The sequence below is a fragment of the Mus musculus genome, chromosome 17 (assembly GCF_000001635.26).
Source record: "Mus musculus strain C57BL/6J chromosome 17, GRCm38.p6 C57BL/6J".
Taxonomy (NCBI): Eukaryota; Metazoa; Chordata; class Mammalia; order Rodentia; family Muridae; genus Mus; species Mus musculus.
The window spans coordinates 74,000,470-74,144,648 of NC_000083.6; the positions used below are offsets into that span (position 1 = coordinate 74,000,470).

At 42.7% G+C, this 144,179-nt stretch overlaps 1 protein-coding gene, 1 long non-coding RNA gene and 1 other non-coding gene across 8 annotated transcripts; 1 reads left to right on the forward strand and 2 right to left on the reverse strand.

Moving 5' to 3' along the window:
* The first annotated feature begins 390 nt into the window (after window positions 1–390).
* On the forward strand, window positions 391–533 carry Gm24475. Its single transcript, XR_003952438.1, has one exon. It is a non-coding gene; the product is annotated as a small nucleolar RNA SNORA48 (small nucleolar RNA).
* Window positions 534–14,421: 13,888 nt separating this feature from the next.
* Window positions 14,422–47,391, reverse strand: Srd5a2 (steroid 5 alpha-reductase 2). Its single transcript, NM_053188.3, has 5 exons — window positions 47,078–47,391; window positions 26,509–26,672; window positions 23,985–24,086; window positions 20,915–21,065; window positions 14,422–17,303 (listed from the first exon to the last, which is right to left on the reverse strand). The coding sequence occupies exons 1-5, from the start codon at window positions 47,356–47,358 to the stop codon at window positions 17,237–17,239; spliced, it is 765 nt and encodes a 254-aa protein (NP_444418.1). The 5' UTR covers window positions 47,359–47,391; the 3' UTR covers window positions 14,422–17,236.
* A 7,893-nt stretch (window positions 47,392–55,284) lies between these two features.
* Window positions 55,285–80,440, reverse strand: Gm31235. Of its 6 annotated transcripts, none has more exons than XR_003952318.1 (5): window positions 79,578–80,440; window positions 78,278–78,478; window positions 73,274–73,473; window positions 67,976–68,035; window positions 55,285–55,951 (listed from the first exon to the last, which is right to left on the reverse strand). It is a non-coding gene; the product is annotated as a predicted gene, 31235 (long non-coding RNA). The 6 variants fall into 6 exon arrangements; XR_003952316.1 differs by having other exon boundaries at window positions 55,285–55,945; window positions 67,932–68,035; XR_385761.2 differs by having other exon boundaries at window positions 67,932–68,035.
* Window positions 80,441–144,179: the final 63,739 nt, after the last annotated feature.

A 144,179-nucleotide genomic window follows, 5' to 3' on the forward strand; every position in this document is an offset into this window, starting at 1 on the left:
CTTAATTAAGTTGTCCTTTCAAACAACTTCAGCTTGGACAAATTGACATAAAACTATCCAGAAATAAAATGGACAAAGTACAGTGACAGATTAAGAAAACAGAGAGACACTGAGGGACCAGACCACAAGACCTAAATCAGATGACATATAATTTATTATATAATCCAGAACACTTTAAGAGTGATGGAGGTAATGCTACTAACAATTATAAACAGATAAACATAAAATCAAACATCACAGACTAACCAAAATATAACCTCTGTGTCAAAGCCACTGCAGTGAAGAATTTCTTTTCTGTTTGTTTATTTGTTTCCCACTCAATGACAAGTCACTGGAGAGTTTACCAATAGTGACATGATCTTACAGTTTAGAAGAAACACTCCCTTCCCTAGTTCCTGGTAATGGGCAAAGGGATATCAGTTGTTGGTGTTATTCTTGTATCAATCAGGGACAGAGCAGATGGCAGTCCTTTGTTCATCCTAGCTTGACACCTGGCTTGGTGACCAAACCTGTTTTATGCCTAGGACACATAAAAATCAAATCCAGGCAGTGCAGCACAGGAGGAGGAAGGCACACAGAGACATGCCTTTCACTATGCCACACTGCAGGCAGGGAAAGATGCCTACAGACCTGCCCTCAACCCCATAGCATAGGCAGGACATAGACCCACAGAGCCCCACCTACCACCACACAGCAGAGCAAGGGAAGAGGAAAACAGACAGAGACCTGTGGACCACCAGTATGGAGAACTGACCCTATAACTAGCCAGCTGAAGCATTTAAAAGACTGGGCCTTGTACTTCGTCGGGAGAGCACGGTAGAGCTAGCCCTAGTGGCAGGAACGCAAGTGAGACCGCCCTGAGGGTGTGAACCAGGAAGAGCTGGCCCTGCCATTACTCTGCTGTGAGGTGGCATAGGTGAATATGTGTGGCCCTCCCACTGTGACCCCCCCCCCCACCTGCAGTCATGAGAGCAGATGAGCTGTCCCTGCCTCTCACTTACTTCAGCATTCAGAAGACCGGGCCTTGCACCTCACCTGGGCAATACAATAGAGTTAGCCACAAGGGTTTGAGAGCAGGAAAGCTGGCCCAGCCCCTCACAGGTTGCAGCACTTGGGAGAGTGGGCCTGGCACTTTGACTGGGATGCACAGTGGAGCTGGCTCTGTAGGCATGGTGCAGGTGGGCAGACCTGAAGGGCATGACAGCAAGGGAGTTGACCCTGCCTCCTGCCAGTGGTGGCATTGGGTGGCCTAGCTGGAGCATTGCTGGAGAGATCACCCGGGTGGTGCAGATAAGGGAGAGCTGGTGAGCTACCCAGCTCAGCTACCACCCAGGGCTCTGAGTTGGCCCACCCCAACATCTACCTCATCTGCAAACTGTTGGAGTACATGAAAGGGTCTGTCCTGCTGTTCCAAAGCTCCAGAATCTCCACGACACAGGGCAACAACAGGATATCTGGGAGAAATCTTGATGAGGATCCAATATAGATGGTGTCACAGAAGCCAGAGATCTCAAGGTAGACCAATGACTCATTGCAATGAACATTTGCAAGCTAAGATGTGTGGACCCAGGGAGACACTGTGGGACACACTGACATACTACAATTTCCATGATGAGATTTTTTTTCTGTGTGTGTGTGTGTGTTTATTTTAGGGGAAGGTTGCAAGAGTGAAGAGCAGATATGAGAGGGTGTGGGGATGTAAAATTCACAAGGAATCAATAAAAACTTTTTTTAAAAAAAAGGAACAATGGCTTTTGTGCTGATAATGGGAGGTAGACAGTCAATGTTGAAGCATGTTGCAATCATCAAAGGGATGGATTGTGATAACTGGAATCAAAGCAGTCACCGTAACAGGAATTTATTGATAAGTTAGATATGGAGTATAAGAAGACAAAAACTGAGATGACGCTGAGACAATTCAGGCAACTCTTAGCACAAAAGTTAGAGTGGCCTTTTGTCTAGCTAGGTTTTATTGCTGAAATAAAACACTGACTAGAAGTAACATGAGGGGAAAAGGGTTTATTTCTTCTTTAACCTTCACATAACCATCCATCATCAAGGGAGGTCAGGCAGGAGGAACTCAAGCAGGGCAGGAACCTGAAGGCAGGAACTGAAGCAGAAGCCTGGAGGAGCCCTGCTGCTCACTGGCTTGCTGGTCTGCTTTGTCTACAGTTCAGGACCACCTGCCGAGGGTGGCACCACCCACGTGAACAGGACCCTCCCACAATATTCATTAATCAAGAAAATGACCTGCAGAGTTGCCTACATGCCAATCTCATGAAGGCCTGTCTCAATTAAGAGTCCCTCTTGAAACCAAACAACAGACCCTTGGCCCCTGCACCTTTTCTTATCTTGTTCTATTCAGTCCTTCGGTGATCTTACTGATTGGATAATGCTGTGCTCTGGTCCTGATATCCAAATCATGTTTAGTATCCCAATCTTGACTATCTAGCTGTGGTTCGCCCAATTGAACCAATTGAAGCGTTAAATGGAACAAGATCCTTTGATCCCAAGGGAACATCTGTCCTCTCCCTTTCAACCCTTTTCATCCTTTGCTCCTCCCCCTCACCAGCTAGCCAAAAGTTATCCAGAGAGCTCTAGGCGACAAGAGCAGCATTGCCTCCGTGGGTTCCTTGCTTGCTTGCTTTCTCTCCCACATTGTATCCAAGTCGTCAGCAACTTAGAGCTTTATCTTAAATGTCCCATAAACCCCTCCCATTGTCACTCTTCCCATCACCATGACCCCACTCTTATCTGCACCCTACCTCCCTCGGATCACGGCCCCATTCCCAACGTTTCCTTTGTTCTTCATTTGATCCTCGATAACCAATCTTCACACAGCAAGAATCACCATTCTATCAATACATAACGCAGATCTTGTATAGCATCTGCCTGTTCCCCATCTTCTCTTGAAAATATACTGCCTTCTCTATGACTCAACATTTGCATTAGATTCAATTGAGGAACCAGAAAATCCTTCCGAGCTATCCAAAACCGTCAAGACACAAGCCTAGAGTTCACAAAGTTTAGCAGATGTCCTTGGACCTTGCATTTTATTCTCGGCCCTTTAAAAAGTGTGTGTGTGTGTGTGTGTGTGTGTGTGTGTGTTGCTTAATGGAATTTTAGGACATCAAATATGGCAAAATATACAGAAATCCTCATTACTACAGGGTCTTGATTGATGTCTCCTGGTTCCTTCACATACTCCCTGGTATCTCTTCAGACACCTCCCCCCCTTCTTCTTTCTTTAGTGTCTCTTTCTTCTGGAATCAATCGTTAACTTTGTACGGGTCAGCCAGTGGATGTCTTGGCAAAATAAAGTAGAAAAATTAAGCAGTAGCAGGAGGTTTAGACGTTCCCAACCCCCATTCTGAATGTCCTAAACAAAGACACTCAAGTTAGGACAGATAAGGGTGCCATTGATACTGACTCTGTTCTTTGGCTTCTCTTGAATAGAAAAGACCTGCTTTCCAGCCTGAATTTATGTATGAATGACCAATTTCTTCTGTGTCCAAGAGTAATGAGATCTCTGAAATAATATAGGCTCTGAGAGGAGAATTCAGTGTGGAACTGGTTTCATTTGATAGGATACTTAAATCTCAGTGCCCACAGAGAAACTATTTGTTGAAATATAAGAGTGTTTGGCTCATGCCATATCTTTATTTATGTAACAATGCTTAGATTAGTGGGGGTGAGAGGTATGCTGTATGCAGACCTCCTAAAAGAAACCTACTCTGATACCACACTTGCCCATTTTACGATAGGGACATGGGGAACAGACAGCAAACCTTTGTACGGGAATAAAGACCTCTAAGCTATTAGGTTCCTGGAAATCTCTTTATGTGGAAAAATATGATCATAAATAACAACCAGCAAATTACAGGCTGAGCAGGTTGCTGGCATGATTTGTCGGATATTTCTAACAGAACTGGGCCCTGATGACTGACTACACATGCAAAATGTTATCAGGGAGATGCAGCAGACTAAATAGCCTTCTGCCACTGACCACTGTTAGATTTGATGATGGTTTCCTACACGCTTTAGAGAGAATGCATCCTTTGTCTGAGGTTTTCAAAAGTGATGTTCTGTTTTGTTCATGAAGAAACCATCTTTGGCCTCTGGCTTTGTGGCTCTGGTTCTGTGGGTCTGAGGCTGCTCAGCCGTAAAGCAGCGCTTCCCACCTGGAGGCGCAGCCCAAGGGAAGAGGAAGCCCTTCTCCCACTGGAATGAGTTCACTAGGTGAGTAGGGCTGACAAGATGGCTCAGTGAGTAATGCTGGCATTTGCTGCCAAGCCTGATGACCCAAGTTTGGTTTCTAGAGTCCACACAGCAGAAAGAGAGGACTAACTCCCACGCTTACCCTTGCATCGTCACCACCGATAAATAAATCAATCAATCAATAAATACATTTTTTAAAAAATTAAAAACAAACTACTGGGGGAAGAAAACACATCATTGGCCTTAGCCAGCACTGGGCCCTAAATTTACAATATCAACCTACCAGACAAGAAGTGCTCAGTGGTTGGTGGAAAAGTAGTTGTGGGCATAACATGACTGCTATGACTATAACATGACTGCTGTGACTATAACATGACTGCTATGGGTGTAACATGACTGCTATGGGCATAACATGACTGTGGTGTATTCAGCCCTAAATGGGACCTCTATATCAACACACACACACACACACACACACACAACTCAGGGAACTTTGTGGAAGAGAAAGAAATAATGTAAGGGCTGAAGAATGGGAAGAGATATGGGACATGGTGTCTTCTAGACATGACATGGTCATTTCATTCATGAGCTCATAGCCGCTGTGACTGTATGAGGCTGAGCCAGTCAAAATTCCTGCATAAGTGTAGGAAAGACTCACAAAGTTGATTGGTTATCATACTCTAGTGGATGCCCCCAACACACAGGAACACACACACATACACATGCATACACACACAGCATTAACCAGATTCAAGAGGTTATTTTTGAAAATGAAAAGAAGAAGAAAGGCATGATGTTGGGAGAGAGATGCTTTGGACGGATCCAGGGGAAAAATGGATGTGGATCTCTTCCTCGGGGTTCCCTGCAAAGAAAAAAAGGCAAACACCAACCCAGCTACAAACCCTTCAGACTACAATAATGACCTGCCTGCAAGATGTGCCAGCTATTGTGGCACAAAGCTTGTGGGAGTCACCAACCAATTAGCTGGTTGGATTTAAGGCCCACTTCATGAGCTGGGTCTCATCCACAGCACTGCTTACTGAAACCAGGGTAGGCCAGGGATCCAGAGGAAAACCAACTACTATTCTGCTAAAAGAATGAAAAAATAAATAAATTGACCCCAACATTGTTCTGCTATACTCACAGACCAGTGCCTTGCTCAGCCATCATCAGAGAAGTTTCCTCCTTCAGTAGATGGGAACAAATACAGAGCAGAGTTCCACAGCCAGACAATGTGCAGAGAGTGCAAACCTTGGAACATTTGGTCCTAAGTGGGGTGTCTCCACCAAATCCATCCCTTCAGAGCTCAGGCAACCCTGAGAGAGGAACAGGAAGAATCAGAGGGGATAGAAGACACCAAGGGAACAAATTCCCCTAAACACAGCAGGCCAGTGCGCACACACAAACTCACAGACTGTGGCAGCATACACAGGTCTGAACCAGATGGGGTTCCAGCAATAAAAGAATTGGACACAAGCCCTTACCCCTAACCCAGAAGCTTTCTCCAACTGATAACCACTCACAAATAAAAAATTAGTTTTCCTAAACAGAGTCTCATTAGTGACCAGACCATTTTTAAGTGCAGGCCCCAGGCCCAGCAGTAGATGGTCAACACAAAACAAACTCAACAGCATCTTTGAAGGATCCTTGTCTCAAAATGTTTTGTCAAGGCATTTTTTTTTTTTACCTTTCAGATCTTTTGTGTATAAACTATGGCTTCTGGTTTTGTGTTTTTATGGGACTGCTGTGTATACAAACGTGTGTCTCTGTGTCTATATGTGTTTTTTTGGACTTTTTCATTGGCTCTTCTGGTTTGTTTGTTTGTTTGTTGGGTTTTGTTGGGTTTTTTGGTCCTATTCTGATTTGTTTTATATTATTCCATCATTATTATTAAGAAGCCTGTTTTCTAAGGAGAGACAGAGAAGGTGGGGATTCGGATGGGAGATGGGAGGATCTTGGAATAAATGGGGAAGGGGAAATCATAGCTGTGTGAAAAAAACTTTTTTTCAATAAAAGAAAAATAGAGGAAGGGAAGAACAGCAACTCAGACTATCACAAAGAACATTTTAATGAGATAGTATCTAAAACCCAGTTCATGATAAAAGAAAGCATTAATTAACAGATTAGTGTAATTGAATTGGTATTCACTATCTATTCAATATGGGGGAGGGCAGATACATACATCTCTATAAGAAAAGGTCAGCAGTTTGGTTTGGTTTGGTTTGGTTCGGTTCGGTTCGGTTCAGTTCGGTTTGGTTCGATTTGGTCTAGGCTCTGTCGCAGAGGAAAGTATAGCCCGCAAACAGACTGGATGTTCCTCTCTGCCTGCCTACAACATGACATTGAATGAATGCAACCACATGTCTCGGAATCACGCCTCGTCCCTCTCCCACCCGTGGGTTCAGATCAAACGCCACCTTTATGAGGTGAGCAGACAGAAACATGTCTGTGTTATTTCTTGTGAGGCACATGCATATGGTTTCTGTTTAAGCAGATGTACCATCTCCCCTTTTGAAAGCAGAGTTGCAAGAAGGGCCCATCCAACCCCAGGGAGGATTCCCTCCCCAGGAGCATCTGGAAGGCATCAGACAACGAGAGGGAAGAGGCCACTGTACCAGGGGAGCCTTCCTGCCCGGGGTCCTTACCCTGTTTCCACATCAGCCTTCCCTAACCTTGCATAGAATTCCCCACGTCCTTCCTTTTTTTTTTTTTTTCCTGCCTCTTCCTTCCTCCTCCCAGCTCCTAGCCAAATGAGAAAGGATGCTGAATGCCCTCCATCTAGGCTCAGATGGTACTCAGCCGGAACAAACTCAGAACCCGACCAGCTCGGGACAAAAGAACAGTCACAGCTAGATGCACATTGTCACCTTCCAACCATCCAAATCCCAAACTAAGTTTGTGGGAAGAAACAAGAGACCGAGACCGTACAGAGAGCACCGGGACATATATTATCTCTGTTCTGTGGATTAACAGAATAAACACGTCTTCCTCAGAAATTCACTCTACTCAGCGGGTCATTAAGTCATCCAAGCACCATACTGACCCTTGGATTCGCACCTCTCCGTTTCATCACGAAACGGTGTCCCTGCTATAAACTCAGCGGGCAGGACGATTGGCTTCATACCCTGCTCATTAGCCTCCCTGTGCCCCTGGCCGTGGGCTGTTTGAGAACCAACAGTCAGGCCAGAGAAGAAATGACTGGTCAGGCTCAGGGCTGTGCCAAGAGCCACTCACTTGCTTATCAGGATGACTGCCACGAGGTAACCACTCGAAGTCCAGACAGTGGCGGAATCGTGGGCTGACTTATCTGTGCTTGGAAGGGTGTAAGATGTCTCCATCAATGCTTGGTTGCAAGTGTCTCCTCAGAGCTCAGTCTGCCTTTTTGACAGAGGGACCACTCTTTGTGAAGGTAAACCTTGGGATGGGGATTCCTGAATGGAAAGTTTCTCCCCATCAAATGAAGAGGTCATCTCTACTATACTAAGGCAGGACAGACCCTTTAGTGTTAAACAGATTCCTGACGAATGTAAACGCTGATCCTCATGGACTAAGCAAAGCAGATGACTCACAGACATGCAAAGAGAGCATGTGTGTGTGAATCGGGGCCTAGAACCTGGATCTGGACATTTCTCGCCTTTGTGAGTTCTGCAAAAACCCACGGGGCGGCTCCTGGTGGGCAAGGGTCATGGCTAATCCAGCAATATTCTCAGAGCTGTGGGGATGGCTCAGCGGCACTGGCATGCATTTAGCGTGCTCGATGGAGCCTGGCTTCAATCTCCAGAACCCACTACTAATTTTTTGTGTGGTTAGTAATGTAAGACTCTGATGAGCCTTAGCTTACCGGGGACCCCCACGTGAACAACACAGAGCCAGGCATCCCTGCAAAAGCAAGAGGAATTTATTGTTCCAGCATCCTGCACCCGAAGGAGACGGCGACCCCACGCAGCCCATTTGTCGAGTTTGTATACAGTTTTCAGAGCAGTAGACATTAGGCACAATGTGACTGCAGAACAGTGTGACTTTTAAACTGATTGGTCTTTAGGGATTAGTGGCAAGGACTTCCCTTTTCTATAGGTGGTCAATGGGTGGTCTGCCTTGTCTACATGTTCTGGGCCTCCCCCACCTGCAGATGGCCAATGCTCGGTGCCCCTGCCCACCCCCACTCCCCGAGGTCTGAGGAATGTAATTAGCACACGCTTCCGGTGTGTGTGTGTGGGGGGGGGGTGCCTAAGTGTTCCATGACCCTTCTCTCTCAGGAGGGGAGGGGTCTGGTGGAAAATCCAAAGGTTCTGAACTGACTTCTTCAGTAAATGTTTAATAAGTATTCCTGTGTGGGTGGGTTCAGACCTGGGAAATTCTGCCAGGTCTTCCTGTAGAAGTCTGCTATGAAAAAGACTTCTGACCCTCAAAGGGACAAAACAATGCTCAGATTAGCCAGGCACCTTGAGGAAGCATGTTACCCCCTGAGGTTTCTATCTATAATATGAAGTCATGTGACAGGCCTATGCCTAATGTCAGCTTACACATTTCATTCTAGCCTCTGAAAATCAAATCAAGCACACTTTCTCCAGTCCAGCAGGGAATGTTCCCTCTGTGAAAGGCTCTTGGGCAAGGGCAAGAAAGTGCATCGTGGCAGCTAATCACCAGCAAGGTGCTCTAATAAGAACCACTCAGAAGCCTCTGCCCCAGTCACTTGATTTTCTTGCACTGTTTTTAGGAAAAATAGAAATAAATAGCGAATATGTCTGTGGGTGAGGACACATTCAGAATTTTATTTTATTATGTATCTATTTTTATATATGTACATATTATATACATTATATCATAGCAAATGTACACATAATATATTTTAATGTATTTAATATATTATATAATATATAGTAATATATTATTGTACCGGCTGGTTTTGTGTGTCAACTTGACACAGCTGGAGTTATCACAGAGAAAGGAGCTTCAGTTGAGGAAATGCCTCCATGAGATCCAGCTGTAAGGCATTTTCTCAATTAGTGATCAAGGGGAAAGGCCCCTTGTGGGTGGGACCATCTCTGGGCTGGTGTCTTGGTTCTATAAGAGAGCAGGCTGAGCAAGCCAGGGGAAGCCAGGCAGTAAGTAACATCCCTTCAGAGGCCCTGCATCAGCTCCTGTTTCCTTACCTGCTTGAATTCCAGTCCTGACTTCCTTTGGTGATGAACAGCAGTGTGGAAGTGTAAGTTGAATAAAACTTTTCCTCCCCAACTTGTTTCTTTGTCATGATGTTTGTGCAGGAATAGAAACCTTGACTAAGACAATTATATTTATTTTATTATATACATTATATGTGATAATAAAGATATATGTGTGTAATAACATATCAATCACATATTATATATAATATAGATTATAATTATACATGGTATATAAATAGTATATAATAATTATATATTATAATATATTCACTGTAATATATAAACCATATAAACATTGTATACTATAAAATAATATTATTATGTAATATGTTATAAATGATAAATGATATGTGGTATGATTATATATAATATAGTTTTATTTATTTATTTATTTATTTATTTTAATATTTTTTATTACATATTTTCCTCAATTACATTTCCAATGCTATCCCAAAAGTCCCCCATACCCTCTCCCCCACTTCCCTACCCACCCATTCCCATTTTTTTGGCCCTGGCGTTCCCCTGTACTGGGGCATATACAGTTTGCGTGTCCAATGGGCCTCTCTTTCCAGTGATGGCCGACTAGGCCATCTTTTGATACATATGCAGCAGGAGTCAAGAGCTCCGGGGTACTGGTTAGTTCATAATGTTGTTCCACCTATAGGGTTGCAGATCCCTGTAGCTCCTTGGGTACTTTCTCTAGCTCCTCCATTGGGAGCCCTGTGATCCATCCAATAGCTAACTGTGATCATCCACTTCTGTGTTTGCTAGGCCCCGGCATAGTCTCACAAGAGACAGCTACATCTGGGTCCTTTCAACAAAATCGTGCTAGTGTATGCAATGGTGTCAGCGTTTGGAAGCTGATTATGGGGTGGATCCCTGGATATGGTAGTCTCTAGATGGTCCATCCTTTCGTCTCAGCTCCAAACTTTGTCTCTGTAACTCCTTCCATGGGTGTTTTGTTCCCAATTCTAAGGAGGGGCATAGTGTCCACACTTCAGTCTTCATTCCTCTTGAGTTTAATGTGTTTAGCAAATTGTATCTTATGTCTTGGGTATCCTAGGTTTTGGGCTAATATCCACTTATCAGTATATTGTGTGAGTTCCTTTGTGAATGTGTTACCTCACTCAGGATGATGCCCTCCAGGTCCATCCATTTGGCTAGGAATTTCATAAATTCATTCTTTTTAATAGCTGAGTAGTACTCCATTGTGTAAATGTACCACATTTTCTGTATCCAGTCCTCTGTTGAGGGGCATCTGGGTTCTTTCCAGCTTCTGGCTATTATAAATAAGGCTGCTATGAACATAGTGGAGCATGTGTCCTTCTTACCAGTTGGGACATCTTCTGGATATATGCCCAGGAGAGGTATTGCTGGATCCTCCGGTAGTACTATGTCCAATTTTCTGAGGAACCGCCAGACTGATTTCCAGAGTGGTTGTACAAGCCTGCAATCCCACCAACAATGGAGGAGTGTTCCTCTTTCTCCACATCCTCGCCAGCATTTGCTGTCACCTGAATTTTTGATCTTAGCCATTCTGACTGGTGTGAGGTGGAATCTCAGAGTTGTTTTGATTTGCATTTCCCTGATGATTAAGGATGTTGAACATTTTTTCAGGTGCTTCTCTGCCATTCGGTATTCCTCAGGTGAGAATTCTTTGTTCAGTTCTGAGCCCCATTTTTTAATGGGGTAATTTGATTTTCTGAAGTCTACCTTCTTGAGTTCTTTATATATGTTGGATATTAGTCCCCTATCTGATTTAGGATAGGTAAAGATCCTTTCCCAATCTGTTGGTGGTCTTTTTGTCTTATTGACGGTGTCTTTTGCCTTACAGAAGCTTTGGAGTTTCATGAGGTCCCATTTGTCAATTCTCGATCTTACAGCACAAGCCATTGCTGTTCTATTCAGGGATTTTTCCCCTGTGTCCATATCTTCAAGGCTTTTCCCCACTTTCTCCTCTATAAGTTTCAGTGTCTCTGGTTTTATGTGGAGTTCCTTGATCCACTTAGATTTGACCTTAGTACAAGGAGATAGGTATGGATCGATTCGCATTCTTCTACATGATAACAACCAGTTGTGCCAGCACCATTTGTTGAAAATGCTGTCTTTCTTCCACTGGATGGTTTTAGCTCCCTTGTCGAAGATCAAGTGACCATAGGTGTGTGGGTTCATTTCTGGGTCTTCAATTCGATTCTATTGGTCTACTTGTCTGTCAGTATACCAGTATTATGCAGTTTTTATCACAATGCTCTGTAGTAAAGCTTTAGGTCAGGCATGGTGATTCCACCAGAGGTTCTTTGATCCTTGAGAAGAGTATTTGCTATCCTAGGTTTTTTGTTATTCCAGATGAATTTGCAGATTGCTCTTTCTAAGTCGTTGAAGAATTGAGTTGGAATTTTGATGGGGATTGCATTGAATCTGTAGATTGCTTTTGGCAAGATAGCCATTTTTGAAATGTTCATCCTGCCAATCCATGAGCACGGGAGATCTTTCCATCTTCTGAGATCTTCTTTAATTTCTTTCTTCAGAGACTTGAAGTTTTTATCATACAGATCTTTCACTTCCTTAGTTGGAGTCACGCCAAGATATCTTGTATTATTTTTGACTATTGAGAAGGGTGTTGTTTCCCTAATTTCTTTCTCAGCCTGTTTATTCTTTGTGTAGAGAAAGGCCATTGACTTGTTTGAGTTAATTTTATATCCAGCTACTTCACCGAAGCTGTTTATCAGGTTTAGGAGTTCTCTGGTGGAATTTTTAGGGTCACTTATATATACGATCATATCATCTGCAAAAAGTGATATTTTGACTTCCTCTTTTCCAATTTGTACCCCTTGATCTCCTTTTGTTGTCAAATTGCTCTGGCTAATACTTCAAGTACTATATTGAATAGGTAGGGAGAAAGTGGGCAGCCTTGTCTAGTCCCTGATTTTAGTGGGATTGCTTCCAGCTTCTCTCCATTTACTTTGATGTTGGCTACTGGTTTGCTGTAGATTGCTTTTATCATGTTTAGGTATGGGCCTTGAATTCCTGATCTTTCCAAGACTTTTATCATGAATGGGTGTTGGATCTTGTCAAATGCTTTTTCTGCATCTAAAGAGATGATCATGTGGTTTTTGTCTTTGAGTTTGTTTATATAATGGATTACATTGATGGATTTTCATATATTAAACCATCCCTGCATCCCTGGAATAAAACCTACTTGGTCAGGATGGATGATTGCTTTAATGTGTTCTTGGATTTGGTTAGCGAGAATTTTATTGAGGATTTTTACATCGATATTCATAAGAGAAATTGGTCTGAAGTTCTCTATCTTTGTTGGATCTTTCTGTGGTTTAGGTATCAGAGTAATTGTGGCTTCATAAAATGAGTTGGGTAGAGTACCTTCTACTTCTATTTTGTGAAATAGTTTGTGCAGAACTGGAATTAGATCTTCTTTGAAGGTCTGATAGAACTAAACCCATCTGGTCCTGGGCTTTTTTTGGCTGGGAGACTATTAATAACTGCTTCAATTTCTTTAGGGGATATGGGACTGTTTAGATCTTTAATTTGATCCTGATTTAACTTTGGTACCTGGTATCTGTCCAGAAATTTGTCCATTTCATCCAGGTTTTCCAGTTTTGTTGAGTATAGCCTTTTGTAGAAGGATCTGATGGTGTTTTGGATTTCTTCAGGATCTGTTGTTATGTCTCCTTTTTCATTTCTGATTTTGTTAATTAGGATTTTGTCTCTGTGCCCTCTAGTGAGTCTAGCTAAGGGTTTATCTATCTTGTTGATTTTCTCAAGGAACCAACTCCTCCTTTGGTTAATTCTTTGAATAGTTCTTCTTGTTTCCACTTGGTTGATTTCACCCCTGAGTTTGATTATTTCCTGCTATCTACTCCTCTTGGGTGAATTTTCTTCCTTTTTTTCTAGAGCTTTTAGATGTGTTGTCAAGCTGCTCGTGTGTGCTCTCTCCAGTTTCTTCTTGGAGGTACTCAGAGCTATGAGTTTCCCTCTTAGAAATGCCTTCATTGTGTCCCATAGGTTTGGGTATGTTGTGGCTTCATTTTCATTAAACTCTAAAAAGTCTCTAATTTCTTTCTTTATTCCATCCTTGACCAAGGTATCATTGAGAAGAGTGTTATTCAGTTTCCACGTGAGAGTTGGCTTTCCTTTATTTATGTTGTTATTGAAGATCAGCCTTAGTCCATGGTGGTCTGATAGGATGCATGGGACAATTTCAATATTTTGGTATAAACACTACCTTGTGCTGCATGTGGGACCCAGGGTCTCACACACAGTAGGCAAGCAGTCTAATGAGCTTCATCTCCAGCTCTAAAAGAAAGGATATGAGGAAAGTCATTTTCAATCACAGAGAGCCCTAAAAATCTTTCCTTTCAGGAGAATTCACCACGTGTGTGACAGCTTAACTAGTCTACATCTTGAGAGTTCCCCAAAGGCTTGAGAGTTCCCCAAAGAACTAAACCTTAGGTTTAGTTCTCAGCTTGGCACCAGTGGGAGGTGGGAGAACTTTGTAGGTGGGGCCTAGTGGGATGTCTTTGGGTCACTGAAGAGAGGAGGCATGCCCTCAAAGAGGGACTCTGGCTGTCTCTCCTCCCTTCCTCCTCCCTCTCTTGGCTAGGAGGTAAACATATGTGTTTAACATGTTCCACTCTATACCCCCACCACAATGTGCTGCCTGCTACAGACCCAAAGCAATTGGACCAAACGTTCCTGGACAAAATTAAACCTTTTCTCTCTATAAAATGATTTTTCCCAGTTATTTGTTTTAGTAAAGGCTCCTTGACACTGTATTCTTCCTTCTGGGTATCACTGAAATCGTGTGGGACACAACCGACCTTGGTGTGTCGTCCCGCACCTTCCTTATACCTCCTGGGATTCTGAACTGTAATTTCGAAGCTGCCAGTCATCCATTATTCCCTGTTCACAGACCCTAATTGCAGACTGGCAAAATGAAGATAACAAGAAAGAAAACAGCAAGACCAGAAACTAAGATGGAGGGAGGAAAGGGGGGGTTAAAAAGACACCACTCAATAGATACATTGTAAATGCCACAGAAGATCTGGGTCGTTTTTTATTCAAGCAATGGTGGTGGTCATGACTCGAGAGGCATTTGGCAAACAAGGAGGAGCACTTGCTTGTAACACAATAGTCTGGGTCTTCATTATGTATCCTACTTTAGACCTCTTATGACCCCTGTGTCAACTAACAGTCGGTTTATGGACCAAATAATAAAACTGGAGATCGGTTTCTCAAGCATGTTTGCAAATGGTGTTGAACCCACCCACCCACCTGGGGCAGAGGAGATAAGTATTCAACCACTCTGATTCCGAGTGCTCAGTCCCTCCCTCACAGAACCCGCATTGCAGCCTCTTTGCGGAAGCCATCCCTTCCCCGGAGGCTGTACACCTAAGTGTTCATGTACTACCCAGTCCTCAGGCTCGCTCACACAGGAACCAGGCTTAGAATGCTGAGGTCAGCATATACCAGCAGTTCTCAGCCTGGGGCTCTCGACCCTTTTGGTGGTCAGATATCATATTTCCTGCAGATAAGGTATTTACATTACAATTTTTAACAATAGCCAAATTACAGCCATGAAGTAACAACAAAATGCTTTTATGGTTTGGGGGGGGGGGGGTCACCAGAATATGAGGAACTGGATTAAAGGGTCACAGCATTAGGAAGGTGGAGAACCAGTGACATACATTCATCATCTCACTAAACCTTCTGATTTGGGTATAATACTTTGATTATATTCACCCTCCCATTATCTTCTGTCTCTTATGCCTCTCCTTCCAACTTTTAAAAGCCTGGGTTCTCAACCTGTGGGTCATGACCCCTTTGGGTGGCATATGACATTTTCCCAAGGGGCTACCTAAGGCCATTGGAAAACACAGATATTTACTTTATGATTCATAATAGTAGCAACATTACAGTTCTGAAGTAGCAGCAAAGGTAATTTTATGGTTGGAATCACCACAACCTGAGGAGCTCCCTGTTAGAAAGATGGAGAGTAACCATTTTAAAAGAACACCAGGGCTTCGGTTTATGTAGAAACCTCCTAATTTTTACAATTTGAAACTTGAAGTGTAAGATAAAGTAAAATAAAACTAAATGTGAAACCTGTCTGAACTGGATGAAAGGGGTTTTCTACCCAGACGAGCATCTATCTGGACAGATCATGCAGATCTTGCATCTGCCATTGGGACTGAGAGCTGATGTTCAACCTACCACTGGGACACATCTTCTAAAATATGTCTCAAGGATCATAAGGAAGAAATTCCAGAAGAAACTTGCTCAGAGCTTCTGTTACCCTTCACATCATCGCAAACAGCTCTTCAACTTGAACGGTCTAGTGCCTTACACATGAACTTCTCATACTTAGAAGTGTTTCTGATAGGTGTTCACACTGTCTGTTGCAACACAATTCTTTATTCTCTCAGGGGCCACTCATGGCTGTATCTTTTTCTTTGTGTTCCATAAAACCTGACAATCAAGAAAATCCATAGCAGTGTTGTGAATGAAGTTATGGTAGCTCCTAGAATACCCGGTGATCACTATGAAACCTCCTAGAATACCCGATGATCACTGGCTGAGACGCTGTACATTTGGACTTAGGTCCAAAAGGGGAACTCCATTATTAAAGCTTATATATATATATATATATATATATATATATATATATATATATATGTATGTATATATATATGTATATATATATATTCCTAATTAACTAATGCAGAGGAAGCTGGGACCAGTCTTTCATTTAAGCATGCTCTGGGGTCTATGGTGCTTAAACTTGTAAATCTTTGCCACTCTGCGGGCATACAAAAGGTATGCTTTTAATTACTTCTTTAAGCACTGCCCTCAGCCCAGACATTCATTTTTGGTTGGTTGGTTGGTTGGTTGGTTGGCTGGTTGATTAGTTGGTTGATTGATTGGTTGGTTGGTTGGCTTGTTGATTGATTAGTTAGTTGATGAGTTGGTTGGCTGGCTGGTTGATTAGTTGGTTGGTTGGCTTGTTGATTGATTAGTTAGTTAGTTGATAAGTTGGTTGGCTGGCAGGCTGGTTGGTTGTTTAAAACAAACATACAAAGTAATTGGTTTTATTATGGCATTTTCATGCATACTTTATTTTTGCCAATCCTCCTCCCCTGCTCACCTACATTTCTCCTGCTGCTTCCCTTCCTCCCTCTCTGCTTTCATGCGACACAGTTTATTTCCCTCTTCTTCCTTCTCCTCAAGACCTCTTTTCCCCTTCTAATGATCTCCTTTCTAAATCAATGAACTATATGACCCTCAACATACACATATGAACAGATGCAGGTATATATATGTATATATTAAAATCTAGAACCTGCATATGAAAAAAATCATGCAGTATTTGTCTTTCTGAGTCAGGGTTAGGTTGCTTAATATAATAATTTCCAGTTCTTCCCACTTTCCTGCAAATGTTATCATTTCATTTTTCATTTTGTCAGCCCAAAGGTTTTGACTGCAGAACTTCCCCCAAAGTGACAAAGAATAAGAAAAAAGTCCTATCTTCAGATCTGACATTGGAAAAAAAAATAGAGAACAGGGAAGCTTCTAGATGGGATAGCTAAGAATAAAATGGCCCCTATGAGTCTCCGAAAGGAAATTAGGTTAGAGCTCTCTGGGCAGACAGGAGTATAGGCTGAACAGGCATGACTGTGCATGCCTCAAGCAACTGGAATCACAGGAGACCTATTAACACATACATCATCAAATATATATATGCGAGCAAGACACTGTTCAGTTATAGTTTACAGTTTATAGTTTCAGCAGCTGGGCAGTTTCTCCATAGAAGCTTTGTTCCTTAAAGTTAGGGTTCTTTAAAAGATGAATGGAATGAGGGCTTTCCTAGATTTGGGGTAATCCTTAAACATCTTGAGGTAGAACCTGAGAAGAAAGGAAGGGATCATTATAAGGGCAACAGAGTAGTGACCAACAGTTGAGTTACATAACCAACATGAGTCAGCCCAGTTACTTAGCAGCTGATCATTCCTGAGGACCATGAGCCCATCATCCACCCACTTCCCCCATTCTGTTCCTTGTCAATGTTGGTAATTTGTGTGCAGATAAATACAAAACTATATCCAGAGGTGACGGTTATACAATTTTACAAACATACTTGCTAACACTCAAGTTTACATTTAAAAACTGTTAAAGTGGTAGATTTTATGATATGTACATTTCACCAGATTTTCTAATACACAAGAAGAAAGTACTCCTTTGAGCTCACTTTGCTGAAAACTACAGGAAGCCAAAGCCTCCCAAAAACTTTGGCCAACTGGTGTAATAGTAGCAAGTCAGTAATGAAGATATCCAATACTCTCCGGGTGGACCTGAGGCCTGCTCGATAGGAGGAGACCCACATCTGGAACTCTAAAAACCGGTGCAAAAACCCATAGCTGGGAAGGTCACAGCCTGAGTGGGGAAGTTACTGCAACTGTTTTTGCTAAATAGAGAAGCTGTGCCCATCAAAGCTCTGTCTAATGACTCTGTTTATACACACAGATCAGGGCTACTGTCAGCTTTGCCCAGAGAAGCTCCTTTTGGCAATGGGCAGCAATAAGGGCAAAGACTCATAATGAGTCACAGGACTGAGAATCAGGAACTGCTAAGCGCCCAGCCATGAGTGGATCACCCTCTCCAAGGCTCTGGAGCACCACAGGAACTGGGACAGGAGGGATGTGAGAGACGGAATGGAGTGAAGTAGACAGCCGGCTATAGAACATGACATCACCATCCGCACTCCTGAGTCTACCTGCACATAAAACCTGCACAAGATTAAACCTGTCACATAAAACCTGTCACTGTCCTGCTGAGACCCTCCCCCTAGGACCTACAGGCAGGTGATCATAGCTAGAAGGAAGGAGTTCACAGGGCCAACACCTCCCTGAGGATCTGTAGGCAGCTAATAGTTGCTGGGGAGGGAGAGATGTTTTCTTCCTTCGGTGGTGTGGCCACCAGTAAGGACACCATGCTCTTGTAAATAATTCCTTACCAAGGACCCTGTAACCAACTCTAATGAGGCTCCCTTCGTCATGAAAGGTAAGTCAGTAGGGCTAACAGGAGGGCTCAGCAGTCAAAAGCACTTGTTGCACTTCTAGAGAACCCGGAATTTGGTTCCCAGCACACATGTCCAGAGGTTTGTAAATCCTTGCCGAATTACTCAGCTCCAGTATCTGATGCCGTCTTCTGAGTGTCCACACACACATATGCATACAAACACACACACACACACCACGTAAATTAAAGTATACCTTTGAAAATAAGATAAAAACATGTAAGAGCAAGAGGAAAACAAAATAGAAATAAAAGATGCATATAGTAAAAACACATTATAAATTATGAAAATGCCACGAGGCTCATTATTGTGTCTAACTAGACACCTGCTTACAACAAATAAAATTTACAAAAAGCATGGACAACGTTAACTTCAGAGAATCGGCAGCATCTCTTGAAAATATCCCTTCCAGGAGTTTGGGGATGCAACTACTACTATGGATCTCATTTTGCCCTCTAAAAGGTAGGTTGCAGTCCTAGCTCCCAATGCCTGAAGATACAGTCTTATTTTGGACCAACAGTCATGGCATATGTAATGAATTGGAATAGCTCATACTGATGCAGGATGGACCCTTAATCCCACAGATCTGCAAAGAGACATGAAGGAGATATAGGATGAGAAGGTCACAGGAACACTGGTAGAGATTGGAATGAGTCTACCCCAGCCATGGAGAACTAAGAACAGTGAGTCTCCACCAGAACTGAACAGAAAGAAGCAAGGAAGCAAGCCATTCCAGAGAGCACAGCCCTGCCTATCCCTTAAGGCCAAACCTCTGGTCTCCAGAATTCTGAGAAGATAGATATTTTTCCCCTTGCTCTAAGCCATGCAGCTGAGGTCCTTTCCTGTGACAGCCTGAGGAAATTAATGCTGACCAAGTTGTCCTCTTAACTGGTTGAAACTAATGGCCCTCGAGGCATAATAAAGACAAAATGCACTCTGCTAAAGTGCTTTGGGTTTGAACTGGAAGACAAAAGTGATCACGCGTGCCAGAAGAGCCCGGTCTGCCCTGCTTTGGTTTGAAAAGACCCTGTGTGCTCCATCTCCCCCGCCAACGCCTGCCATTGCTTCAGGAGCACCGTCACAAAGCCCTCTTAGTCCTAGTAAAAGAGACACCCCTGGCTCTCCCTCCGGGAGGAATATAACCAGACAGCCTCAATTTGATTTTGACATTGCACCAGCTGGAAACTCCTGGTGGAAATATTGACGGAGAACTCTGTCTATGCTCTTCAGAGACGCTCCATGTACCAGGCAATGCCCCGACTTCTGTCATTCGTTTACTGCCTCTGATGGACAGCAGGTTCTCCTGAAGTGGGCTGTTGCCATGTCTCTCAAAGGCTGTGAACCTTGAAACCCTGTCCCTTTCGAGACAGGAAGTTGTAGGATTAGGTCACAGGAGAAACTGCTGCTTTGCCTATTTCCAAACTGGCCTCAGTTTCTATTCAAAAGGAGCTTGTGCCTCATTTAATCCTAAAAGCTATTAGAAAAATCATTAGCCAGACAAAAACACTGAGGCGAGGCAGAAACACCAAGGAGAAAGATTAAGATGCGCTCAGCTCAGTCCTTTAATCCATGTGTTCCTTCTTGGTCTCTAGGCATTCATCTTTCTATAAAAGTTACTTGAAAGTAAGCAGGTGACGTCCTATCACCTCCTACCTTGAGAGGGACAGGGTTTCAATGATCCCTAGCCCCTCTCTACCCCTGGATTAACGATTTGTTAGACCAACCCTCCAAGGGGGTGGGGTGAGGGTAGGGGTGTGGCATAATGGGACCTTAACTGCCTGCAGTTCCAACATGTACCAGCAGATGGAGCACTCGGAGCTCATCTGCTTTCCTTGCTTGGTGATGGCTGGCAATGGTCTCATCCCTGGAGAACAGACACATCAAGAAATACAGTGGAAGAGAATTGAACTGAAACGTGACATTTCTTTCACCTCTTAACCCACTATCTGAAGTTTCCAGCCAGGTGGTAATAAATCTTATTTGGAGACGAATACTTCTATGTAGATGCAACGACCTTGTGACACTATTAACTGTCAACCTGACCCTTAGGGGGTAGTCTGGTCACACCTGTGAGGGACTGTTTCTATTAAGGATAGCCTCAGAGAAATTCCTGTGAAGGGTTGTCCTGATTAAGTCCATTGATGTAGGAAGACCCGTCTTAATTTTGGCAAGGCTTATTTCCCTCGTGAGGGACCCTGGACTGTCTAAATGAAGAGGGGCAAACAGAGCATATATGGTATGTATGCATTGATTTGTTTTGCTTTCTACTTTTGACTATAAAGGCAATGTGACCGGCTGCTTCAAGTTCCAGCCACCTTGACGTGCATAGCCCGGAAGATGGAGCCAAACGGGCCCTTTCTTTCTTACGTTGTTTCGTTGTAAAACACTATCAGATCAACAGGAAACAAAACTAAGACAGACCTCTCTGTTAAAGGTTTACCTGTGGTGGTAAAAAGCTTGCATCCCCAGGAAACAAAGTGTGAAAAATGCAAAAGCAAAGGCTGGAACAGACCAAGTGGCCAAAGCGTAGCCCATCCATTCAATAATCTCGCCCAGGAAATTGGCTCCAGACACATACGTAAACAAGCCACCTGTGTGCAGAAGAATCAAAAAAAGACAGCACTCAGAACAGCGTTACCGTGACACTGCATCCCTGTGTCTCATTCCAAAATGCACAAAGACAGGCAAAGGAACGTAAAGCCAGCATTCAGAGGAAGCTTTGCAGAGACGCAGGGAAACTAGCCCCTTGTCTGGAGAATGTTCTGGAATCCTGAGGAGTGGCCCTATCTCCCTGAGGGGCTTCCTGCCCGTTTCTTTACAAGGGACCACCAGCTTCAAGCAAGACAAGCAAGAGGTGCCGAAGACCTGCTTTTTGTCTCGTTTCATGAAAGGACTTCTTCAGGCAGCTTCTTCCTAAGACTTTCCTGGCAAGGTCAAATGCCAACCACTAATGGTGCATTCCAGCCCCACAAAGTGAGACTTAACATGTGTGAGTGATGTGATTCTTGTCTGACCCTCTGATTGTCCACTACCCGGCCCCCTACACTATACACTGTTCAAGTTGAAAGCAGTGAATATTTGGCTTGGGAAAACTCAGCTGCTGCTAAGTTACCCCACAAGATATTTCCTCTCTCAGAACTATCTAAAAACCAAGCTATGTCCAATGACATCCAATATACCCACACTCAAACTTTATGAGCCATATTAAACTAGGAAAGCTGTGACCAAAACAGCTTTTCTCCTTCTATAATTACATTACATTGTGCTTTTAAGTCATTCTATCTCGGTCTCATAACTCGGTTAAAACCCTTGGCAGTCTGGTTTTGTAAGAACTGTCTCTGCTTATCTTTACGTAATTATTAAGCCGAAGTTTTAAAGTGTTGCTGTGGTTGGAATGTGAGTGCTGCCCTCAGATTCTTGTGGACACTTTGTCCCCAGCTGGTGAAATGTTTCAGAGGGGTATAGAACCTTTCAGCCATGGGCCCTTGCTGGCAGGTGGAAGGCTATCAGGTATGGACTATAGAAAGAGAAAGACAGCCTGGTTCCTGCCCAAGTTCTCCACTCTCCTAGCTGCTATGGAGATTGAAGCAAGTCACTCCATGTTCCTGCCACCAATGACAAGAACTCCCCTAGTACGACAAGGCTCCCTCGCCTAAGCTTCCTCACTTGGACGCTGTGAGCTGACGTCACTCTGTCCAGTAACTTTGTCCCAGCTGTGCGCAAGCTGGCACAAGGAGCGAGCTTCTTTCTATTGCTTTTTTTTTAAAGATAACACTGTTCCCCTACCGTTCTGCCCATGACACCTTTGACTGTGTGAAGGACCCTTGTCTATTGCAAAGGGTCTGATTAGCCATGAACATCACGAACGGTCTAACTTAGTTCTTCAGATGCCAAGGAGTCGATAATAATTACCCACTAATCACAAAAGCTTTGTCAGTATTAATCAGTAGTTGTCAGTCTACACCAACATCAAATAATCCAGATCACCTTTACTGCAAGCAAGGTCTCTGTTTACATCCAGAAGGAAGGATGGGAACCACTGTCCACTTGGTGTGTCAGTCACCTGGTCTGATTCTTTGCCAAATGTTATTGGTCAGACTCACACTCCTACCTTCTTGGGACTAGGTACAGTTGCAAGTTTTCTGGATCCCCAAAGCGGCACAGTCGTGTGCTGCATGTAGCATGTCCGTCAACAGCAGACTGTACACACCATGGCGAGCCACTTAGACTGTAACAGACCTTGAACATTCGCCACTGAGGAACACCACAGCCATCACAGCGTCAGCACCACATGGTGTCCATGGTGTGAAAGCCCAGGCCCAGTCATTACCATGCCTAAGGACACAAGAGTTCAATCCCCGGTACCCACATTAAAGCCAGGCACAGCGGTGCATGCCTATATTCACAGTGCTGAGGAAGCAGGAACAGGGGGATCCTGGGGGCTCTGTGGCCACCTGGCTGGATCAGCAAGTGCTAGGTTCAGGGGGAGACTACATCAACAAAAGAAGGTAAAAGTGAAACTGAAGGCGACACCTGACTTCAAACTTCGTGTGGATACGTGCAAGCACCTACATACATGCAAGACAAAATTCATAATTTAAAAAATAATTTTAAGGGAGAAAGTACAGCATATGATTGCATATAGTGTTTAATCTCTGATTATTACAGAGTTATATTAAGTGTCTGTGTTATGGTATATTATGCCAGTCATTGTTACAACATAATTCTTCTACTTAGAAAAAAAGTGAACCGTAAGACAACCCCATGCTGCTCTGGGAAACTCCCAGTAGGCAGGAAGGTAAAATACACAATGTTGATGACTGGAATCATATATAGGCCTCGGCTGAGATCAGTTTGCCTTTTAGATTTTAGCAAGACTGTTTTTTGTAATTCAAAAATTTCAGAATAGGCTGCACTCTATAACCTAGGTGTGCTAGAGGCTGCCTGTGCAGGTTTGTGTAAGAAGGCTGTGATGCTCACATAACAATGAAACCCTCAGCTTTGCTGTTAACACAGGGAGGTAAACGGACAGGCTTAAGTCCTAGGCTGTAACCTATTCCCCATTGCTTATATGCAAGCCTGGTGCCCTCTGTCACCTTGAGGGCGCTATGATCTTCTTTCCTTGGGTGGGAGGGAAGTCTCTTGTAGTTCTTGGTCTCTGTCTCTGTCTCTGTGAGTGTGTGTATGTGTGTGTGTGTGTGTGTGTCTGTAACAAGGCTAACCCTGAACTAACCTTGAACCCCTGATCTTCCTACCTCCCCTCCTAAGTGTTGGGGTCATAGACATGTGCACCATGCCTGGAGTTAACTGTTCCTGGAGATGGAACACAGGGCTTTAAGCATGCTAGGCAAGCACTCCACCGACTCAGCGACAGCCTCAGCCCTCTTGGAGCTTTCTTGGGTTCCATAGAAGGACAGACAGCAGCCAAAGTGTATCCAGTGCATGGCTGTGCTGCCACAGACCCACCCCCTTTGTTAATCACTGGGACGGGCTCCACTGGGAGGCCTTACCTTGTGGGATCCTGTAGATGACCTCTCCGGGCTTCCTGAGCTGGCGCAGCATGCAGTCACTGTGGATGTTGATCCCCATCCCCAGAATAAAGAAGAAGACACCTTGGCAAAGAGGAAAAGGAGGCAGGTCAAAAGATTTGCTTTAACTTGGTATTTATCACACAAGATAGGTTGTTGGGGGGGTTATTTGTTTGCTTGTTTGTCTGTTTTGTTATTGTTGTTGTTTTTGGTTGGTTGGTTGGTTGGTTGGTTGGTTGGTTGGTTTTGTGTTTGGTTTTGGGTTTTGGGTATTTTATTGTTTTGTTCTTTTGCTTCATTTTGGTTTGGGTTTTAGTTTAGTTTTGGGGCCGGATTCTCAGTGCAAGGGTTACTGACTGCAGACAGCCAGCATAGACATAACTATGGCTTAACAGCTTAGTATAAGCCAAAAGGTAATGTAGTTAGGGAGAAGAGGGGCCAGCAGGAACTAGTGCTAAAGACAGCCAGGAGTAGTGAGCCAATAGGCAGCCTGTGACTTGGGACATTCATAAGGATCAAGCTTGTGCTCTAGTGATGGACTATTGTTTTTCATGAGCCAAGATACTAAACAAAGCACTCCAATGTCCTGAACATCCGGGACCTAGATTCTCCTTACAAACCAGATGGGAGGGGACCAGTGGCTCGATCTGTAAAGTGGCTTACAAGCTTGAGGACCTGAGCTCCCTCCTTTCGAAAGCCCTCATGGTGACACACATTTGCAGACCCAGCAAAGGGGACATAGACGCAGATCCATGGTACACCCTGCCCTAAACATATAATTACATATATTATATGTAGTATATATTATATATCACATATATTATAACTATATATTGCCTATGTAGACATATAAACCACTCTAATTTCAGCGAGAGACCTTGTCTCTGAAAACACTGCAGACAGCTGTCCTGAGGAACAGCTCCCACAGTTCATCTCTAGCCTCTATGTGCACCCGCATACAGACACGCAGAAACATGCACACACACACACACACACACACACACACACACACACACACAAATAAAGTAGGGGGACATTTTTATCATACCTTTTCTTATTTAAGATGACTTTTAAATTTAAATATATTCTAATTAATTTCTTTCCCTCCTCCAAGTTCCTCCAGACCCGTCTCTACCCTCCCAACTTTAAGTTCTTTCTCAAAAAACAAAAACATACTACAACTCCCTCCTAAAATCAAGAAAAAACACCTCCCAAAGAAACACGCCAAGCTGTAACGAAATGAAAGCACATACACACAGACAAAATAAAAACAAACAAAACTGTGGACTCTGTTGTATCTATTATATGTTGGTCAACTACTCCTGAACATGAGGCCTGTCCTAGAGTGGTTGATATGCCTAGAGTCACTCCATTGGAGAAAACCAATTGTCCCTCGTCCAGCAGATATGAACGACAGCTCAGTTGTTAACCTTTACCCTAGTGGCTAGATTTTCATCCATTCCTTCATTCATTCATTTTAAATATGACAAAATATATAAGATATAAAATATAAAATAGATACATATATTTAATATAATATGTTATATAATATAAAGCAAAAGCTGTCACATTGAAGTTGGATGAGACAAGCCAACAGAAGGTAAAGAACCCAAGAGAAGTCACAGGAATCGGAGACCCACTTGTTTACACACTCAGGAATCCGTGGAATCAGAGACCCACTTGTTTACACACTCAGGAATCCGTGGAATCAGAGACCCACTTGTTTACACACTCAGGAATCCGTGGAATCAGAGACCCACTTGTTTACACACTCAGGAATCCGTGGAATCAGAGACCCACTTGTTTACACACTCAGGAATCTGTGGAAGCCATAAAATACGCACAAAGGACCTGGTGCAGACCCGTGTTGGCCCTGTGCTTGCTGCTTCGATCTCTGAGAGTTCATATGAGCTTTGCTCGTGCTGATTTGGAGCACGTTGGTTTCTTAGTGCCGGCATCCCCTCTGGCGCTTACCCTCTTTCCACATCCTCTTTCACGGAAAATAGAGGACATTTTTAACTATCAAGTTCTTCAATTATCTCAGGTAAGGTGTTTTTGGAAAGGTCTCTTTGAGGAGGGGTAAATTGGTAGAGAGATGAATGAAGCAAAGGAAAGGGGCAAGCCTCAAAGCTCCGAGTGGCAGAACATTCTAGGAACACATAGCGTCCTGGACAGAACAGGCTGAATCCCAGGAGCAAGGTTTCTGGAGATAGCACAGAAAGCAGGGATAAAGGGAGCAAGGAAACTGCTAAGTTGAAAAGACTGGGAACATTTGGTTTGTATAAGCAGGAAACCTGCTTCTTGGTCATGGTAGAAATCTATTGGACCCTTTTGAGACTGGAAATGGCAGTGTTTGAACAATCTCCCGGGCTGCCTTACAGGGAAAGACCAGAGTCGGGTTATGAGTGGGAAGAGAGATTGTGAGGAGGCCGAGAAGAGACAACTGTGACTGACACGGTGGGACTGGTGTTACCTGGGAAGGGATAGAAGACGGTCAGTCACTCACCGACGCTAAACCGCATGTCTGTGTACCACTCCTCAGGGTATTCCGCGCAATAAACCAGGTAATAGGCTTGCAGGAGTCCGTTCCCTATGCAGAAGGCAGTGGCTTTCAGAAAGATCACCGCTGATAAAGGCCTGCCTCTGGTGAGCAATGAGTAAATAAATGTCCTAGGAAGAAGAAAGTGATTAAAAGTCATTACTGAGGAAAGAAAGAAGGGAAGGGGAGGAGAGGGAGCAAGGGGTGGGGGGCGGTAAGCCACAAAATAGTCCAAAGAGATAACGATACTAAGTGTTGCGAACACTCTCCCATTAATTTTGGCCCAGTCAATAAAGTGTTTGGCTTGCAACCTCGAAGACCTGAGTTTGATTTCACAGTCTATCGGGATTTGTCTTTGTTGTTTCTTTTTCTTTTTCTTTTCTGTTTTTTTTGTTTTGTTTTGTTTTTGTTTTTGTTTTTTGCCTGCCGTGGTGGCATGCCCTTGTATACCCAGCACCGGGTACACAAAGATGTGCATTAAATGGAGGTAACTGTCTGTTTCTATGTGATTTTTTTTCCATACAATCAGAAAATTTCTTTTTTAAATTTTTATTGGACATTTTATTCATTTACATTTCAAATGTTATCCCCTTTCCCGGTTTTTCCTCCAGAAACCCCCTAACCCATCCTCCCTCCCCCTGCTTCTATGAGGGTGCTCACCCACCCACTCCTGCCTCCCTGCCCTGGCATTGCCCTACACTGGGACATCTGAGCCTTCCTGGAACCAAGGGCCTTTTCTCCCATTGATGCCAGATAAGGCCATTCTCTGCTACATATACAGCTGGAGCCATGGGTCCCTCCATGTGTAATCCATGGCTGGTGATTTAGTTCCTGGGTGCTCTGGAGGGTCTGATTGGTTGATATTGTTCTTCCTATGGGTTGAAACCCCTTCAGCTCCTTCAGACCTTTCTCTAACTTCTCCACTGGGTACCCTGTGCTCAGTTCAATGGTTGGCTGAGAGAGCCTCTCAGGAGGCAGCTATATCAGACTCCTGTCAGCAAACACTTCTTGGCATCAGCAATAGTGTCTGGGTTTGGTGACTGTATATGGGATGGATCCCCAGGTAGGGCAGACTCTGGATGGCCTTTCCTGCAGTCCCTGCTCCACACTTTGTCTCTGTATTTCCTCCTGAACATTAAGGGGCTACAATAGCACTTAGATACCATCAGTCAATCATCATGTTACCCATGCTGTCTCATTCAGACTCAGACATTTACAACCTGCAGCCTGCAGGCTACATGCATTCCAGATATCTGTAAATGTCCCTCCCCACCCCTAAAGTATAGATGAAGGTCATGTTGCTATGTCAATAGGCTGGATATCCTTCCAGGCATGCCACTGAAATTCAAATTAAAACTCTTTTCAGATTCCATCTTACTCAAATTATAATGGCTGAAATAGAATAAAGGCAAGTTACAGCCAACACTGGCAAGTATGTGGGAACATAGGAAAAAAAACTTAATCACTGCTGGTGGGGCTACAAACAAATGCAGCCACTAACAAAGTCAGCATGGCAGTTTTGTAAAAGGTTACAAATATATTTCTTAAATGTTCCAAGCATACTACTTTTGGTTATATCCTCGTAAGATTTCAATATCTCAGCTAGATGCTAGTAGTGCACTCCTTTAATCCCAGTACTTGGGAGGCAAAGGCAGGTGTGTCTCTGTGAGTTCAAGGACAGCCAGGGCTGTTACACAAAGAAATCCTGTCTCAAAAAATAAATAGATAAATAGATAGATAGATAGATAGATAGATAGATAGATAGGTAGGTAGGTAGGTAGGTAGGTAGGTAGATAGATAGATAGATAGATAGATAGATAGATAGATAGATAGATAGATAGATAGATAGGTAGATAGATAGATATTCAATATCTCACTGCCAGAAGACTTGAAATAAGCTAGGTGTCTATCAAGAACAATTTTTTGCTTGTGTTCTGTTTTGTTCTACTGGTGGTAGTTTGGTTTGGTTGTTGTCATTTTGGTTTTTTCACTTGTTTGTTTTTCTTACGACGTGAAAATGCATAGAAGCTACCCATTTGGCGTCTCGTTTTATTTACAGAAGGTAGACAGCATCCCTATTTAGCAGCTGATGACAGAGGGACAAATAAAAGAATTATCACCCCATACAAATCAAGGGAATAAAAATTGGCTCCACAAACATGTCAGGATTATGTCTTTTTTTCAGAAATTTGAATATGAACTAAAAGTTTGCAGCAACCTGCAGCACTCTGATAAAGGAAAGGCTGGATGACATCAAACGCAACCAACCCTGTGACATCAATTCACCCTAGATAGACCCATTTACCACACTCACGCTCTCTGCAGCCTTCAAGCTGATAGCTCACGTTCCAAGTGTTGCAGGGAGTAAGGAGGGGCGTGGCTCTTTCATGCTCTCTAAGAGAATCCTTTACTCTACCTGCAAAGCTCTGCTCTGCTCAACAGGTTTGTCTGTGCCCCACCTCACACAATGCTGAATGATTTAGAGAACAGTGCCTTTTAGTGTTTCCATAGCTTGGGGCCCTGGGATTCTTACCAAAGGGGTAAAGATAAACCATATGCAAGCTTGCAAGGAAAAGCTAGGGAATGAGATGATCTCAGGAGTATTCCTGGGGAAAATGGTATCTGGAAATATGGATGGAGCACCAGAAAAACAGCACACTCTGAGGTCTAGGAGTAACAATTCGCCAGCAGCAACACGCAACCAGGCCTTCGTCCATCAACACCACTTCCCTCAGGAAGCCAGGGCCTCATGAAGAAATAGCTACTCACACATCAGAGGCAGGGAGGATGCAAGGGAAGGCAAGGGTCTTTTATTGTGTTGGAAAGTAAGGGAACAACTGAAGAGAAAGGGAGACAGGAGGTTGCCCAACTGCCCCACTAGCCATACTTGTGATAAACAGGGCGTGGAAAAGAATAACGGCTCTAGATGCTAGTGAATATTGGATAAACAAAGTTCTGTGACTTCATATTGATTCATTCATATATATATATATATATATATATATATATATATATATATATACATATATATATATATGTATGTATGTGTATGTATATATATGTATGTGTATGTATGTATATATATGTATACATATATGTATATGTATTCTTTTACTCTTTTGCACTTATATATGTATATATATACACACACATATATATATGTATTACACACATATATGTGTGTGTACATATATGTGTGTGTATATATATGCGTGTGTGTATATATGTGTGTGTGTGTGTGTGTGTGTGTGTGTGTGTGTGTGTGTGTGTGTGTATACCTTTGTCAGTAGAAGGACAATTAAGCATTTCTCCTACATCCTGTGCTCTGACTTGCCTTCTTGTGTGAGGTCTCTACAATAAGAGAAGGGGAAACAGGCAGTGCCCTCACTCATGATCCTGCCCAGAGGGATTCTTTTACTCTTTTGCACTTAGCAGCTCTTTTTAAAAAGTCATGGAAAGATGACTCAGCCTATGGGTGATTTTGGAGTCCCTTGAACAATAGCCTTTCTGATGGTAGCAGTTACTTGCTGCTGTTTTATTGAGAAGAAGAGCTTTTGGTCATCAGTTGAAGACCCTTGCCATCCCTTGCATCCTCCCTGCCTCTGATGTGTGAGTAGCTATTTCTTCATGAGGCCCTGGCTTCCTGAGGGGAGTGGTGTTAATGGACAAAGGCATGGTTGCGTGTTGCTGCTGGTGAATTCTTACTCCTAGACCTCAGAGAGTGCTGTTTTTCTGGCACTCCATCCATATTGCTATTTCCGGATATCACTGCCTCTTGACAATGTAACTTTGTTCCCTAAATGAGACCAAATACTCAGCTTATGATGCTTCCAAAGTAAACCATGAACCCAACCCAAGCTTACGGCCTCCTAAATCAATCATCCTTGTTTCTTAACCAAAGGGATGTGTCAGAGCAGGCTATCTGCAGCAAAAAAGTGGCAGAGGTCTGAGATGCTAGACGCCCCTTAGTTGTTCATGCACAGCACAGCTGGTGTACAGCCATGACGGGCTGATGTGTAGTCGTTCAGGACCCAGACTCTTCCAGGAGTCTTAGGTGTGTAGATGAGCAAACACAAGAGAATGTGGATGGCTCTGTGGATTTTACTGAGGATGGGTCTTCGGAATAGAGAGCTATATATTATTCCCACCCTTGACCCTTCATCCCCATGCAACCAGAAGGGAAAAGGAAAAGAAATCCATAAACATGGAGAACAGTGAGGAGCCAGAAGTTCTAGGGAACAAACGTGGCTCTTTGGACATAAATGGCTTTGCTTTGGAAAGCTGGAAGCAATTCAAAACAGTATATGTCTCAATGTTGAAAAAAAAAGATTAAAAAATGATGAAGAGAGGGGAAAGAGAGTTAGTTGGTTCACAAGACTACAAATCAACGCCAGGGACTTGGACACAATTTCCCCTTCAGGTCTGTATGGTTGGTGCTGTTTATCAACCTGACAAGAATCTAGAATTCCCTGGAAGATGGGCCTTTACCATGCCTGTGAGAAACTATCTTGACTACATAAATCGATGTGCGAAGGTCCATCTTAATTATCATTCCCTGAGCTGGGAACCCAAACTGGGCATTAGCATGGATGCATTTATTCTTCTCTGCTTCCTGACTGTGGGTGTGAAGTAACCAGCTACTTCAAGTTCCCACTGCCTTGACAACCTCACTGTAACTGACTGTACCCTGGAACGACGAGCCAGAATAAATCAAGCCCTTCTCCCTTAAATTACTTTGTCAGACTATTTTATCTGAAACTGTTATTATTATTATTATTATTATTATTATTATTATTATTATTATTATGTGTGTATGGGTATGTGTCTTAGGGTTTTACTGCTGTGAACAGACACTATGACTAAGACAACTCCTATAAGGACAACATTTAATTGGGGCTGGGGTACAGGTTCAGAGGTTCAGTCCATTATCAGCAAGATGGGAACATAGCAACATCCAGGCAGGCATGGTGCAGGAGTTGCTGAGAGCTCTACATCTTCATCTGAAGGCTGCTAGGAGAAGACTTTCAGGCAGCTAGGATGAGGGTTTTAAGCACATGCCCACAGTAACACACCTACTCCAATAAGGCCACACCTCCTAATAGTACCACTTCCTGAGCCAGTCATATACAAACCATCACAGTATGTGTATGTATGTATGTATGTATGTATGTATGTATGTATGTGCACTACCTGCATGCATGGCCCACAGAAGCCAGAAGAGGGCATTAGATCCCCTATAAGTGGAGTTTTACATGGTTGTGAGCTGACACATGGGTGCTGGGAATTGAACCCAGGTCCCCTGAAAGACAGCATTGCTCTTAGTCACTGAAGCATCTCTCCACCCTGAGTAGTTTTTATTACAGCAACAGGAGAAGAAACGAAGATAGCATCCTATGCCCTACCTACCTTTTGTGGCTTTGTCCATGGTCTGGAACCATGGCTCTTTAATTTCTTCCTGTGCTGCTGATGTCAATTTTAAATATTTTATGCTCATTCGGATAGAGTCTAAGTATTCTGTAAATGTGAGGCTTTTTGTCACCGCTAAGTAAATGTTCACCAGGAAATGGAGGGGGTAACGGCACTCTCACTGGAAAGGGTTAACTGAAATTGCAGATCCAGATTAAACCCAAAAGGGAAAAAAATTAGAAATAACACATCTTGTGTCACCAACTCATATTTAACTAAATCTTCTTCAAATATAAGTGCTATTGCAAAGATTATCAAGCCAATTGAAGACTCTTCACTATATGAAATTTGAGACTTGATTGTCAATCAAAATAAATTCAAGTTCTGCAAATACATAGAAAACTCCCCTGTGTTGCGCTTAGCTCTTCTATATAGTGACCTCGTGCCCTCTGTCAGTCACTGTCCCATATCTCTGGTTTATTTTACAACAGAACTCCTCTCCAGAGCAGCCCACACTTACCATCTCTATGACGTTTTCTCCTCTAGTGCCTCTGTCCCCACAGATGCAAGTCCTGGCAAGGTCATATTTCCAGACCAAGATCAGAGTCAGGCCTCTTCAGGCTGGACAGATCCATCCCCGCCTCCTGGAAACAGTGCCAGAAAGCGTACCACACTCCCTTGGGTACTACACTCCCTTGAGTACCACACTCCCTTGGGCACCACACTCCCTTGAGTACCACACTCCCTTGGGCACCACACTCCCTTGGGTACCACACTCCCTTGGGCACCACACTCCCTTGAGTACCACACTCCCTTGGGCACCACACTCCCTTGAGTACCACACTCCCTTGGGCACCACACTCCCTTGGGTACCACACTCCCTTGGGCACCACACTCCCTTGAGTACCACACTCCCTTGGGCACCACACTCCCTTGAGTACCACACTCCCTTGGGCACCACACTCCCTTGGGTACCACACTCCCTTGGGCACCACACTCCCTTGAGTACCACACTCCCTTGGGCACCACACTCCCTTGGGTACCACACTCCCTTGGGCACCACACTCCCTTGGGTACCACACTCCCTTGGGTACCACACTCCCTTGATTCTTCAGCTTCATTCGTCTGTCCTGCTTTTCCTTTGTGGGGCTATTCTCAACCCTTTGTCCTCCAAATATTGATGCCCCATATGTCTCAGACATCTGTGTGATGGCATCTCCTCAAATGATATGAAGTAGGGTCACTGTGGTCTGATTGTGGTTTACCCTTGGTCTCCATGCATAGCACTGGGGAAGGCTTTAGGCTTTAGGAATGTGTTTTAGGTTTTGAGTGCTCTATCCTAGTGGACGGACAGACTCCTCTATGGAAGGGTTTACAGGGGTGGCTGCTTGTTCTTGCCTTTCTACGTTCTAATATGTGGAACCACTACAAGAAGGTCCTTGCCAGATGCCACCGCCTTGATACTGAATCCCCAGCCTCAGGAACTGTGAGGGCTGAATTCACACCCCTTACAAAGCCCTGTCCTAGGAGCACGAGCAAAGTGAGGCAGGCGTCCGCCCTAATGGATCATCATTCACTCATGGACCACTCACTGGCAGTTTCATGCTACATGCTTCATGTCATGGATGTCATGAAGATTTCTGTCTTAACACACCCCAAACAAGATCCCTGATCCCCCACTCTCCCCAAACCTCTCCCTCCCCCTCCCTCTCCCGCTCCCCTTCCCCCTCCCTTCCTCTCTTTCTCCCCCCCTACTCCCCTCCCTTCCTCCTCCTTCCTTTCTTCTCTCTCCCTCCCTCTCCCTCTCCCCCCACCTCAGGTAAATTGATTAGCAAGTGCCATCATCTCTATGGTAGAACCTTACTTCCAAAACTCAGCCATATCTCACCCACTCCACAACCCTTGAATTCAAATCAGCACTAAAATCCTCCTGAAGAAGTTTGCAAGATCCTTCGCACTTGGCACTCACACTACTTCCACTGCAGTCTCTTCTCCCTGTGTGGCAAACCCAGTTATGCCCTAAGCTGGATCACATCGCCTTCCCTGAAACACACCTTTCTCTCCCTCACATCTTCCTCCCTTCCCCCCTTCCCTTCTCCCCCTCCCTCTCCCTCTGCCCTTTCTCCCTCCCTTCCTCAATCTTTCCCTCTCCCTCTTCCCCTACAATGCCCCCCCTTTCTCACCCAGAGACCAAGAAAAAGAAAATGTAACCTCACTCCTATCAAACAAACAAACAAAAAAAAAAAAATTCAGAGAAATTTCTCCCACCCCACCACTGAGCTGGGAAAAGCACTTGAAGCCTTGTCCAGTTGTCAGAGAGCTGAAAGGGAGCCAGGGCTTTCTGGTTTTCCATATTCTCTCTGTGCAAGGTGAGATCTTGTGGGGAATCTTTTCATCCTGACCCTAATCCTTATCCTGGTCTGGATGGTATTTAGAGATGGCTGAGTGGAGAGTGGAGGCTGCTCACTCCTACAGGGATTGCTGGGAGAGACTGCCTGGGAGGAGAAAAGAAACACAGTTGCCAGGCAGGCAGTGGTCAGTGAAGAGCAAGTATGAACCCAGAACTCCCACCCCCTGCAACAGTAACGAGGAGTCTTCACATTAAGATAACCTGGACTGCTGCCCACACCTGGCAGGAATGGGGTGACTCTCCCATATCCTTAGCTAGATCAGTGTGACGAGATATTGACACTAAATCCTGACATAGGCTACTCACCTGAGAGGAGGAAGCCTCAGTTAAGAAAACAGTCAGCTAATGGATGGATCACAGGGCTCCCAATGGAGGAGCTAGAGAAAGTAGCCAAGGAGCTAAAGGGATCTGCAACCCTATAGGCGGAACAACATTATGAACTAACCAGTACCCCGGAGCTCTTGACTCTAGCTGCATATGTATCAAAAGATGGCCTAGTCGGCCATCACTGGAAAGAGAGGCCCATTGGACACGCAAACTTTATATGCCCCAGTACAGGGGAACGCCAGGGCCAAAAAGGGGGAGTGGGTGGGTAGGGGATTGGGGGTGGGTGGGTATGGGGGACTTTTGGTATAGCATTGGAAATGTAAATGAGCTAAATACCTAATAAAAAATGGAAAAAAAAAAAGAAAAAACATTCATAGGATCAGGCTGTATGCAAGCCTATAGTATATTTTCTTAGGTAGTGATTGATGGGGAAGGGCCCAGCCCAATGTGGGTAGTGCCATCCCTGGGCTGGTGGTCACAAGTTCTATAAGGAAGCAAGTCAAGCAAGCCATGGGAGCAAGCCAGTAAGCAGCATCCGACCATGGCCTCTGCATCAGCTCCTGTTTCCAGGTCCCTGCCCTTGTTCAGCTTCTGACCTTACTTCCTTTGATGATGGACAGTGATACGGAAGTGCAAGTCAAATAAAACCTTTCCTCCCTGAGTTGCCCCAGTCACGGTGATTTGTCACAGCAATGATAACTCCAACTAAGACAATAGTTAAGCACACTGGTTAGTTACTCTTGTGGAGGATGTAGGTTTGATTCACAGTCACCACATGGAGACACACAACCATCTGTAAGTCTAGTTCTCCGGGATCAGATTCCCTCTTCCGGCCTCTGCAGGCACAATATGTGCAAGTGTCATACAGGCATACACATAGACAAAATGGTCATACATATAAAATTAACAATAAGTAAATCAAACAAACAACAACAACTGCTAGCAAGCACACAGGGAAAGAAGAAGACGCGTTAACTGCTGGTGGGAGTGCAAAGAGGTGAAGCCACACTGGGAATAAGTATGGAAGGTCCTTAAAATAATAATAATAATAATAGAACTACTAAGTGATCCATTTACATCACTCTTGGGTATGCAGGCTAAGGAACAGTACCACATATACTATAACCCCAAGATATTGTAGCATTGTTCGCAGTAGTCATTGTGGGACCAGTTCTGCTGTCTGTCAATGATTAAAGAATTTTTGAAATGTGGTACATCATATACACGATGGAGTTTCTTTCTGACATGAAGGAAAAATGGATGCATTGGAGATGATCACATTAAATAGAAGAAACAAGACTCACAAGGATGGATTCTGGTAAGGCACGGGAGAGAATTCTCAGAGCACTTGCTGCTCTTCCAGAGGACTCAATATGGGTTCTTTCCTGCATCCACAGCAGGTGGCCCATGACTACCTACAACTCAGCACCAGGAGATCTGATGCCACCTTGTGGCTTCTGGGAGCACCTACACACACACACACACACACACACACACACACTAAACGATTTTTAAAGAAATAAAGGGAAGGAAAACAAGGGAAAATAGTAGATGCCGTGGGAAAATGAATACTCAGTTCAGAAATACAAGCAATGGTGACATGAGTGAGTAACACTGAGTGAGTATAAGCAGAAACCACTTAAACCCACCAGTAGTGGAGATGGACAAATTAGCAAAGATGAATTAATTATAAACTCTACTGGAGATACTTCCAGTAAATTTGGAGTAATGGCGACTGGATTTATTTTCCAGGCTGTAAATAAGCAATACAAACTATATGAAACAAAAATTATTAGACAGTGAAAGACAGTATCGTCGATTATTTTCCCACTGCTGCGATAAAGTAGTCTCTTAAAAACACCTTAATGGAGGACAGAGTTATTGAGTTCTTGGTTCTTGGTCATAGTGCATCAGAGCAGGGAAGCCATAGAGACAGATAGCAATAAATATACACACACTAGTGCTCAGGTCATTTTCTCCATGGACATATACAGTCCAGAGTGCACTGCCTAGGGAATAGCACCACCAACAGGGGGCAGGTCTTCTCATCTCAGTTAAGATAATCAAGATAACCCCCCACTGACATATCATAGGCCCACCTCACAGGTGATTCTACATTTTTCTTAGCTGACAATGAACACTAACCATCACATACAGGAATCTCTGAGAAACAAGAAAAAAAAATGTGTGAACTTTAAAACTAACCCAGATTGCTATTTTGAGAGAATGTCTAGGCTGAAGTACAAAGAAGGGGATTCTAAGTTAACGCTACAAGATTCTTTTTTTTTTTTTAAGATTTATTTATTGTTATACGTAAGTACACTGTAGCTGTTCTCAGACACATCAGAAGAGGGTGTCAGATCTCATTACAGATGGTTGTGAGCCACCATGTAGTTACTGGGATTTGAACTCATGACCTTCAGAAGATTAGCCAGTGTTCTTAACCACTGAGCCATTTCTCCAGCCCATGCTACAAGATTCTTGAGTCATGAGATCAAGATGTGTATAACTCTCATTACAGAGTACATTACTGAAGAGAAAAAACACACACACACACAAAGTACTGAAGAGGGTCTTCTTTAGGTAGCCAGTTAATTAGTGAATTTGTGTAAGAAAAGAATCATCCCCCAAATTTACGAACAGTACCCAGTACTTCTATTTGACCAGGAATAGGGTCCATTTTCACCAACCAGATAGAAAACTCATAATTCCTGAGACACTGCTAGAATGCTCAAAAAGATCTTATTTTAAAGAAGATTAATCAGCCCTAGCTAGACCAGCTCTCTCTGGAACCACATAATTCATGCAATGTCTGAAAGGATTGAATTGTTTCCAAAGAGCTCAGCTACGTCTAGGATGAAGATAAAGAATATTTATAGAAATGTAAAGATTCCTAGCCTTCAACTCTATAATTTCTTCTTTTGTTGTCTTACTGGGTTTTGTTGTTTTGTTTTGTTTTTGTTTTTGTTTTTTAGAATCTGGGTTTGTTATGTACTCCACCCTGATCTGAATCTTCATATGTAGCTAAGGCTGGCTTAAACTCATAATCCTCTTGCCTCAGTATCCCAAGTGGTAGGATGATGGTGATTAACCATCCCATCTGGCTTTAAAAAGCTACAATTTCTGACACATGCGAAATGTGGTCTAACACATGCAAAAAATGTGAGTAAACATTGTCCATAACTGGAATAATAATTAATCAAAAGTGATAAATAAATTATATGGAAGAGTCGGTAAGTGGTTCAGGGAATTAAGACATTTACCATCAAGTCAGATGGCCTGAGTCCCATCCTGGGATCCATATGGGAGAGGAAAGAAACAACTCCCACAAGTTGTCTTCTGACCTCCACACACATATGCATACAGAGAAGGGAAAGAAGAAAAAAGAAAACTAAAAACGAAACAAAACAAACAAAAACAAAAACACCACATTGATATTAGAGTATAGGGGACAATGATATTAAAGTGACTATTGTAACTACATTCCATATGTTTTTAAAATTAAGCCAAGACATGAAAGTTTTCTTTTTTTTAAGTTCAGACGTCTATGGATGAAAACTAGAGTTAGGAAGGAACGATCTACTTGGCTGAAAACCATAAAAGGATGTGCTTGCTGGCTTGCTTGTTCTGGCTTTCTCAGCTACTCATCTTTTACACTCCAGGCCCATCCCACCTAGGCATTGCCCACGGTGGGACGGGCCCTCTTCTATCAGCTGACCATTAAGAAAAGACCCAACAGACCCATGGGATGGAGATAATTCCTCAGTTGAGGTTTCTTCTTCCCAGGAAACTCTAGCTTGTATCAAATTGATGATGATGATGATGATGATGATGATGATGACGACGACAGCACAATTATAATTGGTTCTGACTGTAGAACAGTTAAGTGATCAGATTTTTTTTTAGATTTTTTTTAAGTCTTGTATCTATATAACTTTTTTTTCCTTTTGGGGTGTTTCCTCTTAACATTTCCCTTCAGATCAGTTTTCAAGTGCTCTCTCTCTCTCTCTCTCTCTCTCTCTCTCTCTCTCTCTCTCTCTCTCTCTCTCTCTCTCCCTCCCTCCCTCCTCCCCCAAAATGAATTGCTTTTCAGATCCTGTTAAACATTAGCAGATTGTTTTCCTAGAAAACTTGAATAACATTTAGTGACATGGATTCCAAGTGGCTTTTTTTTTTAAGTATCAATTTAGGTATATTTAATATGAATGCATGCACTTAAACTGCATAATCTGCTGTTTCAGGTGTGCACATATCTATGATACCATATCACAACAAATACATCCATCACTACCAAGAGATCTTTTGTTCCTCTGTATCTTCAGGAAACCACCGGGTGTCTCTTATATCACCACGTGCTATTTGGACGTTATAAAAATAAAATAATAAAGCATGCATTCTTTTGGGCTTGATTCCCTTTACCTAGAACTATTTCGCCCCCTTTCCACACTGTAACATGTGCCAATATTCCATTCTTTTTATTTCTGGAGTAATGCTTCATTATATATTGATACCACAGTTTATTACTTTCACCGATTGACCAACGTTTGAATTATTCCCAGTTCAGAGCTTCCCCCAAAGGAGACACTGCAAATATTTCCACATAAGTCTTCCTATGAGTATGTGCTTTTACTGAGGGCAGAGGATACCTAGAAATGAAATATCACGAACCCAAAAGCATGTAAGCACTGACTTTCTGAAACTTTTTCAACATTTAATTTTTTTCAACCACTGTCTAACTATTTTCAAACATATTTATCATTTCACATTTCAACCAGCAATGTGTGGGTGAATAGTATGGCTACATGCTCTTTTAGCCTGCTTAGTAGCTTCCTAATGATATCATGGTTCAATTTTCATTTTTTGAGCTATTTCATGATGAGAATCTCTTTGTGTTCTTATTTGGCATTCTGCTATTTTCTTGGGTAAGATGTGTATCTATGTAATTTTCCCATTTTAAAAAGGTAAGGTGTGAAGTCAATTATTAGAGGAGAACCATGTTTTTGGCAAGCAGCACTACAGCATCTGGCTGTCCATACTCAGAAGGAATTTTGATTCACACTTCTAACACTAGAAAAATCGGTCACTCAAAAAATGAATCATAGGCCTAAATGCAAAACCCAAAACTATACATCGTCTAGGAAGAAGTACAAGAGAGGACCCTTGCTACCGAAGCTTAGGCAAAGACTTCTTAGAAACAACAGCTAAGGCTCATGGACAAATGGGGAAACTAGAGTGGCTAAGTTAAATGTCAATGTTTTCAGAAGATAGCTCGAGAATTAGAAAAGAAAACCACAAACTGGGAGAAAAATACTTGCTTAGTGCCTACCTGGCACGATATTTGTGTTCAGAATATATAAATAACCTTAAAGTTTAGCAAGAAAACAATTGAATAGACTACTATTTAGATTTGTTGATGAAATATGTAACTTTAGGCATGCAGAGAGCCTTCCCTGAGAGATGGGCACACAGAACAGGCAAATTTGGAGGCACAGAAACACAGTTACCTGTTGTTAAAAATGTGGTGGGAAACAGGGATCTAGAGGTTCTTCAAGGAAGTTCAAAAAACCAGGTACCCTGTTTTGTTCAAAGTACCCTGTTTTGTAACAAAGGGTCAGCCTGGACAATGTGGATCATATGTAATGGAACAATTTTAAAAATGGAAGAGTTTTGAACATGGCCTAGTGCCTGACATGAAGCTTGAACCAACTAGTAGGTCATAGGTACAGACAATTAAATTAGAATTTAAAAAGTAGAAAGATTGTCCAAGACTGGGTGTAGAGAGTGCAGGGTGGTCCTAAGCCAGGGTCTCCAGATGGGACCCCTTTCCTGACAGAATATCGCCTTTCCACCCACAGATCTGGACAGAGCATCCTTTAAAGAGCAGTTTGTGCACTTGCCTTCCCAGGGCCCTTCCGCTCCCCCACTACTCCCCACGTACTCACTGAGGAGTAGCATAAGAAAGAACAATGAGATGACCTGTGTAAATCATTAACATAATGCCCAGAACACCCAGAGCCCAATAAATAGTGGCTTCTCCACCCCCCTCCTCCCAACCTCGCTTCCATAACCAAATGGAAGGCAAATTGCACTGTTGGCCCTAATTCAGAGGTTTTTAAATTTTAGAGCTCCTGTGTTGGTCTGAGTATCATTAGAGACTCCTCGGTTGAGAACAGAAACGTTTGAAAAAACTTGAGTCTTGACTTGAAGCTCCACCCTCCTACCCCACCCCATCCCCATCCCATTAATACAGATGCAAGATGCCACATCCCGACAAAACTCCTAAGATAGAAAATGTATGTATCCTGTGTAATAACAACAGAACAAAACAAATGTATGTCCCCCTCTCCAACTGTCCTTGGCCTATTATTCCTTGTGAATTATTCAATTGGCCAGTGTAAGGATAGGATCTCTCAAAGCACAGTTTGAGCCCTTCCATCTTCTCAGAGCAAGTATGACTTGGAGGACACCCGCAGTTGTCCAGCCATGGTTGCTATGGCAGTCTGAAGATACAGTTAGAAGACTCACCTGATTCCGATTTTCTCACTTTCCCCTAAACCTGCTTTGTCAGTAAGAAGTGTGATGAACTATCTATCTCTTATTGCTCAGTCCCCACTGCTGTCCGGTAGGCAACAGTGGAGCTGTTTGGGACCCCCTTCAAATACCCACAATCTATTCAAACATACGTCCCCTCCACTCAGACCCTTTCATATTGATATTGCTACCACCCAAGTTTCCATCCAGAAATAGTGGCAAGCATGCACTGAGAGCCCTTACCTGGTTTTCTCCAGGAGGTAAGCACCCAGCACTGTAGTTCTTTTTCACTATCATAAGACATAGCATGTGTAGGGACAGTCAAGGATCTGGTAAATGACAGGAGTTCAAGCCCTGCTCTTCCCTTCCTTGTCATGTATGTAACTTGGTACCCATCACCTCGATGCATCTGGGTCCCTGTTGCCCATCTTTGCTTGTTCTTTTTTAGTGACCTAAGTTAGATTTAACACAAGCAAGGAGTTGGTCTGCCATGCGTACCAGTGAATCAAGAACTCCATGGCTTGTTTACATTTTGGTAAACATAGCTGTATATTTCTTCGGATGTACTTATGATATCATCCCTTTTAAAAGGAAAATTCCAGGAACCCTGGTCTCTCCTGAGGGCATTCACATAAAGGACCCGGAGCCAATAATTCTCAGAAAATGACATTTACTACCAAGTCTCTAAATAAACGTAGCAAGCGCTTTCTTAAACTCACCCAACATTTTGCTATAGAATTCAACCAAACTTTTATTACAGAATTACCAGGGCACTGGATGTAAACCTATACCTCCCATTGTTTACTTAAGGGTTGCTAAATCGTGCCCAAGGGCCAAATCTGAACCACCACCTGGTTTTGCAAAGTTTTACTGGGATATAAGCACATACACTCCTTTGCTCACAGAATATCCACCTCGGCTGCTTTTTGATACACCACAAACAGGGGGCCATCTATTGTAACAGAAGGACCAAACAGCTGCAACACCTAAAATGATTACATCTGACTTTCAAGTTGGCTGTGGTCAGGGATGGGCCAACAATACTCACAGCACTCAAGAGGCTGAGGCAGGAGTGTGAGCTACCTTAAGATTCTGTCTAAAAATTAGGAATTAAAAATCAATAAAGTCTGCTGATTCTCATTGTAAATATTCTTTCAATGAATGTTAACTAGGAAATATTACGTGTTATAAATCTTCTCAGCACCTACCCATGAACATGCTTATCTCATTTACATCTCCTTAATCTGGAAGAATGGGGATTTGTCTATCATCATCAATAGACATTCGTTTTCACTGATTCTCAGCCGGTAAAAGTCTCCTTAGGCTGCCTGCTTCTGAACACCAAGACCCTCTGCACCTCACAGATGACAAGTGACCCACTGACATAGCCAGGAAGACTCGGGTCAAAACCTCACTTTGCTGCTCGGCAGCTCAACCCCTGGTGCATGGCTGCTGTAAAACGTAGATGTTAGGAAGCAGAGGCAGGGGTTCTGAGAGTTGGAAAGATGAGGACTAAGTCTTCTTAGGATAGATTTTAATCCATGTGCAAAGGGCCTTTGGGAAGAGTCAGAATAGGGTCACAGGCAAATAGTGGTTCAGTTGCAGCTTCTTGGAAGAAATAATGCTTAGCCTGAGTCTCTCATCAAAGAGACATTTGCACTGCCGGGGAATCAGTGGAAAAAGCAACAAGGACTTTATTAAAGATTTTATTACTTAGCTGACTGGGGAAACCATCTCGAATCTCTTGGAATTCCAAAGACTCTAATGTGTGCATGTCACAGCCCAACAGGTTCTAACCTTTTATTGTTGTTTTGTTTTGAGACAAGGTTGAACACTGCGCCCTGGCTGGCCTCAGTCAGAGTGATCTTAAACACCAAGAGAGCTTCCTGCTTCTGCCTCCCAAATGCTAAGATTCAAGGCAGGCACCACCTTACCCGGCTCCTTCTAACCTTTTGAGGGGGGGAGGAATTCTTTTCTCTTTTTCAGTCACTTTATTCCTATTGAGGTAACCAGCAAATCTTCAAAAGGGTACCAGCTATGACAGGTACTTAAGTATAGCACTGGCTACAGTGTAGGAGACCAAGTGTTCCTGTGAAAGAGAATACCAATACAAGAAATTGGACAAAGAGCCATTCCAAGGCTGGCATGGAGGTCAGCAGGAGGTGAGACAGCTCTGCCAGTTGGGTCAGACAGCATGCTTAGGCAGCAGTCATTTCCACGTGGCTAAACACCCACCACAATAGACTCTGAAATAAAGTAACCTGGTTATGCAACTTCAGCGATAATTCCTCAGTGATTGCCAGCACTCCCACAATGCCATGTGTTGCTGCTGGTCAGAGGAGCTCATTCATCCATTCAGTGTCTGCTGTGTGCCAACACTTTGCCCCAGGAGCACAGCGTGCAAAGAAATGATACAGGAGAAAAATAAGAGCTTGTTCTCATGGGATTTATTCTAATGCGATACCCTTCTACTAAGGGAAGTGGACTGAGCTTTAACACCCACACCGTAGAATAGCTTATGGTACTGAACAGTCCCCAAGGGACACTTTGCAAAAGAACTTGAACCAAACCTGAACCTTTTATCCTCCTAAGAACTTCATTCTTGTTCCCAAGCTGATGAATCCTGAATCCTCCAGGAATATTTGTACCAGGAGCCTAAAGACTCTTCACAGAGTTCTAACTTCTGGAATTCTTTTTTTTTTTAAATTGTTATTATTTTTTATTTTTTCCTTCAGTGCTTCAGTTTGAATTCAGAACTTCACAAATTACAAGCCGGAGCTCACTGACTAAGTTAGCTACTGAAATGAATTTAGGTGCAAAATGCGCAGCTTTTTCATCTAACCTATCTCCAAAAGGAGTCAAGTTAGTCGTTCAGCTATCAGTGAATAGGTAGGTAAATCGTGGCTTTTAGCTGAGGTTAAATGCAAAACAGACACTAGGAAAATATGCTCTAAGAATGTGTAATAATGTAGAGAGATACATATTGTAAAATGTTAGCAAGTCTCTGAAGATGGGTCAGTAGGACATTAAGTCTGATACCCTGAGTTTGCGTCTTATGAACCCACATAAAAAGCCAATGCAATAATATCTGTAATTCAGAACCCTAACTTAAGATGAGGTAGGGACAGAATTTCCTACACACTCTTGGCCCAGCTAGCCTGGAGTATGCCTTGCAAGAAACACACACACCATTAATTTTGAAAGTTCCAAAATGTTAATCAGGCAGGAGTATATATTTCAACAGAAGAAACCTATGTGAAATAATGTTAACAACTATAAAGGATGACAGACATGGTTTTTTTTTTACATGAATAATGTACTTACATATTAAAAGTGTACTTCTACTCTTCGAATGTCCAGTCTTGGCTTGGGCAAGCATCCACTGCCTTGTGTGACTAAACCAAGAATGGTGTGAAGCCTATGGCTTTTAAAAATCAAGAAAAAGTCTGCCACTGTAGTGAGAGCCCAAGTGTCAGCTTTGGGTCTCCAAAACCACCCTGTGGCTGGGGCAGCTTACTGAACATAGCCTGCCTTTTGTTCCAGTGTCCCATCTGCAGAATGGAGGTGACTGCAGTCCCCACCTAACCGGTTGGTATAAGGACCAATACCTACATTACATGGACTGTTTGCTACAGAGTGTAACATCTAGGAAGTGCTCAGGGGCCTCAGAAGAAGAGCAGAAACATGGGTGGAAAAGTCCACAAGTATCCTGTCCTGGTGAGTTAGAGACAAGTAAGTCAGGAAGCAAAGCTGTCTCAGAATCATGCCCCCAAACTCTTTACTAAGACATTTAAAAGTTCCTCTGAAGATGAGGGACAACGTGTACATATTTGTTTTACAGACAATTACTTCCTCGTTTATTTTAAAGGGCACTGGTCATATTTTTGTTGCACAAAAAGCCTTTTTTTAATCTAAAAATTGTGTTCATAGGGTTTTCAGAAAGCATGCATAGTTTTTCTATATGAAATGGCCTCACTTTAAAAAAAAAAAAAAAAAAGACTTTATAGCCAGGCTGTGGTGGCGTATGCCTTTAAAACCAGCACTATAGAGGTAAAGACAGGAGGTTCTTATTTATCAAGCCTAGGCTAGTAAGGGCTACAAAGTGAAACCTTGCCTAAAAACAAAAGTGTCTGTAAAGCTGACAGTAGTATATTTGGAGATAAGAATAGATGTCCAGGGGCTGGAGAGATGGCTCAGTGGTTAAGAGCACTGACTACTCTTCCAGAGGTCTTGAGTTCAATTCCCAGCACCTACATGGTGGCTCACAACCATCTGTAATGAGATCTGATGCATTCTTCTGGTGTGTGTCTGAAGACAGCTACAGTGTACTCATATAAATAAAATAAATCTTTAAAAAAAAAAGAATAGATGTCCATAAAACCACATTTTCTTGTCCAATATCTATTTCCAAACAAGCAAAATCAAATGCTTGCCTTTTTATCTCCTGCAACCTGGATCCTTCTCTCTGTACATCTGTATCAAATAAAATGATAACTACCCTGGGTCTTTGTACACAAGAGGCTTTTTGCAAATATTTATTGGATAACTAATACATAAATGTATTACTACTTGTCAATACTTAACTTTCTTAACGAATGAGAATTCCATATTAACACTGCATGATTACTAAATATTGACCAATAAAGATCCTCTGGATGGGGGCTAAAAGAGGCAGATTGAAATTTGTACTTTTGGCTCCTCCTTTCCTAGAAATGATGTGTTAATGGAGAGAAAATTCTGCCTTGGGTCCCCGTAGGCTTTTTTCTTTTCCTTTTAAATCTAATTTCTTACCTAAATTGATCTGATCTTCCGACCCGACCCGAGGGAGGAATTCTCTGCTCCACAAGGCACAGTCAGCCTCTGGCAGCCCTTAGCTGCTTAAGCTCCCTCCCCTGTTAGTTACCTGTGTGAAGAATCTATCAAGGACTGGGGGCCTGGAACGGAAAGTATTCCTTGGGAATTAGCTGGTCATCCTGACAGATATCAGGGGTGTCGCCTTCAATTACATAACCTTCCTGAGCCTTGGTTTCTTTGACTGTCCAGTGGGCATATCAAAGACATCTCCCACTTTTACAGTGAACCCAAACAAAAGGACAGATGCTAACAGGTCACAGAGGTGCTTCAGTGGTCCGCCTACTTGCCCTGGGGTCTCTTCTGGAGATTGCACAGTCCTTGGATTCTCGGTACCTCTTTGATCGCTTTCCTGTCTTTTCCTCCCACCACAAAAAGGCAAATTTCTGAACTCAGATTTTTTTTTCATCTAGAACGCCTGAGCTCTCGGTCAGCTTTGCCTGGCTCACTTCTAAGTCCTGAAGGTCTTGGGAAGGTAAATCAGTCGTCAGTGAGCTCGGCTTCTTAGGAGTCGTGTCTAAACACAATCCTCTCTATTCTCTTCTCCTCTATAGATGGGAGGTGGACTCTGCCCGCTTCCTTCCTCAGTCACACAAAGACCAAACTGATCAGAAGAACTTCTGAGAGTTCCAGAGTTTATCACCTCCCCGAGTCCCTGAACCAACTGGACCTGGCATTATCAGAGAAAGGTGAGGTCTATGAGACAGAGCAAGGCGCACAGTTGGAGATTGAAGGACCCTGGCCGATGGCATCTGCCCAAACTGAGTTCTCCAGCTTCATCCACCCATCCTCGCAGCTACTGGAGCATCCGAGGGGCGCCCAGGAGACATCGAAGGCATCTCCTGTGCCACTGGTGCTTCCCAACCCTGGGGATTCCAGCCTGAAGTCCCTGCCTGGAGCTCCAAACCTGCCTTACTCTGCGCTCCTCCCCACTCTTCGCGCTGCCCCTCGACGTTAGTCCACGCGCTGGAGCCGAGCAGGGAGGTATGCTCTGTGGAGAAAAACGCTAACCTGTGGAAGTAATGTGCGGAGAAGAGACCCAGCAGCACATTCCCCGGAGGTCCAAAGAGGGAGCGCGGCTGCCAAGCGAGCATCCCTACCGACACCACAAAGGAAGGCAGCTCCTGCAGGAACCAGGCTATGCGTGCGGGCAGGAGGGGAACTCCCGACGACACACTCTCGCTGTGTTTCCCGTAACTGGCGGGTTTCCCAAAGCACAGGATCAGGGTCCCCATGGTGGCCAATGTGGCGCTACCTGCCAGCACCGGGACCTGATGGCACACAATCGGCATCTCGCCTGTGTTCACAGCTGGTAGCTGCTGCCCGCCTGGTGGAGAGCGCGGGCCCCTTTATGGAGCGCCAGACGCCACCCCGTGTCCGCCCCTCGGACCAGGGTTCCCTCCCCATTATAGCCCTCCCCCACCCCACCCCCCCTTCCGCGTGCCTCCCACCTTGGCGCAGCCCGCCCTGGCTCTGCTTAGCCACAATGCCCATTTCTCCCGTCTGGTTCTTTTGACTTCAGCTGGGACACAGAACTGAAACTTTTGTAGAGACAGACAGTGTTTTGGGGGGTGGGGGCTTCCCTCTCCACCTGTGCCCTCTGTCTGCTTTGATTTTAGTTCTTGTCCTCCATACGTGGCCCTAAGATGCCTTGATCCTCGTTCACCAAAGCACTGGGGCTTCTCCATCCCTTACGCACACCCTCAGCTCTGTCGCCAGGCAGTGCCCACCATGGATCTCCCTGGCAGGACTTTCCACCTGCAGCAGTTGTCCATGCTTCTCCACTCCCCTCAGTTTCTATCCAAAGCCAGATCCTTCCTCCCGTCCTGGGCTTGGCATTCTGGTACTTTGAAACCCCACCATTCTCTCTATGTACTGGGACCTCCTCTCCTCTGTTACTCTGCATGCCTGCTAGCTACAGCTACGGCCACACTACGACCTTCCCTCCACCTCTCAGGCAGGTGCCAGCCAGCTTTTAGGGTAAACGCCCAAATTCCTCCTGGGTCTCAGGGTCGCCAGCCTTGGAGAAAAGTTTGTCCCTCACATGTTCTGGTTAGCCCTGTGGCAAAGATTCTGAAAACTCATACAACACCCCGCCCCACCCCCAGGCTCCTCCAAAGCTGGCACAAACTCTGCCTAAAGTTTCGGCGTTCTCTAGAGCGTTTTCCCAGTTCTGAAGCGCTTGAGCTGGATTCCATAGAATGGTGACGATGCTCTCTAAGCACCCAGCACACAGCATTCCGCACACCGGACCGGACCGGATTCTTTTCCCGCTTACGTTTTTCCCACTCTTTCCCCAACCTCCACACACCCCAGCCCACTTCCATTCCCCTATCTCTATTTTGCTTCCGAGACAGCCCTCCTTAGCTGCTCCTTCTTCCCCTCTCCCCTCCTTCCTCTGCTCTCTATTTTGACCTAACATCTTCTCACCCCACAACCCTTTCCCATACTGCTGGTCCCTTCAGTCTTCCATCTTCTTGTCTCATCTTTGATTACTTAGGACCTGTTTCCACCACCCACCCCCGTCCCTGTTGGGGGCACAGCTCACCACGCTTTCTCTGCCCTGCCTCCCCCACCCATCCCCCCCACCGTCCCCTTATTTCTCACTCCTTAATTCCAGCTCACCTATTGTAGGATCATTCTTACTTCCCCATCCACTCCAACCAGTCCTGGAACTGGTTGAAACAATGCATATATCCGTCTGTTCCAGATTAGGGAAGTTTCCTCTGACAAATGGGGATTCATTATTGATCCAGGGCATCCTCTTCTTGCTGACCAAGAAGTAATAACCATCGCCCTGCTGCATTAAAACTAAAATAACAATCATGTTTGCTTGAAACCGATCATCACGCAGGAAACACTCAGACCGACTGGAGCACTTTCCAGGAAATAGCCAGGTGTTGATAGCTCAGCAGCTCCCTGCAGTTTAAACAGGTTTTCTATAGGTTTGACCCTAACTTCTGAGTTCCTACCTGTTCCTTAAAGATGCTCATATCTAGATTGTCAGCAGAAACCCCAAGTGTCAGAACTGCACTCACCACTCAGATGCCTTCCAAAGGCTTCCAATTTAACCAGTTTATCTTCTCCTACACTTTACCCAAATTCTCCCTCTGGGTTTTGATTGCTACCTCTTCTCCACCTTCAGTAACCATAGTCACCTTAGGAGGCTGCCTTGCTGGCTCAGAGAGCTATGGAAGTCATGGTGTCATAACCAGAACCTTGGTGTAGCTTTCCTAACCAACTCAATGAAATAACTGTGAAAAAATGAAATGTGCCCATCTCAATTCCTTCCTCTCCTTTTGTATAGCTTTGTCAAATTGGAATGTTCACTCTCCTTTGTATTTCCACTCCTATAGCAACTGTTTGCCAATTAACAACCCATACTTAAAGTCAACCTTACAATGAAAACATCTCCAGCCTGTGTATCTGGGGCTTGGCCAACACTATCTGATCCCAGCCAAACCTAGCTGATCTTTGGCTTTGCTTTGTTGATGCCTTGCTCTGTGAACTACCTCAGCATAGCTTTAAACAGGAAAGATCCTTAGCCCAGGCTCTCATCCTGGAATAATTGGACTAGACCCTCCATTCTATGTAATGTCAATAGAAACAATAACTTTTACAAAAATACAAGAAATAGCACAAGACCCAGCCTACTCTTGCTTCCTAATCATTCAACTGGCCAAATAAAATCACATGGCTGATTCATTCCCACTGTAGGAGACGACTTATTGCAAAGTTACACAGCAAAGGGCAAAGAGATATAAAGAGAGAATTGAATTCAAAAAGGCAACTGAATGAATTAAATACACAAAAGAGAGAGGATCAAATTGCAAATGTCAAGCTTGATTGGTTCTCATAAAGGGAATATGTTCTCATAACCTGTACCTAGGTCAAGAGACAAACTCAAAGCATTCTGGGGACTCCCCTCCCACCTCCTTACAGAATAACCACTGCCCTAACTTCGAGTACCATAAATTAGCTTTTCCTGCTTCTGAACTTCATTTAAATGGGATCAGACAGTATTTGCTTTTGTGTGTGTTTTAATGGTACTTGGAATTTGTTTTACTCTGTGACTGACTGTCAGACACACAGACAGAGAAATAATAGCCATGAGGGGAAACATTGATATTCTTACATCCTTAGAAACCAGAGACACAGCAAGCCACACAAGCCTATCTAAGAAACAGCAGGGCCCACCAGGAAGCATCAAGACTAAACAGATGAGGCAGAATAAGGAAAGACTACTTTATGTCCAGTGGCTTAGTGGTAAAGAGGCTAACACTGGTTGTCTATCTCTTGACCCTGGGATAATTAAAATAACATATAGTAGCCAGAACTTGAAAACCCAATACAAGATGGTTAGGCTTGCTTAATAAAGGTATATCAGAGTCATTTAAAATTTTGGAGAAAATATGTTGTGAAATTCCTGCCTTGTCAGCAGGACATGATTAGTTTTATGTGTGTGTGTGTTACACATTGTTGCAAATAGTTGTGACTTGTTAGTTCTCAAAGTGTAGTATTCATTTAAGAGAGTATATTCTTTCCAACTGACAAAAAAAGTAACTAACATAAGAAAGACAAAGTTTATTTAATCTCACAATCTGAGATACAGCCTGGGGTGGGGGTGGCAGGGAAAACATTGTGGCAAGACCCTGAGATGGCTGGTTAAACTGCAAGGCACTTAGGAAACACAAATGAATACTGATACTTAAATTTCAGTCTCCTATCTTCCAGTCCTGGATCCAAGCCACATATACCCTGGTGCTGGCTCTATGCAGGGTGGTCATAGGTTTGCCCAGGGGTGTGTCACCCAGATGATTCCAAATCCAGTCACCTTAACAATGAAAATTAATCGCAAGTTTACCCCTTTTCAACTTGACACAAACATCACTAAATCATAATTTTCCTTACCTAGCCCTATAAGGCTCATGGCAATATCAGAACACAAATGTATTTCTGTTTTAAAAACAACTGAAAGTCACATTTTCACCATTCAAAAACAAAAAGACCAAAAATGGAACACAGTGTTCAATAAAAACTAAAAATCACAATACTGTGGAGGCAGAGGCAGCTAGATGTCTATAAGTTCAAAGCCAACCTGCTATACATGATGAGTTCCAGGCTAGCCTTGGCTCAGTCCTAAAAGGAACATCTGTATCAATCCTCAAAAGATTAATAAAACATCCTATAAGATGGGAAGGAGAGAATGTGAAAGATGGAAGATGGAAGTGACTAGTGTCTGCAACATGATGTGGTCTGAACATGACATGGTCATTGCACAAATTTAAGAACACACTGTAGACATGGCTTCCTGCATAGGATCAAGCCAACAAGACCAATGTTCCAGCAGGCAGCACTAGCTGGTATCAGCAGGTTAAAAAAATATTTTAAGAAGGAGGGGACCATGGTATATGCTCACTGATAAGTGGATATTAGGCAAAGAGTGTGGAATACCCACCGTACAACTCATGGACCACATGAAGCTCAAAAGGAAGGAAGACCAAAGAGTGACTGTTTCAGTCATGCTTAGAAGGGGGAACAAAATAATCAAGGAAAGTAGAGGGTGGGAGGAACTTGGGAGGAAGAGAAGAGGGGGAGGGGAAAAGAGAAGAATCAGGTATGGTAGGAGATGGAGGAGATGTACAGAAGGTCAGAAAATTGAACAGAGGTGTGTAGCAATGGGGGATGGGGAACTGGGGGTAGTAACCAGAAAGTCCCAGATGCCAAGAAAGCAAGAGCCTCCCAGGACCCCATGGGGATGACATTAGCTGAAATACCCCATAAAGGGGAGGGAGAACCTGTCAAGGCCATATCCAGAGGTCAAGCATGGCCTCCCCATTTGGGGGGATGGGGCCATCCACTCATCTCCAAAATTTTAACCCAGAATTGCTTCTGTCTAAAGGAAATACAGGGACAAAGAGTGGAGCAGAGACTGAAGGGAAGGCCATCCAGAGACTGCCCAAACTGCAGACACCAAATTCAGACACTATTGCTGATGCCAAGAAGTGCTTACTGACAGGAGCCTGAAACAGCTGTCTCCTAAGAGGCTCTGCCTGATCCTGACCAATACAGATGCGGATGCTCACAGCCAACCATCAGACTCAGCACAGGGACTAAAATGGAGGAGTTAGGAGAATGACTGAAGGAGCTAAAGGGGCCTTATCTGGCATCAGTAGGAGGAATGGCCCTTGGTCCTGTGAAGGCTTGATGCCCCAGTGTAGAGGAATGCTAGGGCAGTGAGGTGGAAGTTGATGGGTGGGTAGTGGAGCACCCTCATAGAAGCAGGGTAAGTGGGGATGGGATAGGGGAGTTGCAGAGCGGAAACTGAGAAAGGGGATAACATTTGAAATTTAAATAAATAAAATATTCATTTTTTTAAAAAAGGAGAGAACATGGAGGTGAAATCAAATAATCAAATGTATATAAAATTGGTATTAACAGAGGTAAAACATTAAAAGTAAGCAAACCAATAATAACTGAAATACCCCCCAGGTTGACAAAGAGCTCATTTTTATAAATTCAAGCATCATAATGAAAATAACAAGCAGAGAATAAACAAACACACAACAACAAAAACCCAAGTCATTCCACACTGAGGCATAGTACATATAATTTATAGGAGGCTGGAAGCAGCCAGCAAATCTTAAAAGCTATAACAGCAACATATCTTCTCTGGAGAGCCACAGTCTAGTTCATAGCTAACTTCTCAGAAAAAGAAAAAATTGCAGGATAAAAGAGAACAAAACACTTTCGAAAATGCCCAAGGAGAAGCTGGGGAAATGGCCCAGTTGTAGTCTCCCCCAGCCTTGAAGCAGGCAGATTCAGGGTGGAACCTTCCGACTTAGATGGCTCTATTGTTCTGTCACCTGCCACTGCTCTTCTCCAAGACACTGCTACCTGCTGAGAGGCCCTGGAGATATTCTGGAGACAACATCCAGCAGGCTGGCAACAGGCACCAAGAATGGATTGGCGGGGGATGGGTCTCCCCACTTTATAAGCACAGACTCTTAGTAAACTTTGGGGGCCTTGAACAGAAATGTGTCTTGGCCTCCATTTCTCTCATACATTATTTCTCCCATACAGCTCCGGCCTCCCACTCAGGAACCCAGTTAGTGTGGCTGCAGGCGGCTACAGGCGGCTCACACCCAGTGGTTTAGACCACTGGCTACTTTTTCAGAGGACCTGTGGTTGGTTCTCAGCACCTACACTGAGTGGTCCATTATTGTCTGTAACTCCAGTTCCAAGGGATCTGAGGCTTTCTTCTGGCCTCTGCAGCCACCTGCGCATAGGGTGGTTCACATGAGCTCATGAAGGAAGGCACACTTTTTTTAAAAATTTTTTTAAAAGAGTGCTTTAGTGATCAAATAAGTATCACCCCATAATTCTTCCTATATTCAATAAAAATGTTACTCAATAAATGAGACAAAATATTTTCCAATAAAAAGTTCTAATAGAATTAAGGACCACAATAAAATAAGTAGTAAGGAATTATTTTTCTGGCTAAAAGGTGGATGTCTAATGAAAATGTGGCCTTCAAAAGAATCTAACACATTAGAATGTATTTGTCTAATTACAGCGTGCATGCACGCACGTGCACACACACACAACGAAAACAAAAACAAAAAAAAAAAAACCACAATTTTTGAGACAGGTCTGTGGATTCAGCTGACCTGGAATTTACTAGTTAACACAAGCAATCCCCCAATTGCATTGATCCTCTGCCTCCTACGGGCTAGGATTATAGGCTTGAGCCATGATACTCAGCAATATTCTTATTCTTTAATTCTTTTTTTTTTGTAGAACATGATTATAATATTTCAACTGTTAATATTCAACAAACAGAATAATTATTTTAAGATATATCTTAAATATGTCTTATATTTTAATGTCTTATAAATTATGTCTTATAAATTAATGTCTTATATTTTAAGATATATCTTAATACATTGTTTCCCTTTTCATTTCTGATTTTATTAATTTGGATACTGTCTCTGTGCCCTCTGGTTAGTCTGGCTAAGGGTTTATCTATCTTGTTGATTTTCTCAAAGAACCAGCTCCTGGTTTTGTTGATTCTTTGTATAGTTCTTTTTGTTTCTATTTGGTTGATTTCAGCCCTGAGTTTGATTATTTCCTGCCATCTACTCCTCTTGGGTGTATTTGCTTCTTTTTGTTCTAAAGCTTTCAGGTATACTGTTAAGCTGCTAGTGTAAGCTCTCTCCAGTTTCTTTTTGGAGGCACTTAGAGCTATGAGTTTTCCTCTTACCACTGCCTTCATTGTGTCCCATAAGTTTTGGTATGATGTGTCTTCGTTTTCATTAAATTCTAGAAAGCCTTTAATTTCTTTCTTTATTTCTTCCTTGACCAAGTTATCATTGAGTAGAGCATTGTTCAGCTTCCGTGTGTATGTGTGCTTTCCGTTGCTTTTGTTGGTATTTAAGACCAGCCTTAGGCCATGGTGATCTGATAGGGTGCATGGGATTATGTCAATCTTCTTGTATCTGTTAAGGCCTGTTTTATGGCCAATTATATGGTCAATTTTGGAGCACCTGGGGTGGAGTTTTTTCTGGCTGTTGTGGGACTGGCAGGGTTATTGCCCAAGGTTTACTCAGGGCACCCACTCAGACAAGATGTAACCTGTGCCAGTGGTCGGGTGGAGTTCCTTGGTGTCTGTGTCCCTCTGGTCACAGTTACTCCCTGTGTTGGGGCAGATGTTGTATCCTTCTCACCTCTGATCCTATGATCCTGGGTGTGTTAGAGCTCTTGGGAGTGGAACTTCCTCGGGGTGTTGTGGGACTGGCTATGGAGTTCACACCCAAGGTCTGCTTGGGGCACTGGCCCAGACAGGAAGGACTTCTTTAACTCTTATGTTATAGATTTAATGTTACTGTCTCTCAAATTTATATGGTGTGATGGTTTGAACAAGAAATGTTCCCTCACTGACTCATGGACTTCACCATCAGTCCCCAGCGACCAGCATTGTCTGGCAAGGTCATGGATGGAAGCTTTCCTTGCAGAACTGTGGATGGGCTTTGGGGGTTTATAGCCTGGCCCCACTTCCAGGCCTTACACTCTGCTTTCTACATGTGGTTGAAGATGGGATCTCTCAGCTTCCTTCTCCAGTCTCCCTTGACATGTCTCCCCCACCACTGTGATTTGCCCAGCCAAGATAAAACCTTCTGTGAACCACTTTGGGTAATGGTTATCACCAGAAAATTTAATGTTGAGGCAGAAGCACACATCTCATTTCAATTTATTCCAGAGCCAAATAAGAGCGACCATAGCCTGGGAACACGGGTGTAGTGTCAAATTCCATGTTCCAATGTGGAATTAGTTTATAGTAACAGAACAAAGAAACTAAAAAGATCAAAGCAGTTTTCAGGTACATTAGTGAAAACATGCAGAGAAGTATTGACTGTAGGGCTCAGGTACTACCTGATGACACTCAGTCTTTCAATTAGTGGAAGCCACAGATTTACTACATTCCAAAAGACTTCTTAATCTGTTAGGCACAGAATGTTAGGTTCACACAAATATAAGGAAAGAATGGCTACTTAGAGAGCTAAAGATAACCCAAGATGAATTGTAAATAGACCCTGGACCTGTAACATTCCAAACTCTTCATGGTCACTGAGGTTCAAATTAGTTCATCAGGCTTGCAGATGCTTCCATTAGAAGACTTTCTTTCTTAGAACTTTTGCTCAGAGCTCTCTGTTTGCCCAGCATCACATTCTGTGCATATGGAGGCCACAGATTGTTTATTGAATATTATAATATGTCCTTCATAGTTTAGAAGACTCACTCCTCAGATCTGATGTAGATGGGTCTGGGCATAGGCAGGACAACAGTCTTCAGGAGAGAAGAAGAGCTGGTAAATCCATCCTAGAACTCATGGATAATATCAAACTATTAGCCATCTTGTATCTAATGCAAAATTTGCATAACATATAATTAGATATAATTATATGTTAATTATGATTTATAATTAACATATAATTAAAATAATCAAGCATACTGTTTTGAGTGACTGTAAAAGGTGAAGGAAATATTTACATTTTAAGTAAACAGAATTTATATATCTTTTAAACTACATTAACTGTGTCTCCCCTGTACTTACTGTTACTTATATTCTATCAACTATCTCATGTATTTTTGGAGTATTTAAACAAATCTATTACACTTTACTTAATTTACTATTTTCTGTGACCTCCCTTGCTATCAGCTATTTGACCAGATCTAAAGTACTTGTTGTGTGAAGGTTGTCTTTGTATTAATCAATTTTTAATCCTATGCCTGCAGAAAGCTGAGTACTGTCCAACTTTGGTATTGTTATTCTGATGGCTCATCACCAGTATCATATTTTGTAAATGTTCTTCCTCTCTCACGTTTTGATTGGCTTAATAAAGAGCTGACAGCCAATAGTTAGGCAGGGGAAGAAAGGAGAGACTTCTAGGATGAGAGAGAAGGGGTCTCTGTGAGAAGAATCAGAGGTAAGAAGATTTGCCAGTGGGACATGAAGGAGGTCAGATGTACCCGGGGTGAAAGAGAGGTGAAGGCCACATGGCAGGACTAGAATAGTTGAGTTAATTAAGTTCAGTGAACTAGCTGAGAGATAGCCTAAGATAAGACCTAAGCTATGATAAAATTAGTAAGTCTCCATGTCCACTGCCAGGCCCAAGAAAGTCCAGCTATAAATACCAGGCATGTATTCCTTTCTATAGAGTCAGCCTCAATTAGACAGCGGTTGGTTAGCTCCAGAAGATTCATGCAATTATTGCACCACTATGCATGTTTTGCCTGACAGATCAGTAATTTGACGTGCAAGATCCAAAGCTGGGTGACACTGTAAATGACTTGTCTCCACCAGCAACCTCAATACTTTCCAGAACTAGTAAGTAGGGAGGGGGCTGCCAGCTCAGTTCCAGCCTGATTTCTCTGTGTCCTGAATCTAGCGTGTGTGGTGTCTTTACTAATAAGTTTTAACTGTCTAGTTCTGCGCACCACCAAGAGTAGTAGCAATACTCTGTATCATTTTGTGAACCTCTGGAGGCTTCCGGGTTCACAAATCAATGTAATCAATATCTGGTGAGCTTTGCTATTTTTGAGAAGTGCCAATCAGATACAAACTGTAGTTCAATATACATTATTTTTTAGTTCTGTCTCCTTGAAGATTAGGCCAGTTCTTGTGACATGTGTTCCATGTGATCACTGTTAACATGGAATCCTGGCCTAAATGGAAATGCAAGCTTAGGTTTCTATGAGTTTTTGATAGCCCACATTTTATGAACGGATTAAGACTTAATCTGGACTTTTTGTTTTTGCCAGCTAATCAATATATGGTCTCATTTGATGTGTTCTTCTGCTTTGAGACACTTTTGCTTACTGACCCATTAAATAATGAACTCAGAGCCAATTTGAAAGGTCAGAGCCAATAGCAATATTATAACCTATGCCTGAGTAATTTCTTCATAAGGTATATAGCCTTCCTGTACTGAGGAACACTAACATCTCTTCAGTACTGGGCTTCAGGGCCAGCACAGATATAAATCAACAGCAACAAATTTTACACACACACACACACACACACACACACACACACACACACACATATATGTGGAGTACCAGAAAGATGGCTCTCAGTTCAGAGTATCTAACTGTTCTTGCAAAGGACCTGTGTTCAGTTCCCAGCATCCATCCATATTAAGACTCATGATTGTCTGTAACTCCAGTTCCAGGAGATTTGATGCCACCTTGTGACTTCCACAAGCCCAATGGGCATGTGGTATGCATACATATATCTGGGCGCACACACATACGTTAAGTAAGTAAATATTTTTAAAGGACCACACGAAGAAAGTGTCTATAACAGTAAGAGATCTGAAACAAGAAGGCAGAGTCCACCATGTTGCCTAAGGTGGAAACATACACTTAGGCAATTCAACTTTCCACCCTCTGTCCATGGTCATGAATGAATAAAGATAAGTAGTCAGATATAACAGTATAAAATCCACGGGTGATGTAGACTGGTAAATAGCTATCAAGTTGAATGCAAAGAACATATTATACATAATATTTCATTGGCTTTATTTATAATTTATAAATATCTAGACATAGGAAATCAGGAGTTGAACCTGATTCTTACCCAGTTCCACAGATGTTAGGGGCAGAGCCATTGCCTATCCTCATGTTTAGCCCTCGATAAAATGCTGAAACAGGACAGCTTTATTTTATGGCTTGCATGCAATACCTTCCTTTAGCCCCTGCTGTCTTATTTATATCCCATAGCCTTCCTATCTTTGAGAGACAATACTTACATACATACTAAACCTTGTCAGCAACCTACTCTACTCAAAATGGAAACCCAAGTAGTTAGAAAAGGCAGCCCTAATAACCATTCACACTATCTCATATGGAATCAAAATGTACCCACCCAGTCCAGGGCCCTAGGGTATCTTATATGAAATAAGAAGATGATCAAATAAAGTCTTTCATAACCATAGGGCTACAGGGTTCTATTAACCTAAGCCAATTTTCTACCACTTCCAAGTTTAATTTTTTTCTGGAGGAGCATTAGAAAATCAGAGTTTAAGACATGGTAGCAGATAATTCTAAAAGACTTGTCGAGGGTTGCACAGACCTTGCAAATTGTGTTACCAAGTTAGAATCTACTCCATGAGACATTCGTGTTTTAAATGTAATCTTTCCTCCTAACTAAAATAGCCAAAAATACCATTAGGAAAAAACAAGCAACAACCCTTTCTGTGTCATGAAGAGTGAACTGGCCATTAGTCACACAGAAGGGTAAAAATCAAAGTATGTGAGCCACAGGGGTGGACATAGACCCCGGTTCTCCTGGGCCAAATTCACAGTGTTTTTCAAAAAGTAGGATGCATGATGAAGAAACTGGGTTAAGGCTTGGGCCAGATGAGGCTTCAGGAAAGAATGCAGCACGTAGAGATGGGGAACAAAAAGTGTTTAGAAGCAAAGAGCTCCAATGACCAATAAACTTTGCCCTCCTCTCTTCTAAAATAAAAAAATTAAAACTAAAATTAGAAACACCTAATCCAGGGTTTCAGTGATTAATTTTCCCTTAGATTAACAAAAACAGTGGTTAACAGATTTTTTTTTTTAATCTCACAACTAAATTTAGTTTTTTTACAATGAGGACCCAAGAGCTACCAACTTTTGCTTTGCTAAGTGGATACAAATATTTTTGGGTCACAAGTCCCTTCCGGTCGACACCAGCACCTGGTCACCTTGGGCACGAACTTGGCAGATACCCCCAAGGTCCCTAAAGGACAGCTTCTGAGGCAGACCCCGTTTCGGGCTCCAGACATATGGGCACCTTCCCTGCCAGGGGAGAGGTGTCTGCCCTGCCCAGGAGGGCTTTACTGGAGCCCTGGGGGAGCCATATTGGTTTCCGGATCCCTCTGAGACTAGTCTGTACAGGTGAGAGTGTGGAATACAGAAGCTAACAGCTTCTGAGACAGGCCAAAGTGACACAGCTTCTGGGACAGGCCCTGTTTCAGGCCTTCATCATCTGCCAGAAGGCAGGTCCAAATGCCAGATATCTGTGAATCTTCCCTTCAAGAAGAGAGCTTGCCTGCAGAGAGTGCTCTGACCACTGAAACTCAGGAAAGAGCTAGTCTCCCAGGTGTGCTGATAGAGGCTAACAGAATCACGAGAGGAACAAGCTCTAACCCGAGACAACTATAACAACTAACTCCAGAGATTACCAGATGGTGAAAGAAAAACGTAAGAATCTCATTAAGAGAAACCAAGACCACTCACCATCATCAGAACGCAGCACTCCCAACTTACCCAGTCCTGGGCACCCCAACATACCCAAAAAGATAGACCCGGATTTAAAAGCATATCTCATGATGATGGTAGAAGACATCAAGAAGGACTATAATAACTCACTTAAAGACATACAGGAGAACACTGCTAAAGAGTTACAAGTCCTTAAAGAAAAACAGGAAAACAAATCCAAATAGGTGATGGAAATGAACAAAACCATACTAGACCTAAAAAGGGAAGTAGACACAATAAAGAAAACCCAAAGTGAGACAACACTGGAGACAGAAACCCTAGGAAAGAAATCTGGAACCATAGATGCGAGCATCAGCAACAGAATACAAGAGATGGAAGAGAGAATCTCAGGTGCAGAAGATTCCATAGAGAACATCGGCACAACAATCAAAGAAAATGCAAAACACAAAAAGATCCTAACTCAAAACATCCAGAAATCCAGGACACAATGAGAAGACCAAACCTACGGATAATAGTAGTAGATGAGAATGAAGATTTTCAACTTCAAGGGCCAGCGAATATTTTCAACAAAATTATAGAAGAAAACTTCCCAAACCTAAAGAAAGAGATGCCCTTGAACATACAAGAAGCCTACAGAACCCCAAATAGACTGGACCAGAAAAGAAATTCCTCCCAACACATAATAATCAGAACAACAAATGCACTAAATAAAGATAGAATATTAAAAGCAGTTAAGGGGAAAAGGTCAAGTAATATATAAAGGCAGGCCTATCAGAATTACACCAGACTTTTCACCAGAGACTATGAAAGCCAGAAGATCCTGGACAGATGTTATACAGACACTAAGAGAACACAAATGCCAGCCCAGGCTACTATACCTAGCCAAACTTTCAATTACCATAGATGGAGAAACCAAAGTATTCAACGACAAAGCCAAATTCACACATTATCTTTCCACAAGTCCAGCCCTTCAAAGGATAATAACTGAAAAAAAACAATACAAGAACGGAAACCACATCCTAGAAAAAGCAAGAAAGTGTTCCTCAACAAACATAAAAGAAGACAGCCACAAGAAAAGAATGCCAACTCTAATAACAAAAATAATAGGAAGCAACAATTACTTTTCCTTAATATCTCTTATATCAATGGACTCAATTCCCCAATAAAAAGACATAGACTAACAGACTGTCTACACAAACAGGACCCAACATTTTGCTGCTTACATGAAACCTATCTTAGGGAAAACACAGACACTACCTCAGAATGAAAGGCTGGAAAACAATTTTCCAAGCAAATGGTCCGAAGAAACAAGCTGGAGTAGCCATTCTAATATCTAATAAAATCGACTTCCAAGCCAAAGTAATAAAAAAAGACAAGGAGGGACACGTCATACACATCAAAGGTAAAATCTTCCAAGAGAAAAATCTCAATTCTGAGTATCTATGCTCCAAATACAAGGGGGGCACATTCATTAAAGAAACTTTAGTAAAGCTCAAAGCACCTCACATAATAATAGTGGGAGACTTCAACATACCACTTTCATCGATGGACAGATCGTGGAAACAGAAACTAAACAGGGACACAGTGAAACTAACAGAAGTTATGAAACAAATGGATTTAACAGATATCTACAGAACATTTTATGCTAAAATAAAAGGATATACCTTCTTCGCAGCACCTCATGGTGCCTTCTCCAAAATTGACCATATAATTGGTCACAAAACAGGCCTCAACAGATACAAAAATATTGAAATGGCCACATGCATAATATCAGATCACCATGGACTAAGGCTGATCTTCAATAACAACATAAATAATAGAAAGGCAACATTCACATGGAAACTGAACAATACTCTTCTCAATGATACCTTGGTAAGGAAGGAATAAAGAAAAAAATTAAAGACTTTTTAGAATTTAATGAAAATGAAGCCACAACATACCCAAACTTATGGGACACAATGAGAGCATTTCTAAGAGGAAAACTCATAGCTCTAAGTGCCTCCAAAAAGAAACTAGAGAGAGCATACACTAGCAGCTTGACAACACACCTAAAAGCTCTAGAACAAAAGGAAGCAAATTCACCCAAGAGAAGTAGACCGCAGAAAATAATCAAACTCAGGGGCGAAATCAACCAAGTGGATAAAAGAAGAACTATTCAAAGAATCAACCAAATGAGGAGCTGGTTCCTTGAGAAAAATCAACAAGATAGATAAACCCTTAGCCAGACTCACTAGAGGGCATAGGGACAAAATCCTAATTAACAAAATCAGAAATGAAAAGGGAGAGATAACAACAGATCCTGAATAAATCCAAAATACCATCAGATCCTTCTACAAAAGGCTATACTCAACAAAACTGGAAAACCTGGAGGAAATGGACAAATTTCTAGACAGATACCAGGTACCAAAGTTAAATCAGGATCAGAATAATGACCTAAACTGCCATGCACTCCGGTCGAGTCAGTGGAAGCCGAGAGGTTTAAAAGTCATTCATGAGGAAAAGAGTTTCAAGGAAGCTCTCCTCCTGGAGTCTGGTGTTCCCTTAATTCTCCATTCCCGAGTTAGTCTAGTATACGGACCCATGTGCTCTCGTTCAATATCATTCTATTATAAGTGCCTTTTAAGATTGAATTCTGACATAGCTAAAGACTCAGTGTTCCAACAGTCCTAGATCGTCCTTGAGCAAGACCTTGGGCTTGGAATTCAGTTCTGCCCCTGGTATTACACTATCTCTTTGAGTAAAAGTTAGGTCACTGCCCTTCACAGGAATCTACCATCACCAAGGAAGAAAGAAGTTTCTGACTGTAGGAGAAACCAGAATAGATACTTAGAACTATAGCTGAGTTACACCCATATACAGGGATTTACAATAGTTTAGGAAGTAGATTGGGCTGTAGTTTTAGAGTATTTCATTATTTATGAAATAGTCCCTAGTTAGCACCATGACTTGGGTGTGAAAGCCCTTGCCCTAGGAGTGAAAAGTTCTCACACCTGGCTTCTAAGACTATAGCTGACCTTAGATAGGACTGACTCTGTCTCAGTTATTTTATTGCCCAGTTCCTGCCAGTCTTTGCGTTTTCATTTCTCTATTCTGTGTAAGAGTCATTAAGCATCCGGTTACCTCGTTTGTACCTTGAGGGTATGTCACCCAACTTCTTTATTGTCTTCTGCATAAAAAGTCTGATTTTCTATTTGAAAAATGACATTCAGATTCCACCCAACCTCTCCTGTGTGGGTCTGTTTGTCACTCATCCTACGCTTTGTCCACCTGCAACTAGAGACCCGTTCCACGCAGACAAAGGGGCCCAGAGGGTCTGTGGCAGTTGGCACCTTCGAACAGGGACACCAGAGCAGGTTAGTCTTTATTTATTTTTCTTTCATTTTTTCTTTCTCATCTTTATTTTCTCAGGCAAGGATAGGATCCCGTCGTGACAGTGCTGCAGACAGGCTGATTCATAGATCAGTTAAGAAACGAGTAAGTTTTATCATGGGGCAGTCAGAATGGAAAGGGAAGAGGTTGGTTCTGTCAGTCTTTAAGCACATGTTGCCTGGCAGAGGCATAAAGGTCCTATATCCCCTAAAAAATAGAAGCTGTCATTAAAAGTCTCCCAACCAAATAAGCCCAGGACCAGATGGGTTTAGTGCAGAGTTCTACCAGACCTTCAAAGAAGATCTAATTCCAATTCTTCACAAACTATTTCACAAAATAGAAGCAGAAGGTACTCTACCCAATTCATTCTATGAAGCCACAATTACTCTGATACCTAAACCACAGAAAGACCCAACAAAGATAGAGAACTTCAGACCAATTTCCCTTATGAATATCGATGCACAAATCTTCAAAAAAATTCTCACTAACCGAAGCCAAGAACACATGAAAACAATCATCCATCCTGACCAAGTAGATTTCATTCCAGGGATGTGGGGATGGTTTAATATACAAAAATCTATCAACATAATCCAGTATATAAACAAACTCAAAGACAAAAAAACACATGATCATCTCGTTACATGCAGAGAAAGCATTTGACAAAATCCAACACCCATTCATGATAAAAGTCATGGAAAAATCAGGAATTCAAGGCCCATACCTAAACAGGATAAAAGCAATCTACAGCAAACCACTAGCCAACATCAAAGTAAATGGTGAGAAGCTGGAAGAAATCCCACAAAAATCAGGGACTAGACAAGGCTGCCCACTTTCTCCCTACCTATTCAACATAGTACTTGAAGGCCTAGCCAGTGCAATTTGATAACAAAAGGAGATCAAGGGGCTACAAATTGGAAAGGAAGAAGTCAAAATATCACTTTTTGCAGATGATATGAGTGTATATATAAGTGACCCCAAAAATTCCACCAGAGAACTCCTAAACCTGATAAACAGCTTTGGTGAAGTAGCTGGATATAAAATTAACTCAAACAAGTCAATGGCCTTTCTCTACACAAAGGATAAACAGGCTGAGAAAGAAATTAGGGAAATAACACCCTTCTCAATAGTCACAAATAATATAAAATACCTTGGCATGACTCTAACTAAGGAAGTGAAAGATCTGTATGATAAGAACTTCAAATATCTGAAGAAAGGAATTAAAGAAGATCTCAGAAGATGGAAAGATTTCCCATGCTCATGGATTGGCAGGATCAACATTGTAAAACTGGCTATCTTGTCAAAAGCAATCTACAGATTCAATGCAATCCCCATCAAAATTCCAACTCAATTCTTCAACAAATTAGAAAGGGCAATCTGCAAATTTATCTGGAATAACAAAAAACCTAGGATAGCAAAAACTCTTCTCAATGATAAAAGAACCTCTGGTGGAATTACCATGCCTGACTTAAAGTTGTACTACAGAGCAATTGTGATAAAAACTGCATTGTACTGGTATAGCGACAGACAAGAAGAATAGAATTGAAGACCCAGAAATGAACCCACACACATATGGTCACTTGATCATTGACAAGGGAGCTAAAACCATCCAGTGGAAAAACGACAGCATTTTCAACAAATGGTGCTAGCACAACTGGCAGTTATCATGTAGAAGAATGCGAATTTATCCATTCCTATCTCCTTGTACTAAGGTCAAATCTAAGTGGATCAAGGAACTCCACATAAAACCAGAGACAGTGAAACTTATAGAGGAGAAAGTTGGGAAAAGTTTCGAAGATATGGGCACAGGGGGGAAATTCCTGAACAGAACAGCAATGGCTTGTGCTGTAAGATTGAGAATCGACAAGTGGGACCTCATAAAATTGCAAAGCTTCTGTAAGGCAAAAGACGCTGTCAATAAGACATAAAGGCCACCAACAGATTGGGAAAGGATCTTTACCTACCCTAATTCTGATAGGGGACTAATATCCAATATATATAAAGAACTCAAGAAGGTAGACTCCAGAAAATCAAATAACCCCATTAAAAAATGGGGCTCAGAGCTAAACAAAGAATTCTCACCTGAAGAATACCGAATGTCTGAGAAGCACCTGAAAAAATGTTCAGCATCCTTAATCATCAGGGAAATGCAAATTCAAACAACCCTTAGATTCCACCTCATACCAGTCAAAATGGCTAAGATCAAAAATTCAGGTGACAGCAGATGCTGGCGAGGATGTGGAGAAAGAGGAACACTCCTCCATTGTTGGTGGGACTGCAAGCTTGTACAACCACTCTGGAAATCAGTCTGACGGTTCCTCAGAAAATTGGACATAGTACTACCGGAGGATCCAGAAATACCTCTCCTGGGCATATATCCAGAAGATGTTCCAACTGGTAAGAAGGACACATGCACCACTATGTTCATAGCAGCCTTATTTATAATAGCCAGAAGCTGGAAAGAACCCAGATGTCCCTCAACAGAGGAATGGATACAGAAAATGTGGTACATTTACACAATGGAGTACTACTCAGCTATTAAAAACAATGAATTTATGAAAATCCTAGGCAAATGGATGGACCTGGAGGGCATCATCCTGAGTGAGGTAACCCAATCACAAAAGAACTCACATGATATGTACTCACTGATAAGTGGATATTAGCCCAGAAACTTAGAATACCCAAGATACAAGATACAATTTGCAAAACACATGAAACTAAAGAAGAACGAAGACCAAAGTGTGGACACTTTGCCCCTTCGTAGAATTGTGAACAAAACACCCATGGAAGGAGTTACAGAGACAAAATTTGGAGCTGAGTCAAAAGGATGGACCATCTAGAGACTGCCATACCCGGGGATCTATCCCATAATCAGCCTCCAAACACTGACACCATTGCATATACTAGCAAGATTTTGCTGAAAGGACCCAGATATAGCTGTCTCTTATGAGGCTATGCCGGGGCCTAGCAAACACTAAAGTAGATGCTCACAGTCAGCTATTGGATGGATCACAGGGCCCCCAATGGAGGAACTAGAGAAAGTACCCAAGGAGCTAAAGAGGACTGTAACCCTAAAGGTAGAATAACAATATGAAGTAACCAGTACCTGCCCCCCCAGAGCTCATGCCTCTAGCTGCATATGTATTAGAAGATGACCTAGTTGGCCATCATTGGAAAGGGAGGCCCATTGGTCTTGCAAACTTTATATGCCTCAGTACAGAGGAACACCAGGGCCAAGAAGTGGGAGTGGGTGGGTAGGGAGTGGGAGGAGGGTATGGGGGACTTTTGAGATAGCATTGGAAATGTAAATGAAGACAATACCTAATAAAAAAATTTTTTAAAAATTAAAAAAAAACAACAACAACAATATGAACTAACCAGTACTGCAGAGCTCTTGTCTCTAGCTGCATATGTATCAAAAGATGGCCTAGTCGGCCATCACTGGAAAGAGAGGCCCATTGGACTTGCAAACTTTATATGCCCCAGTACAGGGGAACGCCAGGGCCAAAAAGGGGGAGTGGGTGGGTAGGGGAGTGGGGGGAGGTGGTGGATATGGAGGACTTTTAGGATAGCATTGGAAATGTAAATGAGGAAAATACCTAATTAAAAAAAACTTTTTAAAAAATTGTTTGTCATTGTAATGTCCCCATAGAATAGATGATATTTTGACATTTTTTGAGTTGAAAAACAAAACAAAAACACTAAAATAAGGAAGAGTCTTTCCCATTTTAGAAAGAACAATTGGTAGACTGGTGCCAACAGCTGGTGGCCCACAAAGAAGTAAATGGCCTCAGAAGTGGACATCTCGAACCTCTGGTCCAGGAACAAGTTCAGATGCTGGGCTCAGTGCCCAGGGCCATAGCATCCACAGGAGCCTGAGCTGGCTTAATCAGCAAGAGGGGTCTCCATGGCTTCTTCAGAGTAAAGGACCGTTGATGTTAATCTGATTATGCATGGCCAGAGTGATCTCCACCCTGAAGAGTCCAACACAGAGAAGAAACCAAGTGGGGTTTCTCTGGGAAACAATTCACACTGCTCTCCCCACCCACAGAGGTGGATCCTGGCTCCAATCCAGAGAGAAGAGCATTACAAACTCAAGACAGTGGTACTTTGTAGTCAGACATGGTCTTAGGATTTCTCAAACTCTCCAATTTGGAAAGGGGTATAGGTTAGGGGCCTAGAGAGCCACAGGTGAGGTGATTTTCTTGCTAGTGGCACTTCTGTCCCTTCTGGAAGAACAACCAGGCTTTCAGAAAATCCCTGGAGAGTCCAGAGACCCATGATACAGGCACTGGGTGTGATAGACATGCAGATTCGTGGGGCTGCAGTGGAACGCTTCTCCTCTAGAGCTTTGTTTACTTGCTGTGGCTTGTCTCTGCTTTGGTCCCCCGAATTTGTTTTCCTGGTGACAAATGAACCATGAGAAATCCTGACTTATGTCCAGCCTCTGGGAACATGTTTGGAACTGAAAACACACCATCATGTCCCTCTGAGGTCTGGTGTCACCAAGGGGTGACGTGAGATTGGAGTACTATAGCTTTGAGCTACTGCAGTCCTTGCTTGTCCCCATGCCCCGGTTTTGCTCTGAAAGTAGGAAGAGCCACAAAAGTCCACTGTGTTAGAAACACCACTCTGCTCTCTCTCTCTCTCTCTCTCTCTCTCTCTCACACACACACACACACACACACACACACACACACACACACACACACACACACACACAATGTACCTCTCGTGGACAGTTTTCCTCTTGTGGAACAAAGATGACCCTACCAAGGCAGTGAGTGATGTGAGTCCTATTCAAAATGGTATCTTCAGAGATATCTGGGAAAGCTGTGGAGAAATGAATGAAAGCCAGTTTGTCCTCAAGCCGAGCTTCCCAAATGACTTCTGGCCAAGTAGAACACTCTTGCTGCGCTAGTCCTAGCTTGCCTGTCTATAGAACATTAGCCTACAGTGTTCCCCATTTGCTTGATGCCTGGCAAGGAACTCCTTATAAGGGCTTTGAAATGAATTACCAAGCATTGGATGAACAATGTTTGATAGGAGGGATGGAATCTATATAGAGATATAGATGGCTGGTCAGGCTCAGTGGTTAAAGCCTGGCAGCTGTATTCTGTTCCCTAAGCCCCACACAAAGGTGAAAAGAGAGAACTGGCTCTCTACAGTTGCTTGCTGACCTCCACACATGTGCCCTCTCTCCAACCACACAATAAAAATAAATAAAGGTAATTTTAAAGATGTATGGTGGGCTTAGAGAGAGAGCTCAGATGGTAAAAGGTGTGCTTTGCAAACATAAGGATCTGAGTTCAATTCCCAGAATGCATAGTTTTTGTTTCCTTCTTTGTTTGTTTTGTGTTTTAAAAGAAGTCATGTACAGTGGTGTACAATTGTAATCCTGGTTCTAGGGATAGCCAGATGCTTGGGTCTGGCTGACCAGCCAGCTTAGCCTAATCAAAAAGTTCCAAGCTAGTGAGAGACTATGTCTCAAGAGAGAAAGGAAGGAAGGAAAGAAAGAGAGGGAGGGAGAGAGGGAAGGAAGGAAGGAAGGAAGGAAGGAAGGAAGGAAGGAAGGAAGGGAGGAAGGAAGGAAGGAAGGAAGGAAGGAAGGAAGGAAGGAAGAAAGGAAGGAAGGAAGGAAGGAAAGAAGGAAAGAAGGAAAGAAGGAAAGAAGGAAAGAAGGAAAGAAGGAAAGAAAGAAGGAAAGAAGGAAGGAAGGAAGAGAGAGAGAGAGAAAGCTCTAAAGAAACAACACTAAAGTTGTTCTCTGTCATCTGTACTCTCATATAAACACACACATATAAACACACAAGAACAAACACATAGGAATGAATACACACATATACATGCACATGCACAGAGAGACACAGAGAGAGAGAGAGAGAGACAAACAGAGAAAGACAGAAAGAGAGAGAGAGAGTTGCCCTCCCATTGTTAAGCACAAGATTAAGAATTTCCTTTAGGAGCTGAAGGGGTTTGCAACACCATAGGAAGAATATCAGCCAACCAGACCCACCCCCCCAGAGCTCCCAGGGACTAAACCATCAACCAAGGAGTACACATGGAGGGACCCATGGCTCCAGCTGCATGTCTAGCAAAGGATGGCCTTATGTGGCATCAAGGGGAGGGGTGGCCCTTGGTCCTGTAAAGGTTCGATGCCCCAGTGTAGGGGATGCCAGTACAGGCAAGAGAGGTGGGTAGGTAAATGTAAATAAAGAAAATATCCAATAAAAAAGAAGAATTTTAGCCGAGCATGATGGCACATGTCTTTAATCCCAGCACTCGGGAGGCAGAGGCAGGTGGATTTCTGAGTTCGAGGCCAGCCTGGTCTACAAAGTGAGTTCCAGGACAGCCAGGGCTACACAGAGAAACCCTGTCTCAAAAAGAAGAAGAAGAAGGAGGAGGAGGAGGAGGAGGAGAAGAAGGAGAAGGAGAAGAAGAAGAAGAAGAAGAAGAAGAAGAAGAAGAAGAAGAAGAAGAAGAAGAAGAAGAAGAAGAAGAAGAAGAAGAAGAAGAAGAAGAGGAAGAAGAGGAGGAGGAGGAGGAGGAGGAAGAAGAAGAAGAAGAAGAAGAAGAAGAAGAAGAAGAAGAAGAAGAAGAAGAAGAAGAAGAAGAAGAAGAAGAAGAAAGGAGAAAATTTTTCTTTAAATTGATTGAAGCCACAAACATGAGAAAATGAAGTTTCTCACCCCACAAAACTAACCAGAGTTGCAGATCCCTTTAGCTCCTGGGGTACTTTCTCTAGCTCCCCCATTGGGCACCCTGTGATCCATCCAATAGCTGACTGTGAGCATCCACTTCTGTATGAACTAACTAGTACCCCCCGGAGCTCATGTGTCTAGCTGCATATGTATCAGAAAATGGCCTAGTCAGCCATCAGTGGAAAGAGAGGCCCACTGGTCTTGCAACTGCCCACTGGTCTTTATATGTCTTAGTACAGGGGAACGCCAGGGTCAAGAAGTAGGAGTGGGTGGGTAGGGAAGTGGGAGTGGGGTATGGTGGACTTTTGGGATAGCATTGTAAATGTAAATGAAGATAATACCTAATTTAAAAAAAAAAGAAAAAGAAAACTAACCAGGATTTAAGAAGCCTACGAGGTGCTACCAGAACACTTCCCATCCTAGCTCCATTTCTCTCCCAAAGGCTCTCGTGACCTCAACACTGCTCACTGTCATCTGTCCACACTGCTCCGTGTTCCTACAGCAGGTGTGATCCTGCAGGTGAAGCACAATCTGTGCACGAATCAGTGTGTTTCTCAAACTGCATCAACGAAACTTCTCTCTGCAGAGATGGTAATAGGCAGAAACTCATAGCACCTCAACATCGGACAATAAGAGACTATGGAGTCCCCAGCTGTATGTGGCACATCTGTATCACACTCCCTCCTCCCAGAGCCTCGGGGATAATCATGGCAGATGAGGCAGAAAAACTGTAAGAGCCAGAGGTGGTGGCCATCTTCAGTGAAACGGTATTTGCTGGATATTATGGAGCCCTTGCTCCTGTGAATTCACAGCAGCTGTGACTACAGCTTGAGACCTGCCCAAGATCACACCCGACAAAAATCCCAGCATGGTGGGAGAGGGACTCATGAACTCCCACCCCTAGCTAAGGAGCATCTGCAATTGATGGCTTCTGGAGTGGGAGGATATCAGGTTTCTTCTGAGATGTCTACCCATACTCCAGTAGATGGCCCTACCCCTTGTTACCCAAGGCAGCATTAAGTGGACTCAGTGGGGGTTTTCTAAGAGCACAAGAAATGAGAGAGAAAAGCAATGGAAGGGATAGGGGAAGGACTGGAGGGAGGGAATGAAAGGTCGATCCAGGTAAATCACACACTTATCTACGGAATTCTTAGTTTTGGGGGTTATTATTAAGAACATATCAAGATAAATGTTATGCAATTACACAAGAACAAAACTAAAATATCTAGAAAATGTCTCGTGGCACTGAAATAGAATTTGGAGCAAATGAGTAAGCGAGAGGTTGGAAAGAATGTGAGCTCAGAATGCAAGGGCAGCTGCATTCTGGTCACCAACCAACCAACCAGAGGGCCTTAGACAAACACTCCACTCCCTCCATGCAGAGTACTCTCCATTTGCAAGAAGGGAGGGAAGCTCACCTAGAATTTCTGAGTGAATGCATGTATGGTCCGCCAAGGTATAAAGTTAGAATATCTGGGGCCAGCAAGATATGGGTTAAGGATGCTCATTGCCAGACCTGATAACCTAAGTTCGATGCCCAGAATCAACATTCACAATGTCCTTTCTGACCCGTGCATATGTTCTGGGGCACACGCACACACACACAAACACATTAAACAGAGAATGAGTAAATAAACAAATAAATGGAAAGAAAGAAGAAAGAAAGAAAGAATGAAAGAAAGAAAGAAAGAAAGAAAGAAAGAAAGAAAGAAAGAAAGAAAGAAAGAAAGAGGGCAGGGCAGGGAAGGAGGGAAGGGAAGGGAAGGGAAGGGAAGGGAAGGGAAGGGAAGGGAAGGGAAGGGAAGGGAAGGGAAGGGAAGGGAAGGGAAGAAGAAAAGAAGGGAGAGAGAGAGAGAGAAGAAACTGGAATATCAACTAGAATTGAAATACCAAAGTCTCTGTTACCCATAAGTACAGTTTCATGAGGAAATAGCTGCTAAGCTCTATAAGAGGAGCGATAATGTTTTCTTAGCTCGGTGTTTAGCACTCTTTCTTATTTGAGGCTGGGCAACATTCAAGGACAAAGGTAACTGACATGCTTCAACAGGGCATGGGAGAGGCCACAGCCATTAAAGATGCTTTGAATAAATGCCCCACTGCACCTCTGCCCAGAACAGCCTGACCCCCATAAGAACTCAAAGCCAAGGGAGCTGAGGAAGAAGTCCTTGGTCACACAGTGAGACTGTGACTTGAGTCTGGCCAGTTGCCCTCGAGACCACTTTCTAGCCTGTTGATAGAGACGCAGAACCTCCAAGGAATGACCACTCAAGTAAGACCTACCAGTGTCATCTCCCCTGATCCAGAGGAAGCAGAGGGCACTCTGGATAAGCCTGACATCTGAGCTGTCAATTTTTACAGACAAAACTTTTTATTTTAAAAAAGTATCAACTGTGGCTATTGTTGGCTACTTTGTGGATTCTTCTCTCTTCCACTCTTTTCCACCCTTTTCCACCCTTTCAACACCCTAACCCTAGATAGGCCAGAGGAAAGGAGAGAAAAGAAGGGGGCAATGTTCTCCTTAGACTACTTCCTGCTGGCTAGGGGCATTAAGTTCTTTGGGTCAAGCTTGAGCGTTGTCATTGGGACATCTAATTTCTTCTTCTCTTTTCTTCTTTGTGCATGACTATTTAGCAAATCTCAACCAATATCAAACAAACAACAACCATCTCTGAATGCTACACACTCCGGTCGAGTCAGCAAAAGCCGAGAGGTTTAAAAGTCACTCATGAGGAAAAGACTTTCAAGGAAGCTCTCCTCCTGGAGTCTGGCGTTCCCTTAATTCTCCATTCCCGAGTTAGTCTAGTGTATGGGTCCACGTGCTCTCTTTCAATATCATTCTGTTATAAGTGCCTTTTAAGATTGAATTCTGACATAGCTAAAGACTCAGTGTTCCAACAGTCCTAGATCGTCCTTGAGCAAGACCTTGGACTTGGAATTCAGTTCTGCCCCTGGTATTACACTATCTCTTTGAGTAAAAGTTAGGTCACTGCCCTTCACAGGAATCTACCATCACCAAGGAAGAAAGAAGTTTCTGACTGTAGGAGAAACCAGAATAGATACTTAGAACTATAGCTGAGTTACACCCATATACAGGGATTTACAATGGTTTAGGAAGTAGATCAGGCTGTGGTTTTAGAGTATTGCATTATTTATGAGATGGTTAGCTAGAACGGAACTCCCTAGTTAGCACCATGACTTGGGTGTGAAAGCCCTTGCCCTAGGAGTGAAAAGTTCTCACACCTGGCTTCTAAGACTATAGCTGACCTTAGATAGGACTGACTCTGTCTCAGTTATTTTATTGCCCAGTTCCTGCCAGTCTTTGTGTTTTCATTTCTCTGTTCTGTGTAAGAGTCATTAAGCATCCGGTTACCTCATTTGTACCTTGCAGGTATGTCATCCAACTTCCTTATTGTCTTCTGCATAAAAAGTCTGATGCTCGATTTGAAAAATGACATTCAGATTCCTCGACCTCTCCTGTGTGCGTCTGTTTGTCACTCATCCTACGCTTTGTCCACCCGCGACTAGAGACCCGTTCCACGCAGACAAAGGGGCTCAGAGGGTCTGAAGCATCTGAAAAAAAAAAAACAGAATTCCAAATGTCACACAGTCGCAGAAACTATCTGCAGCTGGCAAAATCACTATGCTACCTTAGGCAAATCAGAGTCAGCTGCTGTAAACCATTTGAAACAGCTCCATATTCCATACCTGGGATTCAAATGAAAACATATTCTTATAACATTTCTATGTTTTTAAAAAAAATTCAAAATTGTCACTATAATCAACCTTTGAAACTTCAGACATAAAGAAGAGGTGGAGAAATGGTGTGTGCTCTTATGTGACTGTTGTTTAGATTCTGAAATTGTTAGTATTTTATTGTGCTTATTTCTTTTGGCTCTCGTCCTCTTATGTATTTTTTGAGTGGATCAGACACTATAATCTCATGCTCGTTAACTCCATTGTGATCTCTGAAAAACAATAGCCTGCTCCTAATAACCAAAATAGCATTGTGTGCTATTCGTTGATTGCTAATGAAATTTTCCCTAATTTCCTAGTGTCACCACCCACCTAGTCAATATGCAAATTAATCATCTATTCCTTCCAAAATATACTTTCTGGTTGGCTCATTCAAGCCACCATCCAACCAGGTACCCCACGTTATGTCTAATGAATACACCCAAAGTCCCTTTTTTGTCTCTTGCTGAAGAAGACAAGCCAATAGTTTCCAGTAACAGACACATTGAGTCACCTGTTTCCTCTTCGTTTGATTCTTTCCCCCTGGTATCCTCTGTAAACTGAAACTCAGCCTGAAGATGTAGTTAGTTTCTGGATCAAGACTCAGGCAACAGATGGTGCAGGATGTGTCTGCACTTAATGCTGTCTGGTAATTCCATGGTGGGAGCACTCGGGGAGGAGCAGTGTGCAGTGGTGATGGTGGAATCCCACCACTATAAATTACTATTCTGCCACCGATCCAGCTCTGGGTCTGTGTGGTATATTGAAAGAATCAAGTTCCCTTTCTCTCAGTTTTAGCAGCACAAGTTTTCTCCTAATAGAGGCATGAAGAGCAGCTGTTGGCTTTGATGATTTCCGTTTATTTACTGAGACCAGAGGGAGAAGCCACTGTGGCAGTCACCCCAACGATAACAAGCTAGGTTTGCTTTGGGACATTCTCAGGGAGTGATCAACGGTGTTAATCACCACCACTTATCCTGCTGATTCTCAGTTAACCCACCATTGCTCAGTGGTAGCCCTAGTTTCTGTGCCCATTGCCGTGACCCATTTATCTTTGCATGCTACATCTTCCAGACTTACCTTAGGCCCTCTCCCCGAGGTGCTCTGCTCTTTTTTATGGAATGGGACTTATAAGCCCTTATCTGGTTCCTTGGGCTCTCTGCACATAGGTTTTCATTCCTTTAAGACTCTCAATGGATACAACAAGGAAACATACTTGCAGAAGAGGTGAGGTTGGATAGATGGTTACAATTCAACATTACAAAATGATTACTATTCTCTTTAATTTTATGTTTCAGCCCTTCTTTCTAAGAAGAAGAGCTTTTGTTTATTTTTATTTATTTATTTGAATACTTAAAATGTTTGCATAGTTCCAAGTTTAAGGTTACAGGTAAAAAGTATTCTCAGAGAACTCTTAAGTTCACCTTACCCGTTGACTGCACCCACATTCCCACACCTGACTCCCACAGGTAACTATTTCTACTCATTCATGACCTATTCATCCAACATATTTATAAAATATATGTAAATTTGTGTATGTGGTTCGCCTCCATGTGTGTGTGTGTGTGTGTGAGAGATCTGTGTCTCATTCCTTAGTGTAGTGGTTCTCAACCTGGAGATTGTGAACCCTTTGGAGGTCAAATGACCCTTTCTCAGGAGTCACCTAAGACCATCAGAAAACACAGATATTTACATTACTATTCTTAACAGTAGCAAAATTACAGTTATGAAGTAGCAACAAGAAATCGTTTCATGCTTCGGAAGACCCACAACATGAGGAATGGCATTAAAGGATCGCAGCATCAGAAAGGTTGAGAAGCACTGTCTTAAAGACATGTTCTTTCACTGAACCAGAAGCTCACCAGTTCAGCTAGTCTGACCTGCTACTGAGCCTGGCACTCGCCTCTCTCTAGCCACTAATGCTTGGGCTACAGGCTAGAATAAACACACCTTATGTTTTATATGGGTGCTCAGGATTTGAACTCAGGTCCTCATGCTTGCATAGCAAATACCCTTACCAACTGAGCTATTTATTCTCCCAACCTCCCTATATAGAAGAAAGCATATTACATGCATGCCTTTTAAAATGATGCACCAAAATATCAGTTTTTTATCAGTACTATAAATAGTTTTGTCTTATTCATGGCTATAACACATTCCATAATGTGGATATTCTATAGTTTATTTAATTAGTCTGTCTTCATAACTATTCGGACCGTTTTCAATCCTGTGCACTTAAAAGTAGTGCTAAAATGTATATCCTAAAGCATATACAACTTCTTCTTTTCTTAAGGACTTTTATGATAGATTCCAAAAAGTGATATTTGTAGATTTGGAGGAAAAAGCCTGTAAAACTGCTTTTATGATTTTATTTTTAATGTAAGGGAATGTCAGGATGGGAATATGGGAGTGGGTGGGGGAGCACCCTCATAGAGGCAGGAGGAGGAGGTATGGGATAGGAGGGTTCCTGGAAAGAGGAAAACATTTGAAATATAAATAAAGAAAATATCCAATAAAAATAAAGAAAAAAGAAAATAAGATTTTATTTTTAATGAATGCATATATGAGATGGCAGGGGAGCAGAAATTGTACACATGTGAGTGTACGGGTCTGAGGGGTCCAGAAGAGGATGTCAAATTCCCTGCAGGTTGAGTTACAAGCTGTTGCCAGCTAGCTACTTGACATGTACTGGGAACCAAGTCCTCTGGAAGAGTAGTATGAGGTCATCACCACTGAGTTGTGACCCCAGCTCATGTTAACAGACATCCCTAGCCCTCCACTCAGTGATTACACTACCTACACCTCCACAGTGCCCAGGGGTTACACTACCCACACATCCACAGTGTCCAGTGGTTACACTATCCATACCTCCACCAATGCCCAATGGTTACACTATTCACACCTCCACCAGTGCCCAATGGTTACACTATCTATACTTCCTCCAGTGCCCAGTGGTTGCACTATTCACATCTCCACCAGTGCCTAGTGGTTACACTATTCACACCTCCACCAGTGCCCAGTGATTACACTGTTCACACCTCCACCAGTGCCCACTGGTTACACTATTCACACCTCTACAGTGCCCACTGGTTACACTATACACACCTCCACCAGTGCCCAGTGGTTACTCTATTCACACCTCTACAGTGCCCACTGGTTACACTATACACACCTCTACCAGTGCCCAGTGGTTACTCTATTCACACCTCTACAGTGCCCAGTGGTTACTCTATCCACACTTCCGTCAGTACCCAATGGTTACACTATCCACACTACCTCTAGTGCCCAGTGGTTACACTATCTACACTTCCTCCAGTGCCTAGTGATTACACTATCCACACCTCTATCAGTGCCCAGTGGTTACACTATTCAAACCTCCACAGTGCCCAGTGGATACTCTATCCACACTTCCTCCAGAACCCAGTGGTTACACTATCCACATCTCCACAGTGCCCAGTAGTTATTCACACCTCATTTGTGCCCAGTGGTTTTACTATTCACACCTTCACCAGTGCCCACTGGTTACATTATTCACCAGTATTCTTTTTTTCCTCACAGCCTGGTCAGTGAAGCGTGTTGCAAATTTTGGGGATGTTTGAAAATCTGATAGATGATACATGGATTTTATGTTTCTCTTTTTAAAAGTGAAGTTACTTCAATACAATGTTGTCTCTGGGTCTAATGATTGGTGACATTATCTGTGCAAGAAGCTCCTGAAGAACTTCTTGACAATTTTCTCTGTTACACACACACACACACACACACACACACACACACACACACACACAAAGTTGAACTTCCCAAACTCCTCTGTCTCACTTGAGGTCCATTTTGGGAAAACTGATTTTCCTAGAATTTTCCTAGATAATTACTGATTTTATCAGGGTCTTTAAATTAATTCATGTAGCAAATGCATCTTACAATTTATTTAAAGTTTTCTTGTTAAAGAATATTTCTTCCCTTTTGCTTATTTTCATATATAATTGCTTTCTTAGTTTGCCTAGCTCTTGTTATTAAGTCAGCATATGTGTTTATTTGAAGTTGTCTTTCCAATGATTGATTTCAAAATTTATCTTGATTGTTAATTTCTTCTTTCTACTTTATCTTAGTTTGTTCATTTGGGCCATTATCATCATGGCAGGGAACATGGCAGCCTTTAAGTTGGCATGAAGATAGAGAAGGAGCTGAGAATCCCACCTCCTGATCTTCAGGCAGCAGGAAGAGAGGGGGACACTGGGCAGTGAAACCTCAAGGCCCACCTCCTCCCCCAAGGACATGCCTATTCCGATGAGGCCACACCTTCTAATCCTTCCGAACAATTAATTCATCTGCCAGGGACTCAGCTTGCAAACAACCTGTGGGGGCCATTCTCATTCAAATCACCACAATGCCCAAAGTGAGCAATAAGTGACAAAAAGTCTACAATAAGACCATGGGGATGGAGGGAGGGGAACCAAACCAAACCATGAATTCATAAGCAGGCACAGGGGGCCTGGGGAAGATGGGGACAAGGGGTCCAAAGCAGCCACAGATCTACCTGTTGAGTCCCAGTCTTGTGCTTCCAGCCACATCTGTCTCCCCTGATTGAAATCTCCTGCTGTCTATGTGGTTTCTGCGTCTCCCTGAATCTCTTGTACTTTACCTTTTGAGAAACTCACATCTCTTCGTGTTTAGTGCTTAGAAATTCAAGATGGCGGTCGGTATCTTTTCGTGAGACAGACTCGCAGGTCGCTGAAGGAGCTAAGCAGCAGGAGCCAAAGTTTCTGCCAGCACAGTTTAGGTGGAACTGGACAGAGACACACTTCCGTGTCTACTTTCTTACCAAGTTTTAATCTTGTGAGGCCTGAAACACAGGGAAAGATGGCGCAAGTCGACAACAAGACACATGCAAGAAGGGATACGCAGAATTTAGAACTCCAGCATTCCAGTTTGGCCTCGAAAATAGCAAAAGTGATCATTTGCAAGCCAAAGTGGCGTACCAGAGCAGTTAATTTTATGTACCAACTTGGCCAGTCCACAGCATCCAGATAGTTGGTCAAACATTAATCTGGATGTTTGTTTCTGTGTAGGTGTGTGGGTAAGAAATTGGTGAACTTTGAGTAGAAAAGCTTAACTATCATAATGTGAGCTTTGTCCAATCAGACAAATATTCTCACAGAACAAAGACTGACCTCCCCCAGGGAAGGAGGAACTCGGCCAGACTGACTTCAGATTGAGGCTGTCGATCTTCTAGCCTGCCAGAACAGCCTACCATCACAGTCACTTCTGAAAATAACCACCCCCCTCCTCCTTCTCTACCTCCTCTTCTTCCTTCCTCCTCCCACTACCCACTCCTTCTTCTTCTCTCCTCTCTTCTTTGGAGAATCTTAAAATACAGTTGTAATCTCTCTAGCAATTATTTTCCAAGACATAATGCAAGAGTAGGTGATTAACAGACAAAAAGTGCATGAAAATTTTTTTTCAATTTATTAACCCAAAATAAAACCAAAAACCAAAATCAGCAATGGAAGAAAACAAAACAAAAAGTTTCTCAGATCACAAACAAATGATAAAGTGGTAGCTATAAGCCATGCATGTCTTCAACTAAAGACAATGGAGGAAGGTAAATAGGATTTAAAAACAAAAACGAAAACAAAACTATCTTTTACTTAACTACAGGTTCAGGAAAGATAGATGTGAACAAATGGGAAAAGACACATCGTCTAAGCAGCCACTTCCAACATCCGTGTGCTGTACAATAGACAGCACTGGAGAAATAAAAGAGAAGAATTTCATGGCAGTAAGCAGGATGAGTTTTCAGGAAGACTCGGTGATCTTAAATATTTATGTGCTGCCGATAACATAGCTGAAAAATCAGTGAAATAAGAATGGACAGAATTAAATAGGAAAAGAAACATATCCAAAGTTATAAAGAGAAATGTCATACCTGTACCTGAACATACCTCAAATGAGCTGTATAGCAATCTCTCAAGAATACAGATGCAAACACATTCCAGGCACGATAATAGTAAATTAAATCCAGTGGTGTGAAAAATGAGCTAGAGCATGGGGCTGAGAGGATGACAGCATTTGGATGCTTGCTCTGCACAGGAGTTTGGACCTTAAAAAAATAAATAAATAACTGTGTCGAATTGGAAGAACTGTGGAAGGCTGGAAGCTGCCTCTGTGTGAGTCAGAGAAAAGGAGTTGGGACACAGGAGAGCAGGAAATGTTTATATAAGAGAAAGATAGGAGGGAAAGTCCAGCTAAGATGTGCAAAATGCACTGGGCGTGGTGGCGGGCACACCTTTACTCCCAACACTCAGGAGGCTACAGAGTGAGTCCTGGACAACCAAGGCTACACAGAGAAACCCGGAATGGGTGTGGGGGGTGCAAAGGCTATAGAGGAGCAGCCTGGAGAGCTACCAACTTGCACATAGTGTTCCGTGCTACTTGCTCCAGGATAGGGTCATCAGTAGCTACAGGAAGGTGCTGTCTCCTGGATTCCAGCAGTCCAAAATGATTAAGCAGGGGAGAGCGAGGCTGACCTGGCTGCAGGTGGCCAGGAAATAGATATACCATGGGAAAAGAAACAGTCAGGTCTATTATCAGACTGGCTGGGAAGTATGAAGCTGGAACTCTCCAAAGGGCATCTGGAGTGACCAAACCAAGAACGAACACACACACACACACACACACACACGGCCAGGACAAGTGAGAGCTTAGGCATCGAGAAGTGGGCAGAACTTGGCCCAATCTTACCAATGCAAGAGTGAGTATTCTCTCTCAAGAATTAGGTGGTGAGACAGGCAATGGTGGCACACGCCTTTAATCCCAGCACTTGGGAGGCAGAGGAAGGCAGATTTCTGAGTTCACGGCCAGCCTGGTCTACAGAGTGAGTTCCAGGACAGCCAGGGCTACACAGAGAAACCCTGTCTTGAAAAACCACAAAAAAGAAAAAAGAATTGGGTGGTATCAGCAGTGACAGGGACAAAATCCAACCATGCAGAGAATACCTAGCCACAAAGGTGACCGTGAGCATGGACAGGCCATTCATGTCCCTGTCAGGGCCCCCTCACAACGAGCCCCACGTGCAAAAGTGGCTTTTCCAGACACTAAGTTGTACAAGGCAGGTTAGAGGTCTCAGATTGGGGAATTCCCACACAGTGGAGTCCCACACTAAAACCTATCCCAGCAGGAAAAACATACCTACTTAGCCTGCCTGAATTAGTGAAACTAGCAGCCCTTAACTCATTTGCAGAGTCTGGAGTCTGGGAGGGGGCCTGGAGAGATGGTTTAGTGGTTAAAAGCTGATCTTCAAGAAGACCAGACTTCAATTCCCAGCTTCCATGTGGTGGTTCACAAATGTCTGTAACTCCAGTTTCAGGGAATCTGATGCCCTTTTCCGGCCTTCTTGGGTAACATGCAAACCCATGGTACACATACAGGCAAGCACTCATACAGATGAAATAAAAATAAATAAATAAATATTTAAAAATAAATAAATAAATAGATTTTAAAACCAATCAAGGGAGGGCAAGAAACCACATTCATCTCAATAGTGTCATTTTTACTTCAATTTACTTCTTGTAATATTTTTTGATTTTTTTTAATTCAGTCACTTGGTTTTTTGGATTTAGCCTGCATCTCATTTTAACGGGCTCTTTGACTCTCCTTTGTTTACTATGACTATCCCATAATGTCCTCTCTGTTGTTATGCACATTGAGGACAGACAAGTGCATCTCTGAGCACTTTCTCTGTTTCTTTAGCTACAGATGCTAGAAGCAGCCAGCCGCCATGACTGTATTCCTCAGTTTTTCAGAAATCTCCAAGAGACCCTCAGAAACGGTGAATCAGAAGCATTGAGGGTTGGCAAGATGGTACAGTGAGCAAAAGAATGTGCTGTGCAAGCCGGTGACCTGAGCTTGGACCATGGGACACGACGGAAGGAAATGACTGACTTCCAAACATTGTCCTTTGACCTCCACACATGAGCACACCTGATGTGTACACGCCTGTATTTGATCACGCATCATACACAGTAATAATAGAACCAAATATCAAAAGTGCCAACTGCAGAGTTCTCTGATTAGTTCACTCCCTGGACTATCAATCTCTGCATTGCCAGGGGGATCTGTATGCGTAGATGAGCTGGACAGATCCAGCTACCATCAAGCCCAGCAGAGAAATCCATCCTTACAATCCTGTTGCTCCAGAACCTCTCCCACTATCAAATCAGGATTAGGCAAAGTTCTCTACAGGAACAGACCTGATAAAAATACATATAGATAATGAGAGTGGATCATGATGGTTTGATCCACCATAATCAAATGTCCACCGTAATCTCAGGCATTTGAATACTTGGCCCCCAGTTGGTGATGTTGTTGGAGATGTTTAAAAGCTGTGGCCTCACTAGAGGAAGTGTCCATGATGGTGGCAGAGGCAGTGGGCAGCAGGCCCAGTGGCTGGAGCAGCAGCTCAGGGCTCACATCTTTAAACTGCAAGCACAAAGAGGAGAGTGCACTAGAGATGGTGGGGGTATGTGTTTTGGCTCTCCAAACCCATATCCGGAGATAAACATAGAGTAAGCATTTCTTCTTCTCCCATACCATGTCATATAACATTGGCTGAGATATTATCAGCACTTGGTAAGTCTGTCTTATCATATTTAAAATATAGGATATTTACTGAGACATCTTGCCAGCCTAAGACTGAAACTACTACTTGAATCTAGAAACCCCCTTCTTATCCTCATTATGTTCTTCTTATCCTCATTATGTACTTCTCATTCCCAGAGGTGAGAGGACCAGTTCAGGACACAGGAGGAACTCTGGAACCTACCCAAGGCTGAGACCCTTCAATTCAGTTCTTCATGTTGTGGTGGCCACCAATCATAAAATTATTTTCACTGCTACTTTATAACTGCAATTTTGCTGTTATGAATCTTAACAGAACTATCTGATATGCAAGATATTAAATATGCAACCCCTGTGAAAGGGTTTTTCCATCCCAGGTTGAGAACCACTGTGCTAGATATAAAGACAGTCTTGCCCAGGTCCTTTTCTTTCACACATCCCAGCTGATGTAGTGTAAAAGGTCATGTGAGAACCATGCTTCCAAAGCCAGATTTCCATCTTGAGACAGCATCCGGCTACTTTAAACATTCTGGCAGGTGGATTACAGGAGCTTTGCTGTTGTTCTCATCTTCCAGTTGCTGGCATTGTTAGCTGCTGTGGTACTTGTCAGGGTGAGCTCTCTCGCAGCCCCGGTCTAGATGATTTCAGGTGGGGAGAGACACATGCAAGTTACAGATCATTTTTCTTTTCATTTTTTTTAACATTTATTTATTTATTATATGTAAGTACACAGTAGCTGTTCTCTGACACACCAGAAGAGGGCATCAGATCTTATTACAGATGGCTGTGAGCCACCATGTGGTTGCTGGGATTTCAACTCAGGACATTCAGAAGAGCAGTCAGTGCTCTTAACCGATGAGTCATCTCTCCAGCCCCGAGAGTTACAGATCTGTGAATAGGCCGCTGCAATGAAATTCCTCCCCAGGATGACTCAATAGCTATCTTTCCTATAGCCGTAAATGCCATCTAAAAAATGGAATATGAGATATTAAAAGAGTAAGTGGCTGGGCAGTGATGGTGCACACCTTTAATCCCAGCACTCAGGAAGCAGAGGCAGGTGGATCTCTGAGTTCTAGGCCAGCCTGGTCTAAAGAGCAAGTTCTAAGATAGCCAGGGATACACAGAGAAACCCTGTCTCAACAAGCAAAATAAATAAATAAATAAATAAAAATAAAGACAAAAAGAGTAACTGTTCCCCTAAAGAACTTTACAATCCATTCCGGGGGAAGAATTTTTTTTCAGATGTGGAATAGTTATATCATGTTAGTTGGAATTACAAATTTGTTATTGTCTTCATTTGGAAATTAAGTATAACATAAAATATCACTAAGGGGTTAAGTTGACAAGGGACAAATTTATGATGATTAGTCTTTGTTATAAACTTGACTTTTAATAGTATCTGGAATAACTTAAAGATGTGCCTCCATGTCCTCTTCTGGTACACACACACATGTGACACACACGCCCACACATAAATGTACACACATACACACACACAACACACACATGCGCAGGCACACAAATAAAATAAAAACAAATCATTTAATTTTTTTTCAATTCGAGGACTTTGCTTTTTAATTCCAGCAAGTGAGTGTGACAATTGTATCCACCTTCCACCCTGAACCTGTTTCTACACTCTCTGTTTACATGGACAACTGTGGCCCCCTCTTCTTCCAGAGCCTATAACTAATGTGACTGTAATTCGATTCATTCCAGAGCACCACTGGTTCCGTGAGCAAGTGGGCTTTGGTGGTTTGAATGAGAATGGCCCCATAGGCTCATATATTTGAATAATTGATCTCCAGTAGGTGGAACTGTTCAGAAAGGATGAGGAGAAAACTTCGTGTTGATGAGGTATGTCACAGAGTGGGGCAGGATTGAGCTTTCAAAAAGTAATTACCAAAGAGCTCTCCCTGACTCACACTTGTACATCAAGATGTAAGCTCTCAGCTACTAATGCAATGTCTGCCTGCCTGCCTGCCTGCCTGCCTTGCCTGCCTGCCTGCCTGCCTGCCTGCCTGCCTGCCTGCCTGCCTGCCTACTGCCTGCTGCCTGCCTGCCTGCCTGCCTGCCTGCCTGCCTGCCTGCCTGCCTGCTGCCTGCCTGCCTGCCTGCCTGCTGCCTGCCTGCCTGCCTGCCTACTGCCTGCTGCCTGCTGCCTGCCTGCCTGCCTGCCTGCTGCCTGACTGCCTGCCTGCTGCCTGCCTGCCTGCCTGCCTGCTGCCTGCCTGCCAGCCTGCTGACTGCTGCCTGCCTGCTGCCTGCTGCCTGCTGCCTGACTGCCTGCCTGCTGCCTGCCTGCCTGCCTGCCTGCCTGCCTGCCTACTGCCTGCTGCCTGCTGCCTGCCTGCCTGCTGCATGACTGCCTACATGCCTGCTGCCTGCCTGTCCGCTGCCTGCTGCCTGCCTGTCTGCTGCCTGCTGCCTGACTGCCTGCCTGCCTGCCTCCCTGCTGCCTGACTGCCTACCTGCCTGCTGCCTGCTGCCTGCCTGCCTGCCTGCCTGCTGCCTGCTGCCTCCCTACCTGCCTGCTGCCTGCCTGCCTGCCTGCCTTGCCTGCCTGCCTGCCTGCCTGCCTGCCTGCCTGCCTGCCTACTGCCTGCTGCCTGCCTGCCTGCCTGCCTGCCTGCCTGCCTGCCTGCCTGCCTGCTGCCGGCCTGCCTGCCTGCTGCCTGCTGCCTGCCTGCTTGCTGCCTGCCTGCCTGCTGCCTGCTGCCTGCTGCCTGCCTGCCTGCCTGCCTGCCTGCCTGCCTGCCTGCTGCCGGCCTGCCTGCCTGCCTGCCTGCCTGCCTGCCTGCCTGCCTGCCTGCTGCCTGCTGCCTGCTGCCTGCTGCCTGCCTGCCTGCCTGCTGCCTGCCTGCTGCCTGCCTGCTGCCTGCCTGCCTGCTGCCTCCCTACCTGCCTGCTGCCTGCCTGCCTGCTGCCTGCTGCCTGCTTGCTGCCTGCTGCCTGCCTGCTGCCTGCTGCCTGCTGCCTGCTGCCTGCTGCCTGCTGCCTGCCTGCTGCCTGCTGCCTGCTGCCTGCTGCCTACCTGCCTGCTGCCTGCCTGCTGCCTGCCTGCTGCCTGCCGCCTGCTGCCTGTCTGCCTGCTGCCTGCTGCCTGCTGCCTCCCTACCTGCCTGCTGCCTCCCTACCTGCCTGCTGCCTGCTGCCTCCCTACCTGCCTGCTGCCTGCTGCCTGCTGCCTCCCTACCTGCCTGCTGCCTCCCTACCTGCCTGCTGCCTGCTGCCTGCTGCCTCCCTACCTGCCTGCTGCCTGCCTGCCTGCTGCCTGCTGCCTGCCTGCTGCCTGCTGCCTGCCTGCTGCCGCCTGCCTGCCTGCCTGCCTGCCTGCCTGCCTGCCTGCCTGCCTGCTGCCGGCCTGCCTGCCTGCTGCCGCCTGCCTGCCTGCTTGCTGCCTGCTGCCTGCTGCCTGCTGCCTGCTGCCTGCTGCCTGCTGCCTGCTGCCTGCTGCCTGCTGCCTGCCTGCATGCTGCCTGCTGCCTCCCTACCTGCCTGCTGCCTGCTGCCTCCCTACCTGCCTGCTGCCTGCTGCCTCCCTACCTGCCTGCTGCCTGCCTGCCTGCCTGCCTGCCTGCCTGCCTGCCTGCCTGCCTGCTGCCTGCCTGCCTGCCTGCTGCCTGCTGCCTGCTGCCTGCTGCCTGCCTGCTGCCTGCTGCCTGCTGCCTGCTGCCTGCCTGCTGCCTGCTGCCTGCCTGCTGCCTGCCTGCTGCCTGCCTGCTGCCTGCTGCCTGCCTGCTGCCTGCTGCTTGCCTGCCTGCCTGCTGCCTGCCTGCTGCCTGCTGCCTGCTGCCTGCTGCCTGCTGCCTGCTGCCTGCTGCCTGCTGCCTGCTGCCCTGCTCCCCACCGTGATTACAATGGACTCTAACCCTCTGAAACTATAATCTCTAAATAAACTCTTTCTTCTGTAAATTGCTTTGGTCATGGTGTCTCATTTCAGCAAAAGAAAAGTAACCAAGACATAGGCTCTATCCACCACTGCTATAAAAACAAAAGGAAAAACTGAATTCAATAATTTTAAAGGTATTATTTATATCTAACCAGAAAAAGATCTCTGACAGAGACCTAGATCTTGATTCTGAAACCTAGATCAGTAATTTCATACAACATCAAAATGGGTGAGACATGGGAGGTGTCACACCAGCACTAATCTGGTCTCAGCTCAGACCCTCCTGTACTAGCAGTCCTAGGAGTACATGTAGGGTTGGCTAAGATGGGGCCCATTTCTCTCAAACAAATACACATACCTGGCTATATCTGCCATTGAGTGACAGGTATTTCCCTCTATCTAACTGTCTATGTCTTTCTCCCCCTCACACTCTTACTAGGTTCTTTCCCCAGTCAACTATCTACACCTTATATAAACCTTATGTAAACCTGATTATAAACCATACCTTGATTATAAAGTTACTGAGTGCATTGCAAAACTCAAGAAAATCAAGAATAGGAAAGACAAATGGGTGGATACTTCATTCCTCCTTAGAACAGAGAATAAAATACCCATGAAAGGAGTTACAGAGACAAAGTTTGGAGCTAAGATGAAAGGATGGACCATCCAGAGACTACCTCACCTGGGGATCCATCCCATAATCAGCCACCAAACCCAGACACTCTTGCATATGCCAGCAAGATTTTGCTGAAGGGACCCTGTTATAGATGTCTCATATGAGGCTATGCCGGTGCCTGGCAAATACAGAAGTGGATGCTCACAGTCATCTATAAGATGGAACATAGGGTCCCCAATGGAGAAGCTAGAGAAAGCACCCAAGGAGCTGAAGGGGTCTGCAACCCTATAGATGGAACAACAATATGAACTAACCAGTACCCCCAGAGCTCGTGTCTCTAGCTGCATATGTAGTAGAAGATGGCCTAGTCGGCCATCACTGGGAGGACAGGCCCCTTGGTATTGCAGACTTTATATGCCCCAGTACAGGGGAACACCAGGGCCAAGAAGTGGGAGTGGGTGGATAGGGGAGCAGGGTGGGGGGAGGGTATAGGGAACTTTCGGGATAGCATTTGAAATGTATATGAAGAAAATGTCTAATAAAAAAATTTTTTTAAAGTTACTGAGTGCAATTGTTTTTTAATTGGGCAAGTTTGGAGTCTACCATGCCTGAACTTGATATATAATCAAACACTATGCAATTATATACTTGCATGGCCTTCCCTTCCCCAAGGTCACTCTCTAGATTAGAACAAAAAGCATTTCTCATTTGTCTTCTAAGTCACCTGGAGAGTCGGACCTCTTCTGCTTGGGTCCCTGTGAGTTCCCCTGAAGCCATACATATCTAGGTTGAGTGTTTGCATTGCCTAAGACTCTACCTAGCTCTTCTCTACCTATTCAATCTCTAACATTGGTGACCCCAAAGTGGCACTCCCTGAAAACCATTTCCAGTGTCCGTACTCTTTCCTGTTAGTCAGCTAATAAATCTCCCTTACAGCCTTTTCCAAGTCTCCATGGGCCCTGTGACTCACCCCTCAAGGACTCTCTCAGGGTTGGTTGTCCTCAAAAAACAATCCGCTGGCTTCCTTGCCCCCTCACTGGGATTGTTCTCTCATCTGTACTGCCACCATAACCTGGCCTGTGCCAGCAGCAGAGTAAGTCCTTGCAGGATGCCTCAGACACAGGAATACACAAATGTCCTTCTTCAACCCCAGGGAAAAGCAGGTCCCTGGAGAGAGCAGAGGCCAGGAGTTACTCTTTTAGACTGCAAGGTAAGTCTTGTCCAAGCAAGGAGTGGGATCACATTGTAAATCATCATTCAGCCATGGTTTCAAAAGGTGAAGATCTCCCAAAAGCAGATCCTCAGAAGTGAGAGAACAAGCAGAGGGCTGGGAAAAAACTGACCAGGTGATTCTTCAAAAAGAAAGGACTCAAGACAGAAGTGGTCATCAGAAGCCATCAAAGTGCTTTCATTATGGGCCACGTGGTTAGAGATTCTCTGTATGTTCTCTAAAGCTCAAAGCTGAGTCCAGATGACATGTGGTAAACACTAGGGATGGATGAGATGAGGAAGACAGAAGTCCCTGCCCTTAGCTTCTGGTCCTGCAACTGAGATAGAAATAAAGGTATGAAGAATATAAAGCAAGGTAATATTTAGCAAGCGTTATGATAGAGAGCAAGGCCAGCGCTGGGACCTCTTGGGGTAAGGGCAGTCTTCTCTGAGGGGAAGTGCAAAGAAGATAGACTTTGAATCTGGATCAGAGATGGAATAGAATGTGATTAAAGCAAAGATGATAGATTTGGAGAGCACTCCCAACAAGAGAGCTTAAAGAAAATCCGTGCATGCTCCCAGAACACTGAGGACAGATAATCAAGTTCACATTCTCTCTGGTGTCCTGGGGTCAGCTGGGCACAAATCATGACCTGAAGATGACTGCCTATGTTTACTAAGTCAAAGATAACAGTCTTCTCTGCAGTGAGTTCCCACTGTCCAGTGAGTCATTTGTCATATGCGATCACCTAGCCACATTCCTTTTGTCTCTGCCTAGAGTATTAATGATTACAAGGTAAGTTCTTCGCAGACAGGTATTAAAACAATTTAAAGAGAAACTAGATAGAGGAAAAACAAAACCCAACTTATCTGCAGGATCCTCTGACTCATGAACATTTGCTTGGATGTTTTTTTCTTAGTCATTCTTGTATGCAAGAAAAGTTAAGCAAGAGACAAGAGGCCAGTGGCAAAGTCTGAGGTCTTGGCAGGACTCACAGGCTATAGCTGTGCAGGAAATGATGACCAAGGAGCACATTGCTCTGCCAGCTCCTACAGCCTCTGGAAGCCACCCAGCAGGAGGAGCTCTGTGCTGGAGTCATGCATGCCGCTTGCTGAACTGTGGTTTCTAACCCTAGTCAGGTGACTATAGCATGTAGTTTTTTGCTACCCCACTTTAAGGTCCAGGCAGTCTGTGCTACCACCCCATCCAGGTTCCTTTGGATCCGTGGATGAAACACATACACACATAAGCCGGGCATGGTGGCACATGCCTTTGATCCTAGCACTCTGGAGGCAGAGGCAGGTGGATTTCTGAGTTTGAGGTCAGCCTGGTCTACAAAAGTGAGTTCCAGAACAGCCAGGGCTATACAGAAAAACCCTGTCCCAAAAAAAAAAGAAAAAAAGAAAAAGAAAGAAAGAAAGAAAGAAAGAAAGAAACAAACAAACAAACATTAACTTATTTTCAACCTGCTTTATTGGCTCAATTGTTGGGCACTTCTAATCTCCTGCACTAGTGTGCCCTTTCCAATACTCTTAGTTTAGCACCTCTTAATCTGCCCTCATTTCAGTTGCTTAGTTACCAGCTCAACACCCTAAATCTGTCCTCAGCTCAGTTATGTTTCTAATCTCCCACCTGGAGGAGCAGTCTATAGCCACTTTGCCCCAAATCTCACATTGCTGGTCACCTTTTCTCCCTCCGAAGTGTGGTGAAAACTCCTTCTCCTGTCCACATCTGCTAGCCTGTCTGTGGGAAAACTGGAAGTCCCACCTATTCCGCCTAGCTCATAGCCACTAGCATCTTTATTGATCGATCAAGAACCAATTGGGAAACAGGACTTTAGCATCAGAACCAACCCCTCCAGGTGATGGCCAGCATAACTTGAAAGGAAGTACCAGAAAATGACATGGGATCCCATCCTTGGTCCCCATCCACAACAACTCTCTCTCTAACTTCCTGAAAGTCACTTCCTGACTCTCAGCCTTCATTTCCTCCTTCCCCCAAATAAAATGCTTCACTGATCTCAAAGCCAATATAAAGATCAATACTTCAGTGTCAACCAAAACATGTTCCATTAAATCTGATCTATGTTCCCTTTTAACAGATGACTTGAGAGAACTTACTTAACCTGTCTTTGAGCCCTGTCTTAGTTAAGGTTTCCATTGCTTCAAAGAGACACCATGACCAAGGCAATTCTTATAAAGGACAACATTTAACTGGGCTGGCTTACAGGTTTCAGAGGTTCAGTTCATTATCATCATAGCAGGAAGCATGGCAGTGTACAGGCAGACACAGTGCTGGGAGAAGAGCTGAAGTTTTACGTCTTGTTCCAAATGCAAACAGGAGAAGACTGCCTAACAGGCAGTTAGGAGGAGGGTCTCAAAGCCCTCCCCTACAGTGACACACTTCATCCAACAAGACCACACCTCCTAATAATGCCACTCTCTGGGCGAAGCATATTCAAACCACTATAAGCCCCATTCTCCTCCTGAGCAGTCAATGAGATGATGCATATAGAGATGCTCAGTGAGGTATCTAGAAATCAATGGGCATTTGATGGCTCCCTCCTGGCCTTTGAAAGGATCCCTTGCATTACAACATTTTGTTTCTATCAACATAATTTCTGTGTGTGATATCACAAGGAAGGGGGTTATAGGAAGGATGGAAATCACCAGCAAATCAGAGCAAAAAAAAAATAGTAGAAAGCCCATATTGACTAAATTAAGGGGCTAAGATTTTCACTCTACCAAAGGATCCTAAACATTCTATTTAAAAACCCGAGGGAGCCAGAGAGATGGCTCAATGGTTAAGAACTCATCCAGGGGACCAGAACATCCCTTGTGGTTCACAGCTTCTGTAATTCCAGTTCCAGGAGATGTGAAGCCATCTTATGGCCTCTGCAAACAGGTCCATCTCATATGGTGCACAGAAATACATGCAGGAGAAACACTGATACATATAAAATAAAAAGAAGTCTTTAAACACATTACACACACCTGAGAGACATTTTTTTTAGTTAAGTTTCTATTGCTGTGATAAGACACTATGTATGACCAAGGCAACTTATAAAATATCAAGATTAATTGGGCTTATGGTTCCAGGAGATTCAAGTCTATGATGGCAGAACTAAGGCATGATGACATGTGGGGCAGCAACTGAAAATTCACATCTTGATCCCCAAGCAGAAGACCGAGAGCATACTTTAAACCTCAAAGCCCATTGACACATCTCCTCCAACAAGGCCACACCTCCTAGTCTTCCCAAACAGTTTCAGAACTGGGAACTAAAGTATTCAAACACGGTAGTCTAAGGATGCCATTTCTCAAACAAAGTACCACGGCCATTATCAAAAATTAGAAAGAACATATCTAGGAAGAGAAATGTCAGTCTTAATGTGTAGGGCATCTTTCTGCCCTCCTAGTAATTGCCCAACAGAGTCACATAAGGGAAAATGCCATTGCTCTCTAGAACTCCCATTCTCCCTCCTCCTCAATACCCACTTTCTGCAGCTGATAGAAGCTCCTGACCAGACATCCATGTGCTACCTGGAATTTGTTCCTCCATCAAGTATGGTTCTCCTCAGGCAGCTCTGTATATTGGAGAACTGACCTCATAGCACCCACGTTATGAAAAGCCTAGCTATTCCTTCCCCCACTTAAGAGATTTTTTGGCCAATTGTACGTTAGAGTTCAGCTCAAGCCCAGAAAGAGTCTGAACATGTCAGTTTTTTAGAGAACATTGGCACAACAATCAAAGAAAATACAAAATGCAAAAGGATCCTAACTCAAAACATCCAGGAAATCCAGGACACAATGAGAAGACCAAACCTACGGATAATAGGAGTTGATGAGAATGAAGATTTTCAACTTAAAGGGCCAGCAAATATCTTCAACAAAATAATAGAAGAAAACTTCCCAAACATAAAGAAAGAGATGCCCATGAACATACAAGAAGCCTACAGAACTCCAAATAGACTGGACCAGAAAAGAAATTCCTCCCGACACATAATAATCAGAACAACAAATGCACTAAATAAAGATAGAATATTAAAAGCAGTAAGGGAAAAGGTCAAGTAATATATAAAGGCAGGCCTATCAGAATTACACCAGACTTTTCATCAGAGATTATGAAAGCCAGAAGAGCCTGGACAGATGTTATACAGACACTAAGAGATCACAAATGCCAGCCCAGGTTACTATACCCGGCCAAACTCTCAATTACCATAGATGGAGAAACCAAAGTATTCCACGACAAAACCAAATTCACACATTATCTTTCCAAGAATCCAGCCCTTCAAAGGATAATAACAGAAAAAAAAAAAAAACAATACAAGGACAGAAATCACACCCTAGAAAAAGCAAGAAAGTAATCCCTCAATGAACCAAAAAGAAGACTGCCACAAGAAAAGAATGCCAACTCTAACAACAAAAATAAAAGAAAGCAACAATTACTTTTCCTTAATATCTCTTAATATCAATGGACTCAATTCTCCAATAAAAAGACATAGACTAACAGAATGGCTACACAAACAGGACCCAACATTCTGCTGCTTACAGGAAACCCATCTCAGGGGGAAAAGACAGACACTACCTCAGAGTGAAAGGCTGGAAAACAATTTTCCAAGCAAATGGTCTGAAGAAACAAGCTGGAGTAGCCATTCTGATATTGAATAAAATCAACTTCCAACCCAAAGTTATCAAAAAAGACAAGGAGGGACACTTCATACTCATCAAAGGTAAAATCCTCCAAGAGGAACTCTCAATTCTGAATATCTATGCCCCAAATGCAAGGGCAGCCACATTCATTAAAGATACCTTAGTAAAGCTCAAAGCACACATTGCACCTCACACAATAATAGTGGGAGACTTCAACACACCACTTTCATCAATAGACAGATCGTGGAAACAGAAACTAAACAGGGACACAGTGAAACTAACAGAAGTTATGAAACAAATGGACTTAACAGATATCTACAGAACATTTTATCCTAAAACAAAAGGATATACCTTCTCAGCACTTCACGGGACCTTCTCCAAAATTGACCATATAATTGGTCATAAAACAGGCCTCAACAGATACAAAAATATTGAAATTGTCCCATGCATCCTATCAGACCAACATGGACTAAGGCTGATCTCCAATAACAACATAAATAATGGAAAGCCAACTTTCACGTAGAAACTGAATAACACTCTTCTCAATGATACCTTGGTCAAGGATGGAATAAAGAAAGAAATTAAAGACTTTTTAGAGTTTAATGAAAATGAAGCCACAACATACCCAAACCTATGGGACACAATGAAGGCATTTCTAAGAGGGAAACTCATAGCTCTGAGTGCCTCCAAGAAGAAACTGGAGAGAGCACACACGAGCAGCTTGACAACACATCTAAAAGCTCTAGAAAAAAAGGAAGCAAATTCACCCAAAAGGAGTAGACAGCAGGAAATAATCAAACTCAGGGGTGAAATCAACCAAGTGGAAACAAGAAGAACTATTCAAAGAATCAACCAAACGAGGAGTTGGTTCTTTGAGAAAATCAATAAGATAGATAAAACCTTAGCTAGACTCACTAGAGGGCACAGAGACAAAATCCTAATTAACAAAATCAGAAATGAAAAGGGAGACATAACAACAGATCCTGAAGAAATCCAAAACAACATCAGATCCTTTTACAAAAGACTATACTCAACAAAACTGGAAAACCTGGACGAAATGGACAAATTTCTGGACAGATACCAGGTACCAAAGTTAAATCAGGATCAAGTTATCAATCTAAACAGTCCCATATCCCCTAAAGAAATAGAAGCAGTTATTAATAGTCTCCCAGCCAAAAACAGCCCACGACCAGACGGGTTTAGTGCAGAGTTCTATCAGACCTTCAAAGAAGATCTAATTCCAGTTCTGCACAAACTATTTCACAAAATAGAAGTAGAAGGTACTCTACCCAACTCATTTTATGAAGCCACAATTACTCTGATACCTAAACCACAGAAAGATCCAACAAAGATAGAGAACTTCAGACCAATTTCTCTTATGAATATCCATGCAAAAATACTCAATAAAATCCTTGCTAACTGAATCCAAGAACACATTAAAGCAATCATTCATCCTGACTAAGTAGGCTTTATTCCAGGGATGCAGGGATGGTTTAATATATGAAAATCCATCAATGTAATTCATTATATAAACAAACTCAAAGACAAAAACCACATGATCATCTCGTTAGATGCAGAAAAAGCATTCGACAAGATCCAACACCCATTCATGATAAAAGTCTTGGAAAGATCAGGAATTCAAGGCCCATACCTAAACATGATAAAAGCAATCTACAGCAAACCAGTAGCCAACATCAAAGTAAATGGAGAGAAGCTGGAAGCAATCCCACCAAAATCAGGGACTAGACAAGGCTGCCCACTTTCTCCCTACCTCTTCAACATAGTACTTGAAGTATTAGCTAGAGCAATTCGACAACAGAAGGAGATCAAGGGGATACAAATTGGGAAGGAGGAAGTCAAAATATCACTTTTTGCAGATGATATGATAGTATATATAAGTGACCCTAAAAATTCCACCAGAGAACTCCTAAACCTGATAAACAGCTTTGGTGAAGTAGCTGGATATAAAATTAACTCAAACAAGGCAATGACCTTTCTCTACACAAAGAATAAACAGGCTGAGAAAGAAATTAGGGAAACAACACCCTTCTCAATAGTCACAAATAATATAAAATATCTTGGCATGACTCTAACTAAGGAAGTGAAAGATCTGTATGATAAAAACTTCAAGTCTCTGAAGAAAGAAATTAAAGAAGATCTCAGAAGATGGAAAGATCTCCCATGCTCATGGATTGGCAGGATCAACATTGTAAAACTGGCTATCTTGTCAAAAGCAATCTACAGATTCAATGCAATCCCCATCAAAATTCCAACTCGATTCTTCAACGAATTAGAAAGAGCAATCTGCAAATTCATCTGGAATAACAAAAAACCTAGGCTAGCAAAAACTCTTCTCAAGGATAAAAGAACCTCTGGTGGAATCACCATGCCGGACCTAAAGCTTTACTACAGAGCAATTGTGATAAAAACTGCATGGTACTGGTATACTGACAGACAAGTAGACCAATGGAATAGAATTGAAGACCCAGAAATGAACCCACACACCTATGGTCACTTGATCTTCGACAAGGGAGCTAAAACCATCCAGTGGAAGAAAGACAGCATTTTCAACAAGTGGTGCTGGCACAACTTGTTGTTATCATGTAGAAGAATGCGAATTTATCCATACCTATCTCCTTGTACTAAGGTCAAATCTAAGTGGATCAAGGAACTTCACATAAAACCAGAGACACTGAAACTTAGAGGAGAAAGTGGGGAAAAACCTTGAAGATATGGGCACAGGGGAAAAATTCCTGAATAGAACAGCAATGGCTTGTGCTGTAAGATCGAGAATTGACAAATGGGACCTCATGAAACTCCAAAGCTTCTGCAAGGCAAAAGACACCGTCAATAAGACAAAAAGACCACCAACAGATTGGGAAAGGATCTTTACCTATCCTAAATCAGATAGGGGACTAATATCCAACATATATAAAGAACTCAAGAAGGTGGACTTCAGAAAATCAAATAACCCCATTAAAAATGGGGCTCAGGACTGAACAAAGAATTCTCACCTGAGGAATACCGAATGGCAGAGAAGCACCTGAAAAAATGTTCAACATCCTTAATCATCAGGGAAATGCAAATCAAAACAACCCTGAGATTCCACCTCACACCAGTCAGAATGTCTAAGATCAAAAATTCAGGTGACAGCAGATGCTGGCGAGGATGTGGAGAAAGAGGAACACTCCTCCATTGTTGGTGAGATTGCAGGCTTGTACAACCACTCTTTAAATCAGTCTGGCGGTTCCTCAGAAAATTGGACATAGTACTACCGGAGGATCCAGCAATACCTCTCCTGGGCACATATCCAGAAGATATCCCAACCGGTAAGAAGGACACATGCTCCACTATGTAGACAGCAGCCCTATTTATAATAGCCAGAAGCTGGAAAGAACCCAGATGCCCCTCAACAGAGGAATGGATACAGAAAATGTGGTACATTTACACAATGGAGTACTACTCAGCTATTAAAAAGAATGAATTTATGAAATTCCTAGCCAAATGGATGGACCTGGAGGGCATCATCCTGAGTGAGGTAACACATTCACAAAGGAACTCACACAATATGTACTCACTGATAAGTGGATATTAGCCCAAAACCTAGGATACCCAAGATATAAGATACAATTTGCTAAACACATGAAACTCAAGAAGAATGAAGACTGAAGTGTGGACACTATGCCCCTCCTTAGAAGTGGGAACAAAACACCCATGGAAGGAGTTACAGAGACAAAATTTGGAGCTGAGACGAAAGGATGGACCATCTAGAGACTGCCATATCCAGGGATCCACCCCATAATCAGCTTCCAAACGCTGACACCATTGCATACACTAGCAAGATTTTGTTGAAAGGACCCAGATGTAGCTGTCTCTTATGAGACTATGTCAGGGCCTAGCAAACACAGAAGTGGATGCTCACAGTCAGCTATTGGATGGATCACAGGGCTCCCAATGGAGGAGCTAGAGAAAGTACCCAAGGAGCTAAAGGGATCTGCAACCCTATAGGTGGAACAACATTATGAACTAACCAGTATCCCGGAGCTCTTGACTCTAGCTGCATATGTATCAAAAGATGGCCTAGTCGGCCATCACTGGAAAGAGAGGCCCATTGGACACGCAAACTGTATATGCCCCAGTACATGGGAACGCCAGGGCCAAAAAAATGGGAATGGGTGGGTAGGGAAGTCGGGGGGAGGGTATGGGGGACTTTTGGGATAGTATTGGAAATGTAATTGAGGAAAATATGTAATAAAAAATATTTAAAAAAAAGAAAAGAAAAGAAATTCAGAATTAAGTTCTAAAGAAAGCCTTCAGTGTTCAACGACCATATTGCCCTATAGTGCATTCCCAGGGAGTCTCAGAATCTGCAGGAGCCTTGATGCAACTCTGGTTCACAGAGCTGCTGCAGGGCTGGCAAGCCAATCGTCACTCTGGGAAATGTATGCATGCCTACCCCATAAAATACAGACTTTAGGGTGGCAATTGCCATGAAGTACGCACGTCCCCTGACAGAGCCTACCCATTGTCCCTCCAGTGTGACCTCCTTGAAGATTACACTTGTTGCCACTAGAGCCTCTTGTGTAGCTCACAGCAACCCAGTCAGGTGACTACAGAACCTTCCCCCAACTTCTGTAGCAACCTCCACTGCTCCCAGCCTCATGCCTTCCCCAGCTGAACACTGTTAATTTTATTCAGAGCTCTGGATCTAACCCCTACCTCATCATGAAGACTGCAAGGAACCCACTTTCAGGCAGTTGGACCATGATACAGCACTGAGCTAGCATGACTACTAGCATCCTCTCCAGTCTCTGCCCTGGTTTCTGGACAACAAATCTTTGAACTATCAGATAAGGGGCTCCAAAGCAATCCAACAGAACCTGGCATAGCCAACCTATCCAGAGATCTCTGTCTGGTCAGCTCTGATTGAAAGTACTGCTTCCAGGCCACCTCTTATCTCATATGAACACATCCATTGTCCCTGCCCAGCAAATGCACATTAGGATGTGCTGTCTCATACCACAGACAGGAATGCAGAAAACACAGGACTAGGTGCAGCCAGCAAGACAAGTCACTACTGTGTCTGGCAAGCCCCAGATGAAGATTTTAAATGTTTGGGGGATGAGGGGTATAGTTAGGGAGATGGCTCAGTGGAGAAAGCATTTGCCCTGCAGTCCTAAGAATCTGGGTTTGTATCCTCACAGCCCGTGTAAAAGGCAGGCAGGCATGGTGGCTGCCTGCAATCCTGGTAATCGAGAGGCAGAGTCAGGGAATCCCAGAAGCAGGCTGGCTAGCTAGACCTGTGAGACTCAGTGAGATTCAGGTGCAATTGGAGACCCTGGCTCAAACAAAAGCGGAGCACCATTGAGGAAGACACCTGACATCAACTTCAGGTCTCCATACATGAACCTGTACATAGGTTTGTGCTCCTGCACACACACACAAACACATATGTGCACATGCATATAAAGGAAAGGAAAGGAGAGGAGGGCAGGGGAAAGGAGAGGAGGGCAGGGGAGAAGAGGAAAGGGGAGGGGAGGGGAGAAGGAAAAGGGAAAGGGAAGGGAGAGGGAGAGGGAGGGGGAGGGGGAGGGGAGGGGGAGAGGGAGACGGAAAAGAAAGGAAAGGAAAGGAAAGGAAAGGAAAGGAAAGGAAAGGAAAGGAAAGGAAAGGGGGAAAGGGAAAGGAAAAGGAAAAGGAAAAGGAAAAGGAAAAGGAAAAGGAAAAGGAAAGGAAACTCAAGAAAGACAGGGTAAGCTTCATTTTTCTGTCATTACCTTCTGGTTAAGGCTTTCTGTTTTTGTTTTGATTTTGTTTGTTTGTTTGTTTGTTTGTTTGTTTGTTTTCTGAGACAGGGTTTCTCTGTATAGCCCTGGCTGTCCTGGAACTCACTCTGTAGACCAAGCTGGCCTTGAACTCAGAAATCTGCCTGCCTCTGCCACCCAAGTGCTGGGATTAAAGGTGTGCACCACCACTGCCCAGCTGGTTAAGGCTTTCTGAACCCAGCTCATTTTTCACTATGACTAGACAGGGAAGTCTTCATTTAGGAATTCTAACGGAGTTAGTCAGCCTCCGGCATTGCTTTAATATTCTTCACGCTATGCAGGGTAACCTGGAACAGGGAAGTGTGAGCAGCTCCGAGAGGCATGGGATTGGTCTTGCCTGTAAGGTTGTGACACAGATTGATGGAGGTGCCTCGGCCAGGATACTGATCAAGAGTCCTGTCTAGGGCAGCTGAGCCATTTCACCACCCCATCATTAGGTCTTTTAAGTATAAAATCTTGTCACCTATGAATAGGGATAATTTGACTTTGTCCTTTCATTTCTTTTTCTTTCTTATTGTACTTATGACTTGGAGGCTGAAATGTTTCGACTTTACCCCAATTAGTAATAATATTATCTGTAGGTTTGATTAATCTAGCCTTTGTTGTTATTTTGTGGTAGCTTGAATAGGTATGGCCCCCATAGACTCGTGTTTGAATGCTTGGCCCAAAGGGAGTGGCACTATTAGGAGGTATGGCCTTGTTGAAGTAGGTGTGGTCTTGTTGGAAGAAGTGCATCACTGTGGGAATGGGCTTTGAGGTCTCCGATGCTCAAGCTATGACCAGTATGGCAGTGTCCTTCTGCTGCCTGCAGATCAAGGTGTAGAACTCTCAGCTCCTTCTCCAGCACCATATCCTCCCGCATGCTGCTATGTTCCCCACCATGACAATAATGGACTAAACCTCTGAAACTGTAAGCCAGCCTCAGTTAAGTGTTTTCCTTTGTAAGAGTTGCCTTGGACATGGTGTCTCTTCACAGCAATAAAATCCAAACTAAAGACAGCTATGTTCCCTCTATTTCTGGTCTTTTCAGGGCTTTTATCCTGAAAGGATGCTGAAGTTTGTCAAGGACCTGATTTCATCTATTGTGATGGTCATGTGATTTCTATCTGTTGCATAGCTATTTCCTCCAAATTGAAACATCCTCTCCTAAAGGTAAAAGAGAAGCTCGTAGGTCTCAAGTAGTAAAAGCTTGTGAGTCACAGGAAGTTCCTGACCACGTGAGATTCATAAGGCCCCTCCCCAAAGTGGTGTGAGCACTAACAACTGCTGCAGAGGAGAGTCTCTCCAATCAGTTAAGTGTCTGCAAGCTATGAAAACCTCCAAGATGTAGTTATTACGAATGGTCAGCTATGCTAGTATGGGCTTTTTAATGATCACATTCCTGCACCCATAATCCTGTAAGAAACCCCAATAAACTCAGTGGCTCACTAATGGTTCACTAGGCCAGCTGGGCTGGATTGTTTTATCTGTTATCATTGCTGTATCTGGGATTAATACACATTTGTTCTTGGCTCTTCAGGAAATGTCACACACCTGTCAATTTATTTAATGTATTATAATTACTGAATTACGTGTGTAATCATCCTTGTATCCCTTGAAGCAAAGCCAACCTGCTTGTGATACATGATCTTCTTAAGATGTTCTTGAACTAGATTTGCAAGGACTTCATTAAGATTTTGTGTGTATGTTCATCAGGGAAATAGGTCTATCTTTAATGTATTAATTGGTTTTGGTAATTGTGGCTTCCCAGGTTAGCGACTTCTCTTCACTTTCTATTTTGTGTAACAGGAATATTGATGTTAGGTCTTCTTTGGTTCCTTTTGGGCTGGGTGGCTTTTGTGATTGTTTTTCTGACATCATTATGTATGTGTGGCATGTATGTGGTTTCATACGTGTATGGATGTACCACTTGGGAGATACCCATGTACATTGTATTGGTGTGTGTGTGTGTGTGTGTGTGTGTGTGTGTGTAAAGGCCCAAAGTTGACATCAGGTATACTTCTCCATCACTCTTCACTTTATTTATTAAGGTAGAATTTCTCTCTGAGCACAGTGATTGCCAATTCCAACTATACAGCTTGCCTTGAAGATCCCCTGGAGTCTGCCCAAGTGCTGAGACTGTGGTCAGTGTCTCATCTGCCTGGCCTTTATGGAGTTTAATGATCTAAACTCTAGTCTTCAAATGTGCACAGCAAGCATTCTATTCACTAAGCCATCCCCCAGGGTCAGTTCTTCTTCAAAGGTATTGTAGAATTCACCAGGAAACACAAACACCCTGGGCTTTTCTCTATGGGGAGACTTCTTATATGGTTTCAATCATTTTTGCTATGGATCTGTTTGCTTTGTTTATATCCTCATTTTAATCTTGGTATATCATGTATGCCTAGGAAATAATTTCTTTCTTCCATATTAGAATACAAGTTTTTTTTTAAGTATTCCCTGATATTCCACATTGGAGTCTGTTGTAAACTCTCCCCTTCATCTTTATTTTATTAATATGTATCTTCTCTTTCTTTTAGCAGGTCAGATAGGAGTTTATCAGTCTATATGATCTTTTTAAGGAATGAATTCTTTGTTTGATTAACTGTGCATTATTCTTTAATTTCCATTTAATTTATTTCTGTCCAAATCTTCACTATTTCTTGCTGCCTACTGCTTTGGGGTTTCATTTTTTTCTCGTTTTTCTAAGACTTTAAGATGTGTCTTTAGGTTATTTTCAGACTCTCTGGTTTTTTATGGTTGTTTGTTTGTTTGTTTGTTTGTTTGTTTAATGTAAGTGCTTTGTGGTGGTTTAAATAAGAACAGTCCTTTGGCTCACATGTTTCAGTAAGTGGAACTGTTTGAGGAGGATTAGGAGGTGTGGCCTTGGAAGAGATGTGTCGCTGGAGGCAAGCTTGAAGTTTCCAAAGACTGATGCCATTCCCAGTGTAATTTTTCTGTCTCCCATTTGCAGATCAAACTGTTCCAGCTGCCATTCCTTCCTTCATTCCACCATCATGGATTCTAGCCCTCTGCAACCATAAGCCCAATTAAATTTGTCTTTTTACAAGTTGCTTTGGCTGTGGTGTTTTATTACAGCACTAGGAAAGTAACTGATACACACTCATTATTATAAAGTTTCCTCTCAGAACTGCCTTAGCTTTACTACAAAGTTTCTGTTTAGTTTTGTTTTTATTTTCAAATTTGATTCTAACAATTTTAGATGAAATAATTTTTAGATCAATCTAAAAATAAGAGTTAAATATTTAAGGACATGCACCGTATTGGTTTATCCAGATATATGTGACATTTTGTGCTGGTTAGGGCTTTTGTTTTTTGTTTGTTTTGTTTTTTTGTTTTTGTTTTTGTCAACTTTACACAAGCCAGGGTCATCTGGGGAGAGAAAAGATCAGCTGGGAAAATACCTCCGCAGGCAAGTCTGTGAGACATTTTTTTGACTAGCGATTGATGTGGAAGGGCCCAGGTACATATGCTTGTGCAGAAAACATTTGAATCACTGAACCATCTCCCTATCCTAAAGTACTTAAACTATGCACAATATAGATATATTTAAATATGGGAATAAAAATAGGAAAAATGGCATACATTAAAAAGTTAGAAATGGTTCCATCTGACCACTTTACCCTATTTTTCTTCTTCTTTGTTTTTTTAATTTATATTTGTAAGTGACCATCACTAAGTGAAAAAACATTTTTATTAGAAGTAAGTCTATAAATGTCAAGAACTAATGTTCAAACTCGTGATCATGGCATACATGCATGTAAATGGACAATGGAAGGTACTGTTTTCTACAATGACGATACACTGATAAAATTGAAAGAAAAAAAGGGGAAGACCTTCAGTGAAAATCAAAGCAAGACCTAAAAATATCAGAAAGGCACAAACTTGGAGTAGGGCAAGAAGAGGAAGGTGGAAGCAGGAGGGAGGGGAGAAGAGATTTTTTTAAGTGATAATAATAAATTTGCTTGAGGATTCTCTTCATAATTACTTTAGCTGAGGCCAGGCTGGTCCTTAAGGAAAGTAGGAGACCATAAATAAACCCCAAAACCCTAAAGAAGTAACTGAGTGGGACTTCTTCATCTTAAAGTCATAGAAATCTGACTTGAGCCTGACTTTCTGGCACAATGTCTTAGCCAAAGGAACTGTCATTGATACATCAGTTGAACTAATGTTTAGAATTCAGCCAGAAGGGCCTCTGCTAATCACCACTACTAGATCTTCAGAGAGTCTCAGGGCCATCTTTCTAGCTTCTGTGGGATTCCTGAAAGGCCCCCAGAACAAAGAGGTGACCCACCGGGCTTCTTTGTCCATTCGTTCTTTTTACAAGAGCTTCATCAGCATAAGCATTTTTATCAACATAAGCATTTTCCCTCCTTGACCTAAGCGCCCTTTCCAGATGTTTGTGCCATGTGTTGAGTAAATGCTTCCTTTGAACTTCCAGAAAGTTCCTTCTTTTGAAGTCTTGTCTTTTTCATGCTTCTCTCCTTTCTTTCCTAATCACATAACATAGCAACAGCATTCACTGGTGTGATCTCATTAAATTTCCACAGCTGGTGAGCAGGGTGGCAGAGATGAGCCTCACTGACTGGGTGGCCAGTCCACTCTTCGTGACCAATGGCTACTTAAGCTTCCTTCACACAGAACAGCAGTAGTTCCCTTATTTCTTGCTCTAAGAAATGCCTAACTCATTCCTTTTTTTGGCCAGGATAATGGATGGAGTATGATGAGCCTTGATACAGTCTTTCTTTCTCCCTCTCCCTCTCCCTCTCCCTCTCCCTCTCCCTCTCCTTCTCTTGCTTCTACTTCTCCATCATCCTCTCCATCTTCTCACCTCTTCTATCAGCTTCCTTGCAAATGAATAGTTCTATCAAATTATAATTATTATGGCATCACAAAGTTAAAGCTTTGCACTTAGAGTGACAGCGGTTGTAAAATGGCACAGAGTGTTCTTTCTCAGATCTAAGAGGTGAAACACTCACCTCAGGAAGAAATGGAAGGAACAGACTTGAGAGGAAGTGTCCCCAAAGCAGTTTTTTCTGGCAAAAAGATATAATGAAATGGATTGAAGAACTTAAATGCAAAGTACCCCATTTGGGACACAGAGCTCAGCACTGGCAGACATCTGCATGCCTTGTGACAAAAAAGGGGGATGGTGAGACGTCATCCTCAGGAAAAGACAAGGAGCATAATGCCCATGCCAGGAACATTATAGGAAGAAAATTAAGGACTGCCCACCAACTATAACTCCAAAAGCTGCCCAACCCTCAGGCTTGATGAATGAAAAGGATCCTGAGACCAGTTCCATGACAATGATAAACTAAGTCCGAGCATCCACTAATCATTAGAGCATGGCTTTTCAGGACAGGAAAGTCCTAAGAGAAGAAGTGACTGAGTATTACCACCACTCAGTAGAAAACATAAGAACTGGGGAAGTTCACTAAGGTTCAACAGGGACTGTGTGAACAATATATGTAGGCATAATGTTATTGTGCACTGTGTAAAAAATTATCCTTATATTATTCAAATGTTGATTTCTGTGCCACCATATTTAGTTGCAGTCCTTATTCTGAGAATCTTTTGACTGAATGTTGTATAAACATTGTTCCCCAACGATCCCTTGATTGATCAATAAAGCTAGCTGATCAGCCAATGGCTGAGCAGAGTAGCAATTAGAGCTAGACTTCCTCCCAGCCAGTGGAGGGGGAAGAAGAGAGAGAAAATGGGGATAAACCAGGGGAGAGAGTTCAGGAAAAGCATCTGGAGCAGGGAAAGCCATAAAATTCAAGTATCTCAGGGATTTTGGCTGGGAGGTAGCCAGAGAAGCATAGAAGATCAAAATAGATTAATACTGCTCAGTTGTGCCATAAAGCTGTAAATGAATATAATAGTCAAGTCTCAATTAATTGGGAGCTAGCTGGGTTAAGGGAGAAAAGGCAATACTTACAAATGCCACTAACAAAGATATCTTTCATAGTTTCTCTGGGAAAGGAGAATTTGAGCTGGTGGATTTTCAAGATTATACAAGGATGTGTCCATCCCTCTCCAGGTTGAGAAGGCTAAAGCAACCATACTAGGTCAAGGCAAAGCTATGAGGAAGTCCCTGAAGTCAGTGGTTCTGATGGACAGTAGTAGGCAGGGTTGAAAGGTAAGGTAGAATAGAATAGGATAGTGTCTCCTCACAAGATAAGAATAAGAAGTCATTGGGGATTTTATCTAGAGAAGCCCCGTTATCCAAATCAGCCATACACTGGCAGGATATCCTTACCTTGAAAGGATAAAGAAATCTTCCTCTAAAAACATATTCCCATCTTCTCAGAGGAAAATAGATCTTCTCTAGGGAAGAGCACCCCAATTGGTAATCCAATACCAGTGGCAAGCTCTGAAATTATATATACATACAGGTAACATTGTGTGGAGTGAGTAGGTTGTGTTTATATATTTAGGATACACACACACACACACACACACACACATACACACACAGTTACAGAAAAAGAGTCAATATTTTGAGAAGAGTATAGAGAGGTACATGGGAAGGTTTAAGCAGTGCTTCTTTTTTTTAAGATTTATTTTATTTTATGTATATGAGTGCATTGTAGCTGTCTTCAGCGAGACACCAGAAGAGGGTATCGGATCCCATTACAGATGGTTGTAAGCCACCATGTGGTTGCTGGGAATTGAACTTAGGACCTCTTGAAGAGCAGTCAGTTTTCTTAACCGCTGAGCCATCTCTCCAGCTCTAAGTAGTGCTTTTTAACCTCCCTAATGCCGTGACCCTTTAATACAGTTCCTCAAGTTGTTGTAACCCCCAACCATGAAGTTGCTTTTGTTCCTACTTCATAACTATAATTTTCCTACTGTTATGAATCACAATGTAAATATCTGATATGCATCCCCTGTGGAAGAGTCATTTGTCCCCAAAGGGGTCATAACCCACAGGTTGAGAATCACTGGGTTATTATTCTTAATCACTGGGTTAGGGAGGAAAGAGAAAATGGGGAATGGCTTTTTAATTTCAAAGAATAAAAAAGTAATTTTTAAAACTAAAATGTACAAAAGAAATCAGGTTTTGTCTTTACCATAGAATGGGGGAGTGGCAGGATTCATAGAGGATAGAATAGTGACATAATTTCTGTGGATGAACTTTCTGAGTTCAACTCTCCAATCTACTAATTACTATATGACTTGCAACAAGTTATTTCTTTCCCTTGTGCCTCAGCTATGGCTTCTTTAAGAATTCTGTACATAGCAATATCAGGTAGGTAAGTAGATAGGTAAGTGGGGAGATAGAAGATAGATAGATAAATAGATAGATAGATAGATAGATAGATAGATAGATAGATAGATAGACAGATAGATAGATAGATATTAGATAGAAGATAGACAGATTAGATAGATAGATAGATATTAGATAGAAGATAAACAGATTAGATAGATAGAAGATAGATAGATAGATAGATAGATAGATAGATAGATAGATAGATAGGATGAGAGAGAGAGAGAGAGAGAGACTTCTAAGGTGAAATGATACACAACACTTAAAATAGCATTGGTTCATAATAAACATTCCATAGACATTACCAGAAAGTGTAAAAAAAAGAAAAAGAAAAATCTTGCAGAGACCTCAATTTCATGTTTAAGAATCTTGAAAGAAAGTTCTCTAAAGTACAGATGGCAGAGCAACCCAGATTAAATATCTGCATTTCAAGCCATGCCAGCGGGCACTGAGGTAAGAATCCCTAAGAGTATCCTGGGAGAAACTCTGCCCTGAGGGTTTAACACAATGGTGGCAACACCCCAGTGGTCAAATCTGTGTGAGCAACTTGTGATGGTGAAGCCAGGGCAGGAAGCAGCCATAGAGTGAGGTAGAGTCTGCCTGCTGGCCTCCACCTGGAACATTCACTTCACACAAACCTTACCTCTATCATGTCTAAGGAATGAACCAACACAGAGGAATTTTTTTTTTTTTGCAGAAAATTGATAAGTTTGATAAGGGATCTTCAGTTCTATTAACTTCACTGACTCTCAGTCTAAACAAGGCTCTCTTAAGGTCATTTAAGTTCAGCCATACTCCATGCTGCATTTTCTGTTTGCCTGAGAAGTCATGTTGCTTCTGTTGTCCCAAGGTCAAATTAGGAGTCGGCATTTGTGTACAAGTGTGGGGAATTGCTCTGCAGTGCACTGGGAAGATGAGATGGCAGAAGATCCCTGGGTGCTTTGAGTAACCAGGGAACCTCCAGATGTGCCCTCCAGCTCTTCTGGAACACTCACAGCAGCTCCATCTTCCAAACAATAGCAGGCTGGGGCCCAAAAATGCTCTTTGTGGTCTTGGATTCATCTGAGCACCATGCCAGAATGAAGAATATTCAAACTCATACCTAATAGACTCCCTTGAAGTCATCCCTACAACATCCTAAGCACTTTGCCTTCCTCCTCTCACTCTGTGGGGGTCCTTGGCCATGAGAACTGCCAAGCATAGCAAGGACACATGGCTCTGTGCTCTCTGGAGCCAGTTCTGCACTTCCAAACAACTGCATGCACAGGGACGGCTGTGTGGGTGCAAGGCGTGAGGCATTGGGTGCACTTGCTTTCAAATTAGAAGGCTTCTCAGAGCCCTTTATCATGGGGTTTGAAACTGGGGTAAAGGTCTCCTAGTGGGTTTGTTTTGATCGAGTTACCACCTTTATCCCTTTTACCTACTTTCTTTTAGCTTATGTTCATGCTTTCCCCCCTGCCTCTGGAAGAAATAAGTTGGCAGAAATGGAAGAAACAGAACTGGACATAATGGTTTGAACACCCACCTTCCAAGTGTCAACTGTATGAACACAGGCAAGTTTGGCTTCTGTTTGCCTCTGCCTTCATGTCTGACAAGTCTTTGGACAATCTTCAGAAAAGAGCTTAGAGTTACAGAAATAGATATCAAAAATCACATGAGGTGGCTTTGGGATGCAAGAGAGAGGGGAGCCAGACAATTCCCCCCTTCCTGGAGTGGACTATTGGACGTGAGAAAATTCCCATGGTCACTGGTTCTGAATGAATACTGCATCTTGTGGGGAAGCCCCTGGAGCTGTGGTATCACATCTGAGTCAACAGTACTCTGTTTCTTCCTGGCTGTTGAGGGCACCCGAGAGTGTGCTATCATGCTGCAACTGGTGCTAACATCATACAGTATATCTACTAAGACAGTATTTTCTCCCTCACTAGTTAAGCAAAAACAATTGCCCATGAATGGAGCTCCCTGCTTGCACAGCCTATTTGTGCCCTTAAAACTTAATGCCGACACTCTCTTCTTCATCAGTACTTTATCTTACACCATACCCATATGTGTGTGATGATTAGCTATGATGTCATCATCTACCTTACCCATAGGCAAAGTTCTTCTGCATAGGAGTTCATCTCAGTGGTACTCAAATGAATAAATAGCACAAGCCAGAGTCCCATTGTGTCTTTCTATTAGCATATACTAATTACACATGAATGAGTTTCATTGTAACATTGTCACACATGAATATAATGCATTTTGATTGTATTCACCCCCCCTCTCCTGTCCCCTCTCATTCCTCCTTTTCCCAACTAGGCCCCTTTCTGCTTTCATGGTGTTTTGAAATATGACTCAATGAGTTTCATTAGGGTTGCTTACAGTAGCATGAGTAGAAGGTTATTAACCGGAGTGTGGACACCCTACTAGTAGCTATACTACTCAAGAAAATGTCTGACCATCCCCCATGAGCCATTATTTGCCTACAGATCCTCAGAGAAGGGTAAGAACTTGTAGGGGGCTGTTCCCTTCATGACAAGTTGTTAACAGGCTCATCTTGCACAGGTCTTGTACAGGTGATCACAGCTGCTGTGATTCAAGAATACAACAGCCATGCCATGCATGGTAAATAGCACTCCATAACACTATGCCCCATCCTTCAGATACTGCGTTCTTCCTACCTCTCTTCCATGGTGTTTCCTGCACCTTGGAGGATGTAATATCAATGTCTCCCTTATGCCTGAACGTTTAATGATCACTTATTCTCATTACTCCTCTTATGGTCACTTGGTTTTCACAGTTTACATGGCACTTTGGTAAAGCAATAGGCGTATGTTGGCATATCCAGAATTCTTTTAACTATGCATACTAGATAAGACTTTGGTAATTCACATTGCATTGTTTTTCTATTAATGCAATTATACATTACCACACATTGAACGGCTTAAAACAATATAAACTTACTAGATCACAAATTTGTGGAGGTCAGATCTCTAAAACAGGTGTCATGGGCAGAAATCAAGAGTGTGGCAGGGCTGCACTCCTTTTTGTAGTTAATATAAATCAACCAACTGGTAAGCAGTCTCAACTCTTAAAATCTCATTCCACATATTCCATCAAGGAATTTCCTTCAATGATATAAGAGTTATAAGAGTTTTACTCTTAATAACTAAGTATAGTATATCACACCTATAACCCAGCTCTTGGGAGGCAGAGGCAAGAAAATAGTATCAAACTCAAGACCAATTGGATCTACATAATGAATTTTAAGCCATCTCAGGCTTAAAACAAGTATTTCTTTTTTTAAAAAATTAACACAGAAAAATATACTAAAAACTTAGTTCTTCTACCTCCTCTGTTCCATAAGCCTCAGCCACAAAAACAAAACTATGATTGCAACAACAGGGACTCTGGACTAGGAAACAAATAAAGCAAATGTGACTTCTAGGCCTGGGATGTGACTCAGCTTGTGCCACTATAGCATATACAAAGCCCTGGGCTCAGCACTCAGTAAAAGAAAGAAAGAAAGAAAGAAAGAAAGAAAGAAAGAAAGAAAGAAAGAAAGAAAGAAAGAAAGAAGGAAGGAAGGAAGGAAGGAAGGAAGGAAGGAAGAAAGAAAGAAAGAAAGAAAGAAAGAAAGAAAGAAAGAAAGAAAGAAAGGAAAGAAAGAAAGGAAAGAAAGAAAACATGAATGTTGTGTCCTATAACAAATTGTGGAATTAGCTGCTGGCACGAGAAATTGGTTTTAATCAAATTGGTGAAAGAGTAATAAGATTTTGATGCATCTGAAACAGCACAGGACAGGTTAGAGGGTGCGCCAGAGAACCGGACAGCTTCTGGGACGGGTAGAAGCACAGAGCCGCTGAGGCAGCACCCTTGGCGGGCCGCAGACAGCCAGCCACCGTCCGGACCAGAGGACAGGTGTCCGCCTGGCTTGGGAGGCGGCCTCAGCCTCAGCAGCAGTGGTCGCCATCTGGGTTCCGGGACTCCGCGGGACCTAGGAAATTAGTCTGAACAGGTTAGAGGGTGCGCCAGAGAACCGGACAGCTTCTGAGACAGGCAGAAGCACAGAGCCGCTGAGGCAGTACCCTTTGCAGGCTGCAGACAGCCGGCCACCGTCCGGACCAGAGGACAGGTGTCCGCCTGGCTCGGGAGGCGGCCTCAGCCTCAGGAGCAGCGGTCGCCATCTTGGTTCCAGGACTCCCTGGAACTTAGGAATTTAGTCTGCACAGGTGAGAGTCTGCACCACAGAAGCTGACAGCTTCTGGGAACTGCCAAAGCAACACAGCTTCTGAGAGAGGCCCTGTTTTGGGCCTTCTTCTTCAACCAGGAGGAGGTCCAAAAACAAGATATCTGCGCAACTTCCCTGTAAGAGAGCTTGCCAGCAGAGAGTGCTCTGAGCACTGAAACTCAGAGGAGAGAATCTGTCTCCCAGGTCTGCTGAGAGACAGTAACAGAATCACCAGAAGAACAATCTCTAAACAGAGTCAACTATAACTACTAACTCCAGAGATTACCAGATGGCGAAAGGTAAACGTAGGAATCCTACTAACAGGAACCAAGACCACTCACCATCATCAGAACCCAGCACTCCCACTTTGCCCAGTCCGGGGCACCCCAACACACCCGAAAACCGAGACCGAGATTTAAAAGCATATCTCATGATGATGGTAGAGGACATCAAGAAGGACTTTAATAAATCACTTAAAGAAATACAGGAGAACACTGCTAAAGAGTTACAAGTCCTTAAAGAAAAACAGGAAAACACAATCAAACAGGTAAAAGTCCTTACAGAAAAAGAGGAAAAAACATACAAACAGGTGATGGAAATGAACAAAACCATACTAGACCTAAAAAGGGAAGTAGAAACAATAAAGAAAACTCAAAGTGAGGCAACACTGGAGATAGAAACCCTAGGAAAGAAATCTGGAACCATAGATTTGAGCATCAGCAACAGAATACAAGAGATGGAAGAGAGAATCTCAGGTGCAGAAGATTCCATAGAGAACATCGGCACAACAATCAAAGAAAATGGAAAATGCAAAAAGATCCTAACTCAAAATATCCAGGAAATCCAGGACACAATGAGAAGACCAAACCTACGGATAATAGGAGTGGATGAGAATGAAGATTTTCAACTCAAAGGACCAGCAAATATCTTCAACAAAATTATTGAAGAAAACTTCCCAAATATAAAGAAAGAGATACCTATGAACATACAAGAAGCCTACAGAACTCCAAATAGACTGGACCAGAAAAGAAATTCCTCCCGACATATAATAACCAGAACAACAAATGCACTAAATAAAGATAGAATACTAAAAGCAGTAAGGGAAAAAGGTCAAGTAACATACAAAGGCAAGCCTATCAGAATTACACCAGATTTTTCACCAGAGACTATGAAAGCCAGAAGAGCCTGGGCAGATGTTATACAGACACTAAGAGAACACAAATTCCAGCCCAGGCTACTATACCCAGCCAAACTCTCAATTACCATAGATGGAGAAACCAAAGTATTCCACGACAAAACCAAATTCACACATTATCTCTCCACGAATCCAGCCCTTCAAAGGTTAATAACAGAAAAAAACCAATACAGGAACGGGAACAATGCCCTAGAAAAAACAAGGAGGTAATCCCTCAACAAACCTAAAAGAAGACAGCCACAAGAACAGAATGCCAACTTTAACAACAAAAATAACAGGAAGCAACAATTACTTTTCCTTAATATCTCTTAACATCAATGGTCTCAACTCCCCAATAAAAAGACATAGACTAACAAACTGGCTACACAAACAAGACCCAACATTTTGCTGTTTACAGGAGACACATCTCAGAGAAAAAGATAGACACTACCTCAGAATAAAAGGCTGGAAAACAATTTTCCAAGCAAATGGTATGAAGAAACAAGCTGGAGTAGCCATCCTAATATCTGATAAGATTGACTTCCAACCCAAAGTCATCAAAAAAGACAAGGAGGGGCACTTCGTTCTCATCAAAGGTAAAATCCTCCAAGAGGAACTCTCAATTCTGAATATCTATGCTCCAAATACAAGGGCAGCCACATTCATTAAAGAAACTTTAGTAAAGCTCAAAGCACACATTGCACCTCACACAATAATAGTGGGAGACTTCAACACACCACTTTCACCAATGGACAGATCATGGAAACAGAAACTAAACAGGGACACACTGAAACTAACAGAAGTGATGAAACAAATGGATCTGACAGATATCTACAGAACATTTTATCCTAAAACAAAAGGATATACCTTCTTCTCAGCACCTCATGGTACCTTCTCCAAAATTGACCACATTATAGGTCACAAAACAGGCCTCAACAGATTCAAAAATATTGAAATTGTCCCATGTATCCTATCAGATCACCATGCACTAAGGCTGATCTTCAATAACAAAAAAAAATAACAGAAAGCCAACACTCACGTGGAAACTGAACAACACTCTTCTCAATGATACCTTGGTCAAGGAAGGAATAAAGAAAGAAATTAAAGACTTTTTAGAGATTAATGAAAATGAAGCCACAACGTACCCAAACCTTTGGGACACAATGAAAGCATTTCTAAGAGGGAAACTCATAGCTCTGAGTGCCTCCATGAAGAAACGGGAGAGAGCACATACTAGCAGCTTGACAACACATCTAAAAGCTCTAGAAAAAAAGGAAGCAAATTCACCCAAAAGGAGTAGACGGCAGGAAATAATCAAACTCAGGGGTGAAATCAACCAAGTGGAAACAAGAAGAACTATTCAAAGAATTAACCAAACGAGGAGTTGGTTCTTTGAGAAAATCAACAAGATAGATAAACCCTTAGCTAGACTCACTAGAGGGCACAGAGACAAAATCCTAATTAACAAAATCAGAAATGAAAAGGGAGACATAACAACAGATCCTGAAGAAATCCAAAACACCATCAGATCCTTCTACAAAAGGCTATACTCAACAAAACTGGAAAACCTGGACAAAATGGACAAATTTCTGGACAGATACCAGGTACCAAAGTTGAATCAGGATCAAGTTGACCTTCTAAACAGTCCCATATCCCCTAAAGAAATAGAAGCAGTTATAAATAGTCTCCCAGACAAAAAAAGCCCAGGACCAGACGGGTTTAGTGCAGAGTTCTATCAGACCTTCAAAGAAGATCTAATTCCAGTTCTGCATAAACTTTTTCACAAGATAGGAGGAGAAAGTACTCTACCCAACTCATTTTATGAAGCCACTATTACTCTGATACCTAAACCACAGAAAGATCCAACAAAGATAGAGAACTTCAGACCAATTTCTCTTATGAATATGGATGTAAAAATACTCAATAAAATTCTCGCTAACCGAATCCAAGAACACATTAAAGCAATCATCCATCCTGACCAAGTAGGTTTTATTCCAGGGATGCAGGGATGGTTTAATATACGAAAATCCATCAATGTAATCCACTATATAAACAAACTCAAAGACAAAAACCACATGATCATCTCGTTAGATGCAGAAAAAGCATTTGACAAGATCCAACACCCATTCATGATAAAAGTTCTGGAAAGATCAGGAATTCAAGGCCCATACCTAAACATGATAAAAGCAATCTACAGCAAACCAGGAGCCAACATCAAAGTAAATGGAGAGAAGCTGGAAGCAATCCCACTAAAATCAGGGACTAGACAAGGCTGCCCACTTTCTCCCTACCTTTTCAACATAGTACTTGAAGTATTAGCCAGAGCAATTCGACAACAAAAGGAGATCAAGGGGATACAAATTGGGAAGGAGGAAGTCAAAATACCACTTTTTGCAGATGATATGATAGTATATATAAGTGACCCTAAAAATTCCACCAGAGAACTCCTAAACCTGATAAACAGCTTCGGTGAAGTAGCTGGATATAAAATTAACTCAAACAAGTCAATGGCCTTTCTCTACACAAAGAATAAACAGGCTGAGAAAGAAATTAGGGAAACAACACCCTTCTCAATAGTCACAAATAATATAAAATATCTCGGCGTGACTCTAACTAAGGAAGTGAAAGATCTGTATGATAAAAACTTCAAGTCTCTGAAGAAAGAAATTAAAGAAGATCTCAGAAGATGGAAAGATCTCCCATGCTCATGGATTGGCAGGATCAACATTGTAAAAATGGCTATCGTGCCAAAAGCAATCTACAGATTCAATGCAATCCCCATCAAAATTCCAACTCAATTCTTCAACAAATTAGAAGGAGCAATTTGCAAATTCATCTGGAATAACAAAAAACCTAGGATAGCAAAAACTCTTCTCAAGGATAAAAGAACCTCTGGTGGAATCACCATGCCTGACCTAAAGCTTTACTACAGAGCAATTGTGATAAAAACTGCATGGTACTGGTATACTGACAGACAAGTAGACCAATGGAATAGAATTGAAGACCCAGAAATGAACCCACACACCTATGGTCACTTGATCTTCGACAAGGGAGCTAAAACCATCCAGTGGAAGAAAGACAGCATTTTCAACAATTGGTGCTGGCACAACTGGTTGTTATCATGTAGAAGAATGCGAATCGATCCATACTTATCTCCTTGTACTAAGGTCAAATCTAAATGGATCAAAGAACTTCACATAAAACCAGAGACACTGAAACTTATAGAGGAGAAAGTGGGGGAAAGCCTTGAAGATATGGGCACAGGGGAAAAATTCCTGAACAGAACAGCAATGGCTTGTGCTGTAAGATCGAGAATTGACAAATGGGACCTAATGAAACTCCAAAGTTTCTGCAAAGCAAAAGACACCGTCAATAAGACAAAGAGACCACCAACAGATTGGGAAAGGATCTTTACCTATCCTAAATCAGATAGGGGACTAATATCCAACATATATAAAGAACTCAAGAAGGTGGACTTCAGAAAATCAAATAACCCCATTAAAAAATGGGGCTCAGAACTGAACAAAGAATTCTCACCTGAGGAATACCGAATGGCAGAGAAGCACCTGGAAAAATGTTCAACATCCTTAATCATCAGGGAAATGCAAATCAAAACAACCCTGAGATTCCACCTCACACCAGTCAGAATGTCTAAGATCAAAAATTCAGGTGACAGCAGATGCTGGCGAGGATGTAGAGAAAGAGGAACACTCCTCCATTGCTGGTGGAATTGCAAGCTTGTACAACCACTCTGGAAATCAGTCTGGCGGTTCCTCAGAAAATTGGACATAGTACTACCGGAGGATCCAGCAATACCTCTCCTGGGCATATATCCAGAAGATGCCCCAACTGGTAAGAAGGACACATGCTCCACTATGTTCATAGCAGCCTTATTTATAATAGCCAGAAGCTGGAAAGAACCCAGATGCCCCTCAACAGAGGAATGGATACAGAAAATGTGGTACATCTACACAATGGAGTACTACTCAGCTATTAAAAAGAATGAATTTATGAAATTCCTAGCCAAATGGATGGACCTGGAGGGCATCATCCTGAGTGAGGTAACACATTCACAAAGGAACTCACACAATATGTACTCACTGATAAGTGGATATTAGCCCAAAACCTAGGATACCCAAGATATAAGATACAATTTCCTAAACACATGAAACTCAAGAAAAATGAAGACTGAAGTGTGGACACTATGCCCCTCCTTAGAAGTGGGAACAAAACACCCTTGGAAGGAGTTACAGAGACAAAGTTTGGAGCTGAGGTGAAAGGATGGACCATGTAGAGACTGCCTTATCCAGGGATCCACCCCATAATCAGCATCCAAACGCTGACACCATTGCATACACTAGCAAGATTTTATCGAAAGGACACAGATGTAGCTGTCTCTTGTGAGACTATGCCGGGGCCTAGCAAACACAGAAGTGGATGCCCACAGTCAGCTAATGGATGGATCACAGGGCTCCCAATGGAGGAGCTAGAGAAAGTACCCAAGGAGCTAAAGGGATCTGCAACCCTATAGGTGGAACAACATTATGAACTAACCAGTACCCCGGAGCTCTTGACTCTAGCTGCATATGTATCAAAAGATGGCCTAGTCGGCCATCAGTGGAAAGAGAGGCCCATTGGACACACAAACTTTATATGCCCCAGAACAGGGGAACGCCAGGGCCAAAAAGGGGGAGTGGGCGGGTAGGGGAGTGGGGGTGGGTGGGTATGGGGGACTTTTGGTATAGCATTGGAAATGTAAATGAGCTAAATACCTAATAAAAAATGGAAAGAAAAAAGAAAAAAAAAAGAAAACAGAAAAAAAAAAAAGAAACAGCACAGGAAGTTTGAGCTTGGATTAAAACCACACCATTAGGAACCTAAAGACATCTCTGGAGAATGATTCGTAGATACTATATATGTGCGGCCTGACTTGTTTCTGTTGCTGTGATACAATACTGACCAAAAGTAACTTGGGGAAGAAAGGATTTGTTTCCTCTTGAGCTTTATAGCCCATCACCGGGGGAAGTCGGGGCAAGAACTCAAGTCAGGAAGCTGAAGGTGGGGTAGAAGCAGAACCATGGAGGAACTTGACTTTGACTTGTTCCTAATGGTTTGCTCATCTCACCATTGTGGTATCACCCATGATAGGCTGGACTCTTCCACAATGATCTTAATCAAGAAAACAGCCAGGCATGGTAGCACACACCTGAAATCCCAGCACTCTGGAGGTAGAGACAGGTGGATCTACAGAGTGGTCCACAGAGTGAGTTCCAGGACAGCCAGGGCTGTATACAAGTGAAAGCAGAAATTGAATTAGGAATGGGTTTGGGCTTTTTTTTAAAAAAACAGGAATTGTTCATAAATTAAAATTACATCATTCTCAATTCTTACCATTTTTCTGACATTCTCAGAGTCCTGGCAGGCTCTAAAAAGTAGAGCCAGCTGTTAAAGGATACTTCTTTTATTCAAACAATATGCAATTTCTTAAGTCAAAAAAAGATTACACTCTCATTTCAGAAAAATTGTATTTGAAGTTGAACTTTGAATGCATGAGCCTCCTGGTCTTCCCATGAAGGAAATAATACCTGGTTTCTCTCTGACAAAAGGAGACCTAGGACACATGAATATTCAATATTATCTCCTTAGTTTTCCTTTTTGGCTTTTTTTTTTTACATCTACTTATTTTCTGTGTAGTGATACACATGTGGTCATAGGACAATTTTCAGAGTCAATTCTTTGCCTATGTCAATCCCAAAGATCAAACTCAAATTTTCAAGCTTTGTGGCAATTTATCTACTGGGTTATCTTACTAGCTATAATAATATACTTGAGTTTTTTTCCTTCTGTTTTTGTTTGCTTGTTTGATTGATCTTTCTCATTACTCTTAGAATGCCAGGATAGGTAGGAACAACAACCGATGAAGCTGAGAGAAAGAGAGTTGGATAGCATGCACTGAAACGTGGTTAGATAAGAGAATATTGTAAAGGTAACCTTTATTCACCAGATATAATTGCCGTATCAAAGGCTTCCTGATGAATTAACTGACCCTTTCTAGTTTTTTTTTTCTGGGCTCTGGCTGTTCTAATACTAGTTCACTCTATTTCTTTCTCAACAGCTCTTCTGGCTCAAGTTCCTCTCCAAGCTGACTGACTCAAATTGGCTTCTCTCAGCTTCTGACTGAATTGCTCTGATTGGCCTCTAGCTCTGTCAGTCTGTCCTAATCTACTGGCTCCTTCTCATTCTCTGGCTTGTTCTGTCTTCACCTGAAACCTGTCTCTATAAAACTCTCTCCTTAAATCTCTCTCTCTCTCTCTCTCTCTCTCTCTCTCTCTCTCTCTCTCTCCCTCCCTCCCTCTTTCTCTGCGCTGCTCTCTTTAGTCTTCTCTTTCCTGTGCAGGTCGCATATTGGGGCATCCTATGCCTTACTCACTCTGTCAAATCTTTCTCTGGTTGACCACTTTATCTGTCGCTCAAAGACATCAATTAGACATTCAAATGTGGCTGCATCCTTCTACCAACCAACTTTGCATTCATTGTTTGAGACTAAAGGTATGTACTAAGGGCATGTCTGTATTCCAGCCAAAGGGATTAAAGATATATCATTTCTGCCAGATCTCACAGACTTAGAAGGCCTTTAGATGTTATCCCTTGCCAGAGCAGCCATGTTGCTGAATTAAAATTCCTCTACAGAATATTTTTAAGCACAGTAGACTGAGTATAATTTACAATATTATATGTGTGGGTTTTTTTTCAAATTTTACAATTTGGTTTTTTAATTTACTATAGGTGAGCATTATCTATTTCATGAGGAACTAGGATAAAAGGAAGCTGCCCAACAGAGGGAAATAGCATGTGTTTAAGGGATGGTAAGTGGCAGTGACCTTGATTCAATCTTTGAACTAGATAATATATCCAGACTTGTCACAATGTACCCTATAAATATACACAATCATCATATGTCATAAAAATTACAGCCAGTGACTGTATCACTGACTAATAAAATGAGAGTTAGAGCAAAATAAATGCATGAGGCAATTACAATGTCAGGATGAGACACCACTGAAACTTCTCAGAAACAGAACTTAGAGACTAAACATCAGACACATTGGAAAGCCACCCTTTCAGAATAGATGGGAGTCATTGATTTTTCACTGAATTTCAGATATAAAATCATTACCATCTAGATTCTTGCCATTCTTCATGACAATATATTTTGGACACTTTGTCAACACCTATAGCATTAATACTGTGAAGTGACTCTTCACTTAGAAGTGTTTATCATTATATACCTTACTGATAGGTCAAGGTTATGTTTTATGTGATAGTCCATATTCCTTGACACTCTGCTATTGACATGATCATGTGCCTCTTAGGAAATCTTTGTGTTCCTTTTAGCCACAGAGCATCTGGCAATGGTTGTGGGAAACATTTGGGTGCATGCTGAAGTGTGTTTGTGAAGGGCACTTAGATAAACAGCAAGTTAGTTGCTTAATATGAAGACTAGCTCTAAGCCAAAGCGTCACGTACACAAAGAGAACTCCCTAGCTTTAGACATATCTGTGCATTGGGTTTAGGCAGCAGGGTTCCAGATGTGGCTTAACCAAGACTTGGGGTGCACACTTTGTGTTGTACCAGCAAAACAGATGGAGAGATAAAAAGCCAGTGTCTGGGTGAGTCTCTGAAGCCAATTCATGAAACTCTTCAAGTATCTGCATTTTACAACAAGGATCATATTTACCAAGATTTATTTTATTTATGCATGTGTGTGTGTGTGTAGGGCAGCGGTGCTCATAGATGTGTGAGCATGGAAATCAGAAGGTATCAGATCCCTTGGAGGTATGGATACCTGTGTCTGTGAAATGCCTGGCTTGTTTCATGTGTCCTGGAATCTACTCATGATTGCACGGTAAGTGTTGTTGATTGCTTAGCCATCTCTCCAGCCTCTTACTAAATTCTCTTTAATGAGGCAAAATATTGCTAAGTTTAAACCTCTGCAAACCATCGTTTACGATGACTTTTTAAGGAAGGACTTGTGATTGTTAGCTGAGCTAGTGGGAAATCTTCCACTGGACTGGCAGGGTGGGAGAATGAATCTTCCAGACTTTCCCCCAGTAGCCCAAAGTTCACTGCATGAAGATCTTTTCTCAAACATAAAAAAGTCTAATGAAAATGGATCCATGACCTCACCTCCACTCTCCTTATGGGTCCCAAGATCACATTTTATAAGAAAATGACTTTTCTTCCTTCTTTTATCCTAGTTATTTTCCAGTGAAAGCAGCCCACACTGCCTGGTTGCTCTAATCCCAAGTCTATAAGGGAAAGCAGATCTGAGGAAATTCCTCTGTCCTGACTTTTCAGTTTCTCCTTCCCCATTTATAAGCAGAGCCCTGTGAACTGAGGAGGAACGTTGCCCCTTTGGAAGAATCCCATACATCTGGGTAATGAGTCACACTTTACAACCTATTGTTTTCCTGCATCTCCTTCAGAAGCACTCATTAGCATAATTGGGGTCCTGAACTACATGGGGAAACCGAAGTGGATCCATTTGCTCAAGGAAGAGATTGAGGTTTTCTAATCGGCCACTATTCCTAAGGAAGTATGCCTCTCTTCCTCTCAGTTCCTAAGATCACTGCTTTGCAGCTGATACAAAAAGCATTTTCATGCATCATCTGTCTTGGGTTTTTCATTGCTGTAAGCTGACACCATGACCAAGGCAACTCTTATAAGGGACAGCATTTAATTGGGGCTGACTTACAGCTTCAGAGGTTCCGTATATTATCATTAAGGCAGGAAGCATGATAATGTCTAGGCAGACAGAGTACTGACAGTTCTCCATCTTGTTCTGAAGGCAAACAGAAGACTGGAGGGTCTCATTGCCCACCCTCACAGTGATACACTTCCTCCAAAAAAAGCCACACCTACTCCAAAAAGGACATGCCTCCTACTAGCGCCACTTCCTGGGCCAAGCATATTCTAACCACCACACCTCCTTATTATTTTTCTCACAGTCACAGCAAGCAAAGTCAACTGCAGCTAGACCCAGGCAATCTCACACTCTCAGAGCCTTTTTCCCCCAGGGCTGTTTATTGGTACCCTTTAGTGACTCCCTTCTGAGAAGGAGTAGCCCTTCAAGCATCAGATCTCTGAGCACCCTTCCTCACCTTGGAGTTCTTTTGTTTCCAGTCATCTCCCAAGTCATCCCATCACTTCTTAATCTGCAACCAGACCCCAGCCCTCTTTCTGACCTGAGTTTAAGCTCTTACAATGCATCCTGCAGCACGACCATGAGATTAAGACTTCCAAGGGCTGAATCTCAGTGAGTGTTCCCTCTCCTCAAAGCTTTCTGCCAGACTTTGCTGGATTGCCACCATAGTCAACCTAAGGCAAGCTTCCCAGAATAACTTCCATGGTCTTCTGACACTGTCTGCAGCCTCTTTTCTCAATACCCAGCACTTCCCTGCTGCCCTTTGTACACAGGCTTACTGAAGGATTCGCCTCCTATCTCATCTGCCCCCTGGTTTTCTAGCTTTATGCTACCACACCATTAATGAAGACAAAGAGCTAATGATATGCCTAAAGTTGAGACCAGATGGTGCCATTCATGGGCATATAAAGAAAAGGCAGACTGGGGGAGGATGAATTGTTTCAGAGCCCTGTTAGTGTCCATGCAGCTACAGCACAGATCACAGTGAAAATACCGCACAGGCAGATGGAGAAGGCTGCACAAAGCTTAGAGAGCAGGGTTGAAGAAAAAGATCTAGAATGAATCCATCAGCCTATGATGACAGCAATCATGTGACTGACACACAGAGAAAGGTGCTGTGGTGGTTTGAAGGATAAATGCCCCCCATAGGCTGACATTTGAATATTTAGCCCTCTGTTGGTGGAAATGTTTGGATAGGTTTAGAAAGTGTGTCACTGGGAAGAGTATTTGAGAGTTTAAATACCAGAGCCATTTCTAGTTAGTTCTCTGCTTTCCATTTGTGGTTCAAGATGCCTACTGTCTCTGCCAGCTGTTTGCTGCCTGCTGTGTGCTGCCTCTGCTATCACAGATTCTGACTCTCTGGAACCCTAAGCCCAAGCAAGCTTTATCTTCCATGAGTTGCTCTGACCATGGTGTTTTATGACAGCTACAGAGAAGTAACTAATAAAGGCAACATTTGATGAGAACTGTCTTCATCTGCATTCTATTGCTGTGAATACCATGACCACAGCAACTCTTCTAAAGGAAACCACTTCAATGGGACTGGCTTATAGTTCTAGAAGTTTAGCCCATTATCATCATGATAGGAAGCATGGTGGTGTACAGGCAGACATGGTGAAGGAGGAGGAACTGAAGAGTTCTATATCCGGATGGGCAGACAGCAGGAAATGAATGTCACACTAGACCAGGCTGGAACACCTGAGACCTCAAAGCCCAACCCCCAGTGACACACTTCTTCCAATAAGGCCACACCACCTAATAGTGCCACTTCCTCTGAGCCTATGGAGGCCATTTTCTTTCAAAATACCACAAGCACTGAGCAGCTATTATTACATATAAGACAAAGGGTGAGCAATAGTTTTCTATTTGGTCAGTTCCCTTCAAAGGAATTTACATGTATTATCTTGTGGCTGTCATGGCTTGGGAAGTTTCCTAGGATGCTGTCTGAAGGCTTCTAGGCATCCGATCTCTAGATTTGGGTTCTCTCCACTGTCATCACACATCCATACCACATGACATTCTAATGCATGAGGTCATCCCAAACAATGAGAAGCCCTCATAAGCCATTGTGGGAAAGAAGCATAAAGCCAGCATTTCAAAGTGGTGGTTGCTATATGCCAGACTGCTAAGGAAGGAGCCTAGCTGAGTCTGGACTCCCAGAGAAGCTGAGGCTGGAAATAAGCTGGAATTGATGAATAAGTCAGAGTGGGGGGAAAGAGTTAGCACACTGGAAAGGTTCAAACCAAAGTTATTGGAGCAAAGAACTCTACAAATAGGAACATAGATGGTGAGTGCTGAGAGCTGCAAGGGGTGTGGAGAAGAAAAAGCTGAGGGAGGGGAGGAGGCAGGAAACAGGAAAGAGTCAGCCTTTAGGGGGTCCTGGGGCCTTATCATTGGCTTGAATTTTATTATTCATTCATTCATTTATTTATTTGAGACAGGGTTTCTCTGTGTAGCCCTGGATGTCCTGGAACTCACTCTGTAGACCAGGCTGGCCTCAAACTCACAGAGATCTGCCTGCCTCTGCCTCCCAAGTGCTGGGATCAAAGGTGTGCACCACCACCACCCGGCTTGGACTTTATTTCAAGGGTAATAGGGAATTGCTGGGGGATTCTAAGCAAGAGTGTGAGATTAAACCAGTTTGCACCAGAGACACAGCCTCAGCAACAAGGCTACAAGAACAGTCTCACAGATTCAGGTAAGAAATAATGAGGCTCTGAAACAGGACAGTAGAGATCAGATAGAAAGGAAGTCAGTTTCAAGATGGCAGCATGATGTAACATAGCATGAGTCACTAGCAAGACACCTAACAGACATTTGCAGAACACGGCATGTTCTACAAAAAGCAGAGAGAGGATGGCTACTTCAGCAGTCACTAACCATGTCTTCCCATGAGAACAAGCTTTAAAAGAGCATGTCTCAGCAATTTGGGGGACATTCTCATTAGCATATTGCAAAAGAAGCCATGCTCCATTACCTAAGTGAATAACTTCCTTTTCTTGTGGCTTGGTTGAGTTGCAACTGATACAGTAAAAAAATGTCCTTAATTAAGGAATCCAACTTGATGAATGCAGATTCATGTATAGACTGGCATCACAATTTATTCCCCTCCTAAGGAATCTTTCCACCATATTATTTTATTTTATTTCTGCAATGTAAACAAGAGTTGTTTTCTTAGAAATCTTAAAACACACAATATAGTATTAATTACTGCAGGTCCTGTGGCATATATATGATAACTTTCATCTGCTGTAACTCAAACTTTGTAGCCTTTTACTAAGACTAAACTTCTGTCTATCCCTCCCACAAGCCAATACACAACAGCCAATACACTCTCTCACACATACCCACATACACTTACACACATGTGAATGTTCATATGCCCCACACCCACACACATGTGAATGTACGTATATACATATGCACACTTGTATACCATACACATACAAAAATAATAAAGTAAGATAGGTTTGACCGTGTCTTCCTTCCAACCCTCTATTAAACCTTTTTTCTAATTTAGAAACAGACAGTATAACTCATGTCATCCTCTGTGGGGCTGGAGATATGGACAGCTCAGGGGTTAAGGTGCCCTTTCTCAGGGCCTGGGCTCCATTCCTGGTACCCACATGATGGATGGTTCACAGCTGCCTGTTGCAGGGGATCTGATGCTTTCCCTCAAGTTGTTGAAGAGAGGTGTCCTAGAGAGCTTCGGATGTTACAGAACATCACCATCGCTCTTGTTTATCCACCAGTACATGGCGGTGATGCCCATTGCCACCATGCACATTGGTCATAGGATATGGAGAATTCAAACTGCTACAGGCTTGCTAAGCCTCTCCTCAGCTTTCACAGTACCAGAAGGTGCTATGTAGGCTTCTGTGAGGGGTGGGGGGCACATTTATCAACAGTCTTACCCAGCTGTGAACTCTGTGAGCTGCAATAATGACCAGCATGGCAAGATACACCCATGGGTACAATTGTGGTACCTGTGTTATGGAGATAACATACCACTTTCGGATAGGATTCAAGGCCCACTCACAAGGAAACAAATACCTGGTGCTATAAATCTAGCCAAGAGCTCATGGCTGGGAGCCCGTAGATAAGCCCCAAGAATGATCCTGCTTCCATTATCCTGTTAACAGACATGTTACCAAATTGACCTCTAAATTTATATTGTTCTACCCATAGACCAATTTAGCTCCCAAACCTCATCATAGAAATTTCTCTGTGGAGTAACCAGTGGTTAACACCAAAACTCACAACTATCAAAGAGCAGAGAATAAGTACCACAACATGCGTGTATGAATATATGTACCTATATACTATATAACTACCTGTTATATAACACCACACTATCTGCACACATATGCACATAACATAGTTGTGGGAAGAGATGTTTAGTATCTAGGGTTTGCTTAAAACTAACAGAGGAAGAAAAGGGTAGCTGAAAATGTGGATTCAGGAAACAAATATTAATATGTATAGGCAAAGGGCTTGGGTCAGTGCACAGATGGTGACAGATGGTAATGGCTTGATGGACTGTCAGAGGAATATGAAGCATGTTTCCAACATGAGTCTCATGTTGAGTTGAATGTGTGAACCAGAGAAAGGGAATACAAGGTGATTCTGGGTTTCCCACTGAGCTAACTGAGCAGCCATGGCACCACTACGACGAAGGTGCTGTAACCATGGCAATGGGGTAGTGAACAGATTCCCATGGACAATCTTTGGCATTTGATTTTGGGATTTTGATGAGAAGTCTATGACTCTATCAAGTAGAGATCACATAATATGAGGTACAAACCCATCAGTGAAAGAATGATTCCTAAACCTAGAGGAATTGATGAGCCTAGTCAGGTCTAATGCAGAAAAGTAGACACTGTCTGAAGCACAATATATCAGGTATTCAGTAAATTTACACTGCAGTCTAGACGGTAAGGACAAGTCAGAGGCAATACTGTGATGATATATGCAGTGTTGTGGCCATAGATGCAGGATGCCTCTCTGTCCCAGTTATCCATTCAGTCACAGGAGAGAGATGGTGAATAAGAGCCAAGGACCTTAAGTTCCATCTGAAATAGTCTCACAAGTGTTTTCAGACTTCCAAAGCAGTTTATCATTCTTATTAATAATGTTCGTCTTGCTCAGAGACTAGTCTGCACAGGTGAGAGTGCAAACTACAGAAGTTACACAGCTTCTGGGACAGGCAGAAGCAACACAGTTTCTGGGACAGACCCCATTTCAGGCTCCAGACATCCGGGCACCTTCCCTGCCAGAGGAGAGGTATCTGCCCGGGAAGGTTCTGCCAGAGCACCTGGGGGAGCCATCTTGGATACTGGATCTCTCAGAGACTAGTCTGTGCAGGTGAGAATGTGGACTACAGAAGCGACACAGCTTCTGGGACAGGCCCTGTTTCGGGCCTTCATCTTCAGCCAGGAGGCAGGTACGAACGCCAGATATCTGTGCACCTTCCCTGCAAGAGGAGAGCTTGATGCAGAGAGTACTTTGACCACTGAGACTTAGGAGAGAGCTAGACTCCCAGGTCTGCTGACAGAGGCTAACAGAATCACAGGAGGAACAAGCTCCAACCAGAGACAACTATAACAACTAACTCCAGAGATTATCAGATGGCAAAAGGCAAATGTAAGAATCTTACTAACAGAAACCAAGACCACTCACCATCATCAGAACCCAGCACTCTCACCTCAGCCAGTCCTGGATAACCCAACACACCCAAAAAGCAAGGCTCGGATTTAAAATCATATCTCATGATCCTGGTAGAGGACATCAAGAAGGGCATTAATAACTCACTTAAAGAAATACAGGAGAACAATGCTAAAGAGGTAGAAGTCCTTAAAGAAATACAGGAAAACACAACCAAACCGGTGATGGAATTGAACAAAACCATCCAAGACCTAAAAAGGGAAGTAGAAACAATAAAGAAAACCCAAAGTGAGACAACCCTGGAGATAAAAACCCTAAGAAAGAAATCTGGAACCATAGATGCGAGCATCAGCAACAGAATACAAGAGATGGAAGAGAGAATCTCAGGTACAGAAGAGTCCATAGAGAACATGGGCACAACAATCAAAGAAAATGCAAAAGGCAAAAAGATCCTAACTCAAAACATCCAGGAAATCCAGGACACAATGAGAAGACCAAACCTACAGAAAATAGGAGTTGATGAGAATGAAGATTTTCAACTTAAAGGGCCAGCAAATATCTTTAACAAAATTATAGAAGAAAACTTCCCAAACCTAAAAGATGACATGCCCATGAACATACAAGAAGCCTACAGAACTCCAAATAGACTGGACCAGAAAAGAAATTCCTCCCAACACATAATAATCAGAACAACAAATGCACTAAATAAAGATAAAATATTAAAAGCAGTAAGGGAAAATGGTCAAGTAACATATAAAGGCAGACCTATCAGAATTACACCAGACTTTTCACCAGAGACTATGAAAGCCAGAAGATCCTGGACAGGTGTTATACAGACCCTAAAAGAACACAAATGCCAGCCCAGGCTACTATACCCAACAAAACTCTCAATTACCATAGATGGAGAAACCAAAGTATTCCATGATAAAACCAAACTCACACAATATCTTTCCACAAATCCAGACCTTCAAAAGATAATAAAGGGAAAACACCAAGGACGGAAACTACACCCTAGAAAAAGCAAGAAAGTAATCCTTCAACAAACCTAAAAGAAGACAGACTCAAGAACAGAATCCCAACTTTAACAACAAAAATAACAGAAAGCAACAATTACTTTTTTTTTAATTTCTCTTAACATCAATGAACTCAATTCCCCAATAAAAAGGCATAGACTAACAGACTGACTACACAAACAGGACCCAACATTTTGTTGCTTACAGGAAACCCACCTCAGGGAAAAGGACAGACACTACCTCAGAGTGAAAGTCTAGAAAACAATTTTCCAAGCAAATGGTCCAAAAAAACAAGCTGAAGTAGCCATTCTAATATTGAATAAAATTGACTTCCAACCCAAAGTTATCAAATAAGACAAGGAGGGGCACTTCATACTCATCAAAGTTAAAATCTACCAAGATGAACTCTCAGTTCTGAATATCTATGCTCCAAATACAAGGGCAGCCACGTTCATTAAAGAAACTTTACTAAAGCTCAAAGCACACATTGCATCTCACAAAATAATAGTGAGAGACTTTAACACCCCACTCTCACCAATTGACAGATCCTGGAAACAGAAACTAAACAGAGACACATGGTCACTAACAGAAGTGATGAAACAAATGGACTTAACAGATATCTACAGAACATTTTATCCTAAAACAAAAGGATATATCTTCTTCTCAGTGCCACATGGTACCTCCTCCAAATTTGACCATATAATTGGTCACAAAACAGGTCTCAACAGATACAAAAATATTGAAATTATCCCATGCATCCTATCTGATCACCACGGACTAAGACTGATCTTCAATAACAACATAAATAATAAAAAGCCAACATTCACGTGGAAACTGAACAACAATCTACTCAATGATTCCTTGGTCAAGGATGAAATAAAGAAAGAAATTAAAGACTTTTTAGAGTTTAATGAAAATAAAGCCACAACATACCCAAACATATGGGACACAATGAAGGCATTCCTAAGAGGAAAACTCATAGCCCTTAGTGCCTCCAAAAAGAAACTAGAGAGAGCATACACTAGCAGCCCGACAGCATACCTAGAAGCTCTAGAACTAAAGGAAGCAAATTCACCCAAGAGGAGTAGACAGCAGGAAATAATCAAATTCAGGGCTGAAATCAACCAAGTGGAAACAAAAAGAACTATTCAAAGAATCAACCAAACCAGGAGCTGGTTCTTTGAGAAAATCAACAAGATAAATAAACCCTTAACCAGACTAACTAGAGGGCACAGGGACAGTATTCTAACTAACAAAATCAAGAATGAAAAAAGAAGACATAACAACAGAACCTGAGGAAATTCAAAACATCATCTGATCCTACTACAAAAGGCTATATACTCAACAAAAGTAGAAAACCTGGATGAAATGGACAACTTCCTAGACAGATACCAGGTACCAAAGTTAAATCAGGATAAGATTAACGAACAGTCCCATTTCCCCTAAAGAAATAGAAGCAGTCATCAATAGTCTCCCAACCAAAAAAATCCCAGGACCAGATGGGTTTTGTGCAGAATTCTATCAGACCTTCAAAGAAGATCTAATTCCAACTCTTCTCAAACTATTCCACAAAATATAAACAGAAGGTATTCTACCCAATTCATTCTATGAAGCCACAATTACTCTGATACCTAAACCACACAAAGATCCAACAAAGATAGAGAACTTCAGACCAATTTCCCTTATGAATGTTGAGCCTCACAAACCGAATCCAAGAACACATCAAAACAATCATCCATCAAGACCAAGTAGGCTTCATCCCAGGGATGCAGGGATGGTTCAATATCAACGTAGTCCACTATATAAACAAATTCAAAGACAAAAAACGCATGATCACCTTTTAGATGCTGAGAAAGCATTTGACAAAATCCAACACCCCTTCAGGATAAAAGTTTTGGAAACATCAGGAATTCAAGGCCCATACCTAAACAGAATAAAAGCAATCTACAGCAAACCACTAGCCAACATCAAACTAAATGGAGAGAAACTTGAAGCAATCCCACTAAAATCAGGAACTAGACAAGGCTGCCCACTTTCTCCCTACCTATTCAATATAGTACTTGAAGTATTAGCCAGAGCAATTCAACAACAAGGACATCAAGGGGATACAAATTGGAAAGTAAGAAGACAAAATATCACTTTTTGCAGATGATATGATAGTATATATAAGTGACCCGAAAAATTCCACCAGAGAACTCCTAAACCTGATAAACAGCTTCAGTGAAGTAGCTGGATATAAAATTAACTCAAACAAGTCAATGGCCTTCCTCTACACAAAGGACAAACAGGCTGAGAAAGAAATTAGGGAAACAACACCCTTCACAATAGTCAAAAATAATATAAAATATCTTGGTGTGACTCCTACTAAGGAAGTGAAAGATCTGTATGATAAGAACTTCAAGTCTCTGAAGAAAGAAATCAAAGAAGATCTCAGAAGATGGAAAGATCTCCCATGCTCATGGATTGGCATGATCAATATAGTCAAAATGGCTATCCTGCCAAAAGCAATCTACAGATTCAATGCAACCCCCATCAAAGTCCCAACTCAATTCTTCACTGAGATAGAAATGACAATTTGCAAATTTATCTGGAAAAATAAAAAACCTAGGATAACAAAAACTATTCTCAACAATAAAAGAGCCTCTGGTGGAATCACCATGCCTGACATTAAGCTGTACTACAGAGGAATTGTGATAAAAACTGCATAGTATTGGTACAGTGATAGACAGGTAGATCAATGGAATAGAATTGAAGACCCAGAAATGAATCCACACACTTGATCCTATGGTCACTTGATCTTTGACAAGGGAGTAAAACCATCCAGTAGAAAAGAGACAGCATTTTCAACAAATGGTGCTGGCACAACTGGCGGTTATCATGTAGAAGAATGCAAATTGATCCATTCTTATCTCCTTGTAGAGAGCTCAAGTCTAATTGGATCAAAGACCTCCACATAAGACCAGAGACACTGAAATTAATAGAGGAGAAAGTGGGGAAAAGCCTTGAAGATATGGGCACAGGGGAAAAATTCCTGCACAGAACAGCAATGGCTTGTGCTGTAAGATCGAGAATTGACAAATGGGACCTCATAAAATTGCAAAGCTTCTGTAAGGCAAAAGACACTGTCAATAAGACAAAAAAGCCACCAACAGGTTGGGAAAGGATTTTTACCAATCCTAAATCTGATAGGGGACTAATATCCAATATATTCAAAGAGCTCAAGAAGATGGACTCTAGAAATTCAAATAACCCCATTAAAAATGGGGTTCAGAGCTAAACAAAGAATTCTCAACTGAGGAATACCAAATGGCTCAGAAGCACCTGAAAAAATGTTCAACATCCTTAATCATCAGGGAAATGCAAATCAAAACAACCTTGAGATTCCACCTTACACCAGTCAGAATGGCTAAGATCAAAAATTCAGGTGACAGCAGATGCTGGCGAGGATGTGGAGAAAGAGGAACACTCCTCCATTGTTGGTGGGATTGCAAGCTTGTACAACCACTCTGGAAGTCAGTCTGGCGGTTCCTCAGAAAATTGGGCATAATACTACTGGAAGATCCAGCAATACCTCTCCTGGGCATATACCCAGAAGAAGTTCCAACTGGTAATAAGAACACATGCTCCACTATGTTCATAGCAGCCTTATTTATAATAGCCAGAAGCTGGAAAGAACCCAGATGTCCCTCAACAGAGGAATGGATACAGAAAATGTGGTACATTTACACAATGGAGTACTACTCAGCTATTAAAAAGAATGGATTTATGAAATTCTTGGACAAATGGATGTATCTGGAGGATATCATCCTTAGTGAGGCAATCCAATCACAAAAGAAGTCATTAGATATGCACTCACTGATAAGTGGATATTAGCCCAGAAACATAGAACACCCAAGATACAATTTGCAAAACACAAGAAAATCAAGAAGAGGGAAGACCAATGGGTGAATACTTCATTCCTCCTTAGAATAGGGAACAAAATACCCATAAAAGGAGTTGCAGAGACAAAGTTTGGAGCTAAGACAAAAGGATGGACCATACAGAGACTACCCCACCCGTGGATCCATCCCATAACCAGCCACCAAACCCAGACACTATTGCATATGCCAGCAAGATTTTGCTGAAGGGACCCTGTTATAGCTGCCTCGTATGAGGCTATGCCAGTGCCTGGCAAATACAGAAGTGGATACTCACAGTCATCTATTGGATGGAACACAGGGCCCCCAATGGAGAAGCTAGAGAAAGCACCCAAGGAGCTGAAGGGGTCTGCAACCCTATAGGTGGAACAATAATATGAACTAACCAGTACCCCCAGAGCTCGTGTCTCTAGCTGCATATGTATCAGAAGATGGCCTAGTCGGCCATCATTGGGAAGAGAGGCCCCTTGGTCTTGCAAACTTTATATGCCCCAGTACAGAGGAACTCCAGGGCCAAGAAGAGGGAGTGGGTGAGTAGGGGAGCAGGGCGGGGGAGGGTATAGGGAAGGTTTGGGATAGCATTTGAAATGTATATAAAGAAAATATCTAATAAAAAACATAAAATAGAAAATAATGTTCGTCTTTACCCTCTGCTTCTCGATGAGTGTATTTCAGGGCTCTGGATGAGACACAACTCCCCAGTCTCTTTGATGCCCTCGGTATCAGGCTACAGATGGTTACTCAAGTTTCTGGTCAGAGTAAACACAAGACTGGAATTTCTCTTGGTAGGAGACTCTGCTAGAGTCAATCTCAGAGAGGGCCCTGGGCCTCGAGACAATTCTTACCAGTTCCCAAGACCTATTCAGCGCCTCAATCCCAGGCTTCCTCTGTCCCTGATGCACCAGCTGTGAGTGAGAGCCAGTTTATAGGCACAGATGATTCCAATCTCTTACTTGTCATGTCCTAATGCTTTATGATCTGTCAGAGACACTCCTGGCGAAACGACTCTGTATAAATGGTTTTTATTATTTTCTTGTTTGTGATGTATCAGGCCAGGGGATGTGTGTAACCTGATCAACCTAGTAAAAAATTTAATCTCTTCTATTTTTATGGCCTTCCAGGAAAAACACCATTTAGGGGAAAAAGTAATGGCTTTCAGAACTCATTCTCAAATATCCTACCAATATCTTACCAAAAATGGGACTGTCTCCCCCAGAGATCTGAACTGCTGTGAGTGTTGCCCCTGATGGATTTTGGTTGAAGTGTGATATGTTCAAGCAATGGGCAAGCAGAGACTCGATGGAGTGCATGGAAGGGTCACTAAGAATGTGTGTGTGTGTGTGTGTGTGTGTGTGTGTGTGTGTGTGTGTGTGTGCAGAAGATATGGAGGAAATTTAGGAGAGGCCATCTGATAGACTGTTAGGATGCTGTCTCTTAAGACCTTTAAGCCACCAAGATGCTGGAGGAACAGCTCACTGTATAAAGGCACTTGCTCTGCAAGAATGAGGACCTGAGTTCAAATCACACATAAAAAGCCAACCATGGCTGCACATGGCTGTGACCCCAGCACTGCAGGCTGGAGGCAGGTGACTCCCCCCCAGAGCTCTTTTGCCATCCGGCCTAACCAAACGGTGAGCATAGGTTCAGTGAAAAAGTTTGTCTCTGGAGGAAAAGACAGAAAGTGATAGAGGAAGATACCTGGCCAGCACTCTCACATGCATGCAGAACACACGCTCACGTGCACACTCATTGCAAACAACACTGAAGGTCTTGCTTGTTAGCAAATCTCTCAAACTAGCAATTACATTTAACCTTACTAAATAAGCCCATTGAAGAGGCATGAAATCAGTGTACATATGCCACAACCCCATTTTACAGATAGCACTGAAGTTGGGAAAAAGCTGAGTGATTTGCCCAGATTCGGACAGCTGAGTGAGGGGCAGCTGTGATCTGGTGGCACCTGACCTCTGTCCACTTTACACCCAGATACAAACACTCTCCAGCTCTATTCAAACTCCCCTGGAACCAAATCAACACATGCAGGAGTTTCACAATCCTACTACAGCATCCTCAGCCGAGGGGTTTTTTTAGCTGCTTCTGTCTGCTTCACACCCCTAACAGGTAATGTGCATCTAGAACACTGCACCAGTTTTGGGTGGCAGGTGGGAATTGCCAAATGTAAATTGATCTCCTTTCCCTCTCAAAGAGAAGCAGGTCGGAATCCAGGTTGGAGTCACACAGTCTTTTCTCCCACAAACTTTATGAAGTCTCTTGCTGGTCACTTGCAACATAGTCTCTCACTAGAAGTTGTAATACTTGACTACTGCCCTAAGATGGCTACATTTTTACCTTGAATCTACCAGGAGAGTTCCTGACTTAGAACAATCCACTCTCATCTTAGTCTACTGAACTCTCAGCACTTCACAAAGGAAAAAGGCATGGGACTGAGGACGGAGGTCAGCTGCAGTGGTACACACCCTTCATCCCAGAACCTGGGAGGCAGAAACAGGCAGATCTCTGTCATTTCAAACCTAGCCTGGTTTACATAGTGAACTCCAGAAAAGCCAGAGGGATGCAAAGAGGTCCTGTCTCAAAAAAAAAAAAAAAAGTAAACAAATAAATAAATAGAATGGACACAAATAGGTTTGCATCCTAGCTCTGGATGACCTTGTCAAGGTACCAACTTTCTCCAACTCTATTCTCTCAATTATAAAATTGAGACGATAAAAACAGCTTTTAACGCTACTTTGGAGACAAATGTAGGTATCTAGGCACATACATACATACATACATACGTACATACATACATACATGCATACATACATATGTCTTAGTTAGGGTTTTGATTGCTGTGACAAAACACCATGCCCAAAAAGCAAGTTGGGGAGGAAAGGGTTTATTTGGCTTACACCTCCCCATTATAGTTCATCCCTGAAGTAGATCAGGACAGGAACTCAAACAGGGCAGGAACCTGGAGGGAAGAGCTGATGTAGAGGCCATGAAGGGATGCTGCTTACTGGCTTGCTTCACATGGCTTACTCAGCCTGCTTTCTTATAGAATCCAGGATCAATAACCCAGGGATGGCACCACCCATCATGGGCTGGGCCCTCCCACATTGATCAGTCATTGAGAAACTGCTTTCCAGCTGGATCTTATGGAGCCATGTCCTCAACTGAGGCTCCTTCACAGGCTGATGACTCCAACTTGTGCCAAGTTAATACCCAAAACCAGCCAGTACACAGACAAATAGAGTGACAGACAGATTGACAGACAGACATGATAGATACACAGACAAACAGATGGACATCTACATATAGCCAATTGATATATGAATACACAGATAACCATATAGATATATTGACAGGTAGATACATAGATGATAGATAGATAGATAGATAGATAGATAGATAGATAGATAGATAGAAAGATAGATAGATAGATAGATAGATAGATAGATAGATAGATAGATAGATAAAGATAGATGAGAGTAGAAATATTGTACAAACAAGATATTCCCATATCTGGCATTCATTAACTATAGAATAAACACTAACTCTCACACTGCTTATATCCCATATTTGTATGGTTCACATCCTCCACTCTATGAATTTTTTATGCATGTGTATACTACAGAAAGCACATGTGTGTGTATACTATGGAAAGCACATGTGTGTGTATACTATGGAAAGCACATGTGTGTGTATATTATGGAAAGTCCTTGTTGTGAACTCACTCATAAAAATAATATTATAAACAGACTTGGAGTGGAGCTTTAAATAGATCAACATCTATAGAATTGCTCCCACGACCCAGCATCCTACATAAGTCAGGGTTCTCCAAAACACCCCTGAGAAACAACATAAGGAGGTGCCTACACTGGACATTTTATTTAAAAAAAAAAAAGTCTGGCACTGGAGTTTTTATCAAATATAACTAAATGAAAAGTCTATAGCTTCTGCAATGAGCATTACCCGCTCTGTAGGGTAACTCCAATTAAACTTGCTCATGAATATAAACAAACATTATGTGAGTGAAGCTTATAAAATAGTTGCTTTCCTTGTCTTATTTTTTATTTTGATGTTTTTCTCAGATTATTTTTAAATAAAATATGTCTAATTTGAGACTCCTAAAAAAAAAAAAAAAAAAAAAAAAAAAAAAAAAAAAAAACGCCTGGGGCTGGAGACGTGGCTCAGCTGGAAACATTGCTCAGCAGTTAAGAACTGCTCTTGACTGCGCTTCCAGAGGACCAACCCCAGCTTGATTCCAAGCACCCACATGGTGGCTCACATCTATTAACTACAATTCCAGGGGAGTAGATGCCCTCTTCTGGCCACCACAGGCACTGCATGCACTTAGCACACAAGCATGTATGCAGGAAAAACACTCCTACGCATAAAATAAAAATAAAGGAACGTATATTTAAATAAATCATTTTGAAAACAACTAGAAATTAACCTTGTAACCCTTCAGTATTGCATGGCCTCTGACTTCACAAAGCAAATTTAATGAGACATTTATGAAACTCACTACTCTTGCTTTACCTATAATAAAATAAACAAAACAAACTTAACAAGCCGGGCTTGAGTTGTAACCTCAATTTGTCTTCAGCTTTCATCGTTACTTCCCTGGCTTGGGTATTATGATCACTACCTGGAAGAGGGAAGAAAATGAATGGAAAAAAACAAATCATGAAAGTTTAGAAGTAGAGGGGAAAGGTGGTTTTGTTATAAGTGATGTGCACCTCACCCATACGGTTATCTCAACCTTCCCGGGACTTTGAGCCATTTGATTCTAAATGACAGAAAATGGAGAATAAGAAAAACAATAGCTTTCATGTAGCGTGGAGAAAAGGCTGACTCCCAGCCAGCGTGGTCCGCTGACTCTCCTATAAGGAAGGGCCCTTTACAAACTTTCAGATTTGTTCTGTTCTTCTGTCTCCTTCCCCATCTAGACAGTGGAATGGGTTTGTCTGATTTTAAAAAGCCCTGTTGGCATTTCCACTGAAATTACATTAAATTTATAGATTAATTTACAAAATTTATATCTCTGTGAGATTGAGTCTTTACGTCCAAGAACAAAATATCCCTTTCCATTTCTGCAAGCCTTCTTTATGCCCCTCTCTTGCACTTAGAACTTTTCCTTTTATGAGGCTTGTTCATGCCTTGCTACGTTTATTTCTGAGTACTTACTGTATTTTCTGCTTCAGGGAAATTGGACTTTTTTTTTTTTTCAAATCCAGAAGTGTAACTTAAAATTGACTGAAGCAAAATGGTCACATTACTCTTCAGACTAGACATGCTCCTCGCTGACTAAAACGTGCCAGGCCAATATGAAGATATAAAGCAGTGTTTCTCAGCCTTCCTAATAAGGTGACCCTTTAATACAGTTCTTCATGTTGTGGTGATCCCACCACCACCACAAAATTATTTCGTTGCTACTTCAGAACTATAATTTTGAGACTACCATGAATTATAATGCAAATATCTGATATGCAGGATATCTGACATATGAAAACCACCCATAGGGTCTCGACCCACAGGTTGAGAGCTGTTGCGGATAGCCCTGGGGCTAATTGTACTTGATGTTAATTCTGTTCTCCTGTGAGGCGCCTGGAACAAGGAATAAGTCAGCACTCGGGTGAGTTCCTGTAAACTTTCTTCCTACCTTAATTTACAAATAAAGGCTAGAGCTGGTGATTGGGCAGAGAAAGAGGGGAAGGTGGAGCTGAAGGGAGGGAGGGAGAGAGAGGGAGGGAGGGAGAGAGAGGGAGGGAGGGAGAGAGAGAGAGAGAGAGAGAGAGAGAGAGAGAGAATGAGAATGATGGAGGAGGAAGAAGAAGGAAAGTGGAGCAGAAGCACCTGACCTGGAGAAACAGCAAGTCTCTTGCCCGGCAGTGGTGGCGCACGCCTTTAATCCCAGCACTTGGGAGGCAGAGGCAGGTGGATTTCTGAGTTTGAGGCCAGCCTGGTCTACAGAGTGAGTTCCAGGACAGCCAGGGCTACACAGAGAAACCCTGTCTCGAAAAACCAAAAGAAAAAAAAAAAAAAAAAAAGAGGGGAGGGGGTCTCTTCTATGGGGAAGATGGTAGTGTAGCGGTAGATCTGCCCAATCTAGGCACACAGCATGGATTCATATTAATTGAGTTGTGTTTTCATTGCCCGGGCTTATTAGGGTTGGAGATTTACCGCAACAGAGAACCAGTAACAGAGCACTGCGCAAGGTGAGGTTATTTAAATTTTGTTTTTAGAAATACCGGGCAGTGATGGCACACACGTTTAATCCAGGACAGCCAGGGCTACACAGAGAAACCCTGTCTCGAAAAACAACAACAAAAAAAAAAAAAAAGAAAGAAAGAAAGAAAGAAAGAAAGAAAGAAAGAAAGAAAGAAAAGAAATAGAGTGGAGTTTTCCCATAGCCTTCAGCTGAAAATATCTGTTAAAATAATAATGATTGCTAGCCTTTCGCCTTAATGCCAATCACTTGACAGAATCTACAAGATGACCCTGAGGAATGGTGTGACATTAGAGAACCTCTCTAGTCAGGAGTAGCTTCAGACTATGGACATCAACTAAGAGCAAAGAAACCGAAACAGGTAAAGCCCGCCTTTTTGTGGTTTGTTACAGCAAGGGAGACCATCACCATCGCGTGCATTCCTGCAGAGAAGCAAAAGCTACGTGGTTAGAAGCTGTTGGGGATGAGAGTCGGCCAGAGGGCACACCGGCAGTCCATCACCATTGTGACTGGTTAGAAATGAGTGTTTAACTTTCTCTAGTTGGTCGCAAGTGGAACAGAAATAAGGGATGCTGTGACGGACGTAACTGAGGTCCTGGTTACATCAAAACTGGTTGTTGTAGGGGGTTCTGTTTAACCTCCCAGAACGGCCATGATGGAAAGTAGGCTGGTGTTCTGGGCTGCTGAAGATCAGGGGTTAGAGTTCTATGATCCATATGTTCTGGCCACTGAATATTTGCATATACAGTCTCTCCCTGCAACCGCTATACAGGTGAAACAAATATTAATAGAGTCTCTGTAAAGGCTCCAATGGACTTTTGGATCACTCAAATCACCCAGTATATTCCAGGACCCCCAAACCTCCTCACATAACTACAGAAGGATCAATGTGTAAAACAGCAGATGATCCAAATATCCTATTCCAACATCTGAATTTCTGGATACCCATGTAAACTCTGTGTGTGTGTGTGTGATGCACATGTGTGCTACATCCACTCCAGTAGTGACTCTCATGACAGGCCTAGAAACCTGGACGAAGTCCCGAGGCAAAAAGTTCACAGAAACTTAGCCTTCTGGGACCTTGGCATTCCCATAGCCTGTATGCTCCAAACCTGTCCCCGCGTTAGTCTGGCGCATGGATCCATCTGCTCTCTTTCAGTATTGTTTTATTATAAGTGCCTTTAAGGATTGATTTTGACATAGAGCTAAGTTAGATTAGCCTCCACCAGTGTTACAATGTCCTAGGCAGTCTTTGAAGCTGACCTTGAGCTTGGAATTCAGTAAGAATGGTACCTATTCAGTAACATTCAAATTTACCTCTAGTAGAGACAGTGAAAGTAATCAGGCATTACAATTTACTTGAACAGAGCTAGATAGCTCAGGGCTAGTCTACATAGTAATTACTTAGGACAATAGCCGAGTCACACCCAAACACAGGAATACACAATGGCCTAGGAAATAGGTGGGTTGTAGTATGAAAGGGTTAGTAGAATGGAATTCCCCTTGTGCAGGTTTTTTCACTAGGCCCAGAGGAATAGCATAATCAGGTATTTACTAAGGACCCCTTGTGGTGGGTTTAACAATAGACTAGCATTGCCTAAGACTACTCACCTGGCTCCTGTGTTTAGCCGATCTTAATTAAGGGTTGGGTTGTTCCTATTCTCAGTTGTAAACATGGCCTGGTTCCCCCTAGATTTTTATGTATGCATTTTCTTTGTTTTGTGTGACGTACCTTGGCGGATGTATTCGCCTAGCTTTCTTGTTTTTCTTCTGTATTATAAGACTGGTACTCACTTGGAAAATTTTCATTCAGATACACACTCTCTCTGTGTCTGTGTCTGTTTGTCATCCGTGCCGACTCCTTGCTGGCCTGTAACCAGAACCCTGAGTTTTCCTGTGGATCAAGGATCCAACTGAGGTCTGTCTTCAGCACATGTGTATGCAGGTTCAGGTGCACATGTGACTATGTGTTAAGATCAGAGAACCACCTCAGGAAACATTATTTAGATTTCACCCACCTTTTCATTGGTGGGGTTCAGGAGTGCCAGGGTCTCTCACTGGCCAGGAAGGCTAGGCTGGTTAAATATTAAGCCGTATTTATTTTATTGTTTGTTTGTTTGGGGTGTGTGTGTGTGTGTGTGTGTGTGTGTGTGTGTATCTGTGTGTCATAATGTCCATGGGTAGGTCAGAGGCCCAACCCAGCTTTTATAAATGTGAGTTCTGGGCATTTAATTCATGTCCTTGTGTATGTTTCCAGCTAAGCTATCTTTCCAGCCCCACAAACCTGGTCACTCAATGTTTTTTCTTCTTTTTTTCCCAGAACTAAAGTAGCTTTTAGCAAAGGACAACGTTTTTAAAGTCCTCCTCTTACATCTGTGCCCCAGCTCTATCTCTGCCAACTACAAGGCTTTGGATTAGCAATCTAATCTCTCCTTATTTGTCAGATTGGCCACTTAGTAACTACTTCCCAAATCATAGTTTGCTGGAATTAAAAGCACTTAAACAAGCAAAGCATGTTGGTCTATGCCTCACCGACAGTAAGAACCTACATGGTAGATAGAATCATTGCTTTCCTATCACTCTTAAGAAGGGACATTTGAATGTCAAACATAAAGTGACTATAGAAAATCTGGTCGCAGGTAGTCCCCATTGATTCATGGCGGTGCCTGGTAGCAAAAGGATACAGGAGGGCATATATGGGAGGGAGGGCAGGAGTGAGGAGGACAGGAGAGAGAGAGAAACAGGCGGCCGGAAAGCTACAGCTAGAGATTTGGCAGTGACTAAGAAAATGTTTGTTTTCATTTTTTTGATGTTATGTTCTCAAGTCACCCAAAAGCATTTGGCTGTCGTTTTTTTATATTGTCCTGGTTGCTAGCTGCAGGGGTGGGACAGAGATAGCCCAAATTACACTAGCAAACAAATGCAACCAGGAAAGATAGTGCCTACCACACTAAAATGAATTCCTACCAGGGATTTTTTTTTCTATGCTTCTCTGCTTTAGTAAATGGAGCATAGAAAACAAGACTGAAATTTTAAGATTTTTATTTAAATGTACCTTCATGAGCTGCAAACCACATGTGTATGGGCACCCTTGAGACCAGAAGAGGGCTTGAAGCTTCTGGAATGGAGTTACAGGCAGTTGTGCTAGGAACTGAACCTGAGAGTCCTCTGCAAAGGCAGTGTGTGCTCTTAACTACTGAGCCTTTGCTCCAGCCCATAACTAAATTCTCAAAGTGTCTGTACATCTAACTGTAGCTGTGGCTTCTCACGTGGTAAACCAGTTCTCATCCCATGGGCCGGCACAGTTGTTTGTGAGATGACAGCAGTGTGGGCAGATGCTCTGTTGCCCTTGAACCTCCATAATGCTTTTTTATGACTCTGCTTTCAAAAAGAAAAATCCCATACCAGGTGTGGTGGTGAATGCCTATAGTCCCAGTGCTCAGGAGGCAGAGGCAGGTGGATCTTTGCAAGTTCGAGGCCAACCTGGTTTTCAAAGAGAGTTCCAAGACAGCCAGAGCTACACACACACACACACACACACACACACACACACACACACACATGCACACACACACAAACTGTCTCAGAAAACAAAGGAGGGGGAGGAGCAGGAGGAGCAGGAGCAAGTAAGGACTTCTTTTGTACATTTTCTTCATCTGGTTAAGTTTAGGAGAGATTTATTTGTTTTCTACTTTCTAAATAAAGTGAGCCCTGGGGGGCTGGTGAGATGGCTCAGTGGGTAAGAGCACCCGACTGCTCTTCCGAAGGTCTGGAGTTCAAATCCCAGCAACCACATGGTGGCTCACAACCATCCGTAACAAGATCTGGCGCCCTCTTCTGGAGTGTCTGAAGACAGCTACAGTGTACTTAGATATAATAAATAAATAAATCTTTAAAAAATAAAAATAAAAAAAAAAAATAAAGTGAGCCTTGTTTTGTCCCTGTACAGGGAGAAAATAACATTTTTAATCTCTCTCCAAGTACTAGTTTCTCTTACTTTCCTTCCCTTGGCTTTGACCTCTACCAAATTTTTGCAGATCATATCATTTCTGCTAGAGTTGGCTATTGTTTACTTTTATATTATGGCAAATTAATTGAATTTATGACATCAACTCTCCCCTTTTCTATACAGTTCTGTCCCTGGACCTGAGACTGTTGAATTCCTTCTGTGTAACAAGGGACACTGCATGCACATAGGGCACAGGCATATATGTAGGTAAAACATACACACACACATACTAATAATAAAATAATTTTCATTAAAAAATAAATAATTAAATGTTAGCATTAGTCAGGTGTTTCTCTAATCTCTCAATTACTTCATTTGCTTTAAGAAAATGGCCAAGGGGCTGAAGAGATGGCTCAGTAGTTAAGAGCACTGGCTGCATTTTCAGAGGACCTGGGTTTGATTCTCAACACCCACATAGCAGCTCAAAACTGTCTATAACAACAGTTGACTCCCTCTTCTGGTCTCCCCCAATGCCAGGCTTGCACATGGTGCACAAACATACATATGGTGCACAGACATACATACAGGCAAAATTTTCATTCACATAAGAAATAAAACAAATAAATAAATATTTTTAGAAAAGAAAAAGAGGACAGGTATGGTAGCATAGGCCTTTAATCCCACACTCAGGAAGCAGAGGGAGGAGGATCTCTGTGAGTTCAAGGCCAGTCTGGTCTGCATGGCAAATTCCAACACAGCCAGGACTACATAGAAAGACCCTGTCTCAAAACAAACGAAAGGAAAACCATAACCAGGTGTCTTAGGGTTTCTATGGCTGTGATGAAACACTGACCAAAAGCAACTTGAGAAAGAGGTCTGTTTCACTCACATTTCCATGTAAAGTTCATCATCAAAAAGTGAGGACAGGAACTCAAACAGGGCAGGAACCAGGAGGCAGGAGTTGATGCAGAAGCGGGCGGGGGGCGGGGGGGGGGCTGCTTACTGGCTTGCTCCTCATGGCTTACTCAGCCTTTTTTATAGAAACCAGAACCACCAGTCCAGGGATAGCACCACCCACAATGGGCTGGGCCCTCCCATATCAAACACTGATAAAGAAAGTGCCCTACAGGCTTGCCTATAGCCTGATTTTATGGAGGTATTTTATTAACTGAGGCTCCCTCCTAAAAGATGCTTTAGCTTGTGTCAAGTTGACATAAAACTGTCCAGCCCACCTAGCTAGCCTGCTGGAGGAATTAAATAGGCTTAATTGAGTAACTCCAGCCAAGACCATGATCAATTATCTGTCCTACAACCAACTAATCAGCTGATCATAGGACTATGACAGAGTCTACCCAGATCTGTAAAATGGCCCTATCAAGTCATTCCTTCATGATAAGCAGCAAATCATTATTTAAGCTTCTAGATTATACATATACATACACACACACATACACATATATATGTGTATATAAATATATGTGTGTGTATATATATATATATATATTACATAGAAGTAGCATATGCCTTCATATAGACTACTGCTACTGGATTTTTTTATTGGATATTTTCTTTATTTACATTTCAAATGTTATCCTCTTTCCTGGTCCCCCCTGAAACTCCCTATCCCATCCTCCCTCCCCCGGCTTCTATGAGGGTGTTCCTCCACCCACCCAACTACTCCCATCTCCCCGCCCTCAGTTCCCCTATGCTGGGACATCTATCGAGCATTCATAAGACCAAGGACCTCTCCTCCCATTGATGCATGACAATGTCATCCTCTGCAACATATGCAGCTGGAGCCATGTGTACTCCTTTGTTGATGGATTAGTCCCTGGGAGCTTTTGGGAGACTGGTTGGTTGATATTGTTGTTCCTCCTGTGGAGTAACATCCCCTTCATCTCCTCCGGTCCACACTCTAACTTCTCTTTTGGGGACCCCATGCTCAGTCCAATGGTTGACTTTGAGAATCTGTCTCTATATTTGTAAGGCTCTGGCAGGGCCTCTCATGAGACAGCCATATCAGGCTCCTTTCACAATGTACTTCTTGACATCCACAATAGTGTCTGGGTTTGGTAATTGTATATGGGATGAATCCCCAGGAGGGACAGTCTCTGAATGGCCTTTCCTTCAGTCTCTGCTCGACACTTTATCTCCATATTTGCTCCTGTGAGTATTTTGTTCATCCTCTAAGAAGGGCCAAAGCACCCTCACTTTGGTCTTCCTTCTTCTTGAGCTTCATGTGGCCTGTGAATTGTATCTTGATTATTGGGAGCTTTTAGGCTCATATCCACTTATCAGCAAGTGCATATCATGTGTGTTCTTTTGTGATTGGGTTACCTCACTCAGGATGATATTTTCTAGTTCTATCCATTTGGTTAAGAATTTCATGAATTTGTTGTTTTTAATAGCTGAGTAGTACTTCATTGTGTAAATGTGTCACATTTCCTGTATCCATTCCTCTATTGAAGGACATCTGGGTTCTTTCCAGATGCTGGCTATTATAAATAAGGCTGATATGAACATAGTGGAGCATGTGTTCTTATGACATGTTGGAGCATCTTTTGGGTAATATGCCAAGGAGGGGTATAGCTGGGATCACTTAAGTATAATATCATATCATCTACAAATAGTGATATTTTAAATTCTTCCTTTCCAATTTGTATCCCTTTGACCTCTTATTGTTTTCTAATTCCTCTAGCTAGAACTCTGAGTACTATATTGGATAGATGGGGAGAAAAAGGGCAGCCTTGTCTAGTCCCTTATTTTAGTGGGATTGCTTCGGGTTTCTCTCCATCTAGTTTGATGTTGGCTACTGGTTTGCTGTATATTGCTTTTACTATGTTTAGATATGGGCCTTGAATTCCTGATCTTTCCAAGACTTTTAACGTGAAGGAATGCAGAGTTTTGTCAAATGCTTTTTCAGCATCTAATTAAATGATCATGCCATTTTTTTCGAGTTTGCTTTTTTTGTTTGGTTTTTGGTTTTTGGTTTTTTGGTTTTTTGTTGTTGTTAGGGGTTTTTTTTTTTTGGGTTTTTTCGAGACAGGGTTTCTCTGTGTAGCCCTGGCTGGCCTGGAACTCACTCTGTAGACCAGGCTAGCCTCGAACTCAGAAATCTGTCTGCCTCTGCCTCCCAAGTGCTGGGATTAAAGGCATGCACCACCACGCCTGGCTTTGAGTTTGTTTATGTAGTGAATTATGTTAATGGATTTCCATATATTGAACCATCCCTGCATCTCTGGGGTGAAGTCTACTTGATCGTGGTGAATGATCATTTTGATGTGTTCTTGGATTCTGTTGGCAAGAGTTTTATTGAGTATTTTTGTATCAATGTTCATAAGGGAGATTGGCCTGAAGTTCTCTTTCTTTGTTGGCTCTTTGTATGGTTTAGGTATAAGTGTGATTGTGGCTTCATAGAATGAATTGGGTAGTGTTCCTTCTGTTTCTATTTTGTGGAATAGTTTGAAGAGTATTGGTATTAATTAGGTCTTCTTTAAAGGTCTGATAGAATTCTGGACTAAACCTATCTGGTCCTGGGCTTTTTTTTTTAATTGGTTAGGAGACTTTTAATGACTGCTTCTATTTCTTTAGGGG

Bases quoted from the DNA above. Each gene is read 5' to 3' on its own strand.
- Srd5a2 (NM_053188.3), bottom strand. From the start codon at position 47,358: ATGCCGATTGTGTGCCATCAGGTCCCGGTGCTGGCAGGTAGCGCCACA. The intron at 24,087-26,508 runs GTGAGTGACTGA...CTCTTTGCCAAG, and splicing joins AGACATGCGGTTTAGCGTCG to GTGTCTTCTTCTTTATTCTG. The intron at 17,304-20,914 runs GTAAACCTTTAA...CTTTCTTCTCAG, and splicing joins CAAGCTTTTTACCACCACAG to GTTCTACCTCAAGATGTTTA.